At 41.6% G+C, this 136,015-nt stretch overlaps 9 protein-coding genes and 12 non-coding genes across 25 annotated transcripts in view; 16 read left to right on the top strand and 5 right to left on the bottom strand.

The window, feature by feature from the left end:
- Positions 1–12,752, bottom strand: part of znf423 (zinc finger protein 423) — a 155,223-nt gene extending 142,471 nt beyond the window's left edge. Inside the window, 1 exon segment of the mRNA XM_061077371.1 lies at positions 12,661–12,752. Within this exon segment, the coding sequence (XP_060933354.1) occupies positions 12,661–12,700 (40 nt within the window). The 5' untranslated portion in view covers positions 12,701–12,752.
- Positions 12,753–29,905: 17,153 nt separating this feature from the next.
- Positions 29,906–39,150, bottom strand: si:ch211-216l23.2 (uncharacterized protein LOC565061 homolog). Its single transcript, XM_061076348.1, has 9 exons — positions 38,999–39,150; positions 38,732–38,821; positions 36,614–36,687; positions 36,269–36,392; positions 34,032–34,231; positions 32,626–32,904; positions 32,340–32,501; positions 31,807–32,052; positions 29,906–30,864 (listed from the first exon to the last, which is right to left on the bottom strand). Exons 1-9 carry the CDS (start codon positions 39,058–39,060, stop codon positions 30,827–30,829), a joined length of 1,275 nt encoding a protein of 424 aa, XP_060932331.1. The 5' UTR covers positions 39,061–39,150; the 3' UTR covers positions 29,906–30,826.
- Positions 39,151–42,269: 3,119 nt separating this feature from the next.
- cnot1 (CCR4-NOT transcription complex, subunit 1) lies at positions 42,270–64,450 on the top strand. Of its 4 annotated transcripts, none has more exons than XM_061077193.1 (49): positions 42,270–42,377; positions 44,851–45,148; positions 45,262–45,369; positions 46,737–46,835; positions 47,102–47,170; positions 48,110–48,164; positions 49,039–49,242; positions 49,326–49,494; positions 49,662–49,788; positions 50,090–50,200; positions 50,452–50,622; positions 50,820–50,947; positions 51,059–51,299; positions 51,456–51,575; positions 51,866–51,988; positions 52,113–52,264; positions 52,424–52,586; positions 52,826–53,039; positions 53,154–53,279; positions 53,700–53,824; positions 53,978–54,264; positions 54,344–54,421; positions 54,548–54,797; positions 54,914–55,054; positions 55,154–55,333; positions 55,477–55,593; positions 55,685–55,795; positions 55,939–56,016; positions 56,288–56,465; positions 56,734–56,903; positions 57,027–57,323; positions 57,478–57,618; positions 57,868–57,972; positions 58,131–58,250; positions 58,485–58,679; positions 59,132–59,274; positions 59,378–59,486; positions 59,609–59,778; positions 60,173–60,404; positions 60,492–60,740; positions 60,932–61,095; positions 61,212–61,329; positions 61,421–61,522; positions 61,636–61,809; positions 61,950–62,099; positions 62,199–62,379; positions 62,670–62,802; positions 62,887–63,021; positions 63,491–64,450. In XM_061077193.1, the coding sequence occupies exons 2-49, from the start codon at positions 45,047–45,049 to the stop codon at positions 63,567–63,569; spliced, it is 7,194 nt and encodes a 2,397-aa protein (XP_060933176.1). In that variant the 5' UTR covers positions 42,270–42,377; positions 44,851–45,046; the 3' UTR covers positions 63,570–64,450. The 4 variants fall into 4 exon arrangements, with proteins under 4 accessions (XP_060933176.1, XP_060933179.1, XP_060933177.1 ...); XM_061077196.1 differs by having other exon boundaries at positions 52,424–52,574; positions 54,344–54,422; positions 54,558–54,797; XM_061077194.1 differs by having other exon boundaries at positions 52,424–52,574.
- A 1,104-nt stretch (positions 64,451–65,554) lies between these two features.
- Positions 65,555–68,578, bottom strand: setd6 (SET domain containing 6, protein lysine methyltransferase). The gene is made up of 9 exons (XM_061076325.1): positions 68,396–68,578; positions 67,539–67,619; positions 67,305–67,449; positions 67,073–67,214; positions 66,791–66,985; positions 66,540–66,690; positions 66,259–66,439; positions 66,040–66,176; positions 65,555–65,961 (listed from the first exon to the last, which is right to left on the bottom strand). Exons 1-9 carry the CDS (start codon positions 68,420–68,422, stop codon positions 65,641–65,643), a joined length of 1,380 nt encoding a protein of 459 aa, XP_060932308.1. The 5' UTR covers positions 68,423–68,578; the 3' UTR covers positions 65,555–65,640.
- A 61-nt stretch (positions 68,579–68,639) lies between these two features.
- trnap-ugg (transfer RNA proline (anticodon UGG)) lies at positions 68,640–68,711 on the top strand. Its single transcript has one exon. It is a non-coding gene; the product is annotated as a tRNA-Pro (tRNA).
- A 1,412-nt stretch (positions 68,712–70,123) lies between these two features.
- trnap-agg (transfer RNA proline (anticodon AGG)) lies at positions 70,124–70,195 on the top strand. The gene has a single exon. It is a non-coding gene; the product is annotated as a tRNA-Pro (tRNA).
- A 1,721-nt stretch (positions 70,196–71,916) lies between these two features.
- On the top strand, positions 71,917–71,990 carry trnan-guu (transfer RNA asparagine (anticodon GUU)). The gene has a single exon. It is a non-coding gene; the product is annotated as a tRNA-Asn (tRNA).
- Positions 71,991–74,954: 2,964 nt separating this feature from the next.
- On the top strand, positions 74,955–75,026 carry trnap-agg (transfer RNA proline (anticodon AGG)). The gene has a single exon. It is a non-coding gene; the product is annotated as a tRNA-Pro (tRNA).
- A 1,458-nt stretch (positions 75,027–76,484) lies between these two features.
- On the top strand, positions 76,485–76,558 carry trnan-guu (transfer RNA asparagine (anticodon GUU)). The gene has a single exon. It is a non-coding gene; the product is annotated as a tRNA-Asn (tRNA).
- A 2,008-nt stretch (positions 76,559–78,566) lies between these two features.
- On the top strand, positions 78,567–78,640 carry trnan-guu (transfer RNA asparagine (anticodon GUU)). The gene has a single exon. It is a non-coding gene; the product is annotated as a tRNA-Asn (tRNA).
- Positions 78,641–80,912: 2,272 nt separating this feature from the next.
- trnan-guu (transfer RNA asparagine (anticodon GUU)) lies at positions 80,913–80,986 on the top strand. The gene has a single exon. It is a non-coding gene; the product is annotated as a tRNA-Asn (tRNA).
- A 1,673-nt stretch (positions 80,987–82,659) lies between these two features.
- trnap-agg (transfer RNA proline (anticodon AGG)) lies at positions 82,660–82,731 on the top strand. Its single transcript has one exon. It is a non-coding gene; the product is annotated as a tRNA-Pro (tRNA).
- Positions 82,732–83,586: 855 nt separating this feature from the next.
- Positions 83,587–83,658, top strand: trnap-ugg (transfer RNA proline (anticodon UGG)). The gene has a single exon. It is a non-coding gene; the product is annotated as a tRNA-Pro (tRNA).
- A 1,073-nt stretch (positions 83,659–84,731) lies between these two features.
- Positions 84,732–86,003, top strand: LOC133009063 (piggyBac transposable element-derived protein 4-like). Its single transcript, XM_061076466.1, has one exon. The coding sequence runs from the start codon at positions 84,732–84,734 to the stop codon at positions 86,001–86,003; it is 1,272 nt and encodes a 423-aa protein (XP_060932449.1).
- Positions 86,004–86,590: 587 nt separating this feature from the next.
- On the top strand, positions 86,591–86,662 carry trnap-ugg (transfer RNA proline (anticodon UGG)). Its single transcript has one exon. It is a non-coding gene; the product is annotated as a tRNA-Pro (tRNA).
- Positions 86,663–87,643: 981 nt separating this feature from the next.
- On the top strand, positions 87,644–87,715 carry trnap-agg (transfer RNA proline (anticodon AGG)). Its single transcript has one exon. It is a non-coding gene; the product is annotated as a tRNA-Pro (tRNA).
- An 860-nt stretch (positions 87,716–88,575) lies between these two features.
- trnap-agg (transfer RNA proline (anticodon AGG)) lies at positions 88,576–88,647 on the top strand. Its single transcript has one exon. It is a non-coding gene; the product is annotated as a tRNA-Pro (tRNA).
- A 2,336-nt stretch (positions 88,648–90,983) lies between these two features.
- On the top strand, positions 90,984–98,681 carry bbs2 (Bardet-Biedl syndrome 2). The gene is made up of 18 exons (XM_061076858.1): positions 90,984–91,049; positions 91,965–92,099; positions 92,376–92,603; positions 92,732–92,857; positions 93,011–93,073; positions 93,211–93,288; positions 93,478–93,582; positions 93,742–93,828; positions 93,956–94,091; positions 94,376–94,515; positions 94,677–94,806; positions 94,893–95,064; positions 95,500–95,629; positions 95,725–95,844; positions 96,239–96,376; positions 96,734–96,846; positions 97,311–97,459; positions 98,111–98,681. The coding sequence occupies exons 2-18, from the start codon at positions 91,983–91,985 to the stop codon at positions 98,215–98,217; spliced, it is 2,139 nt and encodes a 712-aa protein (XP_060932841.1). The 5' UTR covers positions 90,984–91,049; positions 91,965–91,982; the 3' UTR covers positions 98,218–98,681.
- A 3,831-nt stretch (positions 98,682–102,512) lies between these two features.
- b3gnt9 (UDP-GlcNAc:betaGal beta-1,3-N-acetylglucosaminyltransferase 9) lies at positions 102,513–105,039 on the top strand. The gene is made up of 6 exons (XM_061076468.1): positions 102,513–102,620; positions 102,698–102,817; positions 103,140–103,502; positions 103,994–104,235; positions 104,329–104,584; positions 104,671–105,039. The coding sequence occupies exons 1-6, from the start codon at positions 102,513–102,515 to the stop codon at positions 105,037–105,039; spliced, it is 1,458 nt and encodes a 485-aa protein (XP_060932451.1).
- A 5,674-nt stretch (positions 105,040–110,713) lies between these two features.
- On the bottom strand, positions 110,714–120,595 carry phaf1 (phagosome assembly factor 1). Of its 2 annotated transcripts, none has more exons than XM_061075994.1 (16): positions 119,579–120,595; positions 119,138–119,220; positions 118,490–118,573; positions 118,268–118,311; positions 117,807–117,886; positions 117,613–117,707; positions 115,786–115,850; positions 115,456–115,568; positions 115,109–115,242; positions 114,820–114,903; positions 114,011–114,093; positions 113,821–113,864; positions 113,636–113,685; positions 113,200–113,258; positions 112,977–113,049; positions 110,714–112,428 (listed from the first exon to the last, which is right to left on the bottom strand). In XM_061075994.1, exons 1-16 carry the CDS (start codon positions 119,640–119,642, stop codon positions 112,333–112,335), a joined length of 1,251 nt encoding a protein of 416 aa, XP_060931977.1. In that variant the 5' UTR covers positions 119,643–120,595; the 3' UTR covers positions 110,714–112,332. The 2 variants fall into 2 exon arrangements, with proteins under 2 accessions (XP_060931977.1, XP_060931976.1); XM_061075993.1 differs by having other exon boundaries at positions 115,786–115,883.
- A 4,952-nt stretch (positions 120,596–125,547) lies between these two features.
- Positions 125,548–136,015, bottom strand: part of cbfb (core-binding factor subunit beta) — a 26,564-nt gene continuing 16,096 nt past the window's right edge. The window contains exons 4-6 of the mRNA XM_061076687.1: positions 133,945–134,061; positions 133,459–133,554; positions 125,548–126,045 (exon numbers count right to left, since the gene is read on the bottom strand). Coding sequence (XP_060932670.1) covers positions 125,974–126,045; positions 133,459–133,554; positions 133,945–134,061 — 285 coding nt within the window. The 3' untranslated portion in view covers positions 125,548–125,973. The remainder of the gene's footprint in view (positions 126,046–133,458; positions 133,555–133,944; positions 134,062–136,015) is intronic.

The raw sequence follows: 136,015 nt of genomic DNA on the forward strand, positions 1-136,015 counted from the left end.
GGAATAAAAACAAGTAAAAGGAGGGAGGGAGGGGGAGGTTAGAGAAGGAGAGGAAGGTGAGAGAGTGCTGAGGATGAAAGAAGCTGCGAGGAAGGACGAGAGGTGAAGGAGGGCAGAGAGGAGGAGGAGGAGGAGGACGGAGAGAGAGAGGAAGAGGAGGAGAGGGAACGCATTCCTCAGGAGAACCTGGACTCTGGGGAAGGAGACAGAAATAACTGAACTAGAAGTAACCCCCCCCCTCCATCTCACACACACACACACACACACACACACACACTCACTCACTCACACACACACACACACACACACACACACACACACAGACACACACCAGTGACAAGATTGAGCTTCTGTGTGACGACTGACTCAAATGTTGTCAATGACACAAATGATGAAATATAGCAGTTATAGATCATGCATATTCTCTCTTTTACATATACACATATACACATATACACACACACACACGCATTAGCGTACATGAACAACAAAAGCAGTAGAGGCTGGAGGGTGGGGGGGAGGAGGAGGGGAGGAAGAGGGGAGGGGAGGAGGAGGGATGCATAATTGCCTTCTCTTGTTGTACAGGCTCGGGAGTGCTTTTTGACTGAAGACACCAATTTCACGCTAAGGCATTATTTAGCTTGATACAAACTTGATTAGGCTTTACAGGAAGAGAGGGAGGGAGAGAGAGAGACGAAGAAAAGGAGAGAGAGACGGAGAGAGAGACGGAGAGGAAGAGGGAAATAAACAGCTTTGTGTCGCCCCGTATCGCTGGCGGACAGATTAACTCGCTCGTCACTTCGCTTCGGGGAGTAACAAGAAAAATACACACAGAGCGTGTGTGTGCTGGGAGGCTGTGTGTGTGTGTGTGTGTGTGTGTGTGTGTGTGTGTGTGTGTTTGTATGTGTGTGTTTGTGTGTGTGTGTTTGAGGAGATTTATAATCGAGCATCGCAAACGACCGACAAAAGGCACTTTCCGGTTTGTTGTCTTGACACTTTATCAAAATTGTGGTTAAAATCTTGATTAGTTTTTGCTTTTGTACAATTCTGTTTTCGAAACGGCAAAATTCGAACGGTTCCCCGACTGCTTCCTGATGAAATGTTCAATAAGTTAATGTTGCCTGGCAACAGATACAATCCACGCCAGTCAGCAGAGTTTTGGCTAATATTGCTTAGCAACAGATTTTCATCCCAAGGAGGAAAAATCAATGAACTCGTGCTTGAGATGTGGGACTGACTCGGTGATCATATATTAGTTCAGAATTATCAATATCTAGAATCTCTACTGACAACAGGAGAGTCTATATCATCTTTACTGGTACTCATTCAAAGTGTCGTTAAAGATTAAAGCAGGTAATGTGTATTTTAAAAGACACAGACAGTGTCACGTGATTTAGAGTCAAACTGCTGCATCAGAATAATGTCAATTAATAAGGAACTTATTTGAGGAGAGGGGAGGAGGAAGAGGAGGATAGAAGAGGAGAGGAGAAAACTGGTTGTGCAACTCCCCAGACTTCTTATCAACTCTAAAGCAGACAGTACTTCTGCATTTTTAAAATTGGCTCACACTGACCAACACTCTCTCTCTCACACACACCTTCTCACCAATCCGTGCAATCTCTTATTCTCTTTCCGCTCGTCTATACTTCCCCTCCAACACCGTCTCCCTTCTTCACTCCGTCTTCATACGGACATAAAGCTTTTATTAGGGACGAGACATTCCAGAGGAGACAGCGGCTCGTCCTCGGTTCAGCTCAGTTCAATTAGAGGCTTTTCTGAAATGTGTTCTTCCAACCAAACAGCAGGTTTGTCCTAAACTCACTCATCCTGGGAAGGACGGCACCACGTGAATATATTTAACTCATAAAATAAAGCAAAACACTTTGCCTCAACAACATCCACCAGGAAACACTGTGGATGGCTCAATTTATTCCCGTTTATTTTTTATTTTTCCTTCTGAATCACCTGGTGAACATCGTGACACGCTGAGCAGAGAGACAGAAACACTCTAATTATATTTTTAAGTAACAAAAAAACAGATTCAAATTCAATTTTCTTTCTCGTTTCCTTTCTTCCCTCTTCGGTATGCAGTCCCTCGATCGCCCGCCTGCTCCCTCACTCGCTTTCCCCCTGCCTGCTCTTGCTCCATTGTGTGTCTCACAGCGGGTCGGCCTTGCCTTTTGACTGGGAGGTGAATGGAAAGGAGTTGGAAAAACCAACTGAAGACTCCAGCGATAAAAAGAACCATTGGTAAGACTGTGGTGGGGGTGCACTACAAAGACCCGGCAGAGTGTCCAATATAAAGAGGAACAGAACACAAGCAGCTTGTTCTGTTGAAGACTCCACGCTCGCAGGACAATGCACATTAGTCTGGGTCCGTGGTGTGTGTGCATGTGTGTGTCTCTGTGTGTGTGTGTGTGTGTGCAAATCAGAACGTGTGCATGCAAGCACAACAGGCAAAAGGCAAGCTGGAAAAAGAAATGAATGAATGAATAAATGAATAAATCAACACAAAAGTGAGAAACTGTTCTGGGACCTGGACGGTTTGTGAAACACAACGTTTACGAGAAACAACACAACCGATGAGCAACATTTGTATAATGACAAGATGAAGAAGGAGCGCTCCTTTCAAAACTAAGATATATTCATGCGTTTAATCCTAATTAAGCAAATTAAATAGAGCCACTATCTGACAAGTATATAGAACTATATATAGAGAACATGAATAGAGGCATGACCTTTGACCTGGTTGAACTTTCAGGTCGTGCGAGGTCAGAATCAGTCGGAATAAACCTCGTTCATTTCTTCATGCAGAGATTTTCAATTTCCTAAAGTCAACAGCCGTGTGTGCGAGTGTGTGTGTGTGTGTGCGTGCGAGTGTGTGTGTGCGTCAGAGTGGGAAGGGAGGGAAGGCGGCCCGATAAATATATTATGCATCAGCCAGGTGTGCAGAGGGGCACAGCTAATTGCCCCCACCACTAATGTTTAATGTACAGAATAGGACGGAGCAGGGAGGAGGGGTTGGGGGGGTTATTAGAGGGAGGGGGTAGGGAGCACAAGTAGAGGGAGAGGAAGGTGAGAAAGGAGAGAAAAAGCAGGATGCTGCAGGAGAGGAAGAGGAGGAAGGAGGAAGACGCAAAGTGCAATTATGACCTAAACAGTGAGGTTGTATAGTTCCCCTCTAATAATTCTACATAATTTATCATAACTGTGAATATCTACGGGCGATGTGAACGTGTCAGGGTCACGTCAGTGGAATCCAGCCTCAACACCCGGTGTGGTGCGAAGCAAAATGGCTTTTTAAAACATATAAATATTTAAATAATAATAAATTAAACCATAATCACTTCATAATAATAATAACAAATAAATTATGCAACTAATTTATTCCACGTCTTGTTGTTTTGAATTCCACTGCTCATCACACAATATGAGGTTTTGCGGCAGTATCATTCATTCAAAGACGTCTTTGTGCAGTTTTAGCAACTTGTGATGATACATTTGGACCATAAAAAAAAATTAGTGATCTTCATTATTAAATTAGTTGGATATTCAATAAGCTCGAAGAGACGCCACAGGACAGAGAGGAGGACTTAATGAAACGCTCTGATCGAGACAGACACACACACACACACAGCGGGACAATAATCCATGTTGACCGAAGGAACACGTGTAATCTCTATAAGGGTACGGGAGTGTGTGTGTGTGTGTGTGTGTGTGTGTGTGTGTGTGTGTGTGTGTGTGTGTGTGTGTGTGTGTGTGTGTGTGTGTGTGTGTGTGTGTGTGTGTGTGTGTGTGTGTGTGTGTGTGTGTGTGTGTGTGTGTGTGTGTGTGTGTGTGTGTGTGTGTGTGTAGTCATACCAGCATCATCTTCCTCTTCTTAAATGCAGAGGTTATGTCCATGCACAGAGCTCAACTACACCAGACGCCTGTGTGTGTGTGTGTGTGTGTGTGTGTGTGTGTGTGTGTGTGTGTGTGTGTGTGTGTGTGTGTGTGTGTGTCTCCAGAGGGGCCGGGTGTGTGTTAAGGTCCAGTGAGTTCGCAGCTGATAAACAAGGCGAGCTAAGCCGCTACAATGGCAGAGTCCTGGCCCATGATGCCCCTGTTCTCACACACACTCTCACACACATGCACAAGCAGGACAGGCTGATAAGGAGTTGTCGCTGGCACACACACACCTCACTGAGGGACTTCACCCTTTCTGGGCACCCACACACACACACACAAACACACACTCACACGACAATAAAACCCACAACCAAGCCGACCAGACGATTTGACCTTTTCCTGTTATTTCAGACCAAAACCAGTTTCCTCACCGCTGAAGGACGGCGTCTCAATCTGGATTCATCAAGTCAACACCACGAGCTGCAGCTTGTTGTCGTCCCACAGTGTTTCATTAACTTCACAGAGGCTGTCGGGGATCAAAAAGATTTCTGCTGGCTGCCAGGTGCCCGAGTGACGGAGTGCGCTGAAGAACCAGAGTTTCACTGGGATGCAAACGGTGCAGCTGTCGGCTCGATGGGCGAGTTCACAGCTGTAGGCGCTGGTGGCGTTTCACGGGACGACATCATTCATTCTTACACCTGATACGCATCCTACTCCGAGTAAACAACATTACTACAACAACCCGGATATCTAATAAGCCCGAAACAACAAGTAAAACACAACTCAGCAGATATAGATTGAATCCACATCTCTCTGACGCAGTGGGAACGTTAATCCATTTTTCAACAGGATTACACAGAACAAGTTTCCACCAATCTTATGCAGTAATATATATTGTTTTTTGATATTTTTTGGGCCGTGGCAGAGGCCGTCGCTTCTACATTTCTGGTCAAATCGTGAACATGAGAATGTTTTTCTCGTGAAAGACCTGAAATACATTTCCAGGAACTCTCCTCCTGTCAATGGGCCCTTTGCTCACACAGCAGACATGTGACCTGCCAGAGCTGGAGAAGCCCAGGTGCTACTAATACTAATACTGTCTGACTTTGTGTCCCAGAATAAACCGGCACATAACACAGACGTTTTCACACCTGAGAGTCTGGACCACGCTCCAAACCCAGAGGCCTGTGTTTTTATCACATTCTTTATTAACTTCATCTGGTTTCACATTCTGAGGACTCCAGACTTTTCTATGACATAAATACGTCCTGTCAACATCATGGGCCGTATATGGGACATTGAAGAATGGAGAAACTTAATAAACTTGTTCCTAAGCACCTTTCACACCAGCTATTTCAGTTTGACTAAACTAGAAAAAGTACAGTCCAGTATGTGCAGGTGTAAAAACGCCCTAAAAGGAATCCAGTGGTAATTAATCACGTTATTTTAACCAGTGCATTTCTTCAGGTCTTCAGTGGCAGAGGCCTGGTTCCACTCGCCTCTGTAAAGCTTCAATTGTGCAGTAATTTGCTTCTAATTGAGAGCAGATCAACATGACTCCAGTTAAACTCGATGCATGGTACTGCCGGGCTCCACCAATCACCAATTACATTAGCTTGTTTTGTCCTGTTTAGAAGAAGAAAGAAGAAATAAAAACAAACACACACACAACCACCAAAAACTCAAATCCACCCCCTGCTGTGAAGTCAATGGAATTTCTAACAAAGCTTTTAGAAAGCCATTTACTGGTTCAGCAAGCCTTAATGCAAAGCCGATACCAGCTTTTATGAAGGAGTCACTCAATGCAGCTGTGCGGAGGCTGATTGTGTCGTTGCTCACGCGAGTTGTAGCGGAGCGGAGGAAACAAGGTAAGCCGTCACCTTTTGGTTATTTAACGGAAAAGCCGAGGAGCCGTTGGCCTGAAAGCGCCCGAGCACCGGGATGTACCTGAGAGAGAGAGAGAGAGCACATGATGTCGTCCTTCGAGTAATCCAAGCCACATGTGCAGTGTCTCAGAGTTTTATAGGAGCCAGTCGCCCCATGAAAGTCTCTGTGCTCTGCCAAAGGGCGACATTAAAACTGATCTAATTGTAAAGCCAGATGGTGAGAGAGAGAGAGAGAGAGAAGGAGAGAGAGAGTGAGATGGAGGCTGAGAGAGAAAGAAAAACAGACGGAAGAGTGAGACCGGAGGAAGAGAAACGGGAGATTAACTGTCCTGTACTATGCACACACCAAACTAAATTCTCATTCTGCTGCTGTCAGGTATTAGGATTCCACGGCTCTAATATAAACAACAGTGACAGGTGCACACAGGACCAGCGATTGGTGGATTCTTTCTCTGCCTTTCCAGGAAAAGCATAAATAGATTCAGGAAACCATAAAAACCAGCTTGTAACCTGACGGCATTTCCCAGCACAATTAATTTTTACCCACATTCGGGCGGGTTGGCAGTTGTTAATTTCAAGTCTTGAGCAGTTAATTGACAATAACTTTAACTCCAGGCGATGAATAATTACTATCCCAGAGTCTCTTATTAGATTTAAATCACATACTTACATGAAATATCGTGTCGACCGATTCAATGTCAGAAAGGAAGATGGCGCGGCTGAGATGAATCCGCAGCTAGTTGGATAAATCAAGTTCATTTGTTTTTTCCTCCATAAAAGTAAATTGAATATTTCTGGGTTTTAAAACTGTTTGTCAAACAAACATAAGATGGAAAACTGAGCTTTGATTTTCCAGACTCCGGATGTTTTATAGATCAAACGATGAATCAATAGGAAGATTAACTGGTAATGAAAATAGTCTCGTTGTAGCTCGTGTGGAAAATATACAAATTTCTGTCCCAAAGGGTTTTCAACAAAAACAAACTTAATAAAAACTAAAAGTAAAATTGAGACAGTAACGCTAAGTTTTTATAGTTTATATGGGAACATTGTTTTTCTTAAATAATGCAAATTGTTCTTTTTGTTCTTCGTCATTTACGATGTTCTTTGAGAAAAGATGAGTCTCATAAATCTTCAACTTCTACAAAACTAACAATACAATTATTATATTATCCAAAAACAAATAAAATACAGTGTAAAAATGAACTAAATACTTGTTTCACTCACAAAATATATCATCATATGGATACGAGCCTTACACAGACCTATCAGTTTATATTTGCTGATATGAAATCATTATTATTTTACAGAAAAAACTATGCAAAAAAAAATATTCACATAGAAAAACATGTTTATTCCCTCAAAGGCTGTTTTATTTATATCACTTATAATAATGATTTATGGTTAAACTGTAAAATATCAAGCCTCAATTACAACTCTTAGTCATAAAGGATGGATTATGGCATTTTAAGAATCACTGATAAAGTTTCTATATCAACAGTATCTCTATTGGACATATTGTAATCCTTAATATCAACACATGAGCCTTTCTCTGCACCTGTGATTGTTACTGGTTTGTCTACGACTGTAAAATCAAATAAACCAGTTGCTATAAGCTGGAGGTCACTGGTGGAGCTGGTGGAGGCGAGAGACAAACGTGAAGGGAGAGAGAGACCCGGACAGGGCGAGCGAGCGAGGCAGAAAGGAGGAGATTGAGTGGAAGTGATGTCATTAGCCCAGAAGAGCCGGACTCAACACAGGGCGACAGTAAACTCTCCCCCCTTTTCTTCGGTCAAAGGACTCACTTGGCTCCACTAACCATAAACAACGCTCTAAACAAACCAAATAAAATGCTAAAAACTAAGTGCTCCCTCTCTTCCCCCCCCCCCCAGCTCCAGTCTCACCCTCTCTCCCCTCCTCTCCCCTCCCCTCCCGTCTTCTTGTCATATGTGCTCAACTCCCGTTTAATGTCCTGCAAATGAAGCGGATTTATTAATGTGTAATTAAGTAATAATCATCGCTACATAATGCATGAAAGACTCGAGGGGCTGAGAGCTGAGAGGGAGAGAGAGAGAGGGAGAGGGAGAGAGAGAGGGAGAGAGAGAGAGAGAGATAGGCAGGCGCAGGGTTCTGCTGCCTCGCTAAAGACACACATTAAAAACGGATTAATCCACTGAAATAATAGTTTGATAAGAGAGGAGCCGCTCTCGCTCGGCTCTTCCTCCTGCTCACCACCTCCCCCCTCCTCCCCCCCACCAGCTCGTTCCACGGCCCATCCTCGTGTTCAATTAGCAAACCGCAATTAGTTAAGTCCCTCCACTGTTAACGAGGCCTGATCACTGCAGAGGCTCGACTGGTTAAGTAATTCCATCAAAAGGAACTTGGAGGATCAGTTAAATGAATCAAAACGCGTCTGTTTGTTTTAGTTTTTGAGTTCCTGAGGCTGAACCGTTTCATTACGTGATGGGTATATTTGATTACGGATAATTACGCCAAGAAGGTTTCTGCTGGTGTCCCTTTTAGGACAGATTACACAAAAACTACTGAAGCGATTTTCCACAAAACCAGAAAGGATGACACAAGGGACCAGAGAGAATCCATTCAATGTTGGGTTGGATCCTCACAGATTGGTGGATCCAGGAATTTCCACAGAACTTGTTGGCGGATCCGGACAAACAGGAAAGATCCTCAATTTATTTTTTCACTTTCTTTAACACTGCCAGATGCAACCCATTGAGTGTATTCTACTCATTTTAATAAATAATTTCTCTTCCGAATCTTCACCACAATCATAAAAGGTACAGAACGAAACCTGCGTCTTTCATAGAACGTACAGTAAAAGTTGGAAGATTTTTACTTCTTATAATATATATAGGTCCACAAAACCTGAAAGGACAAGACAAGAGCCCAGAAAGAATGTTGGGTTGGATCCTGAAGAATTGGTGGATCCAGGAATTCCCACAGAACTTGTTGGCGGATCCGGACAAACAGGAGAGATACTCAATTTCTTTTGTCACTTTCTTTAACACTGGGAGATGCAACCCACTGAGTGTATACTACTCATTTTAATAAATCATTTCTCTTCCAAATCTTAACCACAATCATAAAGGTACAGAACGAAACCTGCGTCTTTCATAGAACGTACAGTAAAAGTTCGAAGATTTTTACTTCTTAGAATATATAGGTTCACAAAACCTGAAAGGACAAGAGCCCAGAAAGAATGTTGGGTTGGATCCTGACAGATCGGTGGATCCAGGAATTTCCACAAAACTTGTTGGCGGATCCGGACAAACAGGAGAGATACTTTCTTTTGTCACTTTCTTTAACACTGTAAGATGCAACCTACTGAATGTATTCTACTCATTTTAATAAATCATTTCTCTTCCAAATCTTAACCACAATCATAAAGGTACAGAACGAAACCTGCGTCTTTCATAGAACGTACAGTAAAAGTTAGAAGATTTTTACTTCTTATAATATATATAGGTCCACAAAACCTGAAAGGATGAGACAAGAGCCCAGAAAGAATGTTGGGTTGGATCCTCACAAATTGGTGGATCCAGGAATTTCCACAGAACTTGTTGGCTGATCCGAACAAACAGGAGATAAACTCAATTTCTTTTGTCACTTTCCTTAACACTGCAAGATGCAAACTATTGAGTGTATTCTACTCATTTTAATAAATCATTTCTCTTCCGAATCTTATCCACAATCATAAAGGTACAGAACGAAACCTGTGTCTTTTATAGAACGTACAGTAAAAGGAAGAAGATTTTTACTTCTTATAAATAATAAAACACCCTTCTGTCAATAAACGTGATGCTTAGCAAATAAAAGAAAGTCCGACAACACAACTTTTCCACTTAAATCCATATTGTCTGTACCCATCACTGGTAGTTTAACAGTTTCCTGGTTCGAACCTGTGCAGTGATTCTGTCGAGCACATCTAACAGTGAGTAATCTCCTGTTCAGATTCAGGAATAACAGCCGGTTCTTTTCAGGCCCGGCCAGAGTGTGAGTCAGAGTGGATCTATAGAGGAAGAAGATGGATGAGCTGGGACTTTGTGCGTGTTTGTTTTTGTTTTGGCTCCGCCTGGCTGGCCGACGAGTCCGAGCGCCGAGCCAGCGCCGTCAGAGCTGGGTGAGCAGGTGAGAGACGGAAGAACATGAAAACACAGATGATCCCCCGGCGATGCTCACCTCCTCCTGCCCCCCTCCCCCACCACCTCTGCCCACTCACCTGCTATGTGCCCCTGCTCCACCCACCCACCCACCCACCCCCACTCTCTGTCTCCTCCATCTCTTCTACAAACCTCTCTCATCTTCCCCCCAATGCCGTGTCTTGCCAAGCTGTCAAAGGGGGCAAGGTGTGGAGGGCAGATAGCAACACGCGTGTACACACACAGACGCATGAGTACACATACACAAAACACAGGGTGCTTATGCAAGCTGGACCACAAGGGCCGTGTTACCTTTGCTGCACACACACACACACTCACACACAGACACACACTCACACACACACAGAGAAGTGGACGTCTGCCTCAGCTTTGCTCCGCTCGGCTTCGCTCGGCTGCCTGACTGAAGCTAAGCTCTCGTTATCCAGGAGGCTGAGGTCTCGCACACAAAGACACACACATGCGTGTCCATGATGAATGCAAACACAAATTCGGAGGATGCAGATCTTGCGAGTGTGAGCACGTACGCACACAGACAGACACACACTGACAGAGCAGCTGATGTGTTCACTGACAAACTGCAGCGAGCAGCAGCATCACTACAGCAGGAGGCAACAACATCCAACATTCAGACTCATCATTCAAATCAAATTTTCATTTCCAACAAATAGACTCATATTCAATCAGGTGATTTGCAAAAAATACACAATCTACCGAGGCTGCTTCAGTAATTTATCGATCATTTGCAGGTTACAGGTTTTAAAGTATGACGATTATCTTGCTTTTCTCCATTTCAGGAAATTATAATTCTATTGTCCTGTATTTTATACTGCTGGTCAAATCATTTTAAGACAATACTTAAGACTCTGATATCATTTGATAACCAACAAGGCCTTTTCTAGAGAGGTGATTTATATTATTTATATTATTTGTCATTATTTAATATATTAACATGACCTCCAAACATTCTGGCCACAGAATTTAACTCACATTCTTATGAGAGAAGGTGAGAAATGAAAATGTCTGGAAAAAAGTTCAGATATACTAAGAAAACTGTCTCAGACAATAAAATATATTTACAGATATTTTTTTTTACAGATTAGCAATTTTCCAGTGTTGTATTAAATCTATAATATCTAAAAATAAAACACATGTGTGCAACTTTTAATCACTACTTTAATGCCACTTCTTTAAATCTAGAAAAATATGAGAAACCGTGGTGGTGACAGACTGTGACCGCAAGTAAAACTTACATTCTCGTCTTTAACACTTAATGAATTCAGATTTATTAAACTTCCCCTACAATTCAAACCTTACAAGATTAATTTCCTTCAAATATGTCTCTGTTGGCAACAGTGGAGGAATGTATTCACTTCAAATGTTATTGTGGATTTAAAGACAGGCTGCATCCACTCCAAAACTGAGAGCAGCTTTACAGCAGATTCCTGAGGAGGCTGTGGAATCTGTTGGCTCCCGGATCCCATCGGTATCAATATCACTCAGCTCCTCTACTGTACATGCAGTCATACATCAGTCTGTGTGGACTGCGATGGAAAACAACTGGGTTCTCTGCACATACACCAACAGTAAGTGCAATAATACACATGGTCAATGCTTCGTGTGTGTGTGTGGCGTGTGAGCAGCCGCCTCCTATTGATTTATGAAATGAAATCCCACCTGCGACGAAACAGGCTTAACTTCCTATAACCTGTAGGAGAAGCTTAAGTCCTGCAATCAAGGTCACGCTGCTAATTAAACTAACCCACCCGGCCTGAGTCCTCTCACTTCTCCTCCAGATACACTCACAGAACAGGGGAAAAGCCTATATGATGGAAGGGGGGGGTGGAGGAGGAGGAGGAGGAGGGGGGTGCATGGCAACCACATGGTCAGCTCGTCCCGTTGCCCATCTGGGTCCCATAAAGGAAACATGGAGGCCAAGGCCACCGCATGCACCCTCATGCATGATGCCCACTCACCCATGCACAGCAATGAATACCATCTTTTTTTACTCAAATGTGGAAAAAAACAGAAATCCCATAAACAATTTGCACTTTCATGCATTTTTAAGCAAAAGGTGGAATCTGTCCGTTCCAGCTCCTGCATGTGAACACAATCTGATTTAGTTATTTTTAAATTGAGGAAGGTCAATTTGTTTTTTCATATGAAACCTGGAATAATAAGTATTGAGATATTCAATCAGGTGTGTTTGCATGAGTGAAAAACCTTCTCTCTCATCTGATTCATGCTCTGGCTCCACAGATTAAAGTAGATCTCAGATATTGGGGCTTTTTTTTAAGTTATATTCATGTATAAAAATGTTTTTGGACTGAGAGGACATGAGGCTGGATGAGGTCAAACAGTCACATTAACCAAGCAGCTGAGTGCAGGTTAGGACATGGAGACACAAAAAGGGAAATAATCCAGATTAAACAAGTGAATTACAAGTTTCTCCAGAAGAAGAAAACAAATCACAACTGCAGAAACAATCACAATCCAACACAACAATCCAGCTTCACTTCAACTGGGACCAACTCCAAACAACCAGTGGAGGAACCAAACTAAAGCCTGACAGGGATTCACCTTGATAGTAAAACAACTACACACACACACACAAGGGAATGAAATGAGTGAATCCTGGTTGTGTGTTTGTGTTTGTGTGTTTGTGTGTAATTCGGAGTCACACGCGGTGCAGAGGAACCGGTTCTTACCTTTGACGGATCTCGGCTTGGCCTGTTTCCGTCTCGACATCTCGGATCCTGGTCTTCGTGCTTCTGGGTTTGATTCGCTCGGTGTTCTCAGGGAAGCATGCAGGCGGACACAGCCGGGTTGTCTTCTTCTTCACCTCCTTCTACTCCTCCTCCTCCTCCTCCTCTTCCTCCTCTTCCACCACTTCTCTGCTGCTGCTGCTCCGTCGCCTGTTGCAATGCGGCAGCTCCGGTGCGGTCGGTCCGGCGTCCTCCTCCCGCAGAGCCCGTTGGACAACCGGGGGGACACTTCCCGTTCACGTCCCCTTCTTCTTCTCCTCCTTCTTCTCCTCCTTTCTCTTCTCCCTCGCTTCTCTCACACCTGAGCAGCGACCCCGGTGCTAGAAGTGGCCGACCCGCGGTGCCACCGGTGCCACGGCCGCGCGTAACGGTGCCGGGGACGCGCGTAACGGTGCCGGGGACGCGGATCTGGAGGATGTGAGTTTTCTGGAGGATTTTTGCTTTTAAAAACGTCCCACCACCCCCCCACTGTCACGCTCCTCTTCTCCTCCTTCTTCTCCTCCTTCTTCTTCTTCTTCTTCTCCTTTTTGAGTTGTGTGTGGTGGTTGTTGGTTCGCTTCCCTCCCCGGAGAAGCGGCACCGACCCGGGGCTTCCTGCGCTCCGGTCCCGCGGATCTACACTGGCTGGTGGATGTGGTCTGGTGGCATGGACATTCCGCTCTTCCCCTTGCTCTCCAAACCCCCTCCGAGACGAACCCCAGCTCCCAACCCACGCCTTCTGGCTTTTTTTTTAATCTTTGTGAGTTTTGTGGTTTAATATTTCTCCCAACACGCGTCACCACCAGCAGCAGCCTGATGGATCCTCTCGTCTCACCCTGCGCTCGCCTCCTCTGTCTCCCTGCTTTTTCTTTGTCCTGACTCTGGCTCCCAGTCTCCCTCCTCTCCCTCCTCCTCCTCCTCCTCCTCTGCCTGCCTCTGCTGGCGGGGCTGCGGCGCAGACACACATAATAAAGCCCAGGCAGGCGAGGCAAGGCAGTGCTTGGCTGGAAGTGTAGCCGCGTCCCAGCAGGGGGATGTGAGAGAAGGGTCCCGGCGGGGGAGCAGCTCTGATCCCGCAGGGAGCAGCTCGGCACGGCCCGGGTTGGCTGAGGCAGGAGGAGAGAGAGAGCGAGAGAGAGAGAGAGGGAGAGAGAGAGAGGCAGGCACTAGCGCTGATGGAGAGAGAGAGAGGAGGGAGGGGGTGGAGAGGGAGAGAGAGAGAGAGAAGGCAGGGGGAGACTCTTAGGCAACAGCGCCCAGACGTGGCCGAGTGGCGTCACTACAGCAGGGGAGAGGTGGAGGGAAGATGATAGATAGATAGATAGATAGATAGATGGATGGATAGATAGATAGATGGATAGATGGATGGATGGATAGATAGATGGATGGATAGATAGATAGATAGATGGATGGATGGATAGATGGATAAACAGACAGATAGATTGACGGATAGATAGATAGATAGATAGATAGATAGATAGATAGATAGATAGATAGATAGATAGATAGATAGATAGATAGATAGATAGATAGATAGATAGATAGATAGATAGACAGATAGATGGATGGGTGGATAGATGGATGGATAGATAGGTAGATAGATAGATAGATAGATAGATAGATAGATGGATAGATAGACAGACAGACGGATAGATGGATAGATGGATAGATGGATAGATGGATAGATGGATAGATGGATAGATGGATAGATGGATAGATGGATAGATGGATAGATAGACAGACAGACAGACAGATAGATAGATGGAAAAATGGATAGATAGATAGATAGATAGATAGATAGATAGATAGATAGATGGATAGATAGACGGACAGACGGACGGACGGACAGACAGACAGACAGACAGACAGACAGACAGACAGACAGACAGACAGACAGACAGACAGACAGACAGACAGACAGACAGACAGACAGACAGACAGACAGACAGACAGACAGACAGACAGACAGACAGACAGACAGACAGACAGACAGACAGACAGACAGACAGACAGACAGACAGACAGACAGACAGACAGACAGACAGACAGACAGACAGACAGACAGACAGACAGACAGACAGACAGACAGACAGACAGACAGACAGATAGATAGATAGATAGATAGATGGATACTTTAGAACGGAAATTCAGATCATCCAGTAGCTTAAACACTTAAACACTTACACACGTCACTGACATAAATCACATACGGAGAATATATCTACAGATACAGGAATGGAATGCAATGATGTGATTGTGTCAGTGTCCAGTAGGGAAGTGTTCTTGTGCTGCTGGAGTGGATAGTGCAATAATATATATATATATATAAAACAACAAAAATATATACATATATAAATATATAAGAATATGTAGTGGTAAAGTCCGTGCATGGGGCTAGTAGAGCCAGTAAAGGGATGGACAGTTGATGAGAGGAGAAGGGGAGGGCAGACTGAGGTAGACATGTGGGTCGGATTGAAGGAGGGATGAGGAGGAAGGTGAGCAGTTAAAGGGAGAGTTCAGCCCTCCATTTAAAGTTCACTCATCATCTAGACACCACTATGCAGAAGGGGGGGTGTATTGTATTGTTTTGTGTTGTGATTGTGTTGTGATTGTCACTGAGAGCCACTTTACCAAGTCAAATTCCTTGTTTGTGCAAACTTACCTGATAAAACCTGATTCTGATTCTGAGTCCACAAAGCACTTCTGGAGTTTCAGGGGTGAACAGAGCTGAAGCCAAATCCAACACAACTGAAGTTAGTTGGGGACCGACTTCTTCAAATGTAGAACTCAAGAACTGGAGAGTATCACGATAATGCAGTTATTTCAGCAGTAAATCGGAGTTTATCAGGACATTTAGGCTAAAAACTTGGTGTAAATTGTGTTTTGGCTGCAGCACTTTTTACCCCTGGTACTCCAAACGTGTTTTGTGGACTAAAACATTTCACCCACCTGTCCATCAACATAGTGATGAGTAGATAAAGAGTGAACTTATACTTATACTCTCCCTTTAACATGTGTGATGAGTAACGGTGATTCTGTCATTAGGTGTTGAGGTCATTAGTTTAGAGATGATGCTGTCAGCTATCAAATCACACTACAGTCATTTATATACATGTATATATATAATTTAACACAACTTGCCTTTGTGTGGTTTTACTTTGGACAATCATACTCTACACAGAGCGGTGAACATGACCTTCCATTAATGTGTATCATCTTCAATTTAGTATGTACTTATAGAAGATATAAGATAATCCATTCTACATCAGCAAAGGGATCATACATGTTGTATATATAAATATATAGAGATTTTAAACAGAATATATATAAATATGTCCAATGTGACATAAATATACAATGTAAACAGAATATATACAGTGTAACAGAGATCAAACTCAGATCAATGCAGCAGCTGTGAATGAAAACACTGTAGCATAGTAAAGAGGAAAAGCCAAATATGGTGTTAACAGAGAGGAAACACCTCCATGTGCTACAGTCGAGCTGAATGAGTTATTTTCATCTTTCTGATTTCACGCCGGGAGCAAATGGAAACGTTGAAATGTGAAGAATGTGAAACAGACGCTTGGATTCAATCTGTCACAGTTCTGCCATTCCTCAACATTTCTTCACAGTAATTTGTAGAATGTCAGATATTATTTCCTCTCGTTGAAATTATCCCGTTTTCTAGAGAATTCATCTTTTTTTTTTCTACTCGTCCGCGTAGGATTAATTTCTCTGTGACAGTTTCCTGCAGGATTAGTCTAAGCCCATTCGTTGAGGGTGAGCAGAACCTATCGGTGTGTAATGAACATTCTCCACACTTCAGACGGAGACCACACGAAAAGGTGTGTGTGTGTGTGTCCATCCAGTGTCGTGCACCAAGGAGTGTGTAGACCTTTTGTGTTACAGTCGTGTCGAGGTTTGTGTTAAAGAAAAACCTCCGTGTCCTGCTTGGCCTTTGTGTGTGGAGAGACTTTCTTTCACCGTGAACACAAATGTTTGACTTACTGTACAAACATAATTCAATTAGCCATGCAAGCAAGTGTGTGTGTCCGTGCTTGTGTGTGTGTGTGTGTGTGTGTGTGTGTGTGTGTTTGTGAGCATTCTTCAGTTCTTTGTACAATATGAATCACACAAAGAGAGAAAAAATGAAAATCACTGGGAGCTTTGTTCTTCACTCTCTGCTCCGACTGAGCGCTCTCTGACCGCAGCTGAGCTTTTCCATAGGCCCCCCCCCCCCTATCCATCTCTCACTCCCTCTGTTTCCCTGTGTCTCTCTGACTCTCCCCCCCTCTCTCTCCCTCTCTCTCTCTCTCTGGTTGTCATGGATAACTGGGTAACGTGGAGCTCCCTGTGCTGACCAGCAGGACCACTGCCCTGGAGAGACGGAGAAGCCTTTAAGAATGACCCCCTGCTGGGGAGGGGGGGGGGCTCTTGTCTTTATGCCCTCCCCTCCTAACCCACCCCCCCTTACACCCACCCCTGCCTCACCCTCCAACCTTCACCTCTCCCTCCCAAAGAAATGAGAGCACGCCAGGAAACCAGTGTGTGCAGTTCTGGGTTTGTGTGTGTGTGTGTGAGTGCACAATCCACGGCCCAGGGCCCCCCCCCCCCCCCAGTGTGCCTGCCACTGGCATGGAGGGGCAGAACCCCCCCGCTCGGTGGTTGGTCCCCCCATCCAGGCCCGCCCCCCCCTCCTTGCTTCTGCCGGTGGATACAAAGAGTGGGAGAACAGCCCACATTACAAGCTCCTTAAGGGTCAAGGACAGGCCCCAGTCTGAATAGCTTCTAAGAGTCGTATTGTTGAATCACACAGCTCCCGATTACACCCCCTGTCATCTTTGTGCGGATTTGGCTTTTTTTTTATACACACAAGGAGAGAACATCAAGTAGCAGCCAGTGAATAAGTCGGCCAACAGACATGCAGTGGGAGCCGATACAGACAGGACTTCAATGGAATGAGCCGGGGACAGATGTAGAATTACAGCCCCAGAAGAAGAGGATTTGGCTTAAAGATTTCATACCTGAACAGCAGCTGGGTTTTACAGTGGTGTGGAATGTGAAAGCAACCAGATTATGACACAGAGAATGAGGTGTCAGAAGTGTGTGTGTGTGTGTGTGTGTGTCTGTGTGTGTGTGCATGAATTCATTCTACAAACGCTGCTGTGCTGAGACTGTCTCACAGAAAACACTACACCTCTGATCCCACCGTGAATACAGCATATGTCAACCACTCGTGAATTTAACAAGCTTTAAATAAACTCTACTACTACACGCTCAGGGAAACTGTTCCTAGTGCTACCGGCTATTCTCTCTTTTCTTTTGATATACTTCAGATCAGGTACATAAATAAACAGAGTCACATGTTTCTCTAAACACTAAAAATAGTTGCTATGTGTTTTTTCACATGAATAAGATATTTCCAAGTTGTCTCTTTAGTGTAAACATCCTTGTTACCTCCATGAAGATATATGTTCACATTCATCTGTTGGTTGGTTGGTTGGTTGGTCAATTGGTTGATTAATTGGTTGGTTGGTTGGTTGGTTGGTTGGTTGGTTGGTTGATTCAATTGTTGGTTGGTTGGTTGGTTGGTTGGTTGGTTGGTTGGTTGGTTGGTTGATTCAGTTGTTGGTTGATTAATTTGTTGGTTGGTTGGTTGATTCAGTTGTTGGTTGATTCAATTGTTGGTAGGTTGGTTGGTTGATTCAATTGTTGGTTGGTTAGTTGGTTGGTTGGTTGGTTGGTTGGTTGGTTGGTTGGTTGGTTGGTTAGTTGGTTGGTTGGTTGGTTGGTTGATTCAGTTGTTGGTTGATTAATTTGTTGGTTGGTTGGTTGATTCAGTTGTTGGTGGGTTGGTTGGTTGATTCAGTTGTTGGTTGATTCAGTTGTTGGTTGGTTGGTTGGTTGATTAGTTGGTTGGTTGGTTGGTTGGTTGATTCAGTTGTTGGTTGATTCATTTGTTGGTTGGTTGGTTGATTCAGTTGTTGGTTGGTTGGTTGGTTGATTCAGTTGTTGGTTGATTCAGTTGTTGGTTGGTTGGTTGGGTGGGTGGTTGGTTGTTTGGTTGGTTGGTTGATTCAGTTGTTGGTTGATACATTTTTATGTTGGTTCATTTCTTGGTTGGTTGGTTGGTTTATCAACAGGATTACGCATAAACCACAGAATTTGTTTCCACAAAACTTAGTGAAAGGGGTGGACATGAGTCAAGAAAAAAAACATTACATTTTGATTGATTCAGACTTTTATTCATAGAGGGGGCATCATCATCATCATCATCATCATCATCATCATCATCATCATCATCATCATCATCATCATCATCATCATCATCACCATCATCATCATCAATTAGCAGCAGCAGTGGTATTTCTCCTGATTGGGACTGCAATATTAAGTGACTAATTCTAATTGTTTACCATTAAAGCTATGAACTCTCATGACAGATACTATGGTTAAATGTTGTACAGTAACATTTAAGTTAATTTGTTTTTAGCATTTTTGCCTTCACTGCATTTCTTAGTCTCCTTTCCAAGTCAGGAAGCCATGAAGATGAAGTCCCTCCAATGTGAGTATATATACAAAATCAAATTCTAATGCATTTACCTCTGTAGTAGCAGAGAGCAGTCAAAATGTTTTTTGGGATGTTCGCCCTGAGACAAGTGGTGAATATGTGTAAAACTTGGGTTTGATGGAGACATTCAAACATTACAATCTTATCCCCACTGTGAAATGATCTTCATCAAACAGAACCTTTACAGTAAAGAAAATCTGAGACATTTTAAAATCAGTGAACAGAATCAGAATGAGACGGACACAAAAGACAACAGCCTCACTGCCTTTGACTTCCAGTCCACTCACATTATTAAAAAAATATATCTATTGTACGTACAAAATAATGGAGGCCTTATTGTGAGTGTGTTGTGTTGTGAGTGCTCCGTGCAGATATCCAGGGTTACAGAGCCAGGGCGCACTGAGAGTTTGACTCTGTTGACCTTTGACCCCAGCTGCTCTGACCTCTGTGGGTGGAGTCTCTGATGGCCGCTGCTCAAACTGGAAAATGGAAAAACTAATTACGTGTGCGTTCGGATTTCGACAACTCCTCAAGAGCAAATTGGCCCGATCAGCATTCAGGGTTTGTTCCAGAAACACCTGAGAACATACTGATATCAGCACTGTGGTTCAGGTAGAGCTGATTCACAGGAGGATCAACATACAGTTCTCTCTCTGAATCGTGAATATGCAGTTTACATTTATTTATATGTCTAGTGCAACTCATACTAAAACATGAAAATAATGTGATCAATCTAAACTGGCCACTGCTAAAAAAAAATTGAATATGATGCATGGATTAAGATGATGGAGAACACAGGCTGAAAAGGAAGTTGGGTCAGAAACCTCGACTAACTTTTCTAGAAACTGACGCTTGATTTTGTTACCTCTGCTACGGAGGTTTGTTTTTATCTGCATTTGTTCGTTAGTTCGCAGGATAATGCAAACACTACTTGATGGATTAACACTAAACCTGGTGGAGGGGTCGGTTATGGGTCAAGGAAGAACTGAATTACCAGGAAACTTTTTTTTCACCTCCTTTAAAATTGCGACATCTGTCTTTTTTCAAAATGTCCTTGATTTCTCTGAGAATAATTAAGGGATCTCAATTAGAACCAGTTAAAAGTCCCGATCCAGTCAATTTAAATGTGGTTTCATAAGGGGATTGTTGGGCCGATTCTGGCATGTTATGGATTTGCATGTTGATACCAGTTATTAAACATTGGCATTCACTATGAAATCCACCGTGAGGATTTTACTTTCTTACTTTGGCACCACACAGTGGTAGAGTTAAGAATAACACTGTAACTCTGAGCTAACCCGCTGGTTGAACGTTTCTTGTTCTTGTCATTATCTTTCATAATAACTCATGAGGATCATTGGAGCGTTTTGTGTCAGATTGTCAAGTTTGGTAGAGAAGTTGGTGGAGGAAGGAGCAGTTAAATGATAAGTCTGCTTTTCTCTATACTTTTCTTTGGGAAGCTAATGTCTGAGTCAGCATATTCGTCTGAGCCATAGGTTTTCAGAGTGGGAGGCGAGCATCCTCAGGGGGCGCTCAATGAATGGCAAAAATATTACATTCGTTTTAACATGAGCCGAGATGAGTGTGATCTTTTCGAAGAAGCTCAGAGAGAGAGAAGTTTGAGGGAATTTTCCTGCCGGAGACATAAACCAATAAATGCCTGAGGACAGAGTTCTCTGTAAGTATTTAGTGTCGTCTTAAGTTATGTCAAAAAGCAATATCAGGCTCTCTTTGCTCGATAGTTGTGTGTCTCTGAAATGAAATAACATAAAAATGATCAAATAGACATCCAGAGATTGAGTGAAAATAAGCACAGGCACGGAGTCAGACTGTGAAAACTTCAGGTCTGGGCCAGAGAGAAACATTGCTGTTCAGAAACTATTGAAAAGTATCAATGAGCCAATAACAGGGATCTGAGTCTCTGAACACTGCACAGAATCTATGTGCAGATCCGTTCCATGTTTAATCGTCTATTTGACTCTAAATAGGACCATTTACTAAATGAACATGATGCTGAATGGAAGGAAACTTTAAACTAATAATTGAGACCATTAACTCCTTGCTTACATTATAAATCAAGTGAGAAGTAGAGACATTTCCTCACAGACGTCAATTGAAACTGACTTCTTTTGTGACCAGTGAAGTCGCCCCCTGCTGGCCATTTGAGAGAATACAGGTTTCCGGCCCTTCCCCAGTCGCTTCACTTTACGAACCCAGAGTCGACGTCTGTATTCACTCACAGTCTGTGGGCCAATCACAAGCAGATCCGTTTTAATGACAGTGGACAGTGAAATGTGGACCGGTGGCAACACAGCGTCATGGCCGTCGGTCACATGACACTGAGAGTGTGTGTGCGTGTGTGTGTGTGTGTGTGTGTGTGTGTGTGTGTGTGTGTGTGTGTGTGTGTGTGTGTGTGTGTGTGTGTGTGTGTGTGTGGAAGTAATCCTCAGCAAACATGGGACCCCCTGGAAGCCGAGTGCGGAGTCAGGGTCTCACGCAGCAGAGAGCTGACTGCAGGGTCTCCACATCAGAGGGAACCTGCAGAATAACTGCATGTGTTTAGTGGATTCGCTCTGCTCAGGTCTTTCGTTCTGCACACACACACACACACACATTCAAACACACACACACACACACACACACACACACACACACACACACACACACATGTTCCCTCCATCTCCCTGGTATCAGAGCCTGATGTTCCTAAGGTGAGGAGGTAGATCTATTCTCCACGCCCTCACAAAGCTCTTCTAAACATTGGTCCATTGTGCTGCCACTGGTGGACAGAGTTATTATTATTATTATATTATATTATATTTATGTAGCCCAAAGCACACTCTCTCTCTCTCTCTCTCTCCCTCCCTATCTCTCTTTCTCTCTCTCCCTGTGTCCTGGGCTGTGTTGAACTCTCACCAGCTCCACCAGGTCTTCTCCCTCTGCAGACAACACTGTTCCATCTCGTTGCTTTTGCCCTAGATATCAGCTATTTTTACATGGAATAATTAGACATAACTGATTTAAATACTGCAAAGCCACATTCTTTTGTCTCCACTTAATGTGGTTGTGCGTGCCCGGGGATGCGCACGTGTGTGTGTACATGTGTTGTGGACACAAGGTATTTGGATCCTCAGTGCTGCTTATCTACAAACCTGTAAATTTAAATTCTGAGGATTTGCGGATGCATACGGTGGACCCACAAAACCACTGTGCGTTATGTATGCATGAGCGACTGTGTGCGCTCGCAGGGGGCAGCAGCAATTGGTGCAAGTGTGTGTGTGTGTGTGTGTGTGTGTGTGTGTGTGTGTAGGCTGCATATGAAAGTGAGAACAAGCAAGAACATTTAGCCTGCAGTTAGTTTTTAATAAATATTCACAACAGAGATGCAGATCAACATTATAATTAATATTTGTTTTGAGCATTTGTTTAGGCTGCTATTCTGCACCCAGTGTCAACTGTGTGTGTGTGTGTGTGTGTGTGTGTGTGTGTGTGTGTGTGTGTGTGTGTGTGTGTGTGTGTGTGTGTGTGTGTGTGTGTGTGTGTGTGTGTGTGTGTGTGTGTGTGTGTGTGTGTGTGTGTGTGCGTGTGTGTGTGTGTGTGTGTGCGCGTGTGTGCGCGTGTGTGTGTGTGTGTGTGTGTGTGTGTGTGTGTGTGTGTGTGCAGGACTCCAGCTGTCTGAAGTCTCCACAGACACAGAATATGTCCGTAATGATGATGACGCTTGTGGTGATTAGGATCCTTCTGATGAAGACACTGGTTTGACTTTGAGCTTCGTCTTTGTGGTTATTGTTGACAATCGCTATGATGATGATGACACTGCTCGTGATGATGAGTGCGATGATGATGATGTCGATGATGATGAATGTGATATGGATGAAGGATGTTGGTAATAAGAAACAGTTGAGATTCAGTGTTTGTGCTGATGTTGGAGACTGGGGGGGAAAAAAGGCTCAAATGAACGATGGTGATATTAATAAAAAAATGTGTTCACACGTTTTACTTCTTGGTCTTAATACGTCTCTTTAAAACCCACAAACCACTTCTCAGCTTCTGGAGTTTAGAAATTGAAAACCTGAAAAGATTTTCAAGAAATGTATTTATTCACTTTTTTCTTCAGCAGTTGATTAGCTTAGCTTCTCTTAGCATAAAGACTGAAGCAGAGGGAACTGACCTGGTTCTGTCCACATGTAGAAAGTCTCTCAGGTTGCGATAACTCAGTTTGTTGGCTATTTTAAATAAATAAAACTAAATCAAAATGATCTATTGTTAAGGCATCACTATACACCTTGTTTTTTACCTGGTCCAGGGACTGTGAATATGGAGAATATTTATACGGATAAACAGCAATTAAGTACACAAGTCAACACAATATGTAACACAGATCTTGATTTTATGACATTTTAATAAACGCTGTTAAATATGGCATCTTTAAAGTGTAGTTGGCTCTCTAATTATGCAGCAATTTTAGAAAAATGTCTAATTCTCTGTAAAACCACAATATGGAAAACATGATACACAAGTGCTTCTTCCCCTTTAAGAAAACTGTGTCTGAAAAAAAAGCGCAATTATTGTTCTGCTGGATTTCTAAGGAAGAACAGAGCAATTTCTTTACATTTCTTTTGAATAAAAAAGGGGGAAATGTGTGTGTGTGTGTGTGTGTGTGTGTGTGTGTGTGTGTGTGTGTGTGTGTGTGTGTGTGTGTGTGTGTGTGTGTGTGTGTGTGTGTGTGTGTGTGTGTGTGTGTGTGTGTGTGTGTGTGTGAATGCACGTACATGCATACAATGACACGTCTGTATTCCTGTGTGTGTGCGTCTCTCCGGGTTCCGTCTACCTCAGTCACGAGGGGACGTTGAAAAGGAAACAGTGGCAGTGTGACAGGACCAGAGCGAAACCAAATCCACTTTCCTTCCTTCTCCTTCTTCTTTGTACTCTGGTTTCTCATTGAGCGCTCGGCTCGGTACAATGCTGCATCTCCCCCAACAGTCTCCTCTGTGGGGAACTCGCCCCCTTCTTCCTAATTTCCCTCTACCTCCACAGAAAGGAGTTCCGTTTAAAGAGCATCATTAGTGCCAGGCCGTTTTCTTGTTTTCCTACTCTCAGAAGAAAGAGGAAGTGTTATCTGTGGCGGACAAACTTAACCCAATTAAGATCTGGTGGGGCGTAGGGGCCCGGCTCGGGACGCAGCTGGGGCCGCCAGCTTGCCAAGCAGGCACGCAGCCAGCCAGGCAGTCAGGCAAGAGGCCAGCTCCCTCACTCAGTCCGCCAGTCAAACAGCCGAGCAGCCGGGAAGCCAACCAGCTGCAGTGCACCCAGAACACCCAGTACACCCAGTACACCCAGTACACCCAGCAGCAGCAGCAGCAGCCAGGCAGGCAGGCGGCTAAACCAGCAAACCAAGCAGCCAAACAGTTAGCCAGGCAGGAAGCCAGCCCAGACAGCCAGCCTCTTCAGACTGAGACGTTTACACTGAGCTCGGCTATTTCAGTATTTGTACAATACATGTGTGTGTGTCTCCGTGCAGAAACCAGAAGGTGAATAAAGACGAATGAGAGGCTGAAGCATTACACGAGTGGACATTGTCAAAATAATCATAAAATGTTTCTCTTCAATATGGTTTGTGCATAAAGCATTCATTGATTGGGAAAGAGTTTAATCCTCAACTTACGTCATCTTTTCTTGTCAATATATGTTTATCTATAGAGGTTAGTTTCTATCCATCGACCTCTGGACTGTGGGCCAGAACTGAACTGTTCTCCTTCCCCTTCACAGAGCCACAGGGCACCCGATAGAAGACCTGAGTCTTATTTGATTCTATGTACATCTCAGATTTTAATATTAGATCTTTAATAGTTTGTTTGGTTATTTCCCTTGTGACTTGTTATATTGTAAGAATTGAAATAAATAAAATAAAGTAATAAAGTAAACCAAAGTCATTAGTTCAGTTCAAACATTGTTCCTAGATATTGGATGCTTCAAACCGAACAAGGTGTGACATCCTCTGTACTCAACCCCCCACTACAGTAAGGAAAACTACAAAATAAAAAGGTTTACCCAGGAGAAGATAAACACAGAAACCTCAGAGAGCCGCATGTGAAGGAACCTTAACCCAGGACGGACAGAAGCAATAGATGCCAAGAGCAGGAGAGCAATAAAATAACAACACTGATGAGAAAAAACCTACATAGACAAAGAGGTGTGTCATTGTTTAAAGTACATAAGAGAATCTAGTCGTATTCATAATCTACGATCAACTGCAAACAGTCCTTTTCATTCTTGATTTTTTTCATTAAGATCCATTGGTTTTGGGATATTCAGGCCACATTTGCTATTGGTTCACATCCAATCATTTCTAGCCACAAAACGACCAGAGGAGACACATCAGGGCCAGAAGTGTCCCACATCTGTATTCTGTCTGGGATCAGTAGAAACAAAGACATCTTACACAATGTTGAGCTCACACATGACGGATAAAACAGAAACCTGCATCTCTTTGACTGTGTTTTAGTAGAAGATGCTCCGGTTGTTCAGGCTGCACTGAGTGGGAGTGTGCTGATGCAGGTGCAGGTCAAAGGTCAGACATGAAAACACAGCAAAGAGGTATTAAAATATCACAGGAGAGAGTTTACAACAAGTTATCATCATAATAATCGATATATCTTTTCTTTTAAGACAATCACCAAAACATTTGTGTTTTAAAATAATCCACTAGAATCCAGTAAAAAGTTGCTCTGTTGTATTAAGTCAGCCTTAAGAAATATGAACCCATCCTTTAACCGACAGTGGATTAAATATTTACTCCCCATGTCAAATATTCCTGCTTTAATAAAGAATAATTCATAAAGGTCTCAGATAGGAGCTCTTTGGAGTGATCTTCATTCATCTTCCAGGACCTCTGGTAGCTGTAAGTGTGAACACATTTCTCTATTTGCAGCTTTCCAGGGAAGAGCAGAGGCTCCGCGGGTTCAGATGAATTTTGTTAATTTTGAATTTGCTAAACACGTGAACATGAGAGATGATGTGTGATAGTTGTGTGTCTGCGTGGAAACCAAGAGATGCAGAGGACAAAAGATCCCCTGTCATATGCAAATGTGGATTGAAACTGAGACATCATTGCCGCTAACATGAGAGTACACACACACACACACACACACACACACACACACACACGTACACACACACACACACACACACACACACATACAGCACATTTCTAAATCATCAAACCTTCTTCCCCTGGTGCCACACCTCATACTGGCACACACTCAAGCACGCTCACCCCATGATCCATAGACAAGTGCCAGATACACACTCCAACAGCCAAACATGTTGATAATTAGAGCCTTGTTATTGGAAGGTGTTATCACAACAATTAACACCCTAATGTGTGTGTGCATATGTGTGTGTGTGTGTGTGTGTGAGTGTGTGTGTGTGATGGCAGTGATGGGAGGGAAGGTGCCGGTCGTGTGTGCACGCCTTCACGTGACGCTGGGTGGCGAGGAGGTGTGTGTGCATTCCATTAATTCTACCACACAGGCCTGGCATGCTGACACACACACACACACACACACACACACACACACACACACACACAGTCAGGGTTCGATGTAACAATGAAACAGTTTCCCATCTGATGAAGTTCCTGTGAATTCTGACACAACAGCAGCAGGAATAGGTGGAGTGATAGATTCTGATTGATATCCAGGGGAGAAAGGAGGAGGAGGAGGAGCAGGAGGAGGAGGAGGAGGAGGAGGAAGAGGAGGGTACAGAGAAAAGGAGATGGGGGGGAGCAACAAGGGACTGGGAGACGAGTCAGGGCGGTTTATTAAACTCTCTATTTTTAATCACATGGTAAATGGTCTGTATTTATACAAAAAGTTAAAAAAAGTTAAAATCCTTTCTCTCTGATCCCTGGTGTTAACATATAAGTACTCAGAACATATAAGTACACAACATATTAAGTACTCAAAACCTAGGACACAGTACAACATAGTACGCAGTCACAGGGGATCTGGATGGATGATGATGATGGAGGTTTTGAAACATCTGGGGAGGGATGGAGTTCAGTATCTTGCCCAGGGGAACTTCAGCACACAGATGGGAGAGGCCGGGATCGAACCCCCGACCTTCTGGTTAGAGGACGACCGCTCTGCTGGAATGACAGAGGGATGATTTCGGTCAGAGGAGGGAGAACAGGAGGAAACGTTGCTAAAAGGTCGAGGAGAGGATGGAGGAGGAAAACAAAATGTACATGTGGAGGAGTCAGGATTTAAAATGTGTCCATTTCTATCAGGAAGTTTTTAAGAAAATAAGGGGGGGGGGGTAAACAAAGGTGGTGAGAATAGATGTCAAAACAATGTGAAGCAAATTTAATGTCCACACCAGTTATTTTTAATATATTTTAATGACCACTCTCACACACACATGTCCTGTGTTTAAACATTATATTCACATTTACCTGAAGAAGTTTTAACTGCATACAAAGAAGAAAGAAACGAGGGAAAGTGTTTTAATAACCTATATAATCTGTACATTTAACTGCTTTATTGTTCTATTTCAATAATAATAATCTTTTTGTCACCAAGGGTCATGGAAAGTACCTTAAAATTTTACTAAATTTTAAGGTACTTTTACTTTCCTTCAGTACTTTCATTCTCTATCTTATGTTTCTGCTCCATAACAACACTCCTCTATGCTGATTCACCACCTGCTACACTGAGGTGATATAAACATAAATGCATCAACAATCAAAAACAATAATCCAGTGACACATTCTGATAAATGCATTATTATTTGTATTTATTTTCTAAATAAGAAACGAGCAAAAACATCTTGTGCTTATAGCTTTTTGTAATTTAACAGACTCACTCAATGTAATTTGAGAAATCCTGATCTGTTCCAGACGAAGACGCTTTAAATATAAATTTAAGATACTCGCTGTTTTTCTGCACACAAACAACTTTTACCCGCGTCACACAGTGTCCAGTGTGTGTCTGTCTGTGTGTGTGTGTGTGTGTAGGCTGGAGTAATGAGGTGGAGACAGTTGTCCATTACTTCCTGAGCTGATGGCTCCTCGCAGCAGTGCACCCACAGCTGGAGGAGAAGAGGAGGAGGAAGAGGAAGAAGAGGAAGAGACACACTCAGATGAACCCTCTGTGTATTTGTGTGTGTTTGTCTCAAATTATTACAGAAAACCCCAGGGAATTAAAATCTATGACACAAATAAAAACCTTACATGGATGGAAATAAGCAAAAATACTGATTGTAATAGATAGAAAGATTTGAAATTGGGACCTCTCATTTAAAAACCTTGTCCTGCCAGTAAAATTTAAAAATTCAAAACACTACACATTTGTGTTAAACGTAGTGTAGCAGTGTGTGTCTGTGTGTGATTCAGTTTACAGGCTGAGGACTTGGCTCATGAAACTCTCTCCTCGTGTTGTATGGACAGAAGAGCAGGAGTGTGGCGCCATCTAGAGTTTAAAAGCTGCAGTGTCATCCTTTCTCCTCCGGCCAATGGGCCATTCCTGCACTAAAACCTGCAAACTAACTGGTTTGTCAAGGTCACAATCAACCTGAAGGAAACTGTTTAGATTCCAGTGGGACAGTGTGGGGGTGCACAGACGAGACTCGGTCACCATGACTCCTGAAGTCTCTACCTGTCCTGATTGATCTGGAAACACCTTGTGAATTATAATATATAAACAGGCATCAGATATTTTACAATCCTTAAAAATCGGCCCCCAACAATCTACATTGGTTGGGCTCTAATAATAACTATCCAGTGATTCAGCCCTGATATAACAGTCTGTATTAATAATTGGTCAGAATACAATTATCTTGATGTTAAGTCTAATGGTCAATTCTCTTATGAATAAACGAAAAACCACACAATTATTCAAACGTGTTTCTCTTCCTCCTGAAAACCTGTTAAACCTTGAAACTGACACACAAAGAAAACATCACAAATAGTCCAGAGCAAACAGTTGTTGAACATTTACACTTTATATCGTTTTTATAAAAAAAAAAAAAAAATAAGAAAGAAAGAGAATACAGGATTTGAAAATTATCTACAAAACTGGACAAAATGTTGAGCAGTTTAAAAGAAAAGTTGTTTTCTCCCCCCCCTCACAGATCTCTCTGTTGTGTAAGAAATGATCTTTCACCCTCTGATGGTTCAAACTAAACGTGGGCGGGTTCACGGCACTGGAGAGAAATGTTCCACACGTACAGAGGACGTGTCACAAACAGACGTGTGTTCAGGACGAGCTGGGATTCAGTTCACTAGCGCCTCACAATGATTATTCACAACCAAAAAATCTGAAAAATGCTACACACTCGAGCAATGAGACAAAAATAAATAGAACTAATCAACAGCACAGAGACAGAAATAAAGTGTTAAATTGATGTTAAAGGAGTTAATTTAAAACAATTAGTTTTTCCCATTTGTTAGAACAAGCAAAGATCAATGATAGTTTAAACTAATTTAAACAGAAATATTTAACTGAAGAGCTGATAAACAATGAATTAAAAACGCTTTTTAATCCTTTTACTGACAAATCAACAGAATTCGGGTCCTACTGCAAAGTAAGGATATTTGTTCAGTCGGTTTTTGCATAAATTAATGACAGAGAAAATACACAAAGTTCATCTTCCTTTATTTTATCCTGGGAAACACGTCCAGCTGCCTCTTTGCTTCCATGTAACAAAAACATCTGAGTTTTTTAAGCCTGGTGACAAAGCAAAGATTCTAAAAAACTCCAGATTTCAGAGTGAGCCTCTGTCCTCAGCTCCGTGTTCTTTCTGCCACTTGAACAAAGTGAAGTATAGAAAGTACAACCGGAGGCAATAAATTAAAATACATGTTGATTTGTCGTGAAAGGTGCCATAAGAAGTATATGCAAGTGTAGACTGGGAGCCATTCAACTTTTTTCTATCTTAAAAATAAAGTTTGACAAAAATCCGAGGCAAGAACACAGTTTACAAACAAACTCATTGTTGGATTTCTCTCATCGGGAGAATCCTTGAAATTTCAAGCACCATCTTGAATTACTGTTTACAACAGTGATCAACATATTTATATTCATAATTTACAGAACAAGTCAATGTCCTACTGCCATCATGTGACCACCAACAGCTTTAGCCTGTGTGTTTTTATAAATATGAACCAGTTTTCCAGGATTCTTTGTGGATTTGACAGTAAACATTTCCCCTGCGCAGGTCGTGACTGAGACCGACACCACAAAGGATTAGATTACCAACTGGAACATGGTTATTTCAAGGTGGATTTAGGAGTTTGGGTTAGAGAAAAACAAGAATGACAGTGACATCAAAACATTTTCATCATGATCATCATCTTCAGAATACTCCCTGGTGTCCGCTGTCAATCCGTCCACAGTAACAAGACGATAAAGTCAGACATTAAACACCTGCTTTTCTACTTTTGCTCAAGGTCACAAGAGGAATCCTACGCAGAGGCCAGGAGGGTTCTGTTCTAGAGTTAGGTCAAATGAAGGACTGCTGGTAGTCTGCATGTGTAACACTGCATGTGTGTCTCTGTCCTTAGTGTCGGGGGCCACTCAGCCGTGGGAGAGGGGGACCTGATCAGAGAGAGGAGCGGAAAAGAGAAAAGATATACAATAAATTAAAACTTGATTTCTTTATATCCAGTTTCCTGTTTCACGTCATCGTACCTACTGTAAACAAGAATGCATAAAAACAAGGCTAAAGACTAGGGTTGCAAAGGGGTGGAAAGTTTCCGGTAAATTTCCGGAAAAACTTTCCGGAAACTTTCCATGGGAAGTTAAGCTCGGGCATTTTGGGAATTTTCAAAAAAAAAAATACGCAAGTTAAACGCTGAGCAATAAAAACATCATTCAAAACTCTATTTTAAAGATGTATGGAATGCAGCACACACTGCATGTTGAGTTTCAACCCTCCACTGTGCATTCTTCCATCACATGCACAGATAACTCCCAGCATGCTTCACTCTACAGCAGGGCTATTGAGGCCTGCTGTAGAGTGAAGGACTAGTCAGGTAAGTTTCCATGATATTACTGGGGAAAATATATTAGCATGCTGATTGAGGATTGTTCATCTGTTCATCTAGCCTATTTCCATTCATTTATCCATCAATTGTAAAATGTGGTTACAGATGATTACAATTGTTTGACTAACTATTTATATCTCTGGCATTGCATTAGTGTTTTTTCTCATCTTATTCTACAGAACAATGCCACGTGCACTATCTCATGTGTGGAGACATTTCACCCCATCCAATGTAGAAGGAAAGGCTGTGTACATTTGCAAATACTGTGCAAAGACCTATGTTAAGAATGACACAACGATGCAGAAGCATATAGTCAAGTGCCCAAAGTTTTCTAAGTATATGACAAGGTAAATACAGTTAGTATAAATTACCCACAACATTTCCAGTTTATTCCCGTATATTCCCATGGAAAGTTTCCAACTTTGAATATTCCCGGAATTTTGCAACCCTACTAAAGACAAAAGGTGGAGGAAGAAGTCCCTATGTGACCTACCTGGAGAAGAGAGAAGTGGAGGACGGGAACTCTTTAGGGTGGGAGGGGGGCCTCGAGTGTTGTGAGGGCCCCTGGGACCTTGGTGGAATAGAGGAGGATGGTGCAATAGGGGCCCTCGATTCCCGCCGGGGCCGTTGAAGAGGTTGTGCTGGAGCTGAGGGCCTCGTAGAGACTGGCCCCCGAGTGACGGACCAGGAAGCCCGTGCAAGGACAGAAGAGGTGGAGGTTTGGTTTTGGGATATGAACCTTAAGAAAAAGAGAGAGAAAGAAGTACGTTATTGTACATGATGCATAATAAATAATAAGAGCTTTTTCGATTTAAGATTGTGGGCTTTTAAATTCCAGTTTCAGAATTGATACACCTCTAACCCTTTGCACATGAAAGAAAATGCATTAAAACCCAGGTAGATCAGGTGCTTTCCAAAAGAGCAAGGCCTAAAAATGGCTTCTATATCTACAAGAGGCCTGCACATGACTGATATTTATTGCTATTATGGAAATGAATTATGAATGTTCCGGTCGGCTGGTCTGACCTGGTGAAGGCAGGAGAGGTGGGCGGGGGGGTGGGGAGTGGTCCATCATGGGCCCGTCTCCAGGCTGAGGCTGAGGGGGTCCGGGTGGCGTGGGGAGCAGAGGAGGAGGTTTCCCCAGTCCTGGAGGTAACATGCTCCCTTTCTCCCCCTCGTTGTTGGAGGCTGGAAAGAAAAGAGGAGATATAAATGGAAAACTCACAACAGGCAGACAGGATGTGACCCAACAGAGTAGAACAGGAAAAGAGAAAGAGTTTAAAGGTGCCATCAGAGACTTGGCTGTACTCACCTTGGATGTGCTCCTGTCGGGCCCGGACGTACTCGGAGATGGTTTCCAGCTCCTCGGGGTAGAGGTGCACCCCCTCAGCTAACAGCGTGAGGAGCGTGCGTGTGTCGGCGGGAACGCTGTGGCGCTCCATCTTCTCCCGATCGAGAAAATCATCCAGCAGCTGCGACGCCTGTGCTGCGATGTCGGCAGGGTCCCTCGGGGGGCGCTCTTTGACGAGTCCCCGGCTGTGCTCGGCTGAGACAAACTCCATGGCCTGGTCCTTGGGCATGTTGCGATGGACTGGGGGGGAAATGAGGGGGGTTAGTTGTGAGGTGGCAGTCGACTGAAGGGAGAGAAAGAGTTGAAATAAGACGAATCTAACACCGTGGATGAAGCAGAATAACCAGCGGCGTTCTTACGGGTCACTCAGTTCCACTGAAATGCATTTTGTTTGATGTGATCAAACGAATGGAGCTAATGAATTGATGCTTTGGTGGTGACTTTGAGAAAGGTACTTTTGAATGTGAGTTTTTGATGATTGGAAGGAGAAGGTGAGGGGGGGCATGCAAGTTGTGTTAAGATGAACATTTATCACTGACTTTAATCGTGTTTTTATCAACAATAAATATCCTTATTTTATCTGCTTTAGCTCAAACATTCAGTGATTAGATCTTTGGTTGAGTTAACCCAATGAAAACATATTTAGTTCATGTACTTTGTTTCCATTGTAGCATCTTTATATAGCTTTGATGTTGTTGTTATATATGATGCATATTTTATATTTGTATTATGTTGGTGTGAGTTAAAAATATCAGTTTTTGTGAATTAGACATGGCACTGTATGTTTTAGACTATTCAGTTTTGTTGGTTATGTAATGTTCTCTAATGAACTGATGTAGATTATTGTGTTTACACCATGGACTGTTTAGAAAGATGGTCGACATGGCAGCTCCAACACTTGAAGCCAAATCCTCCTGATTGCCCCCTGGTGGCTGGCTACAGTAAAGGGCCTAAACCTTGCCTCCTCCATGTTAAAAGTTAGGACATGGACCAAATGATGTTCAAGTGATAATTCTTCTAAAATTGGTATTTATTACTTATTTGATTAACAGCTGAAAACTACTCGCAAGTGGTCAAGCGCATGTCTCACCATCTATATTCAACAGTCACTGGTAGAATACTGTGTGATGAAATTTAAATAATGAATTAAAATGTTCTAGTCACAACAATTGAGTGCAGAATTGCAGTTTGTGTGTTTTAATGGTTCCATTTCTTGTTTTTATTTGGGTTGACAAGAAGTCTGTAGAGGATTTAGTGTTCAGAGGATGTAGAATAGACGTGAACCACATTGGAGCGCTGAGGCTGAGAGAGGGATGGAGGGTTGTTACTGAGGTGGACTGGAAGGAGAACCAGGGGTACGGACTTACTTTTGAGGGAGTCTGAGAATATGATAACAGTGCAGGAGGACAGAGCTATGTTTGTCTGCTCCACCAGAATACATAACGGGGAGCCTTCTGCCCGGACGTCCTGCAGGGCCCGGGTCAGGCCCGTCTCCGCCTGAAGGTAGAGCATTTCCACTGACAGGCCACGCTCCTGCAAGCACTGGCTTAGCGATTTGGGGTAATCCCTTTGAGAGGAAGAGAAACACTTTGTTAACTTGACATTTCTATATTGACTGAACTGAAAGGTAGAGAAACCTAAATTATATCAGTGAGGGAGCTTAGGGTGGAACTTATAAACATGTTTGTATCTCTTATGTCTTGAGTTAAGTGTTAAAGTGTGCGTTAGGTTAAATATAAGTTAAAAGATCAATTATAATTCACTGGAAGCCAAAATCATCTTAGCAGGCTACAACTGCCATGGCCAACTTTAAACTTAAAGACAGCTTGTGTGTGTTTCTGCTATCATAAGCAGGTTTCAAAAGTCTTTTGGGTTTATATTGTGTGAAATTAGCTTAAAACAACCCTAACAACGGCAGGTCCAAGCATAATAAGCCTTTAGAAAATAAAACCGCATGCACAGAAGTGTCATCTCCTTGCTGGAGGGGTTGATTCATTTATAAGTGTTTGAATATGAGATGTGTGCAGCGTCCAGTGATGAACCTTAAAAAAAACAGTGTTTTAAATACAGAAAGAACATTTGACTTTTGTATGTAAAAAGCATGTATTTGAGAAAGTGTGATTCAAGTTTAATATGTAAAGTGAATAAGGACATTTCAATGAGAGACTTCAGTGGACATGTGTGGGTGTTTGACAATGTGAGACAATATCATTTGTAGTTTTAAAGGTGCATTACAATGTTAGCATTGATTACTTGTTTTTAATATGCAGAGCTAAATAGAACCTTGGTTATGATGTCCATTTATTTGTGGAAAGTGATTTGACTCATTACTGTTATACCATAGAGGTTATAGAAAATCCTGAAAACACACTAGAAGAAAGTCCAGTTTTCATAGAGTTTACATTTGTTATGTTTTTTTGTTTTCATTACACTTTTGGTTTTGATGTGTGTGTAAATATATATTTTGCGTGAAGGGCATATAGAGATGTGTCTTTTCAAACCTGGACCAGAAATAACAATGTGTATTAAAGGAAGTTGGTGAAATTCGGATTTTGTGGAACTTCTATTTATCTGTCTTTTTGTTGCAACATGTTCTCCTGAGGATACCAGGCACATACAAGTAGGTAGAATCACAAACTAACTTGAGTATCATTCATTTTGTTATATTGTTGTTCTAAGGGACCTTGATAAATATAATGTAACACAACATAGAAAGCAAACTGGGCTTGTCAACACTTTAAAAAGGGGCTTTTCTCTTCATGATTGATGGGTGAAGAGCTTGCGTTCCAGAGAATAACTGGCAGTGCTGCTGTCAAGTGCACATACTACACACATGATCAACTGGTTATGTTCAACAGTTTTATGACTTTTTAGGATTTGTGGAAGCATCACAGGGTCTTAAAATGAAATACCAAGAATATTCTATATTTTTACCATTGAGAACAAGACCAGACAAACTTTATCTTAGTAGATTGGACCATGAACCAAACTAATACAATCAGCAGCAGAAGACATTTAAAGATTCAGACGTGGGTTTTTTATACATAAACTGCATTCATAAAACGTTCAGACTACTTTTTCAAATAGTCTTGAGCTCCAGTAAACTCATCAATCTACACTCAATACGCTATAACCATGACAACGATCTAAATGAGATTAAGCTCAGGAGAAGGACAATCATCCAATCATCCCTGCGACGCCCACTGATCTGCAGCTTCATGGTAGAGTGACTACAATAACACAGGAAAGCACCTGAAAGAACTGTGTGAAACCAGATCCTCTTGTCTGAATAATACAAGACTAAACTGTTTGCTCTCAGTTATGAGCAGCATGTCTGATTCTTTATTACCAAGGACATTCTCCTCAAATTTCATACAGGTGGAAAAAAGCCTTACCGGGAGGGAGGGGGGGTCAGTCTGAACAACAGAATCTGTTTGTGTTTCTTCTACACAAATGTTTGACCCTTTCAAAACAGTCAGTTAAATGACATCCATCACTTTTGTCTAGCTGACTGGAAACAGGGTACAAACTCTCAAACCCAACAGGGAAAAGCTGCCAGACCTTCCACTGCTTATAGTTTTAAATGTTTTGTCCAGGTACTCACAGGCACTGGTTGGTGACGGACATGACCACACAGTCCGGCGGCTTCCTCTCCTCCTGCACTTGTCTGTAGAACTTCTGGTACAGGGTTTTACGTCGGTCTGCTGGAGTGGAGTTCTCTGCTTTGACTGAGGGTGTGAGAGCGGTGATAGAGTTGGGAAACAATAAAGGAGAGATTTAAAAAGAGAGACAGGGTGTTATGCAGGAAGAAAATTACGTTTTTGATTAATTTGCAACCAACAGTGCACCTATCTATGCAGTTTGATGCATTTTCATTAGGATACATTTTGCAGGATTTTAAATTGTCCTTTTTTTTCCATTGAGAACAATATAAAAGAAAACATCTCACCATTGGACTGATGCTTGAATCCCTCAAACTTTACACTTCCAGTGAAGTTTTGAATTTGCTCTCTTTCTTCATAGCTGAAAGAAAGTGGTAATTACTTAAACGTGGTATTACTAAATACGGATTTATTAGTTTTCATAACTGCTGCACATCCCACAATTACTGTTTGAAGTTTGTATAATGACGCACACTGACATTTGAACAAAGGCTCATCTTTGCTGAAAGAGTTGTGTGTACTTGCTCCGCACTTCACAAAAATAACAAAATAAGTTATTTGCCTTGGGCTGGCCACACTACACTTACGATGTCACACATCCTGATGAAGTATCAGAGATATTTTTTTATCCTACAGCCAAAAAGAGCCGGAGAAAGGGAGAGAAACAGGAGTGAGACAGAGAAAGTGGGGAAACAGGAGTGAGACAGAGAAAGTGGAGAAACAGGAGTGAGAGGGAGAAAGTGGAGAAACAGGAGTGAGGAAAAAGGGCGAGAAACAAAGGAGTGACACAGAGAAAGTGGAGAAACAGGAGGGAGCCGGAGGAAGGGAGAGAAACAGACGAAACAATTGGGGGAGTGGGATATAAGGGGAAGAAAGTGATTCTAAAACTGTTCAATTGTTAAGATGTGTTGAGATTTAATATCTGTAAAATTGGTTGAGACTTTTGAGTCTAGATGTGAAACAGAAAAATTCAAATTATAGCTTTTGCTTCCCTCTTTATTATTTTTCTGAAGTTAAGCCCTTTATGTGATCATGCACAATTCAAATTTGATTTATTTTCTCTCATTTTGAAATGCCGCCCTACTTTTATCTAGTTAATGAGAGAACATTACACATATCTGCAATCATACATATATGTTCAGTTCTACGTTACGTGACAATACATATTGTAAAAAAGTTTTTGAATCGGACTGAATAAATTTAATAGGTAGTGAGTTCATGCAGATGTTGATACAACTACTAGGCTACTTAAATATATATATAACACTAGAGTGTTAGACATTATGATCTTCAGGACCTTTGCTTTAACTAACTTTACATTTTTGTTGAATAGCCCTGTTCTATAGTGTCAGAGATCATCATTACTTATTATTAGGGCTGGGCAAGTTAACTCGTTTTAATCGAGTTAACTCAAGTGATGAGTTAACTCGATAGGGTTGAAAATTAACCGCTGAGCAATAAAAACATCATTCAAAACTCTATTTTAAAGATGTATGGAATGCAGCACATTCTGCACGTTGAGTTTCAACCCTCCACTGTGCATTCTTCCATCACATGCACAGATAACTCCCAGCATCCTTCACTCTACAGCAGGGCTATTGAGGCCTGCTGTAGTGTGCAGGACTAGTCAGGTAAGTTTCCATGATATTACTGGGGAAAATATATTAGCATGCTGATTGAGGATTGTTCATCTGTTCATCTAGCCTATTTCCATTCATTTATCCATCAATTGTAAAATATGTTTACAGACGATTCCAATTGTTTGGCTCACTATTTATATCTCTGGCATTGCATTAGTGTTTTTTTACAAACTTTTTTCTCATCTTATTCTACAGAACAATGCCACGTGCACTCTCTCATGTGTGGAGACATTTCACCCCATCCAATGTAGAAGGAAAGGCTGTGAACATTTGCAAATACTGTGCAAAGACCTATGTTAAGAATGACACAACGATGCAGAAGCATATAGTCAAGTGCCCAAAGTTTCCTCAGGGCTCAAATCAGCCTATGACAACACAAAATGTTTATATTTATGTCTGTATATGACAAGGTAAATACAGGTAGTATAAATTACCCACAACATTTCCAGTTTATTCCTGTTAATTCCCGTATATTCCCGTTAATTCCCGTTAATTCCCATGGAAAGTTTCCAGTTTTGAATATTCCCGGAATTTTGCAACCCTATGTGAAACCAAAGTTATGTGAAACCTTCTCATCCTTCTATCTGATTGTAGAAGTCAGCTTTAGGAATCAGAATCTCCTCTACAGTACATCTGTCCTGTCAGCCCCTGTCACCCTGTGGGCATGTTGATGCTTCCCAGCGGGGGGTCGCAGTGACTGGGTGCTGGATCCTGTCTGAACCTTTATATATACAGTCTATTGTCTGAACCCTCCTGAGCTCGTACCTGTCCAGAACATCCTTCAGCTCGTCGCCCCTCTCGTCCCCTCTGCCCCCCGGGTAAGGGGCTCCTCTCCGGAACCGACGCTTCTGGGCACTGCATCACAAAATAAAAGCATTTCAACGACGGCTTCAAACAACAACACCACGTCTTCTCCCCTTTGCAGCAGAGGAAAGGAGAATTATAAATCGTTTAGTAAGAACAACAACTGTCTTGTGTTGTGGCTGCTAGCAACCATGCTAGCTGCTAATGCTACATCGCAACACGGCTTACCTCCCGTTCGGGTTGGACGGAGGCCGCCGGGAACCTGCGGCTGATTTCGGCCAGGACGACATTTTAAATGAACTGTATCTTCACCCAAAAACCAGCTTTATACAGTGAGAGAGAAGGCGTGAGGTTTTCTCCAGGCGTTATTCCACCATTGCCTCCACTAGGAGGAGGAGAAGAATGAGGAGGAGGAGGAAGAGGAGGAGTTCTTCTTCTGGCGGTCTCACACGTGTAATACCGCCACCTGTCGGCCAGGGATGTCAAGGGTGGAATTCAATTTGAGCAAATATGAACTTTTTACAACTTTTACATCATTTAATTGATTTGAACTAATTTCCTTTTATCCACATTATATATATTATATATGAAATATACCCGTATTATATATATTATACATCAAATATACCTACATTATATATGAGACATCACATTTACCCAAATTATATGTATTATATATAAAATATACCCACATTATATATATCATATATAAAATATACCCGCATTATATATATATATATTATACATCAAATATACCTTAATTATATATAAGACATCACATATATCCATATTATATGTATTATAGATCAAATATATCCGCATTATATCATACATCACATGCACCTACATTATATTTAATATACATTGCATATGCCAACACCATATGTATTATTCATCACATATCTGTATTTAAAAGGCTGAAACACCTGATGACGCTGAGGTACTCAACTGAAGATATGTCCTGAACATCCACTGACATCAACTGGTTGTAGGCATTAATTAGTGCAGTAGAACATACAAAGGATATTCTCCATCTTGTCCTATGATCTAAAATTGTACAGCGTTTAGTTTAAAAAGGCAAAGAGGTAATGATGTCTGATCTACTGAGTGGGACACAAGGCTTCATAGTGCTGCCATACAAGCCAGTAGCCTGTCAGATTTACCTTTAGCCTCAGCGTACCCTAAAGTTCCACCTGTATTGTTGATTACAAGGCCAAAACACTTGGTGACGCTAAGGTGCACAACGGAAGTTATATCCCCAACATCTGCTGGTGGCCGCTAACACCTGTTAGCGTCTACTGGTAGTTGATAACTTAGATTGTACAGAAGACCTTTAAAAGTACAAGGGATATAGAACACCTGTATAAAGAGTCAGGCCATCAGAATAGAATACCATTTTTTTCACGTCTGGACAGGTCAGTGTGAAGGATGATTTTAAATTTGTTTATACAATATATCCACTCACATACTCAACCATTACTGACAGTTACTCCTCAATTCATTAGTCAGTGCTTGTTTTGGTAGTTTTTCCTGACTCTTGTTGATGGTCAAGGATGTCACACCTCGTTGAGCCCTTTCACAAAAATTATGATTTGTAATTACGGGCTTTACAAATAAGTTTTGCTTTGATTGACAAGAGTGCCATGAAACTTTATTTTATTATTTTTATTATTTTATTAAATAGGGACAATGCACAAAAACAATTATCTCTGAATGAGAAGAGGTGATTTATGCCAGATTTAGCTATCAGCTCATTTCTGTCTGTGGATCTTGGGCAGCTATCCAACACATCAAATACAAAAACATGAATTTACTATACAACACCATCAAAGACAATACAACACCATCACAGGCAACACAACACCATCAAAGACAATACAGACAAATCTATGACTACACATCAACATACTTCAGCACATCCATTCAATATATCAGGAAAAAAAACTGCAATTCAACCCAACTACAGATCAGAATCCCCGTCAGATTAACGCTGAATCATCCATGTTTCCATCATAATTAACGTGTTGACTGTGGTGATGAGCAAGAGGCGGCAATGCTAAGCACCAACACACCTCCAATAAGAAGAAGAAGAGCAGGTAACCATATTTTATTATTTGTATTATTTTATTAAACAGGGACAATGCACAAAACAATTGTCTCCGAATGAGAAGAGGTGATTTATGCCAGATTTAGCTATCAGCTAATTTCTGTCTGTGGATCTTGGGCAGCTATCCAGAAAACACATCAAATACAAAAACATGAATTTACACAACATCAAAAACAATACAAAACCATCAAAGAAAATACAGACAAATCTGACTACACATCAACATACTTCAGCACATCCATTCAATATATCAGGGAAAAAACTGCAATTCAACCCAATTAAAGATCAGAATTAACGCTGAATCTCCATGTTTCCATCAAACTTAACGTGTTGACTGTGGTGATGAACAAGAGGCGGCGTTGCTAAGCACCAACACACCTCCGAAAAGAAGAAGAAGAGCAGGTTACCATGGTGACGCGCTGCTCGGACCTTTACAAATAAGTTTTGATTTGATCGACAAGAGTGCCATGAAACTTTATTTTATTATTTTTATTATTTTTCATTAAACAGGGACAATGCACAAAAACAATTATCTACAAATGAGAACAGGTGATTTATGCCAGATTTAGCTAACAAGCTCATTTCGGTCTGCGGAGCTTATACAAAAACATGAATTTACTATACAACATAATCAAAGACAATACAGACAAATCTATGACTACACATCAACATACATCAATGCACTTCCATTCAATTTATTAGGAAAAAAACTGCAATTCAACCCAATTCCTCCATGTTTCCATCATAATTAACGTGTTGACTGTGGTGATGAACAAGAGGCGGCGTTGCTAAGCACCAACACACCTCCTAAAAAAGAAGAAGAAGAGCAGGTAACCATGGTGACGCGCTGCTCGGACCTTTACAAATAAGTTTTGATTTGATCGACAAGAGTGCCATGACACTTTATTTTATTATTTGTATTATTTATTAAACAGGGACCATGCACAAAAACAATTATCTCCCCGAATGAGAAGAGGTGATTTATGACAGATTTAGCTATCAGCTCATTTTTGTCTGTGGATCTTATACAAAAACATGAATTACCATGAAAGACAACACAACACCATCAAAGACAATAGAGACAAATCAAAGACTACACATCAACATACATCAATGCAAATCCATTCAATATATCAGGAAAAAAACTGCAATTCAACCTAATTCCTCCATGTTTCCATCATAATTAACGTGTTGACTGTGGTGATGAACAAGAGGCGGCGTTGCTAGGCACCAACACACCTCCGAAAAGAAGAAGAAGAGCAGGTAACCATGGTGACGCGCTGCTCGGACCAGGTGTCGAACCCCGGCGTGCACCTTCCGTCCGGGTCGCGCGGATAAGCTCACGCACTCGAACCGTGAGCGCGCCGCGGCGGTGACAGTCGCCATTTTATTTTGAAAATCAATCAGAAGTGGAAGAGGCACAGCGACTCTAGTGTTTCGACCGGTTCGTTGCGAGCTCCGCGGCGGGATGAACATCTGATCCACTCCCTGGGAAGCACGGTGAGACCCGCGGCTCGTCCCGGTGAACCTCCGGCCGAACACCGTAGCGTAGCGAGCAGGCGAGGCGGTGCTAGCACGGAGGAATGCCCGCTAGCCACCACCGCGGGGTACGGGGTATTTGCTGGAGAGCTGCTGTCATATTGGTTCCGTTGAGAAAGTAATAACCACTGAATTTGGTTGATTTTCCCGCTGGGTGGTCGCGGGTTTGTTCCCCCGGTGGTGGCGAGACTCGGGTCGACCCCCACGGCGGTTCGGTGTAACAGCTGCGGCGTCGCTAAACGCTAACATTTGCTGTTATCGTGCTAGCGAAGCCCAGCGATTAGACGGAGCCCGTCCGGAGGAAGCTAACCTTAACAAGGCTGATGCTAACGCTAGCTGGCTAACCCCACCATCCGCAGCACTCGCGGCCTTCGCGTCGTGTTTTCAACGGACCCGAGGTTTCGTTATTTAGTTCAGGAATTCAAAACGACAATTTTAACAAAAATTGCACACACGACCACAGCGGTGAGCGTTTTTGCTAATTCACACACACACACCAGCTCGCTCATGTTGCTAATGCTAACTTCTCGTATATATTCTTGATTTGTTAGCATTAGCTTGCAGGCGACGGGGAGCTGGGGAGATTTTTAAGGAGACAATGTAAAAAGATATCGACCTCGGCGGAAGTAGTCCCTGGACAAAACCAAGGTCTTTACAATGAAATGTTTTGTGTAAACGTAATTATGTGTAAATGTTGCCGCTAGCTAACGGTACTCGTGGATATGTTGGCTAATGTTAAACTCAAACTTCTCTCCAGCGAGTGTTTACCAGCGTCATGGTGATGTTAGCTCCGCTTGTTAGCTAGCTGGCCCCGCTCCCCACAATAGACTATCCCACAATACGAATCGATAGTTTATTTGATTTATTCCCCAAATTCACTTAGAATTCTGGCAAAAATCACGGTTTTTAAACTCTAAAATTAACGCAAGGTTTCCTCTCCCGTCAACAGCAGCTAGCTAGCTGGAACTAGCTCGCTCTTTGTCCGAGTGGCGGAGATTCTGCCCTTTATTCGGCAGGAAATCCCGGTGCTAGCTGCTCGTAAGGCTAGCCTGGTTCATCATACTTCCATCCGGACGTGCTATTAAAAGCAGAGAAGTTAGTTTGCAACGTAACGAGCTTTGAATCGGTGTGCCAAGTATTGGTGGAGGTGGTGGTGGTGGAGGGGGGGAGGTGGTGTACAATCGAGGCCTAGCACAGGATACTGGCACGTTATGGGTTTTATGTAACTCTGCTCTGTCGTCGTGAAGATAGCACACAAGACTCAAACTTTAATGTGTGCTCACTGTATTTGCAGATGAATTAAAAGCAGGAGAAGTAAAAACATCTGTTTCCGTGCAGCTGCAGGTCTGCCACGCTCATAGGCCTCAAAGCCTGTCACAGTACTGTGTGTTGTGAATGGATGGTAAATACTGACCAGTCTGCCACTCGGACCACAGCGTGTAGTTTTGGGTTGTTTAACAACGGAATCAAACTAACTTGGTCTCTGCAGGGTTCGTACGGTCATGGAAAACCTGGAAAAGTCATGCAACAGGGTTCCCGCAGGGTCTTAAAAAGTCTTAAAAGGTCTTACATTTAATAATTGAAATTTTAGGCCTTAAAAAGTCTTAAAAAGGTCTTAAATTTGATTCGTCCAGAGCTGAGAAGTTAGAGGTTTTGTAGTGTAAGATGGGATGTTTAATTTCCTTCTCTGGACATGTTTTATGGAACATCCTTTTATTTCAATTTATTTCAGCATGCATTCATCATGTTTAATGCATGTATAAAGCATGTTTAATGCATGTATAAAGTTTGTGTATTGTTATTGTTATGTTGAGTGGGTATAAATTTACTTTGTAAGTAATTCTGTGACTTATTTCTTCTTTCATTGTAATTTTCCTTCATACTTTTTGCCAGTATAGTCGTGAAATAGGTCTTAAATTCTATTCAAAGTGGTCTTAAAAAGTCTTAAATTTATCTTGTTAAAACCTGTAGGAACCCTGTGCAAGTTTAAAATGTGTTTTTCCAGGCCCTGGAAAAGTCATGGAAAAAAAGATTCTCCCAAAAGTTTTGGAAAAGTCATGGAAATTTGTTATATTCATATTTTCATGTCGTCCATTTACGCTGAGTTTTAAATAATTCATATGCTTTTAAAGAAATACTCTCAAAATATAAGCAGGCATACTTGGGTTTGTGTCATTTAAGGTATACTGTATGCCTTGGAATTCTCATTGTTAGTCTGAATACTACATTTTGTCACTTTTTTGCGTATACACCGAGACTTCACAAAATGTTTGGTCATGGAAATTTGGTTTAAAGTCATGATAAAGTCATGGAAATCCATTGGTCAAAATGTGTATGAACCCTGTCTCTGGTGTCTTTGTTAGTTCCTGTTGCATAGGCTTTTATTTGTTTTTTTTTTTAAATGTTATTCTAATAAACGTCTCTTTCATTCCAGATGCTGAACTCGTTTTTAAACTGAAGGACTTTATCTACCAGCGGGACCCACTCATCGGAACTCCCAGTTGGAAGTCGACTTTTTTTTCACAGTTTTTGGGGGGGGGGAGCAGAAGTAACCTATCACTGAAGTGACAAAAGGGGAATAATGGTGATTTTGCGCCGTGCTCGGCCGCCTGCTTCCGCCCCAACCAGCAATGAATCTTGATTCGCTCTCGCTGGCACTGTCTCAGATCAGCTATCTGGTGGACAATTTGATAAAGAAAAACTACCGAGCCAGCCAGCAGGAAATACAACATGTAAGTGCTATCGAGAACATGTTGTGTCAACAGAGATGTTGTAGTTCATCGGCATCGAGTGCCTAGATATCTGGTTGTGTCCTTGTATTGATGTGTTCCCTGTGTCCTCCCAGATTGTGAATCGTCACGGTCCAGAGGCAGACAGGCATCTACTACGCTGCCTCTTCTCTCATGTGGATTTCAGTGGCGATGGTAAAAGCAGTGGCAAGGACTTTCACCAGGTAATTTATTATCAGAAACATATTGCTAGTTTGTATTTGATCATTAATTAGTGCTAATAGTCGCTGTTAAAAGTTGTTTTCATTTAGCAAGGAAAGGGGCGTTTAAGGGGCAGCATTTCATGTTTCTTAAATTCTGAAATTCAGATTGACGAAAGTTCACCTGCTCTGCTTGGAAGTTAAAAACTTTTTCACATGTTTCTTATTAAAATTAAGATTGTGCACACAGTCAGGGAACTGAAAGCAGGATAATAAATGCAAGCATTTAGATATAAGAACAGTTTAAACTTCTTTTTAGAATTTAAATTTATAAGACACTCATTCCAATATTCTCTCCCTACATGCTAAGTGTTGATGGACATAAAATTCCAGCCATATATAAAACATCAGCAGCTTTCAGAAATGCACTGAAGTCCGAATATTTGAGTGTCTCCACAGCGAGAAAGCTAACTTATGAGGAAGAGCCTCTGGAGTTCTGTGGACCTTCTCCGCCTGTCCCCTTAGTATAACGGCCACAGAGATACCACAGGAGCCATGTCTGAAAACGGCTTTATAATGCCAGGGAGAGAACTTGTATCAGGGACCCAGGATGCACCATGAAATTAAGTCTAGAATGAATTGCTGGCTAAATATGTTGGAAACTATTACTGTGAGTGACTCATTCTCATTTTTGATGGTCAGATAGCATCAGAAACCTTTTTTTCTTTCTAATTGTCAAAAACCAGTGATCCAAAATTCACACCCACCATGATTGGTCCTCAGTGCTGAGTGTGCACGTCTTTAGGTCTTTTTTTTTCATGTTACACAACTAGTAGTGCTAAGAACTGTTTTCCATGAGAGACTGCATCATTATCCCATTTTTTAAATGGTATCACATTACACTCCGATGTGACAGCTGGCTTTTCACTGGGCCCAGTGTGTCCAACAACTTGAAACGCCTTGGATTTCTGACATGGTTGGGGCAGCATGTCTAAAGAGCTTGATCATAAACAGGCCCTTGTTCTTCTAACTTGACTAAGTAGTGCTCAGTTGGTAGTAGTCACCTTTTTTAATTTGGCAGTTTTCCTCGCAAACTCCTAATGTCCTCTCATTATTGCTCATTTGTGTGTTTTCTGTCTAAGTCAATGCAAACATCTCGAAATATTGTCCATTGAGAATACGTATTTCATAATTGATTCCTCCTTGTATATATGTATATTGGCAGATTTTTGAAAGTGCAGTCTTGGTAGTTTTAACTTGATTATGTTCATGCAGGAGTTGCTTTGACTTGGCAGACACGTGACTTGATACTTGTTAGATTTATCTTGTTCTTCACCTGCCTCTCTTTATTCTCTTCTCCTCGGTATGTTCTGCTTTTCAACTTGCCCAAGACACAGTTTCTGATCCAGGAGTGTGTGTCGCTGATTTCGAAGCCAAACTTTATCTCAACTTTGTGTTACGCCATTGACAATCCCCTACACTACCAGAAGGTAAGGAGCAAATGATGGAATCTCACAAATATCAATATGGTTGTTTGGCTGTATGTCACTGACAATAATTGTTTTTAGCTTAGTGCAGACAAACTACCTGAAGGAATATATGCAGCTGTTTAAAACGCGTTCATAAATTACTGTCTTTGCTCATTTCTAAATCTCTTAAATATATTTGCACTGGCTTTCGGTTTCAGTATCAGGCTGAAACTACCTCAGAATTGAAAATGAAATTTAAAGTCAACGTTTGTTTAATTTTCTTCCAGAGTTTGAAGCCATCGGCCCATTTATTCACTCAACTGAGTAAAGTTCTTAAGCTCAGCAAGGTCCAAGAGGTAAGAGATGACTCTGCAATCCGCTCTATTAATCACTTAACTGAAAGGGACAATGGTCATACAGGGTTTTTCCTGGCTGCAAATTAAGCGGGGGTGGTACAGAGCCGGGGAATGGACCCAGGGACCCCAGACAGCTCCACTGTGCAGAGTGTTCACGGCCACAGCCCCACCAAGCCCAAAACATACCCCCAGGAAGTCGGCTGACAGTGATAATTTACATACACGTTTGGTCTGTAAACAAGTTTTACAGTTTTTCCCGACTGTCAGTAATTTACTGCTCTCTCTTTCATTTGTGCTGTGCACTGCGAACAGAATTAAGCCAAATTGAGCACAGGCCATCTTCTCTGGCTTCCCATACATTGTCTACGTTTACAAATTCTGTTTTTACCCAGTCTAAGTTTACTCATGTGTCCGATGACAATGTTTGTCTGCGTGTCAGCGAGAGTGAGAAAAGTGGAGTCTGCGTGTGTTCGTACACCGTTACCTTTCACTCAAGTTCCAGCACTTTCATACAGAAGCTACACAATTCTTTTGTAGCAATCAACCGTGAACCGAATTGATCACTTTAAGTGGTTTCCATTGTACCAGAATTGTTTTGAAATGTGGCTCCATATGCGTCTAACGATCCGATCTCGCCTCCCCGCCCTATACAAACAACACTTACAGCATTTCTTTTCACAAAGACCAAGCTATGTTGTTTTTACCCAGTCTGAGTGCGCAAGTGTGTTATATATTTGTGTGTGTGTTGGCATGAGCAAGCGAAAGAGATGAGTCAGGAGAGTGAATGAATTTCATGCAGCTGTGCTGTGAAAAAAGAGGAAGAAGAGATCTGATTCATAGTGAAACTGCAGGATCACAAAAAACGCATGTTAATACCAGGTGTGTCCGGGGCCTAAGAGACTATCTGAAATATTAACTGGATTTTTTTTATCTTCCCAGGTTATATTTGGACTTGCTTTGCTCAATTCCAGCAACACAGACCTTCGTGGCTTTGGTAAGTAACTCTGGTAGAACCCAATAAATGTAAACCTGTAGGGAACATGATCTGAACTCTCAACGTGGTCCATCTATTGTTACGGCAAAACACTAAGTTGGTTCAAACTGGTATGAAGCAGCGTAACATAATCGACCAGAAATACAAGGCATCTTTTTATCAATTACCAGAAGCATCATGAACTAAAGAGAAACTGAATGAACAATGTTTCATTAAATCATGATTTAATAAATCAAACATTTGAACATCAGGAAAGGAGTTTAATTAAAATATAGGTTTGCAAAATTCCGGGAATATTCAAAGTTTGAAACTTTCCATGGGAATTAACGGGAATAAACTGGAATTTGTGGATAATTTATACTAACTGTATTTACCTTGTCATATACAGACATAAATATAAACATTTTGTTTTGTCATAGGCTGATTTGAGCCCTGAGGAAACTTTGGGGACTTGACTATATGCTTCTGCATCGTTGTGTCATTCTTAACATAGGTCTTTGCACAGTATTTGCAAATGTACACAATCTTTCCTTCTACATTGGTTGGGGTGAAATGCCTCCACACATGAGATGGGTTGAAATTCAACATGCAGCGTGTGTTGCATTCCATACATCTTTAAAATAGAGTTTTGAATGATGTTTTTATTGCTCAGTGTTTAATTTGCATTTTTTTTTTTTTTCAAAATTCCCGAGCTTAACTTCCAATGGAAACTTTCCGCCCCTTTGCAACCCTATTTTAAATATCTGAAGTTGTTTTATATTGACAACATCACTGTATCAACCACAGTGCAGGGAACAACACACTTTGTGTTTTTGACATAAGATCTTCAATACGAACCTTTTTAGTCTAAACTAGTTGTTTTTCACTTTCTTAGCTGCACTGTTCGTCAAGCAGAAACTTCCAGATCTCCTGCGGTCATACGTGGACGCTGATCTCGGAGGAAACCAGGAAGGTGGCTTTCAAGACATTGCCATAGAGGTCTTGCACCTACTGCTCTCCCATCTTCTGTTTGGCCAGAAGGGAGCCAGTGGGGTAGGGCAAGAGCAGATTGACGCCTTCCTGAAGACACTTTGCCGAGGTATGGAAGAACAATGCACTCAGCACTTAAGTTCTGTTATTCATTGTCCCAGTGCCACATTTGTTTATTTTACGGTGTTTCAGATTTTCCCCAGGAGCGCTGCCCTGTGGTGCTCGCACCACTGCTGTACCCTGAAAAACGGGACATTCTCATGGACAGGATCCTACCAGACTCGGGGGAGTTGGCTAAGACCATGATGGAGAGTTCTCTCTCAGAGTTCATGCAAGAAGTTGGCTATGGCTTCTGTGCAAGGTGAATTCATTACAAACATCTTTTAAGCTGCACTCACAGTCAAATTATATACTTTAAATACCCTGGACTTTACACATCCTTCAATGGTTTCTGAGTTATTTGAATGATATGTAAATGCTGCAGTATATGGCTCATAATCAACATGCATTTGTTTCATTTGTCTCCAGTGTGGATGAGTGCAGAAATATAATCCTCCAATATGGGGTGAGAGAGGTGACGGCCAGCCAGGTAGCCAGGGTCCTAGGCATGATGGCACGCACCCACTCTGGTCTAACTGATGGTATCCCCCTACAGGTGAGATGCTTCTTTGTTTGAAGGGCTATGGGCTGCTAGAATTTTGGTTATGTTTAGTTTGGGTGACTTTATGTGGGAACTCTGCTGCATGTATTTTCTTTCTGCTACATGAATGGGTTCAGCTCTTTGCTTGAAGAAGCTGTCAAAGTTGACAAGAGAAGCTCAGACTGGAAATGTTACTTGATTCAATACTTTTTACATCTAAACAGATTCCTGCTGGTATGGGAGAAGTGGGTTATTGGATCTTAACATTTTAGTATAACAAAGCTTAACATTTCCCCTCTTGTGTTTCCCCTCACAGTCCATCTCTGCTCCAGGTAGTGGTATCTGGAGTGATGGTAAGGATAAGAACGACGGCTCGCAGGCCCACACATGGAATGTCGAGGTTCTCATCGACGTTGTCAAAGAAGTTGTAAGTGAACTATCCATTTATTTTTCAAGAGATTTGTATATTCTTTACTGAGGAATAATTCTGTATTTCTGATGCCACAAACAACACTGGCAATTTGTACTATTGCTGTAAGATTATTTTCTCAAAGTCGGTAAAGAAGTTAATACATAAAATACTCTTTCATCTACCTGCTTCCGAATGTTGTAGAAATCAGTTTTTGTACCAGATTATTGTTAATGGTTGTTCACTTATGACTTTCATCTTTCTCTTAGAATCCCAGCCTTAACTTCAAAGAGGTGACGTACGAACTGGACCACGCAGGTTTTTCCATCCGTGACAGTAAAGGCCTGCAGATTGTGGTGTACGGCATTCAGAGGGGATTGGGCATTGAGGTGTTCCCTGTCGATCTCATCTATCGGCCATGGAAACACGCAGAGGGACAGGTAACTGACCAAAATCTGCTTCAGCGGAATGTGTTGTCAAATTTAAAAGGGACTATTTGCTGTCATTAATAACAGTAAAGATAAATGAATTCCAATGCTTATCGTGGAATTGATTTGTGTGTAAACATGGTGCTGTTTCATTGTTTACAGTGAAGCTCTCTTCAAATGTCTAACTGCTCTTTCTTGTTTTTATTCAGCTGTCGTTCATTCAACACTCCCTGATGAGTCCAGAAGTGTTTTGCTTTGCTGACTACCCCTGTCACAATGTGGCCACTGACATCCTGAAGGCACCACCAGAGGATGACAACCGGGAGATTGCCACATGGTACGTTGCTTTAGGCTTGACCGCTGTGCAGAAGGGTGTAGACCACACATCTGTTTTTCAGGTTCAGTGGCTTCGTGTTGTGTTTGACTGAGTGTCACAATCTGTTCACAGGAAAAGTCTGGACCTGGTTGAGAGCCTGCTCAGGCTGTCGGAGGTGGGCCAGTACGAGCAGGTGAAGCAGTTGTTCAGCTTCCCAATCAAACTCTGCCCAGACATGTTGGTGTTGGCATTACTGCAGATCTCCACCTCCTGGCACACACTGCGCCATGAGCTCATCTCGACCCTAATGCCCATCTTTCTGGGCAACCACCCAAACTCTGCCATTATCCTGCACTACGCCTGGCATGGACAGGTTGGTGTTTAAATCTTTCTGTTGATACGAGTTGATTTCAACTCAAAAGGTCATGTTCTACTTTTTCCTTTGGTACTTAGGATATTAGCTGATTTAGGTTTGATGTTTTTTTCCTTTGCTTGTGTACTTATTAAAACCTGATGCTTCTTTTTCTAGGGACAGTCTCCATCCATCCGTCAGTTAATAATGCATTCGATGGCCGAGTGGTACATGAGAGGGGAGCAGTACGACCAAGCCAAGCTGTCTCGCATCCTGGACGTGGCCCAGGACTTGAAGGTTTGTTTGAATTGACAAAATAATCATTGATATGAAGATAATGCAACAAAGCAGAATCATTTGGTAATGACATCAAAGCACATGGAACTTTTGCATATTAGGTTCTCTGTTTTTTTATAATTATAAAAGTTTAAAGAGCCTTCCACATGCTGTAAATCCTCTGTAGACAGAATTAATAAAATGACAAATGTGAGATTTGGAGATGGTTAGATTTAGTAATAAAGTTTGTATAATGATCTTTACATGTGTTTTATATGTCCAAGATGCTGATTGTGTTTTCTTTTCTCCAGTCTCTATCGATGCTGCTGAATGGTACTCCATTTGCCTTTGTTATTGACCTCGCTGCACTTGCCTCGCGCCGTGAATACCTCAAACTTGATAAATGGCTGACTGACAAAATCAGAGAGCATGGGGTATGTCTTTTTAATTGATTTAAGTGTAGTTTTTCTCTAGCGTCAATGCAGATTGTTTAGTTTTATCATATTACCCTGAGAACTTTGTATTTTACTATAATTTTGTGTTGTTTCTGTGTCTCAGGAACCGTTTATCCAGGCGTGTGTGACATTCCTAAAGAGGCGCTGCCCATCCATTATGGGGGGTCTGGCCCCTGATAAGGACCAGCCCAAAAGTGCCCAGCTTCCGCCTGAGACCTTACAAACAATGCTGGCCTGCCTGCAGTCCTGTGCTGGGTGAGTGGCCATCATACTTATTTAACATTTTCAGACTATGTGTTTGTCTGATTCGTTTAAATAACCAACTATGCCAGCCCTGATCAATTCAGCATTGGTTGTAATGACCGTAAGATGAGATCATATTGAGACCTAAATATGTTTTCATTCCTTCCTCAGGAGTGTGTCCCAGGAGTTGTCGGAGACTATCCTCACGATGTTCGCCAACTGCAGCAATGTGATGACTAAAGCTCGGCAGCCACCACCAGGGGTGATGCCCAAGGGACGTGCTCCCAGCACCAGCAGCCTGGATGCCATCTCACCTGTGCAGGTATCTTTAAGTGTAAGCCACATCATGCCTTTCCATGTAAACTTTGAATTTCTGAAATTGATGTAAACAAAACTGATCTGTAGTACGCACTTAATTAATAAATCCAAAATATAACTGGGTCATTGACACAGTTTTGCCACATTTATATTGTTTGCTTTTTTATATATGAATAAACATCATAAATATGTTCCTGAAACATCGTCAGGTTTGTACCAGTGTATAATCCTAATTCTTTTTTTGCTCTTCTGTAGATGGACCCTCTGTCTGGCATGGGTTCCTTGAACATAGGGAGCACAGCCACCTCACACACTCAGAGCATGCAAGGTTTCCCCACCTCACTGAGTTCAGCTTTTAGTAATCCCCAGTCCCCAGCTAAGGCCTTCCCCCCACTGCCCAACCCCAACCCCAGCACACCATTTGGGGGAATTGGCAGTCTGTCCTCACAGCTCCCTGGTATGGACTCTGGTACGATGCTTATTTTATTACCTTCTTTCCACACAAACATATTTAGTAGTAGTAAATTAAGCAAACTATTGCATAGATTGGGTTAGATCTGTAATTTTGTCTCGTTTGTTCCAGGTCCCTTGAGCACAGGCATCAGCTCTAGCATTAGCGCCAGCCTGGGGATGCCAACTGTAAGCACTGACCCGTTTGGCACCAGGAAGATGAGCACACCAGGCCTGAATCCACCTACCTTTCAGCAGAGTAAGATGAAGGCCTGTCAGTGGTGGTAGAAGTGTGACTGAGCCCCGCCCTGCTCGGCACTGTATTTCCTCTGCAGTTATTATGATTATTGTCTTGGATTTCCAAATTAAGTTTTGATGCATATTTGTGTCAAGAAATGTTTTAAGACTCAATTTTCCACAATAAGGTGACTTCAATTTCTTCCTAAAATAATGTCATACAGCTTTAAAAACAGTTACTTGTGGAGGAAATACAGATCAGTCTTACATTCCTTGTCTGCTTATGCTGACAGCCCCACCTTAGTGTAATCTGTCTTTTGGGTGTCTGATGTATAACTTGATTGTTCATTTAATTTCACCAATGACTTTGCTCATGCTGCCCTTGTGCTAGATTGCAACATTCAACAAAATGGATGATTAAATGTCGTTTGTCTTCTTCCAGCTGACCTTTCTCAGGTGTGGCCCGAGGCAAACCAGCACTTTAGCAAAGAGATAGACGATGAGGCAAACAGTTACTTCCAGCGCATCTACAACCACCCACCTCACCCGACCATGTCCGTGGATGAAGTATGTGCACATATTGTTATTTTTCTTGCATATATACAAACTGTCACAAATGTGTTCATGAAAAGTTGGCCACTGTTTACTAGCTCTACTCATCAATATTCCAAATGTCACTGTGCTTCAAACTCACTCATCTCCTACTGTGTTATTGTGCAGGTACTCGAGATGCTGCAGAGGTTCAAGGATTCAAACATCAAGCGGGAGCGAGAGGTCTTCAACTGCATGCTTCGGAACTTGTTTGAGGAATACCGGTTCTTCCCCCAGTACCCAGACAAGGAGCTGCACATCACTGCCTGCCTTTTTGGTGGAATTATCGAGAAGGGTCTTGTCACCTACATGGCCCTTGGCCTAGCCCTCCGATATGTCCTTGAAGCCTTAAGAAAGCCCTATGGATCCAAAATGTATTACTTTGGAATAGCTGCCCTAGATAGGTTCAAAAACAGGTATTAATTTGCTTTAAAAGTAAAGGTTTAACATAGCACCTGCCGTTTTATGTCATGCTAATGTATCTTATATTTTTAGACTAAAGGACTATCCTCAGTATTGTCAACACTTGGCTTCAATTGCCCACTTCTTGCAGTTTCCCCACCATTTACAAGAGGTAATCAGGTTTCCTTAATTTATGTTGTAACCATTTTAAAGCTTTAGTTTCTCCTCTCTGAAGACAGAAGGGGTATTCAACGTACTGATAGATTAAATCTCCCGCTCTGTATCTTTCAAACTCCTGTGTGTGCAGTATATCGAGTATGGCCAACAGTCACGGGACCCTCCGGTGAAGATGCAAGGCTCCATCACCACACCTGGCAGTCTGGCCCTGGCACAAGTTCAATCCCAATCGCAGCAACCTGGCGGCCCTAAAGCCCCACCACCAGGTCCGCCCAGCACCCTCGTCACCCCCACCACGACTACAGCCACAGCAGCAAAGACCACCACAATAACAAGACCAACGCCCGGCACCTTCAAGAAGGATGTGCCGGTGAGTTGATTGTCCACTCTTAGCAATTGGTTTACGTTTTTACGCATGAAACAAATGCATGTACAAAGTCCTTACTACTGTTTCAAATGCTGAATTGTTCTTGCTCCAACTTGCAGCCCTCCATAAACACCACCAACATTGACACACTGTTGGTGGCCACTGACCAAAATGAAAGGATTGTAGAGCCTCCAGAGAATGTCCAGGAGAAGATCGCTTTTATCTTCAACAACCTGTCCCAGTCCAACATGACACAGAAGGTAAAGGGGACACTACCAAAATATTCACTGAAGTCCAAAGAAAACATGAATGTTTAATTACCTTTTTTATTAATATTAACCATATGTTCTCTTTCTCAGGTGGAGGAGTTGAAAGAGACCGTGAAGGATGAGTTTATGCCCTGGGTGTCTCAGTACCTCGTGATGAAGCGTGTCAGCATTGAGCCCAACTTCCACAGTCTGTACTCCAACTTTCTGGACACTCTCAAGAACCCAGAGTTTGTCAAGATGGTCCTCAATGAGACTTACAGGAACATCAAGGTAAAAGATTGGAAGAGGGTGGCTTCAAAATCACATTTTCTCTTACTTATTTGCTGCCTTTCTTCTTAGTGTAAAACATTTTTTAACCCATTAAGGGTCATCATTTCTGAAACACTTACATTTCCCTGTAATCCGTTTTTCAGGTGCTCTTGACCTCGGACAAGGCTGCTGCCAATTTCTCTGATCGCTCCCTGCTGAAGAATCTGGGCCACTGGTTGGGGATGATAACACTGGCTAAGAACAAGCCCATCCTCTACACAGTAAGAATTTGTAACACCATCACTGGCTCTGTTGTGTCATTATGGGATGGCTCTCCTGTCAGTTTTTTAAATGTATTTTTCCTTTTCCCAGGATCTGGAAGTCAAGTCTCTGCTGCTAGAAGCCTACTTGAAAGGCCAGCAGGAATTACTCTATGTGGTTCCCTTTGTGGCCAAGGTTTTGGAATCTAGTCTGCGGAGCATGGTGAGCAACACACAAAGCATCTGAAAGACATTTTCATTCAAATGGCATTTCTTTATACCACTTATCAAACTACTGCTATTGACAACAGGTTGAATTTGTTCCCCTCAATGAAGTAACAAATATGTTGTTTTTTAATGATTTAGGTTTTCAGGCCCCAGAATCCCTGGACTATGGCCATCATGAATGTCCTTGCTGAGCTTCATCAGGAACATGACCTCAAGGTAAAACACATACTCCTCCCCTTAACCATAGTAGCAATATAAACCTAAGCACTAATATCATTGAAGTCATAGTGAGAAGATCACTGCTTTTCCTTTTTAATTAACAATTTTTTGTTTGGTTATTTAAACTCTAAGCCAAAATAGGCCTAAACCCTCATGTTGTCAGTTGGCTATTCTGCATTTACAGATAAACTCAGGTTGAACTTAATTCAAACCTGTCATTGACAATTGTAATCTTATTGCTCACATTGATCTCTTGTTTTTTTTGCAGCTTAACTTAAAGTTTGAAATTGAAGTTCTTTGTAAGAACTTGTCTCTGGACATAAACGACCTGAAGCCTGGAACCCTCCTGAAGGACAAGGACACGCTGAAGTGTCTGGAGGAGCAACTTTCTGCACCAAAGAAGGAGGCAAAACCCCCAGAGGAGTTGCTACCAGTCTCTACCACAGGTGGATACTTATTACTTTTTGGTTCTCAACCTGCTCCTACATCTGGAATAGGTGGTCAGCCAGAGATAATCAGTTAAATGCAACAACCAACATGTCAACATCTAAAATTATAGGCTAACTTGTCTGTGTTAGGATTCACCTGTCTTATTGTTTAATGTTTTGGTCCTTGGGTCTACAAGAACTTGCTTTAATGCATTTTAATTATTGTTGTAATTAATTTGCTTACTTTTTGTTATGTTTTTGGACAATGATTCTAATCCTATTATAGTCTTTATGCCAACAGGGGACTTTGTCCCATTCGCAGCTCCTCCCTCAACCCCAGCGGCCACCACCCCCGCCTGCACAACCACTGGGCCCCCAACCCCACAGTTCAGTTACCATGACATCAATGTGTACGCCTTGGCTGGCCTGGCTCCACACATCAATATAAATGTCAATGTAAGTGTTAAAACCCCTGAAAACAAACGCACCTTGTCTCTTATCTTTTCTTTCTCCTGGTGAAAAGTATTTTCTTCTCCTTTCTTGACTTTTCTCTCACGTTTCTCCATCTTTTCTCTTCAGATCCCGCTGCTACAGGCCCATCCTCAGTTGAAGCAGTGTGTACGGCAATCAGTAGAGCGAGCCGTCCAGGAGCTAGTGCATCCTGTGGTTGATCGCTCTATTAAAATTGCTATGACAACCTGTGAGCAGATCATCAGGAAGGACTTTGCCCTGGATTCAGAGGAGTCCCGCATGCGCGTCGCTGCCCATCATATGATGAGAAACCTGACCGCGGGCATGGCCATGATCACCTGCCGCGAGCCGCTGCTCATGAGCATCGCCACCAACCTGAAGAACAGTTTTGCTGCTGCTCTCAGGGTAAGATGAAGAACATGAAGACAAACATCAATTATTATTGAACCATACGAAATGGAGAAAGCTTAACTTTCCCACACACACACACCTCTCCTTTCTTTCGTCTAAAACCTTTCAACATTCCCACTTCTTTAACTTAAACTGTTCATTCTCTCAGGCACCAACCCCACAACAAAGGGAAATGATGGAAGAGGCTGCTGCTCGGATCGCTCAAGACAACTGTGAATTAGCTTGTTGTTTCATCCAGAAAACGGCTGTGGAGAAGGCTGGTCCTGAAATGGACAAGAGACTGGCCACGGTGAGACTTGCAAAAGAAAAACCTATCGGCTGAAAATACGACTGCATTTTTTATCCATCAACTGTGGACAATGTCACAGCAGCTCGAAATTATTAAGCCATTAATTAGCATTGTAGATAATAATAATGAAAATCTATAATTAGTGTCAGTCCAAGTCTTTTGTGTTTTTCAGTTTACATCAATATATTAAACGATAGTAAACTGTACTTAAACTTGTCTGGTTTCTTAATCTGTTTTTTCATATTCTAGGAGTTTGAGCTGAGGAAGCACGCACGCCAGGAGGGACGGCGTTATTGTGATCCTGTTGTCTTGACTTACCAAGCTGAACGAATGCCCGAGCAGATCAGACTTAAGGTAAGTTCACTGATGTGAACTACAGCTTTGAACAAGTCTTATTCTCTTGGTAGCTCACTTACAGGATCCCTCCAGTATGTCCAGTAGGATTATGATGATTCAGCCATTTGCCATCAGTCCCTGGAAACATTTTAACAGAAATCATGTCCATCTTTTAGGTCGGAGGAGTGGACCCGAAGCAACTGGCTGTGTATGAGGAGTTTGCCAGAAATGTTCCCGGTTTCCTCCCCAGTAATGATCTCTCACAACCCACTGGCTTCCTGGCTCAGCCCATGAAGGTGAGGCCCTGGTGACGATTAACACAATACTTCAGTGCTCATCAAAACTATTTTGAATCTGATTTATGCCAATTGTATTCCTTAAAAAATACAATACAGTTTATAAGAAAATGAAATCGCTAACACCTGACTAAGTGCTCCGTGTGTCATGTCAGGTAAAGTAGCATCACAGGTGAATATTGCCATTTTAAGCCCTCAGAACTAAATCCCATTTCCCTCTATGTTTATTTACAGCAACAGGCATGGGCCACAGACGATGTGGCTCAGATCTACGATAAGTGCATGGCAGACTTAGAGCAACATCTTCATGCTATCCCCCCCGCCCTCGCCATGAACCCCTTGACCCAGTCCCTGCGCAGCCTGCTGGAGGCAGTGGCTCTGGCACGGAACTCCAGGGACGGCATCGCCGCACTTGGCCTCCTGCAGAAGGTAGAGTGGTTACTTCTTAAGCTCCAGTTAAGATTAGATTTGATTAGATTCAACTTTATTGTCATTGCACAGAGTACAAGTACTTAGACAACGTAATGCAGTTTAGCATTTAACCAGAAGTGCAAAAAAAGCAGTATAAGGGCAGAGTATGTGCATATGTAAAATGGAATATGTAAATAAATAAGATATGTACAGTAAGAAATAGATATGGAGTATGAACAGTATTGATACCAGACTAGCAGTAATAGAAGTACGATGAATACACTATGAGCAAGATAAATATACATGAATACACTATAGGTGAGATAATACAGTAGTAAAAAATAACAGTCTAGTGCAAATGTTCAGTGGCTGGAGGAGGGTATGTGGCAGTCAAGCCATGGTCCTGGTATTCATTTGTATTGGGGTGGTTAAGTTGAGATGAGTGCTAAGTTGGTTTCTCCATTTCCCAGGCTGTTGAAGGTCTTCTTGATGCCACTAGTGGGGCTGATGCCGACTTGCTGCTCCGCTACAGAGAGTGCCACCTGCTGGTGCTCAAAGCCCTGCAGGACGGACGTGCCTATGGACCACAGTGGTGCAATAAGCAGATCACCAGGTGAGTTATCATATTCCCCGTGGGGCAACGACACAACGTGACTCCAAAGAAGGGATGTTTTGTAAAGATTAATGTCTGATTTACCTGGTGTTTGTGGTTACAGGTGTCTGATAGAATGCCGTGATGAGTACAAATACAACGTAGAAGCTGTTGAGCTTCTGATCAGGAACCATCTTGTGAATATGCAGCAGTATGATTTACACCTGGCACAGGTACACAATACACACTTAAACAGTCTAATTAACATCAGTTGATATTTTATTTTCTAGTGTAGAAAGTGTAGTAATACGATTAATTCCTTTACTTTAATTTGTCAATTTCTTTTTTCTTCCAGTCAATGGAAAATGGATTGCACTATATGGCAGTTGCGTTCGCCATGCAGCTAGTGAAGCTGCTGCTGGTGGATGAACGCAGCGTCAGCCATGTCACAGAGGCCGACCTCTTCCACACCATTGAGACGCTGATGAGGACTTGTGCACACTCCAGGGCCAACGCACCTGAGGGGTAAAGAACTGCTGCACTGCTAAAACTTTGTTTATAATCTGTTGTGGTACGTTAGCTGTAGGTTTCAAGTTTCATTTTGCTACACTGATGGCAGGAGTAATGTGGGCCCCAGTGTAAAGTACTAAGACTCTGTTGTGATTATCTGAAACACTGAATTTGACGCATTGCTAAGTCCACATAGTAAACAAATAAATAAATACTTGTTTGCCAGTTGTAGCACTGTAACACTTGACAACCCACTACACCATGTATCCGGGTCACACTGGATCTAATCCACATAGTATTTACCAGGTTGTTGATTTTCTGCCATTTGAAGCTTTTTCAGTAAATGCACACAGAGTGGCTGTATTCACTGAAGCTTTAACACCGACTGTTGTTTTGTCCTCGTCCTCAGTCTTCCCCAGCTCATGGATGTTGTTCGCTCCAACTACGAAGCCATGATTGACCGGGCCCACGGTGGACCCAACTTTATGATGCACTCTGGGATTTCACAGGCTTCAGAGTACGACGATCCCCCAGGCCTGAGGGAGAAGGCGGAGTACCTGTTGAGGGAATGGGTGAACCTGTATCACTCAGCTGCTGCTGGCAGGGACAGTACCAAAGCATTCTCTGCCTTTGTTGGCCAGGTAAACGCGTATTTATCAATTCTGTAAAAATGCCCTGAAATCCGTTGCTCCTCGTGTTAACCTCACGTCTCCCGCTTTTGCCTCCAGATGCACGGACAGGGAATCTTAAAGACCGATGACCTGATCACAAGGTTCTTCCGGCTGTGCACAGAAATGTGTGTGGAGATCAGCTATCGGGCCCAAGCTGAGCAGCAACACAACCCAGCAGCCAGCGCAGCCATCATCCGAGCCAAGTGTTACCACAACCTGGATGCATTCGTTAGGCTGATAGCGCTGCTGGTCAAACACTCTGGAGAGGCCACCAACACAGTGACAAAGATCAACCTACTCAACAAGGTACAGAAGGTTATAATACACATAATTACTAAATATATCTAAGTAGAGGGATATTCTTCTCAAACTGTGATGTAGATTTCCCCCAATTTGACATTCATTGAAACAGGCAGCTGATAAAAGCTTTGCTTGATTCTGTCCCACTTTAACGGCCCAAGTTTGAATCTGATCACGTTCTCCTGTCTTCTCTCTAGGTGCTGGGTATCGTTGTCGGGGTGTTGATCCAGGACCATGATGTCCGTCAGACAGAATTCCAGCAGCTGCCATACCACCGCATTTTCATCATGCTGCTGTTGGAGCTCAATGCTCCTGAACACGTCCTTGAGACCATCAACTTCCAGACACTCACTGCCTTCTGGTAAGACCTTCATGTGCATCAACCGTGACTCAGTTACTGTATTTAAATGCATAGTTGGTGTTTTCTTTGCTTTTGTCTACATATTTTTTGGATTAACTTGTTTCTTCCATCTGCAGCAATACCTTCCACATCTTGAGACCCACCAAGGCACCTGGCTTCGTGTACGCCTGGCTGGAACTCATCTCCCATCGCATCTTCATCGCCAGAATGCTCGCACACACACCACAGCAGAAGGTACTTGACAACAAGAAATTTCTACGTTAAGTTTTGTTTTCCACAAATTTGTAGTTTTTGAATTTTGGCCTAATTGCCTGTTGTCTTCCAGGGTTGGCCCATGTACGCACAGCTGCTGATTGATCTCTTCAAGTACCTGGCACCTTTCCTGAGGAATGTAGAACTCAACAAACCTATGCAAATCCTCTACAAGGTGATTTCTCCTGTTTGCTTAGCAACAGCTGCCTCAGACAAGTTCAGCAAAAGCATTTCTGTCCATTTGGTTGCATGAAAATGTTCTCATCTTTTTTTAATGTGCTGTTTCAGGGTACACTGCGAGTGCTCCTGGTCCTGCTGCACGACTTCCCAGAGTTCCTGTGTGACTATCACTACGGCTTCTGTGACGTTATTCCACCAAACTGCATCCAGCTCCGCAACCTCATCCTCAGTGCCTTCCCACGCAACATGAGGCTCCCGGACCCGTTCACACCCAATCTCAAGGTACAGGCTCCCTTTCTCTTAAAGCAGCAGTTTGAGTTTGTAATAATAGCGGCCCCCACATATTGGTCAGGCTCTAGTTTGGATTATTAATTAAAAGACTTAACACACGATGTAATAACTAAACCCCCCTCTGTCTGCAGGTGGACATGCTGAGTGAGATCAACATCGCTCCCCGTATCCTCACCAACTTCACGGGCGTCATGCCCTCCCAGTTCAAGAAGGACCTGGACTCGTATCTGAAGACCCGATCACCAGTCACTTTCCTCTCAGAGCTGCGCAGCAACCTGCAGGTAAGACCAGTGTCCATCTGTTCAACCTTATTATTGTTAATCTGAGGATTAATATGCTCTAATTAATATTAATGCTTTAATGATTCTCTCTGTCTCCAGGTGTCCAATGAGCCAGGAAATCGCTACAACATCCAGCTGATCAACGCCCTGGTGCTGTACGTCGGCACACAGGCCATCGCTCACATCCACAACAAGGGCAGCACGCCCTCCATGAGCACCATCACCCACTCTGCACACATGGACATCTTCCAGAACCTGGCTGTGGACCTGGACACTGAGGGTAAGGAAGCACAAACAACACACCTATTTTCTATCCAATGGTAGATGAGTCCTGGGAGGTTTACAACTTTTTGTTATAGATTTGAAATTAGTCGGCACTAAAACTTTTGGATGGTTTAAAATAACATGGAATGTGTCTGGCTTCTGTGTAGTTTTTAGGTATATTAACATTTGGTGATAAGTTTTACCAGTGTTACTTGGTTGTGCTTTTTGTATTTGTTTTGACTTGAAATATGTTTCGCATTAAAAACCAGAATCACTCTGATCATATTTCTGCTCATGTCTCCTCAGGGCGTTACCTGTTCCTGAACGCGATCGCAAATCAGCTGCGTTACCCCAACAGTCACACCCACTACTTCAGCTGCACCATGCTCTACCTGTTCGCTGAAGCCAACACAGAGGCCATCCAGGAGCAGATCACCAGGTGAGTTCAGAGTGACAAAGGAAAAGTCAACCATCAGTAAGTTACGTGTTGTTTCTTTGTATTAAAGCTTTGTGTCTCCCTCAGGGTTCTGCTGGAGAGGCTGATTGTGAACAGGCCACACCCCTGGGGTCTCCTCATCACCTTCATCGAGCTGATCAAGAATCCTGCCTTCAAGTTCTGGAGCCACGACTTTGTGCACTGTGCCCCTGAGATTGAAAAGTAGGTTCCCTTGACTTGTGCTGAACTGATGTTTTAAGAACTGTGTTGATGATTTTTTATTAATTTAACTAGATGACATTCAGTTGACAGTCCACTTAACAAACTGCATTTAAAGCACTAGATCAGGACTTTTATTTGGATCCTCTCTGCAAATGTTCGTACATATCAGTCCTCTTCCAATTCATATTTCTTTCATCAAGAATATATGAAGGATTCCCTGGGAAGTTATTGACATTTTCAATCAACGGCCTATCTCGTCCTATCTAATGTTAAAGAGAAGAATCCCTGGATCAGCCCCTTTTTTACATTCTTTCTCGGCCGATGTCTCGTTCTTCCATGAAGTTTCGTGTAAATGTCTGTTCTGTAGTTTCTCTCTAATCCACGAGGGTGAAAACGACCTCCTGCTAGAGGTGATGAACTTTTCTGCTGCTTCCTGACGCTCATCTCTAATGTCTCCTCTCGTCCTCAGGCTGTTCCAGTCCGTGGCCCAGTGCTGCATGGGACAGAAGCAGGCCCAGCAGGTGATGGAAGGTACCGGAGCCAGCTAGCATGTGAACCAGCCAGCTCATCGCCCTCGGGAAAGATGCCGTGGCCTTGACCCACTCCCCCACCACACGCACACACCTCCCTCTTTACTGTTGGCACTGGATAAACTGGCAACCGCAGTCACTTGAGATGTGGACGAAAAGGACTACTGCTCATGGATCTGGAGATATAGATTTTTGTTGATCCCTTTGGGGCTGAATTGCGACGGCGAGAATGGGTTGGGACATGCTGTTTAATATACTTTTTTGATGCTTTGATGTAAATATTGAAAAAAGGAAAATGGGAGAGTAAATAAGTGGAGAACAATTGACATGTCAAATAAAATGTATCCTGACATGTTAAGACATGTAAACATATTTTCACTCACTACCAAAGTTCTTGGTTTGCTTTCCTCCCACACGAATCCTTTTTTTCTGACGTTTTTTTTGTTGCTTTCAGAGGCTGAAAGGTAGATGATTGAAGAGAAAAAAGCTGCCTGCTACTTTGATTTGGTTCATTTTGATCCCGGAGCGGGACAGGAAGCTGTAGTTTAGTCTGCCAGGTGCGGGGGGGGGGGGGGGGGTCTACTCCTGGTGTGTCGGTGTGTTGGTGGAGACGGTTGCTGATGGGTTGTCCATTTGAAGCTGGCTCCGGAAGTCTCTCCCTGGCACTTGTAAAATTGTGCAAAGTGACGGTGACATCGTATCTTGACAATTTGTACAAAGTTCCAAATTGAAGAACAACAATAGAAGGACCAATACAGCCCATTTTGTAACATTTTGAATGTTTTGTAAATGTATTGGTCCGTGTGTTGTATTTTGTAGTCCTTTCTAGTTTGCCTTTAGTTCTTGCTACTTAACTGCAGTATGCATACATACAGGAAATAAAGCATTCAAACTGCAAAGCATCTGTGTTCTTTGAGGACAAGAGGACGCTGTTAATGTACCAGCTGTTTCCATAGTAACACGCAGTCTCTTTTTCATTTTGTTCTGCTTTATGGTTTAAAATGTGTAATTTGTTTTTAATACAAAATGTGAAATGGTCTGATGTCATTGAGTAAAGTGTCAGCATCTCAAATACTAGAACATGTGTCAAACCTAGACTGTAAATATGGATAACATGATTGACAGCTTACCAAAAAGTAAAATGATCCTGGAGGGCTGCAGAACAAACTCCACCTCCTCCATGTTAGTGGTCGGGACATGGACCAAACTAAAAGCTGTAATGTAGACATCATTTTTCAGAGTACATTTCTGTGACTAGATGTTTATCATACTGTTTAAATGTTCAGATTTACTTGATTTTATTTGATTGACAGCCGACACTGACTCGTGATTGGTCGAGCTCATGTATTGGTTCAACCTTATTACTGCAGCTCCGCTCAATCACCACTGCACAGACTTTGGCTCCACATGATGTAAAGAGTGCAAGATGATGGAATCAGTCTCCAGGATGTTGGCTTTCTTTTTGTACAGTGGTAGGAAGTGGAGTCATGTTGTCCATCTTTATTTACCGACTATGGTTAGACCAAACATCTGAAGCTGAAGGTTTTCCACTGTTACTGTATATATCTGCATCGGTTAACTTTCACTTAGGGAAACAGTTTATATTAATGTGCAAAAGTATTTTTTATAATTGTTGAGACCAAATTTGTCAGATCTTTGAGTTCCAGGTGAAAACAGGCTGGTCTGTGTCAGTGGATTTTAAAGGGGTTTAAGTTTTGTAGCTCGTCATGTCCACGTCTGAAGACTCAACTCAAATGTTGAGCCAGAAAACTGAATGTTTATTTCCTATGTTTATTTTGAAGGAATAGAGGAAATTTTATTAGAAACCTGAAAACCAAAGGGACCATGTCTGTGGTGTGATCTTTACAAATGAACCATTTTCTTATTAAGTGCAAAGGTGACTGCAAACTATTGCAAATTAGACATCTTACCAAATTACACCAGTTTGTGTGAAATCAAAAGATAAACACTGTAAATGTGTCGTAAGAAGAACAAAACAAACCTTTTCATGAAAAAGAGAATTTATTGACATGTTTTCACAGGTACTTGTAGTTTGCGTTGAGATAAAAAACAAAGCTTGAGTGTGACCTCATGACTGGGTGAGCTCCATCACTTTGCTCAGGATGCTCTTCTGTCCGTATCGTACCTGCAGTGCGTTCTGCTGCCGGCTGTTCAGTCCTCCGAGCGCCGCCTTGTCCTCGATCAGCGTCCGCTCGCTGACCGCGGCGTCTCCGTACGAGCCCAGCGTGAGACGAGCGGCTTCGTGGATCAGCCACTTCCACGAGGACTTCAACTCGGGGAGACCCTCGTTGGAGAAAGCCAGGGTGATCTTCTCCTCTTCCTCGTCGTCTTCCTCCCAGCCTTCGTTTTCTTTGAAATCGGAGAACTCTTCCCTCGACATGCCCAGCACCTGAAGACGACAACAGCCATCAATAAGAGTTCCTCAAGGTTTTCAGTTTATAATCAAAGCCCTGCTGTGGTTTCTCACCCTGAGTGCCGTGTGCAGCTCTGTGTCCGTGAGGCAGCCGTCTCTGCCGAAGACAAACGCTGCCTTCTCCTGCATCATCTGACTCAGCAGGTCCCACATCTCCTCCATCAGCTGCAGGTCGGGATCAGACTGAAGACCTGCGAGGAGAAAGAACATGAGATCACTGAGGTTTCTACACTTCCTGATCTCTCTAGTGGACTCTGTGGTCACTTCCATCACCTCGTGTGGCCGCTTTGTAGAGGTTGTTGAAGGGGATGTCTGCTGTGTCGTTGTCGTTGCTTGGATACGGTTCTGTGAAGCCGTACATGTGCAGCAGCTGCCAGTTTGCCATCTGTCCGTAGGTGTTGAACACCTCCTGTCCTTTGTGAATGGGGCGAACGCAAACCATTTTCAGTGTGTCCTGAGAAAATGAAATGAAAGGTTGTTGGTTTTCAGAAAATGAGAAACTGACTAATCTATCAAATCAAGACTAGTCCCTCGGTATTAAACTGGGAGCTCACCGGTGTGAACTCCAGATTGGCGTTGTGATTCGACACATGGTTCAACATGTCCGCCATGGGAACCATCATCGGTGGGTTGGGGGCCTTCTCCTCTTCTTCATCCTCCTCTTCATCACTCACCTCCTCATCGTCTTCCTGAGGCTCTTGGAAACTACAGAGAGAAACAGGAAGAACTTAAACACACACAGCAGATAGGATTTTCACATGAGTGTGTGTGTGTGTGTGTGTGTGTGCTTCTCATGCTCACTGACCTGTAGGCCATGACAAAGGCCACCAGCTGTGTGTACAGCTCCAGTGTGTGTGTGCTGGGGTTCCAGAGGTCAGGGTGCTTGGCGATGAAGGGCAGGACCACGTCTGTGTATTCGCTGCAGATGTTCGTCAGGTCTGTGTCCACGGCCTCTGGGATTCCTGTTCCCTTCAGGATCCGGGCTCGCTCCACTTTAGACCTGAACAGGTGAAAGCTGCGTGTCACACCTCATCAACAGAAACAAGAAACGCTGTGACAGAAGCAACTCAGGGAAACGGTTTCCTACCAGAACATGGGGTGGTCCAGTGCCTTGAAGTCCGTCCACAGAGACAGGTAGGGTCTCCAGTGGGACCGGGAGGACGTGTACTCGTACAGCAGAGACAGCAGCAGGGGAACCCAGCCGGAGGAGCTCTCCAGAGACGCCTTCTCTGGAAAGGAGAGGAGACGCAGATGTTACAGACAGAGGGGAACATCAGTCAATAACTTTTATTTATTTATTATTTATTTGTAACAGTTACCTTTCTCCAGCAGAGCAGAGACCTTGGTGGTTCCCTGGTGGAGAAGAGCCGATCTGGGGATGGTGAATAAAAGTTCCCCCTCTTCTATGTCTTCCTTAGCCAGCATCCCATACTCTGCAACTGTCCCCTCTTTACTCAGGTACACCTGCAGAGAGAGGGGGGGGGGGAGGACATCCATCTTCAAGTTCTGGACCAATCAATCTACAGATAATGAACCATCTGACAGGCACATACCTTCTCACTGAGCACCAGGTTGACCGTGTTGCACCACTGGAGGAAGCTCTGCAGGGGGCCGAGCTCCGAGGCTTCATCCACCTGTCAACAACACACACAGGGTTACACACACTTGTGCTTTTACAATTATATTAAGTTTATATTACGTTTAATTAAATGATAAACCACTTAAGGTCAATCTCATCTCGTTTATAACACAAACAGAAGCTCTAACACAATCAGTCACAACCAAGGATAGTCTTACACACGTGCTTTAACACAAAAGATGCAAGGCACAGAATAGAAGTAATATTTTGTGTTATTAGTAAGAAGCAGGATGTTGTAAGATTAATACAAGATGGTATATTGCATTGAGATGAAGCTTTGAATGACAATATGAGAAGGTGAATTCAAAATATGATTAATGTGATTCAGTTTTCACAGCTGATGAACAATCACACTGCTGCACTGATGATAAGTTTGCTAGCCCATGTGGTAATTACAGCACAATAAGCTAGTAACACACTGTTGATAGCATGCACAGCTAACACAAAGCTCAACGTGTGTGTAAGTAGCTGTTAGCATGCACAGCTAATAACGAACAGCTGAGTTTGTGCAAGAAGCTGTTAGCATGCACAGCTAATAACACACACCTGAGCCTGTGTGTAGCTGTTAGCATGCACGGCTAATTACACACAACTGAGGCTGTGTGTAGCTGTGTGGGTGTGTGTGTAGCCGTTAGCATTCGCCGCTAATAACACACAGCAGAGCGTGTGTAAGTAGCTGTTAGCATGAGCAGCTAACACACCGCTGCGTGTGTGCGTGTGTGTGTTGCGTCGCTAGCTTGTTCTTATTTTCAAAGTAATGGAAGTTTTCACCTTGAATCGTTTCGCTTCTGTTGCCATTTTGAAAATGAAACGTCAACACGTGGACGGTTCGAGTTCTGCTGCAGGTTGAGCTAGCTCGATGCTAACAACAGCTAACTACGGCGAGCGGGCAGGGACAAACGCGTTCTGCGGCCGTGTGACGCGCTTCCCTCTGATCAGTCACTGTTTCTGCAGCTCACCTGTCTGACAGGTTGTTGTTTGTTCTAATTCACTGACAAATAGCGACAGGCATCGCGGCTCGTTGGTCTAGGGGTATGATTCTCGCTTTGGGTGCGAGAGGTCCCGGGTTCAAATCCCGGACGAGCCCTCGTTTTGCCGCTAGGGTTTAAAGGTCACGGGGTTTCGAACATATGACCTTTCAGTTCTCATCTCCGAATCTACGCCGGAAGCTCTACGAATGATGTGAAGGAGGAGCTGTAAAACCACGTTGTTCTCAACTACACTTGTACTTAATGTTTCATTTTTAAACCAACTTTATTCATAATAGAAGCGTTTTAATAATTCTGTATGAAACCTGGAGTGTTTGTGATGTGTACTAGACACTATTGACAGTTCTTATTGTTGTATGAGTTGTGTTGTCGTCACAATTGTAACACAAATTGAAAACAAGGCAGCAGATCTTAAAAGAAAACCACAAGTTTACTGGTCACATAAATCTAAAAGAAAAATGTCTGTGGAAAACATTATTGAACTGAATGAACAGGTTCACTTGTGCTCAATGTTTCCTTTTTAAACTAACTTTATTTATAATATAATAATAATAATGCATTTTATTTATGCAGCAACATGAGTATGTGAAATTCAGCTAAAAGTCATTTACAATCAAATCAAAGACATGAAATAAGATTAATCAGTAAGAACAATGAAGCAATAAAACAACACCTTAGGATAAAAGCATAAAACTAGTAAAAGGTATAAAAATAAGTAATTAAATAAAGACAATGGTGTTTAAAAAAGTTATAAAAGATTTAAAGCAAGATCATAGGATTAGGTTATGACCAGTGTCTTAAAACTATCAACAGATGCTTGTCTCCTATGTGGTCAAAGTTTGTTCCAACCCCAAAAAGTTTTCAGAGGTGAAATCAAAGCTTTTTCATATCTCAACAATAGTTTTTCTTGAAACATAAGTGGATTCAAACCAAAAAAAAGTGCTTTGCCCCAAAGCTGTTTCACACATTTAGATGTAAACATTAAGGAATAAGAAGCTGAGTTTCTGAACCCAGACGTCTTCAGTGAACAACAAACAACTCAGGAATCTACCTTTCTGTTCTATTGATTTTTGAGGGGACTTTATTTTCACAATTATATTAATAGATAAATCAGCTCATGCTTCATAAAATAAAATGCTGTCAGAAGATCCTATACTACAGATAAAGAATAATATGACAGACCAACACCATCAAATACGAGTTACAATCATCTGATCAGTTTGTTTAACATGTGAAAATAAACAAAAGCTGAACACAAGCAGTTTATTTTATTCAATGTTTATTATTGTTGAAGTGTTAATTCATCCACGACTATTGTAATTAGTAAAAAACTGGGTATTAAAGATGTTTACAGGTCTGTGTCATGGCTGTCATGCAGAGTGAACAAAATAAAGAGACCACTAGAGGGTGCTGTTGGAAGAGATAAAATGTGCAGACTGCCACATCTTCACTGAAAGAGTTCAATTACAGGTCTGGAAACAAAAATACATAGATGTGAGAAGCTGTGCATGGCTCGTTGGTCTAGGGGTATGATTCTCGCTTAGGGTGCGAGAGGTCCCGGGTTCAAATCCCGGACGAGCCCTTCTTTTGACCTCTAAGGGTCTCACACAACTAATAAACGTAATATTAAAGACATGAGGAGAAACTCAAGGCTTCAGCTGATGTTTGTGAAGTTGAAAAAGCTGCACATCACTGAGTTAACCATCTTGGACTGTGATCACAACATCACTGCTCGATATACAATGTGTCTACTCACAGATTCTACCATTACCGTCAATAATCTTCTCTATCAGACATTTTCTGAAGTATAAACACTTTTTGGATCTTTGGATTACTAGGTCAAACTCAAACAACTAAAGTTAAAGTCTAAAGTGATTATATATGTTCACACTGATACAATAAATGAACTCCAAGAGGATGGTGATTGAAACATAATATCATCAGATCTTACTTTGATGATGTTGCCTATAACTAAATAAAAGTTTTATTGTCGTCACCTTTTATTCACAGCTGGGAATTCCCCTCTCAATTATCAAATAACTTTTGTTTACATGTTACTCGCTGGTTAAAGCCATTTTGTCACTTTAGAGGTGGTCAGGTTATTGAGTCAGGGGGAGGTTAACTGTAATTGAGAATTTGAAAACTGAAATGATCAATCTGTCAGTTCAGTGAATGTATGTATTGTTGATCGATAACTGCTGAATAGTAAATACTGATATGTGAAGCTGTTGTGTGTGTAAAATGTTTAATAATTCTGTATGAAACCTGGAGTGTTTGTGATGTGTACTAAACATTATTGACAGTTCTTATTGTTGTATGAGTTGTGTTGTTGTCACAATCGTAACACAAATTGGAAACAAGGCAGCAGATCAGAAAAGAAAACCACAAGTTACTGGTCACATAAATCTAAAAGAAAAATGTCTGTGGAAAACATTATTGAACTTAGTTTTAAGGATGAACAGGTCTGGGTCTATGGAGGACCATACATGACTTACATTTAAATAAATAAATAAATAAATGTAGAAATATATACATAAATAAACAAATAAATAAAAAAGGAAATAAATAAATTAATACAGAAATACGTTAATAAACACAGAAGTGTCTAAATAAATGTCTTCCACATTTCATTATTTATTTATTTAATTCCCTCATTTCAGTCTGGTATGCTAATGAGAAAGGCGGGCCTAGCCGCAGTCTCATGCAGGATTAGTCACAGTAGTGTAATGATCCAGCACATCTACTTCTGCCTTTCAATGCTGACTGGTGTCCAGTAGCTGTTTGCAGTGTTGAGCCAGTTCACCCAATCCTGCATGAGACTGCGGCTAGGCCCGCCTTTCTCATTAGCATACCAGGCTGAAATGAGGGAATGAAATAAATAAATAAATGTGGAAGACATTTATTTAGACATTTCTCTTGTTATTAACGTATTTAGTAATTTATTTCTGTATTAATTAATTAATTAATTTCCTCTTTCATTTATCTATCTATTTCTGTATTTATTTCTACATTTATTTATTTATACTTAAGTCATGTATGGTCCTCCATAAATCACGTCCATTCTTTCCAGCATGTTATTCGATGACATACAGTACAGCTACTGGAGAAGAGTGCATACACTTTTCAAAAGCTACATCTATCAAATCAATGATCAATTTCACACGGTGGCTGTGAGAGTTTAACGCACTTCTAGTTAAACACGTACAAATGAAGAGGTGAAGTACAAGTAACTCAAAGTTGTTTTGCAGTCGATATAAGATTTATTATTCGCTCACGTCATGTTGTGTTTGGCAGCAAGAACAAGTCTCTGTGGCGCAATTGGTTAGCGCGTTCGGCTGTTAACCGAAAGGTTGTTGGTTCAAGTCCAACCAGGGACGGCATTCCTATTGAAGCTGGAAACAGTGAGAATATCATGTGACGTCAACCTGACCGAACTCTAATCTCATCAGCAAATCGTGGGCTGTCAGACTGGATTTAAACTCATCTGTCCTTTCCTGTGTGTGATTGAATGATGCACAGCTACTGTAGAAGAGAACAAAAAATATGAAAATGCTGCAAATAGCTCAAACAAAATTGCAAATTGTGTGAAATGTTTTGAAACCGGAAAGGAGTCACATGATTGGCCTAAATCAGATCTGACACTGGACAACGAAACCCATGATTGGCTGATGAGATTAGAGTTCAGAAAGGTTGGTGGTAGAAGTCCACAGGTTTGTTACCAGTGAGTCCAGCTACAATAGAAATACCGTCCCTGGGTGGGCTTGAACCACGCGCTTACCAATTGCCATACAGAGACTTGTTATGTGCAATCAATCCACTATTTTTTTTAAATAATAGATCACATTTCTGCTAGAAAACAACTTTGTGTTTCTTGAGTTCTTCAGTTTCAGCGGCAGAGACAGAAGCTTCTTACAGTTTCATCCCAATGGATCGATCAGGATGATCAAGTCTTATTTTCATCCTGTTTTATTTTTATTTTAAGTTTCATGTTTAACAATCACCGGGGAAAAAAGAGTAACTTTAAGATTCAAAGATCTTTATTGTCATTAGGGTTGCAAAATTCCGGTAATTTTCCAAGTTGGAAACTTTCCATGGGAATAAACGGGAATATACGGGAATTAACGGGAATAAACTGGAAATGTTGTGGGTAATTTATACTAACTGTATTTACCTTGTCATATAGAGACATAAATATAAACATTTTGTTGTGTCATAGGCTGATTTGAGCCCTGAGGAAACTTTGGGCACTTGACTATATGCTTCTGCATCTTTGTGTCATTCTTAACATAGGTCTTTGCACAGTATTTGCAAATAAACACAGCCTTTCCTTCTACATTGGATGGGGTGAAATGTCTCCACACATGAGATAGTGCACGTGGCAATGTTCTGTAGAAAAAGATGAGAAAAAAGTTTGTAAAAAAACACTAATGCAATGCCAGAGACATAAATAGTTAGCCAAACAATTTGAATAGTCTGTAAAAATATGTTACAATTGATGGATAAATTAATGGAAATAGGCTGGATGAACAGATGAACAATCCTCAATCAGCATGCTAATATATTTTCCCGAGTAATATCATGGAAACTTACCTGACTAGTCCTGCACTCTACAGCAGGCCTCAGTAGCCCTGCTGTAGAGTGAAGCATGCTGGGAGTTATCTGTGCATGTGATGGAGGAATGCACAGTGGAGGGTTGAAACTCAACGTGCAGTGTGTGCTGCATTCCATACATCTTTAAAATAGAGTTTTGAATGATGTTTTTATTGCTCAGCCTTTAATTTGCATAGTTGTTTTTTTTTTCAAAATTCCCAAAATTCCCGAGCTTAATATTCCCGTGGAAAGTTTCCGGAAAGTTTCCGGAAATTTACCGGAAACTTTCCGCCCCTTTGCAACCCTAATTGTCATCACACTCAGGTGCAGTGAAACTATAAGAAGGTTTTATCTGAAACTGAAGAACTCAGGTGAAGTACAAGTAACACAAGTATGGAGGACCATACATGACATAAGTATAAATAAATAAATACATAAATAAATAAATAAATAAAAAAGGAAATAAATAACTTAATACAGAAATAAATAAATAAATATGTTAATAACAACAGAAATGTCTAAACAAATGTCTTAAATATATTTCCAACTGAGCAGATGTGACCAGAGAAACTCTGTGTTTTCACTGTTTCCACTGTTCTACAAAGTCACTCAGCAGCTGCTTCGCGGTGACAAGCTCAACTCTCAGTCACTGCTTCTGTCTCTCAGCGAGTGTGCTGTGAGGGGCAGAGCCCCGGGGCCTGTGTGTGTGTGTGTGTGTATAGCTCAGTGAGTTCGAGACTGAGTTTGGGACCGCCTACCTCATTTACATATGGACAATTAAAGGTCACAGGGATTCGAACATATGACCTTTCAGTTCTCATCTCCGGATCTACACCACAAGCTCGACGAATGATGTGAAGGAGGAGCTGTAAAAACCACGTTGTTCTCAACTACACTTGTGCTTAATGTTTCATTTTTTAACTAACTTTATTTATAATAGAATAATAATACATTTTATTAAGTGAAATGCAGCTCAAAGTGATTTACAATCAAATCAAAGACATGAAATAAGATTAATTAGTAAGAACACATTAGCAATGACACAACGACTAAGGATAAATGCATAAAGCAAGTAGGAGGTGTAAAAAAAAAGTAAAAAAATAAAGACAATGGTCATAGATAAAATGAAAACCAAGATCATAGGAATAGGTATTGACTAGTGTCTTAAAACTATCAACAGATGCTTGTCTGATATGTGGTCGAAGTTTGTTCCAACCCCAAAAAGTTTTCAGAGGTGAAATCAAAGCTTTTTCATATCTCAACAATAGTTTTGCTTGAAACATAAGTGGATTCAGACCGAAAAAAAGTGCTTTGCCCCAAAGCTGTTTCACACATGTAGATGTAAACCTTAAGGAATAAGAAGCTGAGTTTCTGATCTCCGACGTCTTCAGTGCAGAATAAACAACTGAGGGATCTACCTTCCTGTTCTGTTGGGTTTTGAGGGGACTTTATTTTCACACTTATATAAATATATAAATCAGCTCATGCTTCATGAAATAAAATACCATCAGAAGATCCTATACTACAGATAAAGAATAATATGACAGACTGACACCATCAAATACGTTGTTTACAAGATGTTTACAGGTCTGGGTCCTCTCTGTCATGCAGAGTGAACAAAATAAAGAGACCACTAGAGGGTACTGTTGGACCGGATGAAATGTGGAAACCAAGACTGCCACATCTTCACTGAAAGAGTTCAATTACAGGTCTGCGAGACCGAAAATACACAGTTCTGTACAGCTGTGCATGGCTCGTTGGTCTAGGGGTATGATTCTCGCTTAGGGTGCGAGAGGTCCCAGGTTCAAATCCCGGACGAGCCCTTCTTTTGACCTCTAAGGGTCTCACACAACTAATAAACTTAATATTAAAGACATGAGGAGAAACTCAAGGCTTCAGATGATGTTTGTGAAGTTGTGAAAAAGCTGCACATCACTGAGTGAACCACCGTGGACTGTGATCACAACAAGACTGCTCGATATACAATGTGTCTACTCACAGATTTTACCATTACCGACAATAACCTTGTCTATCAGACATTTTCTGAAGTATAAACACTTTTTGGATCTTCGGATTACTAGGTCAAAGTCAAACAACTAAAGTTAAAGTCTAAAGTGATTATATCTGTTCACACTGATACAATAAATGAACTCCAAGATGATGGTGATTGAAACCTAATATCATCAGATCTTGCTTTGCAGATGTTGCCTATAACTAAATAAAAGTTTTATTGTCGTCACCTTTTATTCACAGCTGGGAATTCCCCTCTCTATTCTCAAATAACTTTTGTTTACATGTTACTCGCTGGTTAAAGCCATTTTGTCACTTTAGAGGTGGTCAGGTTATTGAGTCAGGGGGAGGTTAACTGTATTTGAGAATTTGAAAACTAGAATGATAAATCTGTCAGTTCAGTGAATGTATGTGTTGCTGATCGATAACTGATGAATAGTAAATACTGATATGTGAAGCTGTTGTGTTTGTAAAAGTTTAATAATTCTGTATGAAACCTGGAGTGTTTGTGATGTGTACTAAACATTGTTGACAGTTCTTATTGTTGTATGAGTTGTGTTGTTGTCACAATCGTAACACAAATTGGAAACAAGGCCCCAGATTGGAAAAGAAAACCACAAGTTTACTGGTCACATAAATCTAAAAGAAAAATGTCTGTGGAAAACATTATTGAACTGAGTTTTAAGGATGAACAGATGTGGACAATTAAATGTTGAAATATATAAATGTGGGAATAAGTTTAACACATTGATTAATTTACTTCTGTTTTTATGTCCACATTTATTCATTTATTTCTTTATCTATTTCCACATTTATTTATTTCAACATTTATATATATATCAGCTGCTTCATGCGCAGCGCAGAGGAAGCATGTGGAAGACATTTATTTAGACATTTCTGTTGTTATTAACGTATTTAGTTATTTATATCTGTATTAATTAATTAATTTCCTTTTTTATTTATTTATTTATTTCTGTATTTATTTATTTATACTTAAGTCATGTATGGTCCTCCATAAATCACGTCCATTCTTTCCAGCATGTTATTCGATGACATACAGTACAGCTACTGGAGAAGAGTGCATACACTTTTCAAAAGCTACATCTGTCAAATCAATGATCAATTTTACATGGTGGCCGTGAGAGTTTAACGCACTGCTAGTTAAACACGTACAAATGAAGAGGTGAAGTACAAGTAACTCAAAGTTGTTTTGCAGTTGATATATGATTTATTATTCGCTCGCCTCATGTTGTGTTTGGCAGCAAGAACAAGTCTCTGTGGCGCAATTGGTTAGCGCGTTCGGCTGTTAACCGAAAGGTTGTTGGTTCAAGTCCAACCAGGGACGGCATTCCTATTGAAGCTGGAAACAGTGAGAATATCATGTGACGTCAACCTGACCGAACTCTAATCTCATCAGCAAATCGTGGGCTGTCAGACTGGATTTAAACTCATCTGTCCTTTCCTGTGTGTGATTGGATGATGCACAGCTACTGTAGAAGAGAACAAAAAATATGAAAATGCTGCAAATAGCTCAAACAAAATTGCAAATGATTATACATTTGTAAATTGTGTGAAAGGTTTTGAAACCGGAAAGGAGTCACATGATTGGCCTAAATCAGATCTGACACTGGACAGCGAAACCCATGATTGGCTGATGAGATTAGAGTTCAGAAAGGTTGGTGGTAGAAGTCCACAGGTTTGTTACCAGTGAGTCCAGCTACAATAGAAATACCGTCCCTGGGTGGGCTTGAACCACGCGCTTACCAATTGCCATACAGAGACTTGTTATGTGCAATCAATCCACTATTTTTTTTAAATAATAGATCACATTTCTGCTAGAAAACAACTTTGTGTTTCTTGAGTTCTTCAGTTTCAGCGGCAGAGACAGAAGCTTCTTACTGTTTCATCCCAATGGATCGATCAGGATGATCAAGTCTTATTTTCATTCTGTTTTCACCACATTGTGTTTTATTTTTATTTTAAGTTTCATGTTTAACAATCACCGGGAAAAAAAGAGTAACTTTAAGATTCAAAGATCTTCATTGTCATCACACTCAGGTGCAGTGAAACTATAAGAAGGTTTTATCTGAAACTGAAGAACTCAGGTGAAGTACAAGTAAAAGTGATTGAATAAAACAAAAAACATAATATCATCAGATCTTACTTTACAGATGTTGCCTATAACTAAATAAAAGTTTTATTGTCATCACCTTTTAGTCACAGCTGGGAATTCCTCTCTCTATTCTCAATTACTTTAATTTACCTGTTACTCGCTGGTTAAAGCCATTTGACCACTTATCACTTTAGAGGTGGTCGGGTTATTGAGTCAGGGGGAGGGTAACTATATTTGAGAATTCAAGAACTGAAATGATCAATCTGTCAGTTCAGTGACTCTATGTGTTGTTGATCGATAACTGATAAATAGTAAATACTGATATGTGAAGCTGTTGTGTGTGTAAAAGTTTAATAATTCTGTATGAAACCTGGAGTGTTTGTGATGTGTACTAAACATTATTGACAGTTCTTATTGTTGTATGAGTTGTGTTGTTGTCACAAACGTAACACAAATTGGAAACAAGGCAGCAGATCGGAAAAGAAAACCACAAGTTTACTGGTCACATAAATCTAAAAGAAAAATGTCTGTGGAAAACATTATTGAACTTAGTTTTAAGGATGAACAGGTCTGGGTCTATGGAGGACCATACATGACTTAAATTTAAATAAATAAATAACCCTCTGAACTTGAACTAGTTCATTTTAAGTGTGAACTGGCTCAACACTGCAAACAGCTACTGGACACCAGTCATCATTGAAAGGCAGAAGTAGATGTGCTGGATCATTACACTCCTGTGACCAATCCTGCAAGAGACTGCGGCTAGGCCCGCCTTTCTCATTAGCATACCAGGCTGAAATGAGGGAATGAAATAAATAAATAAATAAATGTGGAAGACATTTATTTAGACATTTCTGTTGTTATTAACGTATTTATTTATTTATGTATTAATTAATTAATTAATTTCCTTTTTTATTTATTTATTTATTAACGTATTTATTTCTAGATTTATTTATTTATACTTAAGTCATGTATGTTCCTCCATAAATCACGTCCATTCTTTCCAGCATGTTATTCGATGACATACAGTACAGCTACTGGAGAAGAGTGCATACACTTTTCAAAAGCTACATCTATCAAATCAATAATCAATTTTACATGGTGGCCGTGAGAGTTTAACGCACTGCTAGTTAAACACGTACAAATGAAGAGGTGAAGTACAAGTAACTCAAAGTTGTTTTGCAGTCGATATATGATTTATTATTCGGTCACCTCATGTTGTGTTTGGCAGCAAGAACAAGTCTCTGTGGCGCAATTGGTTAGCGCGTTCGGCTGTTAACCGAAAGGTTGTTGGTTCAAGTCCAACCAGGGACGACATTCCTATTGATGCTGGAAACAGTGAGAATATCATGTGACGTCAACCTGACCGAACTCTAATCTCATCAGCAAATCGTGGGCTGTCAGACTGGATTTAAACTCATCTGTCCTTTTCTGTGTGTGATTGGATGATGCACAGCTACTGTAGAAGAGAACAAAAAATATGAAAATGCTGCAAATTGCTAAAACAAAATTGCAAATGTTTATACATTTGCAAATTTTACATTACATTACATTACATTTCATTTAGCTGACGCTTTTATCCAAAGCGACTTACAATAAGTGCATTCAACCCTGAGGGTACAAACCAAGAACAACAAGAATCAAGACAGTAAAATTTCTTCGAAATAAAGCAAAACTACAAAGTGCTATAAGTAAGTGCCATTTTAGTGCTACCAAAGTGTTAGTTTTCAAAAGTGTCGTTTAGCTGAAGCAGAGCGGAGTGAACGTGCTGGTGTGTAGTGTTTGACCATGTCCTGGATGTAATTGTGTGAAAGGTTTTGAAACCGGAAAGGGGTCACATGATTGGCCTAAATCAGATCTGACACTGGACAGCGAAACCCATGATTGGCTGATGAGATTAGAGTTCAGAAAGGTTGGTGGTAGAAGTCCACAGGTTTGTTACCAGTGAGTCCAGCTACAATAGAAATACCGTCCCTGGGTGGGCTTGAACCACGCGCTAACCAATTGCCATACAGAGACTTGTTATGTGCAATCAATCCACTATTTTTTTTAAATAATAGATCACATTTCTGCTAGAAAACAACTTTGTGTTTCTTGAGTTCTTCAGTTTCAGCGGCAGAGACAGAAGCTTCTTACAGTTTCATCCCAATGGATCGATCAGGATGATCAAGTCTTATTTTCATTCTGTTTTCACCACATTGTGTTTTGTTTTTATTTTAAGTTTCATGTTTAACAATCACCGGGAAAAAAAGAGTAACTTTAAGATTCAAAGATCTTCATTGTCATCACACTCAGGTGCAGTGAAACTATAAGAAGGTTTTATCTGAAACTGAAGAACTCAGGTGAAGTACAATTAAAAGTGATTGAATAAAACAAAAAACATAATATCATCAGATCTTACTTTACAGATGTTGCCTATAACTAAATAATAGTTTTATTGTCGTCACCTTTTAGTCACAGCTGGGAATTCCTCTCTCTATTCTCAATTACTTTAATTTACCTGTTACTCGCTGGTTAAAGCCATTTGACCACTTATCACTTTAGAGGTGGTCAGGTTATTGAGTCAGGGGGAGGTTAACTGTATTTGAGAATTCAAGAACTGAAATGATCAATCTGTCAGTTCGGTGACTCTATGTGTTGTTGATCGATAACTGATAAATAGTAAATACTGATATGTGAAGCTGTTGTGTGTGTAAAAGTTTAATAATTCTGTATGAAACCTGGAGTGTTTGTGATGTGTACTAAACATTATTGACAGTTCTTATTGTTGTATTAGTTGTGTTGTTGTCACAATCGTAACACAAATTGGAAACAAGGCAGCAGATCGGAAAAGAAAACCACAAGTTTACTGGTCACATAAATCTAAAAGAAAAATGTCTGTGGAAAACATTATTGAACTTAGTTTTAAGGATGAACAGGTCTGGGTCTATGGAGGACCATACATGACTTAAATTTAAATAAATAAATAACCCTCTGAACTTGAACTAGTTCATTTTAAGTGTGAACTGGCTCAACACTGCAAACAGCTACTGGACACCAGTCATCATTGAAAGGCAGAAGTAGATGTGCTGGATCATTACACTCCTGTGACCAATCCTGCAAGAGACTGCGGCTAGGCCCGCCTTTCTCATTAGCATACCAGGCTGAAATGAGGGAATGAAATAAATAAATAAATGTGGAAGACATTTATTTAGACATTTCTGTTGTTATTAACGTATTTATTTATTTATGTATTAATTAATTAATTAATTTCCTTTTTTATTTATGTATTTATTTCTGTATTTATTTCTACATTTATTTATTTATACTTAAGTCATGTATGGTCCTCCATAAATCACATCCATTCTTTCCAGCATGTTATACGATGACATACAGTACAGCTACTGGAGAAGAGTGCATACACTTTTCAAAAGCTACATCTATCAAATCAATAATCAATTTTACATGGTGGCCGTGAGAGTTTAACGCACTGCTAGTTAAACACGTACAAATGAAGAGGTGAAGTACAAGTAACTCATAGTTGTTTTGCAGTCGATATATGATTTATTATTCGCTCACGTCATGTTGTGTTTGGCAGCAAGAACAAGTCTCTGTGGCGCAATTGGTTAGCGCGTTCGGCTGTTAACCGAAAGGTTGTTGGTTCAAGTCCAACCAGGGACGATGTTCCTATTGATGCTGGAAACAGTGAGAATATCATGTGACGTCAACCTGACTGAACTCTAATCTCATCAGCAAATCGTGGGCTGTCCAGTGTCAGATTGGATTTAAACTCATCTGTCCTTTCCTGTGTGTGATTGGATGACGAACAGCTACTGTAGAAGAGAATCAAAAAATATGAAAATGCTGCAAATAGCTAAAACAAAATTGCAAATGTTTATACATTTGCAAATTGTGTGAAAGGTTTTGAAACCGGAAAGGAGTCACATGATTGGCCTAAATCAGATCTGACACTGGACAGCGAAACCCATGATTGGCTGATGAGATTAGAGTTCAGAAAGGTTGGTGGTAGAAGTCCACAGGTTTGTTACCAGTGAGTCCAGCTACAATAGAAATACCGTCCCTGGGTGGGCTTGAACCACGCGCTTACCAATTGCCATACAGAGACTTGTTATGTGCAATCAATCCACTATTTTTTTTAAATAATAGATCACATTTCTGCTAGAATACAACTTTGTGTTTCTTGAGTTCTTCAGTTTCAGCGGCAGAGACAGAAGCTTCTTACAGTTTCATCCCAATGGATCGATCAGGATGATCAAGTCTTATTTTCATTCTGTTTTCACCACATTGTGTTTTATTTTTATTTTAAGTTTCATGTTTAACAATCACCGGGAAAAAAAGAGTAACTTTAAGATTCAAAGATCTTTATTGTCATCACACTCAGGTGCAGTGAAACTATAAGAAGGTTTAATCTGAAACTGAAGAACTCAGGTGAAGTACAACTAACACAAGTATGGAGGACCATACATGACATAAGTATAAATAAATAAATATAGAAATAAATTCATAAATAAATACATAAATAAATAAATAAAAAAGGAAATAAATAACTTAATACAGAAATAAATAAATATGTAAATAACAACAGAAATGTCTAAACAAATGTCTTAAATATATTTCCAACTGAGCAGATGTGACCAGAGAAACTCTGTGTTTTCACTGTTTCCACTGTTCTACAAAGTCACTCAGCAGCTGCTTCGCGGTGACAAGCTCAATTCTCAGTCACTGCTTCTGTCTCTCAGCGAGTGTGTTGCGCTGTGAGGGGCGGAGCCCCGGGGGGCCTGTGTGTGTGTGTGTGTGTATAGCTCAGTGAGTTCGAGACTGAGTTTGGGACCGCCTACCTCATTTACATATGGACAATTAAATGTTGAAATATATAAATGTTGAAATAAAATAAAAGTTGGAATAAATGTGGGATCATTACACTCCTGTGACCAATCCTGCATGAGACTTCGGCTAGGCCCGCCTTTCTCATTAGCATACCAGACTGAAATGAGGGAATGAAATAAATAAATAAACAAATGTGGAAGACATTTATTTAGACATTTCTGTTGTTATTAACGTATTTATTTCTGTATTAATTAATTTATTTCCTTTTTTATTTATTTATTTATGTATTTATTTCTACATTTATTTATTTTTTTATTTATACTTATGTCATGTATGGTCCTCCATATAGGTCATGTCTGTCATGCACAGAGAACAAAACGATGTGACCACTAGAGGGTGCTGTTGGACCAGATGAAATGTGGAAACCCAAGCTGCCACATCACCAGTTTGAAGAGCTCAGTTACAAGTCTGGCGCCGAATAACGACAGATGTGTACAGCTGTGCATGGCTCGTTGGTCTAGGGGTATGATTCTCGCTTAGGGTGCGAGAGGTCCCGGGTTCAAATCCCGGACGAGCCCTCCTTTTGACCTCTGAGGGTCTCACACAAATAATAAACTTAATAATAAAGACATGAGGAGAAACAAGAGGCTTCAGCTGATGTTTGTCAAGTTGTGAAAAAGCTGCACATAACTGAGTTAAACAGTTCTGATCCATGCAAACAGGAAAAGACTGGTCACACCTGAGAAGTTCAGACACTAAGATAAATCCAGATTCTTACATTGAATCAAGTGATCTTTATCTTATCCTGCCAGGTCAGAAGAAAACAAGTTGGCAACTACATCACAGCCAATGTGACAACACTCATACTGATGGTTTTGTTCAAATAGACGAGAGGCTGAAGTTTAAGATATATGTTGACTGAGATTATATATGTTGACTGAGATTATAAAAGAATATTCCAAGAAAACAGCAGATGCGTGAGAGTTATTCTCTGGTGTGTACGTAGCTTCAAATAAATGTTCAGGCCTCATTTGTACTGAAGCTTCCTCAGACGTCCCATTCACTCGGCTACAACAAGAAAGATAAGAAAGAAAACAAAACAAGAAAACAATAATTTTTACATTAATTTGAAAAAACGCACAAGAACATTTTCTGAACAGCAAACTAAAGTCAGTGACTCCTTCTCAAATGTAACGAGGTTTCAATTTATCTATGTATCTATAATCTATGAATCTATTATTATTAAACTTCATTTTAAGCATGAACAGGTCTGGGTCATGTCTGTCAGGCACAATGTTATACATAAAGAGACCACTAGAGGGTGCTGCTGGACCAGATGAAATTTTGAAACCTAGACTGCCACATCGTCACTGAAAGACTTCAATTACAGGTTTTGGAACTAGATAAACCACATAAGTGAACAGCAGGACATCGGCTCGTTGGTCTAGGGGTATGATTCTCGCTTTGGGTGCGAGAGGTCCCGGGTTCAAATCCCGGATGAGCCCTTCTTTTGCCGCCAGGGTTTAAAGGTCACAGGGGATTCGAACATATGACCTTTCAGTCTTCAATTCTAATCTCGTGATCTACACACAAACTCCAAGGATAATGTGAAGGAGCAGCTGTAAAAGAAAATCATGTTGTGTCCAACTAAGCTTATTAACCTTTAAACTAACTTGATTTATAATAGAATAACAATAATACATTTGTCAAGTTTGATTGGCATGTTAACACAACAAAATGAAATGATTAATTAATCCGGTGAGTGACTTCATGTGTTGATCAATAATTGATCTTTTAAAGACGTACAGATACAACCGTCTATGTTCAGTACGCACAGTAAGAATGATGCAACAGACCGATGTGTGTGTGGCGTCGTCTCATCAAAAGGTTTAATGAACCTGAATGAAAGAGTTGAACCACGTGTTTTCAATGTGATGCCAACAGCCTTGTAGAGTGAAAGTCTCAACAGCAGCCTGGTGAACCTTGAACTTTCTTATCAGCTCTAATTGCTGTTTTAAAATTTCCTGCTGTCACAATCATAACAACATCAGGAAACAAGGTCTGAACAGACAACTACAGTGACTCGTTCTCAAATGTAACGATGTATTTATTAATCTGTGTCTATGGATAACATTGTCAAACGTAGTTTTAATCCTTAGATGCATAAGTGGGTCAAAAATGACCCGGTGAGGTTGTTTTCTTGAAATATCTTCGTAATGAAATTTTTTTATCATTTAATATTCCAGGTATTCCTCAAAAAACATGTTTTTGATATAATGCCATTTACATTTTTAACTTACTTTTTATACATTTTAAGAAATTGTAGTTTTTGTATTACTAACCCAAGCTTCCATAAGTGGGTCAAAAATTACCTTTGATTCTTATCAACTGTGGCTGTCAGGAATAAATTAACTGTGGATCACACAGACTATATCAGAAGTTTCACCCCTCAAGAAGATTATTTTACACAGCAAGAGCTGATACGTGTAAGTATTATCTTCATATGGACAGAGAGTAGCAACGGAGAGTAGCAACAGCTAGAGGAAAAGAATGGAAAAATGTCACCAAAGATGAATTCATGGCCTTCATTGGATTGACCCTGCTTGCAGGAAGTGAGAAGAACTGGGATGTATCAGTGCGTGAGCTGTTTGGGAGTCCTCTACCTAATCCCATGTACAAGGCCACTATGGCTGTTGGAAGATTTGAAGACATTCGCCGTACCTTGCACTTTGATGATAAGAGGACCAGAGCCTTCCGACTGGAAACAGACCATATGGCAGCCTTCCGCTATGTATGGGACCTGTTCCTTGTCAACTGCACACAGCGATTCATCCCCAGTGATTGTGTCACTGTGAACGAGCAGCTTGTGCCATTCAGGGGTGGGTGCAAGTTTCTACAGTACATGCCAAGCAAGCCCGCCAAGTACGGCCTAAAGATCTTCTGGGTTTGTGATGCACGCATCCCCTATGCAATAGATGGTATAGTTTACACGGGGGGAAAACCAGGGGAAGAAGTTCAGAAGAATCTGGGGGAAAACATTGTCCAGCAGTTGTGTAGTAGATTTAGAAACACAGGTCGCAACATCACCATGGATAACTTTTTCACCAGTGTGCCTCTTGCGCAGCATCTCCTGGAGAAGGATCTCACTATTGTGGGGACCCTACGTCAGAACAAGCCAGACATCCCTCCTCTGATGAAGCCTTCCAAGTCCAGGGAGGTTCACAGCACAGAGTTTGGATTTAATGACAGCCTTACCATGGTCAGCTATGTCAGAAAGAAAGGAAAAGCTGTTGTGCTGCTGAGCACGATGCACCACGACAAAGTAGTGGATGAAAATTGCAGAAAGAAAAAAACAGAAGTGATCACATTTTACAACAAGACAAAAGGAGGTGTAGACACCACTGACCAGATGGTTGGCACCTACACCTGCAAGCGCCAAACACAGAGGTGGCCCATGGTGCTGTGGTACAACATAATTGACATCCCCACCCTGAATGCCTACACCTTTTTCACAGCTCAGCACCCAGAATTCAAGAGCGGCATCACCAATGCACGACGGCTCTTCCTCAAAGAGCTGTCAAAGGAGCTTGTCACACCACACATGAGGAGTCGACTGGAAGGATGCCCCCAACTGCAAACCCCGATTATTGAAGCAATGGAAAGGTTTGGGGTGACAAAAGCCACAACCCAGCCACAGGAAAGAAGCAGACAGGGCCAACCAAAGAGAAAGAGGTGTCAGATCTGCAGTAACAAAGATCGCAAAGTCAACAATAGGTGTGGGAAATGCAATGTACCTGTGTGCAATGATCACAGCCAGAAACAGGTAGTTTGTCTGAACTGCATACAGTGATGAGACAAGAAGGCAAAACAGGGAAAAGAGAGAGGAACTGTCAATGACTGGACAGCTACACACACACACACACACACACACACACACACACACACACACACACACACACACACACACACACACACACACACACACACACACACACACACACACACACAATGGATGTTCACATTTTTCTATTACTGTTCTGGGTAATTTTCTTTTTCAAAAATGTTAAAAAGTGAAAAATAAAGATATTATAAACATGAAATCATTATTGTGTGGTCCTAAATATAATACTAAATACTATACAAGTGATTATTCTTACTCAAAATGACGAAAATGGCATAAAAACCCATTGATTCGAATATGGGTCATTTTTGACCCCCTTATAGAAGAGTGTAGGGTCCAGTCACTCGTGCAGCTAAGGGTAAAACATGAACAGGTCTGGATCCTGTCTGTCATGCACAAGGTGAAACATAATGTGACCACTAGAGGGTGCTGTTGGACAAGATGAAATGTGGAAACCCAGACTGCCACATCTTCACTGAAAGACTTCAATTACAGGTCTGGGACGAGAAAAAGCACAGATGTGTACAGCTGTGCATGGCTCGTTGGTCTAGGGGTATGATTCTCGCTTTGGGTGCGAGAGGTCCCGGGTTCAAATCCCGGACGAGTCCTCCTTTTGACCTCTGAGGGTCTCACACAACTAATAAACTTAATATCAAAGACATGAGGAGAAACACAAGGCTTCAGCTGATGTTTGTCAAGTTGTGAGGAAGCTGCACATCACTGAGTTAAACAGTTCTGATCGATCCATGCAAACAGGAAAACACTGATCACACCTGAGAAGTTCAGACACTCAGATAAATGCAGATCTTTACATTCAATCAGGCATCAAATCAGTTAACTAGTCCTGCCAGAACAGAAGAAAACATCTAGTCACTTTAACAACATCACAGTCAATGTGACAACAATCACACTGACGGTTTTGTTCAAAAAGACGAGTGGCTGAAGACTGAACCATATATTCACATAGAGATTATAAAAGAACACAGGCAGGAAAGAAAGAGGATGAACATAAAATTATAAAAAACAGGGAGTTGACAAACAAATGTGACTTTTCTAAGAACCCAGCAGATGCATGTGAGTTATTCTCCTGTGTGAACAAACCTTTATTCAAATACATGTTCAGGCCACGATTGAACTGGACCTTCCTGACACGTCCCATTCGCTCGCCTACAACAAAAAGGATTGAAAACAGAATTATAATTTGTATATACATTTTAAAAACGCACATTTACAAATGATCGGCATGTCAACTTAATGTTGTTTTGAAATGTCTTGCTGTCAGAATCATAACAACATCAGGAAAGAAGGTCTGAACAGAAAACTACAGTCTGGACAACAGTGACTTCTTCTCAAATGATACTATGTTTTAATTAATCTGTGTATCTATCATCTATAATCTATTATTATTAAACTTCATTTTAAGCATGAACAGGTCTAGACTTTCATGCACCAGGTGAAACATAAAGACACCACCAGAGGATGCTGTTGGACAAGATAAAATGTGGAAACCCAGACTGCCACATCTTCACTGAAAGAGTTCAATTACAGGTCTGCGAGCAGAATATGCACATAAGTGTACAGCTGAGCATGGCTCGTTGGTCTAGGGGTATGATTCTCGCTTAGGGTGCGAGAGGTCCCGGGTTCAAATCCCGGACGAGCCCTCCTTTTGACCTCTAAGGGTCTAACACATATAATGAACTTAATATCAAAGACATGAGGTGAATCACGAGGCTTCAGCTGATGATTGCAGGTTGTGAAGAAGCTGCACATCACTGAGTTAAGCAGTTCTGATCCATGCAAACAGGAAAAGACTGATCACACCTGAGAAGTTCAGACACTCAGATTAATCAAGGTCTTTACATTCAATTAAGTGTTAAACCAGTTAAGATCTTTATCTCGTCCTGCCTGGACAGAAGAAAACATCTTGCCACTATAGATCTAGACATACATTTAAAAAACGCACATGTAAAAATATTGACATGATCACATTGATGGTGTTTAAATAGATGAGATGAGGGAACCTAAGATACCACATCACCTGTTTGTAAAATATTAATACAGATGTTAGTAAAGTTAAGATTAAGTTGAAGTCTAAGGTAAATTAAAATTGCCAAGAATGTTATGTGAAGCCGTTTTGAAACGGTTTGATTATTGTGAATGTTTCTGATGTTTCTCAACATTATTGTCACTTCTTATTGTTGTATGAGTTGTATGCTTGTATGCTGTGTTGTCGTCACAATCGTAACACAAATTGGAAACAAGGCAGCAGATCTGAAGAGAAAAGTTTACTGGTCACAGAAATCTAAAAGAAATATGTCTGTGGAAAACAATATTGAACTTAGTTTTAAACATGAGCAGGTCTGGGTCATGTCTGTCATGCACAAAGAACAAAATAAAACGACCACTAGAGGGTGCTATTGGACCAGATGAAATGTGGAACCCCAAGCTGCCACATCACCAGTTTGAAGAGCTCAGTTGCAAGCCTTGGTGGGAATAAGGACAGATGTGTGCAGCTGTGCATGGCTCGTTGGTCTAGGGGTATGATTCTCGCTTAGGGTGCGAGAGGTCCCGGGTTCAAATCCCGGACGAGCCCTTCTTTTGACCTCTGAGGGTCTCACACAACTAATAAACTTAATATTAAAGACATGAAGAGAAACACAAGGCTTAAGTTAATGTTGGTCAAGTTGTGAAGAAGCTGCACATCACTGAGTTAAACAGTTCTGATCCATGCAAACAGGAAAAGACCGGTCACACCTGAGAAGTTCAGACACTCAGATAAATCCAGGTCTTTACATTAAATTAAGTGTTGAATCAGTTATTAAGATTTGTATCTAGTTCTGCCAGGACAGAAGAAAACATCTTGTCACTTTAACTACATCACAGCGAATGTGACAACACTCACACTGATGGTTTTGTTCAAATAGTTGAGACGAGGGACCTGAAGACGCCACATCACCAGTTTAAAGCAATTTATTACTGATTACTTTATTCTTAAAGTTAAGATTAAGTTCATGTCTAAGGTAAATGAATAATGCAAGGCTGAAATCTCAAAACAAATGTTTACACTGATAGAATAAGTGAACACCAAGAGGATTGCGAATCAAACTAAAGGACCCAGAGACTTGGGAAACAAATATGACGTATGGATACAAAGGATGTAAACGAGATGAGGGTTATTTTCCTTTACCTCTATTCAGGCTGCTTCAAATGGATCATACACATGTTCAGGGCTCGGTTGTACTGAATCTTCGTGAGACGCCCAATCTGTGACAAACAAGAAAAAATCATCGACATACATTTCAAAAACACACATAAAAGTAAAAAAAAGTAATGTAAAGAGACACCGATTATTTGTTCGTCCATAGAAGTCATTCTCACTTGTGGTGTAAACTAGTTACACAAATGTATACAACTACGTAGAGCTTATTTCTAAGGTAAATAAAAAATGCAGGAATGCAGTGTAAGTTTAAAACACATGTTCACAGTGATTTTATAAATGAATACGAAGATGAGGATAAATACAATTTGGAAACCCAGGAGGTTTGAACCATATATGACTGGGGAAAAAATCTCTGACTTAATTGTTTAACTGTTTTTTATTCATGTGGTAGCCTTTTATTCCTTTTCATTTTATTCTACTTGTGTACATATCTCACTCTGTTTCAACTTGACTTGAGTTAACTTTATTATCTGGCCTACGTGTAATTTAAGAGAAAGGTAGAAATCTCAGGTTAAACACAACCTAACACCTGTAATCCAATACATGTATAAATACTTCAATATGCTAAAGAAAAGAGCGTGTAGTTTATATGTAAACTAATTGTGTGTTGTATCTTATTTTGCAACATAGTTTTACACAAACTCTGGACTGTGGGACTGGTCTGTCAATGAAACATAGTGTTAACACTTAATTATAAAATATTAAACCCTTGTCCAAGGGCTGAAAAGTAATCAAATATAATTATAAATTATGTGTGTTGGCAGTGATTAGTTCCCTTTTCAATGAGCTTTGCTTTGATTCTGAAAACCTTGATATTGAGATCAACTGGTGCAATAGTTTTACATATTTAGCCAAAAATATAATCTACATGAGCTTCTTGGTTTCACCTGTATTCAATGTTGGCTAGCATTAGCTACCATCAAACTTCAAGCTACTTAAACTTCTATACAACTTAGTTTGACATATTTTACTGAATATAAAAATCTACATGAGCTTCTTGGCTGTTGCTGTAACTAAAGTGTTGACACGCGTAATAACTATAAAGACACAAAGCATACAAACACACGTTACTCACCTGTATTCAATGTAGGCTAGCATTAGCATTAGCTACCATGAAGCATCAGCTACTTCAACTTCTGCACAACTTGCACCAAAACTCCGGTAGTTTCCCTGCGTCCGTTATTATTTCATTATTAGCAGAGATACCACGTGAAAATAAGCAAATATCTGAATGAAACCAACAAGCTAACATCACAGACTAGGTGAGAAAGGAAGTGCAGAACTAAACTTTTACAGTTAAAATCCAAATCAGAATCAGAATGTATTTATTGCCAAGTAGGTTTACACCTACCTGGAATTTGCTCTGGTTGTAGGTGCATAAAATGAACATATAGACATAAAAACACAATAAATACTACACACATAAGAAAAAAACAATATATAAAATAAAAAGATATAAAATATAAAAGATATATAAAAAAAAGTAAAGAAAAAAGTAAAATGCTATTTGGATAAAAAGAGAGGAATCTAAATCTCAATATTTCTCCCTAAATGTGCTTTATACTATTTCTTAAACCAGTTTAATCTCCTCTCAGAAATCAGTGTGAAGTTCAGCAGCTTTTATTCTGAAACCAGCGGACAGGAACCGGAAGCGGTGGCTGTTGTGGGATTCCACTGTGATCTCTTGCAGCTTGTTGCGCTACGTAGCTAGCTCGTTAGCTTGCTACTTTATTAGTGAACGGGAAACACACGTTCGCAGCCAAGGAGCGGAACAGGTGAGACTGTTTGTTTGTGTTTATGTTCCTTAAAGAGCTAAAGTTACTTTACTGTCCCGCCAGCTAGTTGGAGTTAAGTCTGGCGACACGTAAGCTAGCGATGCTAATGTCATCTAGTTCAGCTAGGCTTCCTATGACATCAACAAACTGGCATTTTATTTGCTACGTATGATTAATATCGTACGTGTCGGTGCTTCGATGCTGTGTTATTGTGTATTTGTTGTATAATGTATAGACTTGTTCCGGAAGCGACAGGCAGAGATTAGCTAGATGAAGGAGCTTTAGCTTGCTACCCTTGTTGCTAGGCAACGGGACCCACCACTGGATGTGTGCGGTAAAGCCTGTAATGACCGTAATGACATTAGTGGAGCAAAATCACGCACATGAACGTGAAGACCTCCTATTCCCTGAGCATCTGATTCTGAGTTTATCTTTATTTGTCTTCACATTAAATTACAATTTCATTGGAACATTTTGGGAACTGAAACGATTTATTGATCAGTTGTGTGTGTTGATCAATAACTAATGTATTTGTCATATTTGTGAAGACACACATGTGAAGTAGTGAACATGTGTTTTAAATGAAATCAGTCTGGTTCATCTTAAACTTTATTATTATCACTTCTAAATGTTGTGTTGAAATGTTTTGATGTCACAATCACAACACAATCTGGAAATAAAAGCTTAAAGGGACAATTCACCCAATAATGAAAGTTCACTCATTATATAAGTGTCCACAAAACACTTTTGGAGTTTCAGGGCTAAACAGCATTGCAGCCATATCCAATATAATTAAAGAGAATTGGGTGAACAATCCCTTTAAATCTGACCTATTTGATATCTGAGATGATCTGGATTAACACTCATATCCCACTGTTTTTCTGCTGGTTTCTTCTTTTGCTCTGGTCTGATTAGAGCTACCCAGCAGGCACCATGTTGGTCCCCATATTTACCCTGAAGCTGAACCACAAGATCAACCCTCGTATGGTGACTATTGGGAAGTTTGATGGAGTCCACCCGTGTCTAACTGCTGCCACACAGGCCGGAAAGGTGAGGAAAATAGATTTATGTGACTTCATTCTATTCATTATGATCGATAAAGTAGATTAAACACCATAGTTGCTGTGTGAGTACAACATAATTCTACTCAGGTGTTGAATTACAAATCCCTTGCTTGTTTTGGGGCCTTGTCATAACATCACAGAAAGGGAGGGACCCACTCTGTACTCATCACAACCTTTGTTAATTCTACAAAAACATTCTTAATGTAATACTACACATAATAGTTAACAGATTTCATCCTCATATTCTCTTTCCCTGTCAAAGGTTTTCATCCACAACCCTCATGCTCGAGGTCAGAGACCCGTGGCCCATCGCCTGAGCCAGAGCACCCAGGACTCTGACATCTCGCTGCTCAACATCAACCAGGCCGTCACGTGTCTCACAGCAGGACAGATGGGACCGAACACCACTGGGGACACGTTGTTAGTGGGATCGCAAACCAACCTGCTGGCCTACGATGTCCACGACAACACTGATGTATTTTACAGAGAGGTGAGCGGAGATGAGAGGAGGAAAAATACTTTTTGAAATAAAACTATAAATCAATTCTTTACATATAGTGTCTAAGCCTTGGTTGGTTTTCAACAACTTGTTTCTGTCTCTGCTCTGTGTGGTTTTAGGTTTCCGATGGAGCTAACACCATCGTGTTGGGGAAACTCGGGGACATCGCGTCTCCTCTTGCCATCATTGGAGGGAATTGTGCCTTGCAAGGCTTTGACTATGAGGGCAATGACCACTTCTGGACGGTAAGAACTCGCACTCTAGTTTGAAGTCGGACTACACTTAAAATTCTTACATACAAGTTTCATCTAGAAGCTCGAGAACTAACCCAACAATGTTTAATTCACCTGGAAGACAGGTTTAGCTTCTGTGAGGTATAATCATGACGCTGTTCTCAGGTAACTGGAGATAACGTCAGATCTCTGGTGCTCTGTGACTTCACTGGTGATGGGAAAAATGAGGTGAGTCCCTCAGTTTGAGACACACGCTTTGATTGTTGCTTTCTTCCCTTCCTGTCTCCTGTTTTCTACAGCTCACTGTACACTGCCCTGTTAAAAATTCAGAATTTGTTTGTTCACATTGTGCGTTGTGTTTGTAGCTCCTGGTTGGATCGGAGGACTTTGATATCCGAGTGTTCAAAGAGGACGAGCTTGTGGCTGAGATGACTGAGAATGAGGTAAATATTTCACTCAATCCACCTTTATGACTTGGAAAAAAAGCTAATTTGCTCCGACTTTGTTGTGGTTTCAAGCCTTTTACATTGTGTTTTGTATCGTTGTTAGTTTTCTCATCTGTTTTGAGCTGCATTGGTGCAGAGCAACACCTTTTTAAATGACAAGTATTCTCTCTGCTCCTCTTCCCACAGACTGTAACTTCATTGTGCCACATGCACGGTAGCAGGTTCGGCTATGCCCTCGCTAATGGTACTGTCGGAGTCTATGACCGCACTGCCCGCTACTGGAGGATCAAGGTACTGACATTTGTCATTTAGTGGGTTACAGATGCCAACATTTTATATTTTTTACCATTTTAGTCCTCATGATTATGGTCATAACTGATTAACTCCCCACTTTAACCTGAACTAGAATGTAAATAATGTCTCCAATGTTTTATTTCTATCCCCACTCAGTCTAAGAATCATGCAATGAGCATCCATGCCTTCGACCTGAATGCTGATGGGGTCGTGGAGCTTATCACTGGATGGTCAAATGGAAAGGTCAGATTATTAGGCCTTGTATCAAGAATCAGCAATGAGATTTTTCTCATATTTTCTCAGCTTATTCCATATTTCTCGTTTTTCTAGCTATAGTTAAATTTTGTCTTTTCGTCCCTGTACGTTGCAGATCGATGCTCGTAGCGACCGCACCGGAGAAGTAATTTTCAAAGACAACCTCTCCTCCTCGGTGGCAGGAGTGGTGGAGGGCGACTACAGGTTGGATGGACAGCAACAACTCATCTGCACATCCATAGAAGGAGAGGGTGAGTCATGTGTCATGTTGGTTGAATATGAACCTTTACACACATTCATGGACAAATGCATTTATATGTTTCTGTGATTATAATATATTCACATTGTGTATAAACTGTTCGTTCATGTCGTCACAAATGTAAACTAACTCTTTACTAGTTTAGTAATTTCTTCAATAAGTGCCATAAAGATGAAAGTGTGTACGTTGTGCATGTTCACAAACATTTCAAGTTCCCAGTTCCTAAATACTTTATACTACTTCCACTAGTTTTATATCAATGTGTGTCTCCTGTAGTTCGAGGTTACCTGCCGGCCGGTAAGGACCTGAAAGGGAATCTCATGGACTCCAGTGCTGAGCAGGACCTCATCAGAGACCTCAGCCACCGCAGACAGAATCTGCTGCTCGAGCTGCGGAACTATGACGAGAACGCTAAGGTGCACATGTTTATGTTTATTCAAAGGTCATGCTCTATCCAGACCTTATTTTTGTAAAATCTTGTCCCTGCTGATGTTATTTATCTGTTTGTTTCAAAGTCAGACACTTGGCTGTGTGTTATTGTTTCTGCTAACCTCCACACAAACTCTCATTGTTTCAGGGTGTGTCAGAAACAAACAGTGGGATTGGTGTGATTCCAGCCAACACTCAGCTCCAGACAGCGCTGTCCGTGAGACCTGCCACAGAGGCCCAGAAGGCTCATGTTGAGCTCAGCATTTCAACACCAAACGGTAAAGATCTCCAATACCTCACAATGAATTTTATAAGACTGAGTAAATACTAATAATCCCTGAATCCCCCTCTTATCCTTTTACAGAAACAATTATCCGGGCAGTGCTGATCTTTGCAGAGGGGATCTTTGAGGGTGAGAGTCACGTGGTTCACCCCAGTGTCCAGAACCTGTCGGGCTCGGTCAGAGTCCCCATCGTCCCACCTAAAGACATCCCAGTGGATCTGCACATTAAGGCCTTCGTGGGAGGGAAGACCAGGTAAGATGTGTGTGAGTGATTCGGTGATTTCACGATTTCATGATGTACAGATTCAAAAAGCTGTTATTGGATGTGAATGACACTTGACTTTGCAGCCTCCTTTCCCCAATTGAGCTCAACAGACTCAAAAAGTACATATAATACATAAAATCACCATATTGCATATACTATAGAACAGATACATATTGCATGCAAACAGAGATTATCTTCAAACTGCTTTAATTAAACGCAGACAAAATATGCATTCTCTGCAGACTAACAAACAAACTCATTAAAAACTAGGGGTAATAACACACCCCAGACCTGCAAATTCATGAGAGACCTGGTAATAACACAACTTTGTGTCCATATCTGTGAATGCTCCATGATACCGACAATAACTGTATTTTTTGTATTAACAACACTGTTTTGTCGTTATCTTGTTGTCCTCTCCAGCACTCAGTTCCACGTGTTTGAAATCACTCGTCAGCTGCCTCGTTTCTCGATGTACGACATCAACTTTGACTCGTCGGCCGCCCCCCCAACAGGAAGTGTCACCTTCAGCATCAACGAGCGACCACAGAGGGTGAGCTGTCCCAGTGACTCTCTTTGAGACAAAGAATAATAGAAGGAGTGATTCTGATCAGTGTTATAAACATGTTTCCGTGTGTGTGAATGTAGGTGGTGATGTGGCTGAATCAGAACTTCCTGCTTCCAGAGGGAGTAGAAAATCCTGATGTCACCTTTAATTCACTGAGAGGAGGAGGACTGTTGTCTATCAGCATGGCCTCCAATGGACAGGTACACAAACACACAGCAACAATGAGCTTTATGTTAAGAGAATCAAAGAGATTTATAGTTCAACATAAACTTTTATACACAAAATCATAGTGTTTTACAGTATTTAGAAATATCTGTGAACTAAATAGAACCTGTGGTTTGTTTGGAAATAAAATAAGCAACAATCTACATTATAAACTGATGTTAACAGTTATTTTAATTGATCAGAACTGAGGTCAATTGAAAGTAATGATTTCTGTTGTGCATGCTATGGAGCAAAGGATCAAATAACTCCATGTACAGCTCTAAACTTATCCATTCTTGTACTTTCTTGATTCGTTTATTTACAGCTTACAGGTGCAAAATGAACAGAAATTACTCTGTTACATAATGAATTGATTGTCTGACCAATCAGATCACCCTGATGACTGATGACATCGACCTGGCGGGAGATCTGGTCCAATCACTGGCCTCCTTCCTGGCAATAGAGGACCTGTCAGCAGAGGCAGACTTCCCTGAATACTTTGAAGAGCTGAGAACTACACTCACTGAGGTTTGGTGATATTTTTTGGATTCTGTCCAACATGTTTGCTGCTTATTCTTCTAAAGCTTCTTAACACTTCTCATCATATTAACTGTTATGACTGTTATCCTGTGTAAGAAGCTTTTTACAAGGCTGTGAAGTCTAGTTTGTCAGTTTGCTTCTTTGCTGCTCAACTGATTAAAAGAGTTTATTAAATGCTTTTGTAGCATCAGCTCCTGTGAAAGCAGAGGTGTCTTTACTTCTTACATGAGCTGCTTTTCTTTATTGTGATTGCACCGTAGCCTCGACCTGTTAATATATTAAACCAGAAACATAGGTTTTCCTCTGTGGTGCATTAATAGTGGGTCTTTAATATCTTCATGCCAGGTGGATGAGTTCCACTCCGTCCACCAGAAGTTAACTGCAGAGATGGCCGACCACTCCAACTACATCAGGAACATGCTGGTGCAAGCGGAGGATGCTCGTCTAATGGGGGACTTGTGAGTTACTGCACCGATCATACTCTAATTAATTCAGTGACAGTACGTTAAGGGGATCCTATGGAAAGTACACCATTAGAAATGTGCCTCTCCTCCTCAGCTCAAGAAGAGAAAAAGGTATTTTCTGATTGTTTCACAGCTGTTTACGTTCCAAAGCACAAATAAACAGGAACAAACCTCAGAATAAACCTGTGAGAAGGTACCATATTATTATGTATTTATAGGAAAAGCACACGTGTAGTTGGGAACGTTTAGTTCTGACGGCAGCTTTCTGTGTCCGTCAGCATCTTCCAGACCCAGGGTGTCATTCACAGCCTCCTGGGACAGTCTATATCAAAGATTCCTTATAAATGCTCTGTATTAATTGTGCCTTTGATACAATGACAATTCAAAATGTCTACCGTGAAAAATATCTGCTCTGTTGCAATTGATTTTATTTTCTTTCCCACATCTGCCTCCTGCAGGATCGTGATGAAGAAGCGCTACAGGGAGCTCTATGATCTGAACAGAGATCTCGTCAACGAGTATAAGATTCGCTCCAACAACCACAACGCTCTACTGGCCTGTCTCAAGTCGGTCAACCTCGCCATACAGCGGGCAGGTAGACTCCGAGGTAGGCCACTGTGTGTGTGTGTGTGACACTGTGTTACTTTGGTTTATGTCCACTCACATTTCATAAAGTTCTCTGATTAGTGATGTTGGTTTATATCATCTAATTAACCACTGGATAAACTTTTTACTGTCGTCTGCTGGTTTTATTTGGTAGCATAATGAAAATAGCCCATAATTTAAGATCGCATTTTACACGTCATCTTCTCCAGCCCTGGCTCTGAGGTGTATTTATTTTGTCCATGGCAGTGACGTTAGAAACAGGAGACCCACAATAATGTGTTGTGATCGATAGTGTTGAGAGGAACCTCAAGATGAAGAAAAGAAACAGGCATTAAAACTGATTTCAGCCACAACTGACAATGAGCAGAACGTTAAACTTAAAATCATCTGTCTCCTGTTCATCCTCCTCTGTTCATCCTCCTCTGTTCATCCTCCTCTGTTCATCCCCCTCTGTTCATCCTCCTCTGTTCATCCTCCTCTGTTCATCCTCCTCTGTTCATCCTCCTCTGTTCATCCTCCTCTGTTCATCCTCATCTGTTCATCCTCCTCTGTTCATCCTCCTCTGTTCATCCTCATCTGTTCATCCTTTTCTGTTCATCCTCCTCTGTCCATCCTCCTCTGTTCATCCTCCTCTGCTCATCTTCCTCTCCAGTTGGTAAACCCAAGAACCAAGTGATCTCCGCCTGCCGAGACGCCATCAAAAGCAATAACGTCAACTCGCTGTTCAGGATCATGAGAGCTGGCACGGCCTCCTCCTGAGGGCGGCATGCAGATGGAGAGGGACACGCTCATGAGCACAGCTGATGAGGAATGTGACGCTGAACTGTTTCCTGTATCACACCAGGAAGGACGAGCCTGAGACGAGAAATATCTGTGGACGTGAAAGCACTGGGAAACACTGTTTTAGCCTTAATCCATCTTTTTCCATGACTTAGTTATAATAAGAATCTGGCAGCAGCATTGGAACCAGCTCCTCCAAACTTAAAAATCTGCCGGATCAGGAATCAAAACGCTGACCACAGACTGGTACTGGTAAAAATGTCCATCCCAGTCTGTGGCTGTTTGGAGGAGAAGATTATGTTGAGTCTGACTCAGCTGGAGAAGAGTCAACAATAACGTGGGAGTGACACAGAATAGAGAGTTCAGCTGGAACCAGAACAGGGAGCGGAGACTTCGACCAAACCGCTTGTCAATTAAAGGAACCGATCTGATCAGTGTGAGTGCAGCTGTGCTTTAGAATAATATATTATAATTCATTTATCCAAAGGTTTCAGCACGTTGAAGCTGTTCCAAAACAAAAAAGTGTCTGACAGCATCTGCTGATAAGAATAAGGAACTTTACATCGATGTTTCACAATCTTTGATCTAAAGTTAATCAAAGTGTTTAAACCAGAGACTGTAAATAAAGATGGACGACGCGTCTCAGCTTCCCCCGCCATCCAGAGATTAATACCAAAAACAATCTTTGAGAAACATTTATTTGACTTTTATCTTGGTCCATGTCCCTTCCACTAACATGGAAGAGACACGGGCTCATGACTCACCCTGCAGACGGGAGAGCTGTCCTGTCGTCCATCTTTACTCACGGTCGATGACTCCCGCAGGGGAAGTGAGCGCGTGCTGACTCAGCACTTAGACCGTTTCATCCAGCTGACTGATGTTTAGAGAGAGCACAGCTGGAGCGAGACAGAGCAGCTTCCTGTCGGACACGGCGACCTCAGAGACGACTCGCTGGCTCAGATCTCCGCTCCCAGCTGCTGCTGCTGCTGTGTGTTGGTGTTTGTAGCCAAAGAAAACCTCTATTTTGAATTAATGAATGTGACCGAGGACCGGCGCTGTGTGTTTGTTGACCTTTTATAGTCCCTGCCCACAGATTGTAAATGTAATGGTGTGTTTGTTCTAGAGGAAACTGTTATTAAATGAACTTGTGTTTTAAAAAGTTGGTCTGGCCGTTGACTCATTAGGCGATGTTTTCTTCTTTCTTGGACATTTTGATATGACCAGCCCAGCACTTTTGTCTTCAGTCAAATGTTGTAATGGTTTCTCTGTCTTCAAACTGCAGAACAGATGAACCTAAGTAACTTATTCAAATTGTGTCGGCATGTTTTTCATTTTTTTTTTCTTATTGTGTAATTATCAGAGTGATGTCACTGCTCTGAGCAGCTCTGCTGGAGCCGATGAGGGTTTTGTGTTTTGCTCAAGGACACTTCAGTTGTTATTTTGCCACCCACGTTTATTTTTATCAGGGACTTGCAAAAACAATGAAACTTATTTGTACCAGTCTTTCTGGAGGGGTTGGGCCTGAGAGAAAGCTAAATTAAATTCTGGTGCGTTGGCAGCTTAGGAGTAAATAATAAGATATTTACTGCATTCAAATATATTATTGATACATTTTACAGGTCAATATGTTGAAGCTATGCTTGAAGCTCGTTAAAACCAGGAGAAAGTGCCTTGAAAACAAATCACGCACTTTCTTTATCTCTTCATCTCTTCTGTCCTTCTGCTCTCCATCGTCTCTCGTCTCTTCTCCTCTTTCTCCTCTTTTCTTTCCTTTGTGTTTCAGCACTTCTCTTTCTTTTTTACTTCCCAACGTCATTGAGCAACACTTTCTGTATTTGGATTCTGTAGCTGGACCTGGTCTCTGAATTCCACGAAGAAGTAAACTCATGACTCATTATTTTATGTTTCTCTCTCTCTCCCCCTTCTATTCATCCCTCTCTCTTCTTCTCTTCTTTTCCATCCTCCCTGGTTGCTGTGTTGGCATCTGGTTTGTTCAGCTCCAGTTTAAACCACGTGGTCAGCATCTTTTTTTTTTTTTTTTAAGAAGGGCGATGCTGCATTCAAGTGCTTCTACTCGGCTCCGTCATTTGGCTACTTTTGTTAGTTGTCAGCCTTGGTGCGGTTAAGCCAAATGCGGGTCAATCTTGATTTTTAAATAACTAATTAAAACTTACCTGAAACAAACTTGAACAAACATTAGAGTGATGAGAACCACCCAAAATGACAGAAGCCCTGCTTGACGTGTACAACATCCTCTGGTGGTCGCTGAAATCTGCGACCACCATAAGACCCATAAAACACAAAACTAATATTAACCATCTTGTTCTTTAATTTGGTCCATGTCCCATCTGTAAACAAGGAGGTTTATAACCTATGCTGCAGCCAGCCACCAGGGAGCGATCAAGACATTTTTGGCTTCACTTTTGGAAGCTGTCACGTTGTCCATCTTTTTGTACAGTAAATTTGAACGTTCACATACAAGACATAAAATCATCATGTTTGCTGTCAGTGGAGAAAGGATCTGTGCTGGTTTGCTGATGCTGCAGTTATCATTCATTTCATCCAGAAAACACTGGACTCCAAACCCGCTCGCAACTTTTTCCAACAGACAACTTGAGATGTCTGTATTTCCCACAGCACTTGAATGCATCATGATTGCAGCAGCTCTACTCAGAAACGTCACATCTGCTGTCTCATCTTCTGTCTCCTCTTCACACACACACACACACCCTCTTCACACACACACTCACACAAACACACACTCTGCAGCTCCTCTTTTCCTCACTGGAACTTTTTCTTCTGAAAACTTTCTCCGGAACTTTTCTCTTGCTCCGGTGCATTGAGCAGAGAGGAGCCTCAGCAGGAGCAGCAGCAGGACAGATGTTTTCACTTTGACCTCCTCCTTCTCCTCCTCCTCTGCCTCGTCTGGTAAGTTTGAATGAATAGTATTATAAAAGAAACATTTCCTGCACTTTAACATAATGAAACTCTGCAGATTCATTGTGGATAAGATACAAACGTGCAGCATTCAGAATCTCTGTCCTGCCTGAGGTTGCAGGACAGATGTTCAGGATCAGTTCCACTCACACAACATATTTGGACAAATGCTGGTCAGGAACATTATCTGTGACCAGCTCCTCACAGTTCTACACGCACAGAGTCACTTAGTGAGACTTGCTCATCATGACATGGATGTTGGGACACAGTGTTCTCTGAAATAGTTGGTACCCTCATGTTCACTTACATAAGACACAGACACTCCCCCCTCCTCCTGAGCGCAGCAGCGGGTCCATGGAAAACTCTGAATCCAGAACTAATACTTTAATTATACGTGTTGTAATCTCTGATCTGTTAAAACCATGTTAGTGGGACGTGAATAATCAAAGTGATCACATGAAACTAACTTAACTAATTGTGCAATAGTCATTTTCAATGCTGTGACAAATATTAGGCAACTTTTCCCCATGATGGGACTAGTGATACTTATTCTTATCTTATCTTATCTTACACTGAAAAAAGCTAATTGTTTACTGACTAAAAACTTATATTTATAATTTAATGTATCAGTTTTGTTAATATTGTTGTGTTGTGTATGTTGTGTTAACATTACTAGTATTCCTAAGGAATTAAGGTTTAAAGTCAACTTTGACTTTAAACCTTAATTCAATTAATATAACTGTATATTAAATTTCTTTCTGTGCAATTTCAATATCATATATATTCAATACTGCTATACTGTTTGTGTATTTGTACAATGAACATATTTCTATATTTTGAGGTTCCTTGTATTTTTTACTTATTGATAAACTTTACAGTTATTTGTCACTATTTCCTATTTGCTGCGTTAACAGAGTAAATTTCCCCATAGTCGGACTAATAAAGGATTATCTCATCTCATCTCATCTCATCATCTCATATTATCTTATCAAAATAAGATTTTACTGCATTAGACATCCTGAGCAAAACTTTTAAAACCAGAGCTTCCACATCCAGGACCGTTTATCTTCTCCTTGTGGGTTTGTCCTGGTTTATGTTGTTCTTGTTGTTGTCCTGCAGGCGTCTGAGCAGCAGTGGAGGACGGAGACAGAGACGATGGACACACATCCAGTCATGTGAGTGATCTGCATCAAGGACCAAATCAATCTGAGCTGCTTCCATCTCAGAGCGACTTCTAACCCCCGTAGCAAACAGGTGAGGATTCGACAGCACACGTCTGACAACTGCACAACAACAGTTGAATGGATTGTTACTGTAAAGTGTGTCTTCAACAGGTGATGATGAGGAGGATGGTGGCGATGAGGAGGATCCTCCACGTGAAGGGAGATGTGATCTGCACGATGATGCTGCTGGTTCTGTTCTGTCTGCTGCTCTACGCTCGACAGGTGAGGACGGAAACAGTCCGAGCACAGAACTCATCCCACATTTCAAACGCTCCCTCTAACACCAGCCTTGTTTGCAGGTGGCCGTCTCCTCCGGGTGGGACAGACCCCAGTGGAAGCTGGAGATCCACGGCTCCACCAGCCCCAGTCGGACACTGCTGGGGGCCAGGGGGGCCAAAGGGGGCCAGGAGTCTCAAGAGGTGGGACCCCATCATTTGTTTGCATGATTCTATCACAACCAAATAGTTTTATGTCACCAAATTGCAGGTTTTGTTGCACTAAAAACCTTTTAGCCGGATACTTGAACATAACCTGCTCAGAAAACACATCACTTTACCGTCCAATGCTGCAGCTCCTCTTTTCAGCCTCTGTCAGAAACACTTTTAGCTCCGTTTACCAGGGGCTTAGGGATTTTTGATTTTGCAGACCTTTCAAATACTCAAAAAACGTATACAACACACTTAAGGAAAGACAAATATAAGGTCTCCTTTAATGTCCTTTGTCTTTTCTCTCATATCCAAGTCCCCCTCCAGCCCGTCGGAGCCACAGCTGCCGGCCTGTAAAACCCAGTCCAAGTCCAAAGCTCCTCAGGCCAAGTCCAAAGCTCCTCAGGCCAAGTCCAAAGCTCCGCTCAAATCGAAGGGGAAATCGAAGTCGCGACGGAAGAATGCCGCGCCGACCAAACCTGCTGCCAAGCCCCTGCCCACGATGCCACCGTTTGACTTTGAAGGCTACTTGAGAGAGAAGGACAACAGGGACTTCAATCTGCTCATCGACCAGCCAGAGAAATGTCACATCCGAGGAGCAGAGGAGGAAGAAGGAGGCGGAGCTCCCTACATGCTCATCGCGGTCAAATCTGTTGCGGCGGATTTTGACAAGCGTCAGGTAAATGATGACGTGTCGTTGTTGTTGTTGAATTTAGGCTTCGTATTGGAGCGTTGGCGGAATGTAGAACATGATACCTTCTGAAAAGTGAAGCCAAAACATCTCTATTGCCCCCTGGTGGCTGGCTGCAGCATAGGTCATAAACCCTGCCTCCTCCATGTTAGCAGATGGGACATGGACCAAACTACAAGTCAAAGTACACATTAAATAAAGTTTTCTCAAAGATGGATTCTGTCATTTTACGTAGTTCTTATTGCACTGAGGTTTGTTCACGTGTTCATGATTCCGATAACTTCTTATTAGTAATTTGATGATACAAAGACAAAAGGGTGAAAGTCATGATTGACAGATAAAACTGACTCGCGATTGGTCGGGCACATGTATCGGTGGTAGTTTGACACCATTGCCCCATCGGTGCAAGATTCTGTTCATCACAAACCAAGCTGACATGAACACCCTGACCTTGGTTTCTCCTGCCTCGATTCCTTTAGGTGGTCCGTCGGACATGGGGGAAGGAGGGGCTGTTCCCGAACGCTGTTACCATTCGTACGGTTTTCCTGCTCGGGGTTCCCAGGAACCGAACCGCTCTGCCTCTGTGGGATCGCCTCCTCACCTACGAGAGTCAAACGTTCCGGGACATCCTGCTCTGGGACTTCGATGACACCTTCTTCAACCTGACGCTGAAGGAAACACATTTTCTGAATTGGGTGAACAGCAGCTGTCCTCAAGTCAAGTCAGTGTTTAAACAAAAAAGAGTTGAGAGTTTTTCACATTCTCAGCCTGCGACTCGTACATTACCCGTTTTCTGTTTTCCTTTGTCGCACAGGTTCATTTTCAAAGGTGACGCTGACGTGTATGTGAATGTGGAGAACATATTGGAGATGCTCCAAGGTCAAAAGCCAGAGGAGGATCTGTTTGTCGGGGATATTATCATTCATGCCAAACCCATTCGCCGACGTAGCTCCAAGTATTACGTGCCGGAGTTCATGTATGGGGGGGGTCTGTACCCAAACTACGCTGGAGGAGGAGGGTTCGTGATGTCGGGTCATACGGCTCGGAGACTGAGCTCTGCGTGTCAACAGGTGCTTCAAAACTAGAAAAAGAAGTTGAAGCATTTTAATAAGTTTCAGAATTCTTTGATCGACAATCGTCTCTTTGCGTCCTCTAGGTGGAGCTGTTCCCCATTGATGACGTCTTTCTGGGAATGTGCCTCCAGCTGATCGGCGTCAAACCCTCACGTCACCAGGGCTTCCGGACCTTTGGGATTCCCCGGCCGTCGGCGGCGCCCCACCTTCAGACCTTCAACCCCTGTTTCTACAGAGAACTCATGGTGGTCCACAGCCTCAGCGTCCCGCAGATCTGGCTCATGTGGAACCTCCTGCACGACCCCGACCTGAGCTGCCACAACCGGAGCAGCCTGATGTCCTCGGCCTTCAAGTGGAGGGAGAGGACGGGGGAGGAGACGGGGGAGGAGACGGGGGAGGAGACGAGGGAGGAGACGGACTACGGCGAGAAGCGGGTGTTTGTCATGCATTAAGGGCTGAGTGGGATCTGCAAGAGCTCCAGCGAATACAAAATGGTGGTGATCTGTGGCCAACTGGAAAACAGGATGACGTGTTCACAGCTGAGTCCTGTGAGATCTTATCCAGATCCTGGCAGATCAACTCGGGGGAAATTAATCGGCAAATGTCCTTCAAACTTGAATCCAAAAGAGAATTTAGGGTTTTGCCACGTGAATCCCGTCTGTCTGTTGAATCTCTGGACTTTTGAATGTATTATCTAATCAGAATGTGTTGTGTTACTACAGAGTGACCTTCAAGGTTCACCATACTTCCCACTGTGGGTCTGTACATGCTCACGGTCCCATCCAAACTTGAATGAGGGTCTGAATTGGTCCCACTAACCATTCCGTTCCAACAAGTGGATATTTGTACCTGGAGCATGTGCAGGAAACAAATTTCCGGCTGCCCACGGACGGATGACATTAACGCCATGAGGACCATAGTGGATCCCAGTGGACCCCAGTGGAGCCCAGTGTACCCCAGTGTACCCCGGTGTACCCCAGTTTACCCCAGTGGAGCCCAGTGTACCCCAGTGGAGCCCAGTGTACCCCAGTGTACCCCGGTGTACCCCAGTTTACCCCAGTTTACCCCAGAGGAGCCCAGTGTACCCCAGTGGAGCCCTGTGGAAACCAGTGGAGCCTGGTGGACTGGCAGATGCTCAAATTAGGAATTCACCTCATGATTGAGTGGTTAGCCGGTTTAACCTCATCCAAGTGTGAATGTGTGTGTGACTTTGAGGACGCGGCTGTAAACACAGTTAAGCAGCGGAGACTTTTTTAGTTTCCTGATGTGAATCATTTGCAGAGATGTTCCTCTTGTCTTTGTTTTGCTTGATAGAAACGGACAAATAGACGGTGACTTATCTGTTTCCCTGGAGGAACAACAAATGCCTAAATGGAAACCAGCTGCCCAGCAGGACCCAGCTGGGAGCAACACACACACACACACACACACAAACACACACACACACACACAACCTCTGCTGAATGACTCTGAAGACTGTGGACTTCCAGTTTTTTCTTTATAATTCTAATTTAGTTTAATTTTATTTTTTCTTTATCACTCTTTACATATCTACACTCCTCTGCTGTCAAAATGTTCCGTGTTAAAAATGCTGAAAGAGAAAAGTTATCATCAATCATGTGTTTTATCTAATTTTTTAAAAGGTAAAATCAACTCGTTAATAATGAAATCAGCGGTGTCTCCAGTGGTAGAGGACGACGTTTCCCTTCCTCACCTTGATGCTTTGTCTGTATGTTGATGATAAACATGTTGTCTAATAAGTGTTGAAGACTGAATAGGAAACTTCACGTGCTCCTAACCAGCACCATGTTCGAGAGCTGAGCCGGTGTCTCCGGTTCATGAGCTGTTTCCTCCCGCTTCACGTTGTCTCTTGATCGTTGGCCAGGAAACACGTTCGTCTAATAAACAGGTTCTTCTTCACCATCTGCTCATCCACACGACCTGGTCCTGACAGATTCTGGTGCAGATCTGGATCGGGGGGGAAGATCCAGGTGGTTTTTGTTAAGTTTCATTGACTTCTTAAGAGAATAATTCATAGATCTTATTGAAAGATCTCAGTTTAGGGGACTAATATTTATGAGTGTGTGCAAATTGTTGTAGATCAAGTTAATATTAGTTTGGCCTTGGTGGAGGTTTGCACTTAACTACTTTTTATCTTAGTGTTGCCAAACCAACTAACATTTGACCATTTTAGTCTCATTGTTATCTTATCAACTTGCCTAAGAGCTGCTGTGGCTGAGGGGGAGAGTGGTCTTCTTCCAACCAGAAAGACGGTGGTTTGAATCCCAGCCCATATAGATATGTCCCTGGTCAAGATGCTGTTCCCTAATTGTCCCTCATAGATTGATAGATTGAATGCACTACTTGAAAGTTGTTTTGAATAAAAGCATCAGCTAAATGACATGTAAACACAAACGGAAACAACACCTTCCGTGGACTCAGCGTCACATCAGCTCGTTTCATGCATGAACCAACATTTTAACGACAAACAGCTGCTCGAGAGACATTAACAAGACAAGTGTCCAATTACGTCTCCACCTCTGGACTTTGGGTCACTTCAAGTTAAAAGGTTCTTTCTGGATTACTGTAAATCTACTTGAAAACAGATCAGTTTACAGATGATGTTAAAGATCAGAGTGGGAAGAACAAAATATTTGTAACTTTCCAAACACTTAAGAGAGTAGATTCAAATTTAAGTTTACAGCTAATGTCAAAATGAACACGTGCAATAGAAGTTTGAGTTTCAACGTTGTGTAAACTAAGAAATAAAACATTCCCCATTCTCATTGACATCCACATTTTTTATTTGATTTTTTCATATCCTGGTTGCACACACATAAAATTAACTTTAACGTCAATGAACAGTGAACATTTGATTTCATTTGATCTCAACGAACATCATCAGGCGCAGTCAAAGAAAACAACATTCTGCTCCAGCAAAGCTTTCAGTCGACCGTCTCCTCGCATTACATCCAAAGGTTATTGCCGTTTTGTCAGTGGACATGCTGAATGAATCCATGTACTTTTAACACACAAAGTTAACGTATTCAAAATATAAAAATGCCACATTCCAATGAACTTTACAGGATTTAATTAAGCATAACTGCCCCATTTCCAGAAACGGGTTCAAAGTCCAGGGAATAAGGGACATGACAGAACATGTGATACCAAGAACAGACAATACCAAGCATTAGCGGGAGATCAACACGGAAATCTATGATAAATTATTACAATCAGCCATCCGTCCACTCAGCGACATATAAAAAGAAAAACAATTGAAATTGAAAACCACACAGAAGTCCCGGATTGACGTTTTCTGATTTAAAACCAGGATGTGATGTTTCCACCTGAGTTTGGGTGAGATTGACTTCCCATCATGCAACAGACCATCTCCTACACATGAATCAGCCGTCTGGGTTTAAGAAAACCTGGTCTGTCCCTCAAATCCACTAATAACTAGTCATTTGATTTACAACACTCACAGTCTGCCTCCAACTTTCAGTTTTTTTGGGTCTCTTTTGTCTTATTGTCTGTGACACATCTGCTTCCAATGAGCTCGAGCTCTTTTGGGAAATTACCAATTTATTCAAATTCTGTGAAGGGCGGAGGGAGAGAAGGAACCGTTTCCCCCTCAGGTTTTAATTAAATTTCCCGACACACAATATCCTTTTTTCTGAGAAAATCTTCTGCACAACTACATTTTGGTTTTGGCAGAGTAGCGTTTCTAAAATCAAGTTTTTCGAGTAAACTATCAAGAGCTTTAAAAGGCCTGTGAGGATTTGCACTGTTCTGGGTATTTAATGTCGATACAAACACACAAAAGAACAGAAACAGATAAAATAATATAAACACTGACATGGTGAAGAAAACCTGAAAAATCCTCATCTTAGAAAACCCAACCTGTCATTCTCTACAGGACAACTAGAAACATTTGAGACGGCCATGACACCTTGTTAGCTTATTGATATTCTCTGTAACACACACACACACACATACTGTACAATGATGCAATTCATATGCATTCTCAAATCGTATGTACAAGAAGTTTTTTCCTTTTAACAGAGGAGAGAGAGACAAAAGTCAAAGACAGGCTCGGTGGGAGATGAGGCACAATGTTCAACAGTTTTGTGTTTGTTTGTTTTTTCTTGTTGATTTTGATTTGATTTGCACAAAAGCAAGTGGTAGCAAAAATGTAAGAATATAACTGTAGCTGTATTTCACATCAGCTCCAGAGTTACCCGCTCTCAGAGAATCATCGCTCCCGGCTCCAGAAACCACATCACCTCGCTGAGGGAGGCAGGTTGGCAACAAGAGAAGCTGAAGCCAGAGGATTTTGTTTTTTGTTTTTTTACTGGTGTAAACACGTAAAATCAAGCGACAAAATGAAGCTCGACCCCAAAATCTGACCGTTCCAGTGATCGTTAATGAGCAGATCCCTCCTCCTGAGATTTCAATGGAATTAGCATCAAGGAAATAAACTTGAAACCACCCGGCCGGAGCCTGAGTCAGTCGTGTCTGTACCGAGCCGTCAGATGTACGTAAATTAGAAGACACCAGAATAAGAGCACAACTATTTACAGCATCTGTACATCAACGTCAACTCCAGAAGCCAAATACATTAGAAGAAATTCAAAAATGAAGAGATAGACTGAGAAAACAACTGGAATCACATGTTGACAGAAATCAAACTGCTCTTATTTAACTAAAACGTAGGAATTCTGGATTAAATTCAAAGCCGAAAAAGAAAGGTATTGTAAATTAAGACTAGTAGTGATTCTAAAAAGAGGTCTACTGGTGATTAGCAGTTATAATTACGCAATCATTTGTTGTCTTGTCTTCTTCGGGGGTCATACTCTTCTTTTTTGTTTATTGAAAATCAGCAGATGAAAAATAACACTGTGAAGGAAGTTTTTTAAATCTCTTCTACATGAAACTACCTCAAAACAATAAATCTCACCCGTTTTAGTTTATTTTAAAGTCCCATTTATGCATTTAATTCTCAACAAAATAAAATGTTCACGTACACAAGCTCAATCACAAATCAAGCAACTGTGACTAGATTAAAAGCAAATGGGATTTTAAGAAGGGACAATAACAGATAATATGTGTATTGACATTAATACACACTTTATTTAGTCGCTTATAATCAGAAGGAACTAAAACGTTTACATTAGAGGAGGGAGGTGCAACCTGCACTCGAGCATCATGAAGGAGCGACTGGGGTCAAATGTCCCGAACGCACAGGGAAACAATGGTAAATATTTCAATGACGGCTCTGTGACAACAACAACCACCGCACAAGAGACACGCACAACAGGGACGACACCGGTTCTTACTACTGTTGATGTGTCTCCAGCTGTAAACATCCCTGTGATGACCGGACCGACACATGAGTCACGGGTTCTTGTTTTGTGTGATTACTGTCGGCAGGTCGAGAACCCAGGAGCTGGATTTAGAGGAGTTACTACGGCGATGACAGGATCAACACACAACTCGCTCCTCGGGACACGTTCACACAGACACACACACACTTTACAGTGATGTCTGCGGATCAAATTAAAATCCTCCTGGAACATCTTTGGCTATAAGCATTTGGCAACAGAGAAATAAATGCAGACATCGTGGAGGGAGGAAGATGAAGAGAGTGCAGAGAAAGAAACAAGAGAGAGATGGGTGTGATGCAGAGGACATGACGGCAAACATGGACGCCTCTGTTCAAATGGACACGCCACAGGTCACAGGTCACGTTCGGGGACATTACAAAGACTTGTGTTCATTTCCTGCAGATTTAACTCAAACCTAAAGTTAACCACTGACAACAATAAGATGGCTTGGGCGGCATGGTGGTGCAGCGGTACGCACGATCAGCTCATAGCAAGGGGGTTCCAGGTTTGAATCCTGGTGTTACTCTGCTCAAGGTGAAGACGGGGGGGACGGGGGGGTGTCAGCTTCATTTTATCAAAGTGTATCCTGCTCTGGCTGAATTTCCCAGGATCACCAACCCCAGCTTTAAGGGATAAATTGTATAGACAGTGTCTGGATGGAAGGAACATGGCGTCAGTACCGAGACTTTCCCCAAATATGGCCTGTGACTGACTGACACACACACGCACGCACACACACGCACACGCACAAACACGCACACACACACACGACTCCACCTCTGAGTATCGGGCACAACCGACCGGTCAAGTACGAACTTGTGTATTAGTGCAAATGTACAAAATGGATTTGACTCAATCAACACTGATCATCATGGAAATGGTCACAAATGGGAAAGAGGGAAAAGAGGGAAATAACAAAACAAACAACGTGCCAAAACTCCGCCTCTTCACAACATGCAGGATCAAACCAGCACAGCCGGCTGCCGGTTTGATCTCGTTACGAGTCTCTTCCCATTCCGAAGCGTCGGCCAGGTTCATGCAAACCTCGTGTCATGCCTGCGTGTTCCCGTGTTTTGTGTTAGCTCTGCTGAGGCTCCACAAGAGGAGCCAGGTTTGAAATATGAGAAAGGACACAGCAGTGAGCAGATTGCTGCTGCTGTTGTGTAACTGTGCTTTAGAATTGATGTCCTGAAATGTCGATCGGCGGCCGAGCACATGCAAATATTCACTTGTGAGGGTGAGGAGCTAATGTCCAGAGCTGAATGCAACAGCTTGGGATTAACAGTGTTCGCTGATGTTTGTGTGTTGTGTGTCTTTGAGGGCACCACTGAACAAGGGTGAAGGACGGGTTCGAAGATGAGGAGGGAGACAATAATCAGGAGGTGACGTTTGGATCGTCTGGTTTGATTGGCTCGTCCATCGGGAGGGGGGGTTACGTCCTGGGCCACGTCTCTGTCCACACCCTGAGTGTGTTTCAACAGATTCCTGTGTGTGCTTCTGTGTGTTGGTTTCAGTCCTCTGCAGTGTGTGTGTGTGTTTGGCTCTGATGGTCTCTTGGTCGGGTTGGGCTGGTTTGGTTCTCGTGGTTCGCACGTGTCCGGGGGTTTCGACCGATCCAGTCAGGTCTGATTATGCAGTTGAGGCAGGAAGACAGGCGGTACGGCTCGGGCTGGCAGTGTGGTCGGATGAGGTGGCGTCAGTGGGTCGAGCCAAAGTTCGCTTCAAGACTTTGGCCACAGCAGTTTCCAGTGGCGGCCGTGCTGACCTCACAGCTGTTGTCCTTAAAATGTGCAGCAGATGAATTCAAACGCTCGCAGTCTCACCACCACACCGGCGTGGAGGTTTTTACAGTCGTGGTTCTTCTCACTGGTGGAACCGTGCCGTTCCAAACTACAGTCTGTGGTCGTCGGTGCTCCTGGGCGGATGCAGTCACAGGATGGAGACAGGAAACAGCTGAGCTCTACCACAACGCAGATTTCTTCACTTCGTCAGTTTGCAGCACCACAGTGATATTTCCACACAACCAGGGAATTATTTCACTGGTTATATTTCAAAGCATGAATGCTCCAGCACTGGGATAATGTACGTAGATCCTGGATGTCATGGGATGTGCTGGATGTGTCTGATTGGAAGAATAAATCTTAGTACCCACTCTTGAGGAGCTGATTAACGTCAGGTCGGATTGGGTTGTTCCTTGGGTTCTTGTTGTGTTTCCACTCATCGTCTGAGCGGAGCAAGAATAGCTTTGTTGTCCCGGGTCAGGTCTGCTTGGTTAAGAATCTGGCTCCGTGTTAGAGGTTCAGTCAGTAGAGGTACTAGATTCAGGACAGGCCAGAATGGGATGTGGTTCTGGTTGCTTGTTCAGTGGGAACTACTGCTGGACTCGGGTCGGGCCTGACCGGTGGTCCGCGGAGCACCGTACAGGGTCACTGATGCTATGTGGTTATTCTGCATCACCTGGGAGAGGAGAGCAGACAGAGGGTTTGGAGCTGAAATACTTAGAAATCTGTAAAAACAAAACATCTATTCTCAAGGTTTTCAGTTTAAAAATAATGTTTCTATAAAACTGAGTGGGAGAAACAAAAACCTTTGTTCAGACACAGTCATATTTAGTCATTTTAGCAGCTGTAATTATCGAAGAAAAACATCAGTTTCCTTTGCCTTCTGCAAAATGGCCGAATGAAACTGATAATACAGCAGCAGTATCAATATCACTATTAAATCCATTTAATAAATGGTACATTTAATAAAAAAATTGAAATAGCAACAGCTGATAAAAAAGTAAAGTAAAATAACATTTTAAAAATTGAGCATCCAACGTTTCCTCTCGACTGGAAAGTGAACAGCTGTCAATGCTAATGTGACCAATGAATTACCAGGATAAACCTTCTAATAGTTCACCCAAGGCTGAGCACACACAGACACACACACAGACACACACAGACACACACACACACACACACACACAGACTCAGCGACATCTACAGAGAGCAAAGTGTTCTGACCTCAAAGATCATCCTCTGCAGTCCAAAGCAGAACGTGGAGCCAAAGGGGTTGGTGTTATTGGCTGAGGAGGACCTGTCCAACACAAACATATAATGAGGATACTCATCTGGGTAGTTTAACAGATCCAGTTTAATCTGCACGATGTATATTTGTAAATCGACATATTAAATATGCTCACGGCCGATTTGAGCATTAAAACGATCTATTATCTCTGCACTTTACCTGTGGAGCACGACAGGTTTCTCCATCGGGTGACCCAGCAGCTCCTGAATCTGATCCCACTGAGAGACAGAGACACACAAGGTTTAAAAGACAAACAGAGAGAAAGCTATTCATACTCTGTCAATGCTGGTTTGTAGCACAGGGGGATACTAGATGTGTATAATAAGGGAGACTTGGGGAATAACAAGAGGGCTGCCGCTGTTTCAGCTTCAAAAGGCTCCAGTTATCTCAAGTGTATTCGCTATAGTTGCAGCTGAAAAACAATCCCAACAATTACAGACTGAAATGTAATACAACTTTAATCAAGTTTGAAGAAATGGTTAATTTATAAAAAAAAAATGGTGAAATCTGTCAGATCACTACAGCCCAGCCACAGCGCCACCATGTGAAATCACATCAAACCCATCGACCTCTGACAGAGTGTGATATAACTGACCTTGTTGTAGGTGGTTAAGATGCAGTCCTCTGTCTGGGAATCAGTTCCTTCTGAAGAACGTGGAGAGAAAACAGAGAAATTAGATTTAAATTAAAGATGCAGCATTTGCCTTGGTGGAGGTCGACACTGTCCGAGCACATTTCTAAATCTTTAAGACGTCGATTATCGGGTGAAAAGGGTCTCACCTTTTTTGATGGCTAGTGGAATCTTAAAGTCACATCGATGATATCTGTAATGAAGAAGAACACAATGAAAAGGGTTTAAAACAGGGACAGAAAGGACTCGATTGCTGACGTGAAATCAGAGAAATAATGTGTAAAGTGTTGGGAAGTAAACCTGGGTAAAGGAACGTTTCTTAAACAACAAGATATTTACATGTTGAAGTTGTAATGTCCTGGAAAGTTGGTGTGCAGGACAAACTTCTTCACCAGGTGAGTTGTTGAATCAAACAGGATATCCTGAGAAAATAAGAAAAACACTATTTTGGGCTTTGTTCTTGTTTGTTTGAGCCGATCAGCTCAGCGCAGTCTTATCTACTGTAAACAGAGGGCGAATAAATGCAGATAGAAGCAGGACTACACTCCCACACCCATTCATGTGAGGGGAACTGTGCACTGGAGCTCAAGCTTCTCATTCAGAGGATATGAACAGTGGCTGCAGACGAGTTCATCTGGTTTAGATTCTCAAAACAGGTCTGAAGAATGAAGATAGAGACCATAAATGTCACAGGCTTTTAAATCTATAAGACGTAATTCAGTTAATGATTTGACAAAGATTTAGTTCAAGGATCCAAATGAAGACATTTCTGCAGGATGAGAGGAAACAGATGGTTTTCAGTGAAACAGAAAACCTGAGTAAACTTCACCAGATCCGCACGTTCATGTGCTACAGGGACTAACAGGTTTTCTTTGACGTTTGGATTTTTACCAACTACTGCACGTGTAAGTTGTAACTACCAGCCAGGTCACATTTCTTTGCATCGACATTACCTTTGTTCTACCACCAAAACTTCCATTAGCAAGAACAAGCCTGGTGTTTATGAATCAATCTTTAAATTACATCTACAAACATCTCTCAAGAGAGAACATATATCACACAGATTCTTCAAGTTGGTCTGTGGCGTTAAAACTGTGACAAATACACAAGTACAAAAACACTGAAGACAAACAGGCCAAGCTACTTACCACTCCAAGGGTGAAGTAGTTGAAGAAGTAGTCGTTACATTTAGAAGGAACCTGCTTGTGAGGCGATGGAGAGTGAATCTTCATCTAAAACAAACAAGGAAGGCAAGGAAGTCAGAATAAGTATCAGACAACGCATCATATGGAAGAGGGGGAAACACTGACATCTGGAACAAGTGAACAAAAGCACAGAAAACACCTCGGATGGTTAACGCAGCACGTCGGTAACGAACTGATGCAACTTCCTCTGCGGTGAAAACAAGCTAATAACATGTAATTAAAATGTTCCTACCTTGTCCTCGGACTTGTAAAAAACTTTATGTGGTGAGCCCAGAGCACCGAGCACATCCTGACAGGAATCTCCAAAGTAGATGCTCCTCTCTAGAGACCTCACTTTAGAATCCGCCATCACACTTGGACCACAACCTACACGCACACATCACAACACAACATTAGATCAAGGACAAGGTAACACAAACAGCACGTAAAAGCGAAAATGTAGACAATTTGAAAATCACTTTACTGTCAAAACAGCCTAAATTATTCACGGGATGGATTCGACAAGATGTTGGACACTTTTCTTTGAGATTCTGATCCATGTCTACAGCTAAGTCATCGTTTGTCTGAGACGTGTAATACCTGCAGTGAGAAGGTGGAGCTTGAGCCCCAGAGCTCCTGCCCGGTCTCTCAGGACATCCACACACTCTGCGTAGATGTTGCCAAGGAAACAAGCCACCGGCATCGCTGGAGCTCTGAGGAAACAGAGAGCAGAGAGTTTCAGCCCCTTATTACTGACATTGCTTAATCCTGAGGTTTTGTGTTTGAGTCACCTGAAGCTTACAGACCAATATTTACCAAATATACTATAAAACATTTATATAGCTGCAAAAATAACAAACAAGCAAGTAAATCAGACGGCAACAAGGTTACTGTGTGTGTAACTGTGTGTGTGTGTCTGTGTGTGTGTACCTTGTTTCCTGCAGGTTGTTGCCAGTGTAGATGTGCATCCTCTTGACCATGGCCCCGTGTGGAATCTGCAGGGAGGCCAAACCCAGGGCAAAGTTAGGCTGCCAAGGCAAAACAACTGGTAGTAGTAAAGCAACTGCAAAACAGTGTATTCTTTTTGTGTGTCTAGTATACATACATTTAAATACATATATACATATAGTAAATCAAAACAAAGGGGTGATAACAGATGACAAAGCACAGAGGAGTGACTGTAACGTGATTTGTAACGTTACATTTTATTCCGCATTGTGTCTCTATCAGCTCGCAACCTTTAATCCAAAAGGTCCGACATCCAATCAACATTCACTGTGACTCAGCAGTAGTTTCTTAATTTATGTGCATAATTGTACATGTATTTCCAGATTGCATTCATCAGCATAAAGCCACATAGATGAAAGACACCTGCAGAGGATTTATTCTCATATTAAATGAAAGCAAAAGCTGGGAATTTGCAAAATGAATCTGCTTAGCATTATAAGACGTCCACACTGTGACAGTCTGATCATAATATACTCGTCTTACATATAACCTCAGACCTTCATCTGTCATCATACACACAGGAAACAACTACAGCTGAGTGTTGAGAATTAGAAGAGGAAAAGCTCATATTTTATATATCACTAGAAGCTGAATGTATCATGTTTGTGCCTGAACACAACTACAAGAGAGCAGGAATTAAAAGGAACCCAATCGACCAGCTCTTCAACATGGAGCTCAGGATATGTTGTTGGTTTGGTTAATGAAATAATCAATAACATGTGCAGATATGTTGGAGCCAGAGAAAGTCTACGCTTGGAGCAGCAAGTCCAAACCAAAGCCAAACAACTAAACTAAAAGATGTGTTAATCTGCAAAAACCCCGCCTGTGAAGTATAAAGTCGCCTAAGATGAAATAAATATGTGAACAGCAGCAGTGAAAACCTTTCTACATGATTTGTGCTTTCAGAGGAGGGAGCTGCAGACGAAGTTGGCAGACGGCAAAACAGCTGGTTCGTGACATGCATGAACCAAGACTTCCAAAGCTGCACAACACAGAGAGCACGAGAACAAACCTGCATTAGAGTTTTACGATGTAACTGCTGAATATCTGCATTGTGTCAGGGAATTTAATAATGAATTCATGTTGCCTGCACCAGCTCAGGTCCCTGAACTCCCAACTGCAGTGAGGATTTTTTACTGCTTAATTAACACTGCAATGAGTCTTTTCTCTGGTCAAGAAACCCCACTAACATCCGTCTGCAATGCGAAAAGATTTAATCGGCATTCACTCCCAGGTCAAATGACTCAGCAGCAGACACAGGTTTTTTATTGGCTCTAATCGGCCGCGATGGAATCCTCACATCTGGGTGAGAGGGCTAATTTGGCTAGACGGCGAGGTGAGAGAGTCTAAGTCGTTGGTGCGTTCATGATGCCGAACATGACGCACCGGGGAAAAAACAGAACAGTACCACCAGTACTTGGTTTGAGATCTGTCGTACTGTGGTTTGTTTCAATATTTTAGAAAATCGGCCAGGAAACCTTTGCATTGTGGGGTTGGATGAGGATCACAGCTCTCACTGACACCCAATAAAATCCATATGCTTTAGGTGTCTTCAGTCCCACAATATTTATGACGACGAGCTAATAGAGATTCAGAGACGTGCTCAAAGCAAACACAGCACTTGACCTCAGCCTGTCTGCGTGAAGGGTAATCACTTAAATTCACAAGGCCGCCCCCAGTTCCCCTCGGACAAGAAGAAACGTCCACTCAGCTTCTCTCTAACGGGCGAATCAATCACAGCAATCTCACCTCGTATTTCGGGGCTTCATTCCAAGAGTCAAGCTGGAAGGAGAAGGACAGTCCTCGAAAGTTGAGGTGGAACAATTGCTCTGCGGCATTGTAAACTGGAGGGCGAGAGGTGGAGAGGACAGGGTTTCATAAAACAGAAAAGTACGATTTTTAAATTTGGGTTGATTAAAGTGTGTCTTTGCTTTGCAAGGTACCTCCGGGGTGCGTGGCTCCGAACGACTGGTCTATTTGCTCTATTGTCGGGGCGATGGCCTGAGAGTTGAAATGGACTCCACTGAAACACAAGACACACAGAGTCAGCGTAAAATCTATTAAAATTCAAACACACGCCGCGCTGCATTAGCTGAGGAGCAACTGAGAGAAATGTAATCCTACACACATGCACTTCCCCACTGTGGAAGTGGTCTGAGACGTTTAGATCCCACTATACCATACAGGACACATTAAAGCAGGCAGACTCCCATTAGCTGTTGGCTTATCTGACTCGGAACTGGTCTCTATGGCAAAGTGAAACACAATAATATATAGAGAGACGTATAACACTAACAGCTGAGAGTCTAACGTGGTTTTCAGAGTGGTTTAAAACCAATTGTTATTCAACAGGTTTGTTAACGCCTACGACTTCCTTTGACAACACCATTGTGTTTCTACTCACCAGTATTTCAACTTTACTTTGCTCAGGTCATACACTTCGATCACCTGTCACCCAAAAAAAAGATGCATAACATTAGGACACAAAACTAAAATGATAGTTAAATATTAATTAACGAGGCCGGGGGAGTTTTAATATCTTTGCTAATTATCTTGGAAGTTGACATGGGAGAACATGTGATAAGTTTCTTTCACATTTCCCACCAGTTGAATAACAGTTGTTCACCTTGAGTCTCTGGTTTGTGGCATCGAACAGCAGTTTAATCCCGTCCTGAGTCAAGTTCAGTATGAGGTCGTGGCTGAGTGGTGTCTGAAGGGAAAAGATAACAAACAAACCAATTAATTACACAGAGAGGCTGGTTGACAATCACTGTCCGCTGCTCTTGAGGAGGACACACAGATTACATAACTGCAGATATATTTTACATCAGACCAAGAAATGGACGGCAACATTTGTCACATTTTACTGTTTGTTAACATGAAAAACTGCTTAAAATTTCAACTTGTCGCAGTGTTTCAAAAACAATATTTCTTCATTTTAAGATTGTTATTCAAGCTTAGAGAATCAATCTTTCACATCTACTACATTATTAGTTTTTACGAGGTCATATTAACAGCGATGTCACTATATATAACAAGATACAAGCCAATTTAACTTAAAAGATTTGGTATTGCTAAACAGCTGGAAGAATTACTGCAACCAAACAGAAAACCTTACAAATCTTTCACTGTTGCCCAAAATAGGATTCTTGCACAAGCTGATTAACATTTGTGTGTGCAAGTGTGTGTGTGTGATGGAGAGAGAGAGAGAGAGAGAGAGAGAGAGAGAGAGAGAGAGAGAAAGAGAGAGCACACAACAGTTTGTCCATCTTACCTGCTCACTGTATAGCACCTGGACGTTTTTGATGATGCGGCAGTGTTTCTGTAGAATAGAGATGGCCTGGGCCAATGGCATCCCTGAAAACACACACACACACACACACACATGAAGGAAAGCTACATGATTTCCCATTTGGCCTGTTGTAAACATTAAAACAAACACATATAAATAATACTTATAACATACAACATAAAGAATGTAGAAGGTTGTGCATGTATGTTTACATTCTACATAAAAGAGTTTCATATACTTGATTGTAATGAGTGTGTTGATTTATTTGAGATACAGTTTAATGGTTGAACTGTAAAATATCAACTGTAAATTATATTTATTTGTTGTAAGGTTTTAATAGCATCACGTTAAGTTACCAGTTGTTTTTTAATATACACCTTGATCGATTTATCAGTATTAGACAGAATCTGCAGTGGAACTCACCTAAGGCGAATTCCCATTGCTCATTTCCCAGTGATCTCTCAGGCACCACCTCCAGATCCAGCATTGGCAAGTAGTGGGTGGGGGGGCAGCTCGACTCAAGACACAGTGGGACCCTCAGGGACCCTCACTCCCTCCCTCTCCCTCTCTCTCTGGTCACACTACTATCTCACACGTATATCAAGGTAGATTCTTCAATTCATAACTCTTCTCTACTCACTTCTCTAAAGACTCAATGAATGAAAACACTACACAACCTGTAACTAGGGCTGACAGCACAACATCTGATTTCAATAACACAATAAATATAAGGTAACAGGTTACTCAACAGTGACTGACACGTAAACAGGTGACGCAACCATGGGGGGGGGAGCCAGCTGTCACTGAACCGGCAGCTTGTTGTTTACAAACCAGTCACACAAAGGAGTTAAGAACAAACACAATCTGGGTTTCAAAAGTAACAAGTCAACACCAGCTTGTTGATGGACAGTCTTAGGGGTCCTAGGGGTCTCCTCTACCCAGAGACACGGATCTATCCCCCCCCAAGCACCAGCCTGCTCCCCGGGTCCTTATGTCACTGTCACAAGGAAAGCAACACAACACCGCTGTGTGCTAACGTTAGCTCCCGAGCTAGCTGCTAGCCTTCTTTAGCCTGATGCTAACAAAGTGTAAACACAGAGAGAGTCTTTAAGGAGGAGAGTCTTGAAGATAAAATGAGGAGGGAGGATGTATATTGCCCGGCACAGCTCAAACAAAGAGAACCCGTCCAGCCGCTGCTCCGGGGGGCTAGCTGCCTCCTGCCGCTGTTCTCCAGCCGCTGCTCCGGGGGGCTAGCTGCCTCCCGCCGCTGACTCCAGGGTCCTCACGACGGCACCGCCTCCTCCTCCCACGACACTCGTGTCTCCTGGCGGGTGAATGTCCAGCGTGTCCCCCCGTCTCAGTCCTCGATGTCCCGCAGCGGAGACAGAGCGACACAGGGTCCGAGCCGCAGCAACTTCATCAACAACAGCCGAGCGCGGATCAGCTGATAATTCTACTTCCGGTCTCGAAGCGGTGGTGGTGGTGGAGGTGGAGGGCGCGATGACGTCACGGTCAGCTGACACGGCGCACGAAATAAACGGCGGGAAGCAGACACCAACAAATATATGAATATTAATATTTATGGTTGTTACTGACAGATGTGAATCAAGAAAAGTGAAGAGGAAGATTTAAAAATATATTTGTTTGTACACAAGAGCTTTTATTTATTAATTTCCACCAAACAAACCAACCACTCACTCAAAGGATCTATTGGCAGAAATTGAAAATATAAAATAATCCTAGGGATGTTTACACTTGTGTGTTTCATCTAAATTGTACAAATTGTTGTTTTCTTTACCCTTGAATGGAAACGTTAAATTGAAATACTTTATATCTACATCAGGAGCAGGTCCTCTGTACGGAGGCGGCCATGTTTTTTACAGTAGCTCAAATTGGACAAACTAAACACCTTTTGAGTTTTTTAGGACAACTGGAGGCGACCACAGGTTCTCTGTCATGTTAGGAGGGGGAGGTGAAGGGGGATTCAGCTGCAAAATGATACACAAACAGATACAAATACACAAATTCATACAAGTTTATTAAGAAAAACATCTAACATTTCGAATTTCTCATATTTCAAATTCCTCTGAGAGGACAAGCTCAACCCTAAAACAGAGGAGAAGACAGACGGCACACACAGAGAAAAGAGAGAGTTTAGAAGCCATTACAAGTCACAGAGTTCTTCTTTGGATCTCTAAATGAAGCCAAAGTATAAATAACTTACACAAATATGACAATAAACAGTAAATAAAAAAAATAAGAGACGTTATTGTGGTTTATGTTTTATCTTAATGCCTGCATTAAGAAAAATTAAGTATGGAGTATCAACTATGATGGGTAATCATCGAAATAAAGAATATTCATAATAATAATACACTTGGCTGGTGTATTGGGGACATTGGGGACACTGTGGGCACTTCCTAATGACAAACTAGTAATCTAACTTTTGTTTTTAATTTTTTTTTACAATTTTCCATAAAGTTTTCAGGTTGGATCACAATAACCAATTCTGGCAGAGTTTCACCTCCTTCCAAGGTACATGAAGACGAGTAAATGGGGTAAACCCTCCAGCTACATTTGCAAAAACAAATTTATTCTCAGTTGAACATGTTTGGGCTTGTGGTCTTCGTACGGGACCTGGAGACCCACGAGCTGAAACCTGTTGCTCTGAGAACAAAGTTGTTCTTTATGTTGTAAAAGTTTTTTGCCTCCTCAGGTTTCATGGGACCACCGATGGCTGGTGATGTTGTTTCTAGGATTCATCACAGTGTGATGGCTGCTGCAGTAAATTATGTAGCAGGTGAACAGCTGAGCCTGTTGTCTAAGTGAGTCACTTCCAATCTGTACGAAAGAGAAAGTCACAGCGTGGCTTCATGTGCAGCTCAACCTTGGCGAACTTTGACCTTCGGTATTCGCTTCGAATTTGTGTTTCCCTGCCTTCACCCTGAGATAAGAAAATTGTTTACCAAGACACAGATAAATTAGTTTTTTTTTTTAGATATTAAAATGAGTGAACCCTTTGAGTTTTTATGACAACTGAAGGCTGCCACAGGTTCTTTTTCATTTTTGGAAGGTGAGGGGTATTCACCTGCAACATGCAATCTTACCACTAGATGTCACTACATTCTACACACTGAACCTTTAATTAATTTGTGTCTTATAAATTGAAGTGATTTTTCAAGTTGGTAAACAATTCTCTTTTGTCAGTGCACATAAGCAATTAAATCATAACTTATAAAAGCCCTAAACCTTCACCTACAGTACCTCCTACACTATGTGATGCTCTGTCGGTGTCCACTGATGTTAATACTGATGGACCAGTAATATATAAATATGTTGTTTGCACCACTGTCGACACTTGATGGATGTCAGAGCCCCGATATCCTGCACTGCTTGCACACAGGATTCAGTCTTATGGAAACTTAGCATCCACTGGAAATATGACTCTTTCCCCAACGTGACCTGAGACTCATCTCTGACCTCAAAACATATTTCACGCCTCCTTAGAAACTATTCACCTCATTCGCCGTCATTAACGTCACTTCACTTCTCACCTGCTTGACTTTTCTTAACAATCCACCCTCGACCTGACCACAAAAATCCACTTTCACAGCATTGACTTTGCCTCTAGACAGAAAGTATGTTCTCCACGCTCGTCAACTTAATGAGGCAGCAGGTCACAAGGTCAGCTGACTTTATATTAGAAGAGAAATGGGAGCATTACAGTTTTTTCTCTCCTAAATCTCAGTGGGAAAGACATCAACCGAGGAAGCCAATGAGAAACTTAACTTCCTGACCTGAGGTCACCCCAATTATATACTCCTGGAGCATCCGAAAGTGAGGATGACAGCTCTGCATTGTTATTGTTGTATTCTGGGCTCGATGATTTAGCTGCAGATGCAGGGAAACCGGAGGAGACCTTGTTAGTTGATGTTAATGAGGCTGTAAAGAAATCTTAGCTTTGCAATTTTAACAGTTTCCTTTGGTTCTACTTTCTGAGTCTTTTAAAAAATAATAAAACCTCTCTGTAGCCTCTCAGGCTGGCGAGCTATCACCATATCCATCACATTGTTTGAGTTTTCAATACATCTTTCATTTTTTAATTAGAATTCTAATGGTTGTTTCCAGCTAAAACAACATTTTTTGGCTCCAGAACTTAAAGTAAATTGTTACAAACACAATGTACAACAGTTTTTCTTAGTTCATGTAAAGCTTAAACTTCTTTATAAGTCGTACTGACGAGAAAGAAAAGCATGAACAAAAGAGTTTTCTTGGTTATAGTAATTATAATAAAACCGTTGAGTGCTGTAAATGTAAAACACAATGGAAAAATGAAATGAGCTTCTCGTTGCACAATATAAAAAATAAGCCTAATAACAGGGCTCGAGTGAATCCACATTCAATGTATTTCACCCCAGGAAGTGGATTTCCTTGAGAGAAAATCTAAACAAAAAAACAAAAAACATTAAAAAGACAATTAATGAAAAGGAAAACTGAAAACAAACAAGCAACAAAAGTCCTTAAAACTCCCAAACGTCCAGAGACATTTTCTTATCTTCAACTTAACATAAAGCAGCCTATTGCTGATACTAGAGGTTCATAACGAAGCCGAAAGATGGACAAAAAAAACGAGTACATGTACAGAAGGAGAAGTAATATAAAAAGTAAACATCATGACTTTCACACAAACAAAAACAATAAGAGAAGAGAACATAGCATTTCATTACACTAGTGCTGTAACAGGACAGGGAATAGTATTCAGATGCGTTCAGGCTTTTTCCAGTCCTTCAGTGATGAGGAGTCTGTGGGTGATTGACGGATCCATCGATAACTTAGTCAGTCTATAGATGGCTCAGTCTTTATGATCTGAGATGATTAATGCTTATTTATTACGGTGCGTTTTTGAAGAGCTTGTGATTATGTGTTCCTGGCTGATTAATTTAAATGTAACTTTTCACTGCTGTCAGGTAGAAAACCACATCTCATTTTTTTTCTCTCTGTTAAATAGCAGAACACGGCCGCACGGATTTCCATGAAACTTGGTGGAATGAAGAGGTTTGTGTCAAAGGAGATTCAAATTAATTTAGGTGCGGAACTGGATGAGGACTTTTCAATTTCTTTAACATCGCAAGATTAGCTGTTATTTTTAATGTTTTCACCAGTTTTCCAGGGAATAATTCAAGGATCTGGATGAAATGATATTTAAGAGTATGTCCAATTTGGTACAGATGTGAAATGAGTAAGTGAATTTAAACAGTTCAGCCTTTGTGGAGGTCTATGCTCTCAGAGGGCCATTCTAATTATTAAATAAGAAAAATTCATGTTTTCAGCTTTTTCAAAGACGCTAAAGTTATTTGGCTTTTGACATTTTCCCTAGCCTATACAGGAGAAATCATTCCTTCAGCTTTCAAAAAATTCCAATGGTTCCAGAATACAGCAATGTCATGTTATGATGCACCTGAGCGCTAAAAAAGTAAGAAACACATACATCCAGGTATGTGAGCACATGTTAAGGTGAGGCACAATGTGGGAACCAAACGTTTTGAGCTTCTTCTTCTTTGTTTTATATGAGCATAGTATAAAACGAGATGTATCCTTGAATCACCCACTTTTTCCCGACCAAAGCGCTGCACAGAGCGAACTCTGCAGATAAATAAGCTGCATAGGGAACGACAAAGAACACAGGACCAGGCCTGTGTTTGGTTTCATGCATATAAAGAAAAATCCATGTGGAGAACAAGACTGATTGTATCACATAGTGCAAAACCCCTTGGAAGACAAAGGACATTTTGAATTGAGCCCCCCCGACCACCCTCCCTCAACACTATAAACACCTCATCATTTCCACAATTGCTTCCAGAGCTGCAGATATCGGGAGTTTTCTTTGTGAACTCTGCCGCCTTGAGGTCGGAAGCTGCCCTTCTGTTGTATCGGGAGTTTCACCACAGAGACAGCAAGAAGAAATCAATCAAATTATAGTACAGCAAAAACACACATTTCTCTCTGGACGCTCTCCTCCCCTCTATAATCCACTCCCTCCCTCCCTCCTTCCCTCCCCTCTCCAGCAAAGTGAACTTTGGTCTCAGAAAACAGCAGGTTTCAGGAAGTGAGCTGGGTGTAGTTGGGGTGGGGGGGTCGACAAGGGCGCATTCACACAAATGTGAGGTGTTGCACAACGCTGAGTGTTATGTTGCTCAGTCAACACTTCACTTTTGATAAATGCTCGACTCGTAATCCTGATCGTGACCCTGAGCCAAATCAAGCCTTGGTCTCTCCTCCACCTCCTCCTGTTAATGACCCCTTGAAATTCCTCTACCTCTATTCTCAACCTCTCGTATTAATAGAAAATATACCTTTGGTAATCCAAACTACCCCTCGCCCACCCCCCTAAACCTATTAAATATTTTTAGACCTGGACAAAAAACATCTGAACTTTCTTTTCTGAATCTGAAACTCTTGTCTAACTGGAGAAACAACTCCGACTCTGGATGTGTCACATCGACAATAAGCTCATGTTCCTTCCTCTGTATTAAATTATGTTCCAGTACTTTTTGTCCAGGTCTGTCGTGGCCTTTTATTCCATCTTGTCTGTGGCTTTTATTCACTTTCAATTCAAATCAATTCAGGAAGTTTTTTTCCCCTCTACATTCAAATATTCAAAATCATCTTGGCATTGGAAAAAAACTTTTCTAGAATAACGATGAGCAATTGGTCTAAAGCTTTTCTTTTCTATTGATTGTGTTGAAAGTGAACAGATTGCCAGCATCCGGTTTCCTCCTCTTCCTCCTTCCACTCCTTCCTCATCGCCGCCCTCCTCCTCAGCGCATCTTGTGCTCCATGTCAGCGTTGGCCATGTTTGAGCCAGGGCTTGGGTCCTGCTGTCGTCTGGACTGGGGAGAGAGAGAGAGAGATGGAAGTATGGGAGGAGGAGAGAGGAGAGAGGAGAGAGGGGGTGGAAGGTGATATAAGACAGATGAGAGGGAAGGAAGGATGATATAAGAAAGGGAGGAGAGAGAAATACAATAAATTAAGTACAAATTTTTAGTCTTTCAAATATAAAAATATACACATTTACACAGATTCTCCTGACTAGTATGTTCGCAATGATCAATGATATGCAAGTAATTACTATTTCTAATAAAGTAATGTCATTGGAGTTACTGAAATTTAACCAGGCTCACTGAGAAATAGACAAATGATGTTTATATCTGAAAAATGCAGCTTTCGCCCGACTTTACATTAAATAAATGAGTGAATGATATATAAAGCAGAAGATCTGAGTAATTTAAACATTCTTTCCTCCTGGAAATAGGGACATTTATTTTCCCCTGTGCCAGCGTCTACGTGTGAATAGTTTCTCCACATTAAACAACAACACATCTATCATCTTTGGCACCTGCTGAATCTCTGTCACACTTTCAAAACAGTGCCAATGACTTAACGCTTCATTCGACGGCTCAAATAAATAGACATGTCTGTTTTGGGGTTTTATCACCTCCACCAGGGAGGCTCGGTTTTCGACAGCGTTTGCTTGTTTGTCTGTTATTTAGCAGCATTGCCCAAAAACTGCATGAGACACATGGTGGGAGGATGTTGTATGGGTCCGGGAAGAATCTGTTAAATATGGTTATGGGTCTGGATCAGGGGGAAGAACCCTGACTCCCTTTAACGTTGTGAAATTGGATGTTTTTTGAGGTTTTAACTCGTTTCCCAAGGAATTACACATGGATCTTGATCTGACACATTTAGGGAACTGATATCTATGAATGTGTGAAATCTGGTGCAGCCTGATTGAATTGAAGTGGACTGTTGGGCCTTGGTTGAGGTGTGTGCTCTACTAAGTGTTATCCTAGTTGTTCCTATTGTTCATAAATGGGGTGTTGAAGCCAGTTTTACCTCTTAAGAGTTTGGACAGAACACAACTAGAACCCAAAAGTAAGTAAAACACAAATCAGTTTGGTTCCTGGGTTTAAAAAAGCTCAGGCTCGTGTGAGGCTACAAAAACACACAGAGGTTGCGTTTCCTCAAAACTGTCACTAGAGGGAACCAAAGCGCTTTACTGTCGGGACGTGCGACTGTTTACAATCTTTAAATGTTGCTGATATTTTCGTCAAGGTAGCTGGCAGACAGACAGGCAGACATATAAACTGGCAGACATGCAGGCTGTCTGACTTACACACACACACACACACAGACACACACACACATTAGGTCATCATTAGAGGCCATCAGCATGACAGGACTTTAAATATATTTCATGACTGGGTATAGTGTGCGTGTATTTGTGTGAGCTGCTGGCACGACCCGGCTGCTGCTGCTGTAAAAAATACTTGTGGTTATGTGTTTACACTTAAGTGATAGCTGGGAGAATTTCTGCAGATGGGGGGTAAGGGGGTGAGAACGGGGGGGGAGAGAGGTGAGAGAGTGTGGGCAGAGGTGAAGCGGGGAGCAGAGCAGACAGAAATGCAGACAGAGATAGTAAAGGGGTCGCTTAGTTCATCTGGAATGCAGTTTGTGTCATCTCAATGACTCACCGTAATAGCAACGTACACACAGTCACATGCACACAAACAAACACGCACACACACACACACGCACACATACAGTATGTCATGCTACCATTTTGACTCCTCACAGCCAGACTGACTCCAGTTTGTGTCTGTCTCCTCTGGAAAGCTTTCTGTCGCTTCATCAAAACGGCTGCCATCAAATATTCATGTGTGGCTCAATTAGAGCGACTGGGTTCTGGATGAAAGTGGCGTCACAATGAGTTTCCTCAGTAAAGCTCCATCTGTGGTTCTACCTCTGTCCCTGCGCTCATACTGGAGGATTCTCCAGCACATTTCAGAGCTGGTGCAAGAAGAAAGAAACTCCATGCCTGCTTTTGTACCTTAAAATAGCTTCAAGATAAGTTTGAGTGTCTAATGAGTTGGAATATGGAGAATGGTGCCGCTTCCTTCACCATGAACGTCTGTTCTATGTAACTCTAGTTCTAGGGAGGAACTGACTGATAATTGCAGCTTCAGTCATCAGAGTCAGGTCCAGCAAGTTCAAGAGTCGCAGCTGAACCGAGATCAGATAAAAAGTCGTAGAATTCATTAAAAACCTGCATTTCCCCTCAATATTCAGTAGGAAACTTTTAAAATATGAAGAATTCTAAACAGAATTTGTTGGATTCTGAATTCTGGTCCAGGAAGCTGGGGATCATGGGTAATATCGAGTGGTCAGTTGTGTTTCAACTGCAGGGGGCGCTCTCGCTCAGTAAAAGTGACATGGCGTTGGTTTAAAGAGCCACATATTTCCATCAGGGGTGTTGGAGATGAAAAACTAAAAGGAAGTCGACAGAAATCTCCAAATGAATGATAACGCTGGTACGAGCGGGTAAATAGGAAACTGTTTACAAACAAGTTCAACAACACACTGAAGCCAATTTGTTGTGGCAACGTGTGATAATTTCCAAACAAAATAATTCTACTGGTTCTTAATCTTTAAAAATGCAGTTACTGAATATATCGGATATATTAAAGAATTACAAAATAATTCACATCTGGTGTTATTTAGCTGTTTCACTTTGCAGCCATGTCCCAGTTTTGCAATTTGAATATCTTAACAACCTTTTCAGTGTCAGATCTTTTTTTTATCTCCTGTTTGAACTAATAACATTAACATGTGATACTTATGTGATTAGCTACACCCACTTGACAAGTAAAACTGACTGCTGGGAAGAAATTACTCTTTAGTTTCACTTCACGGTTTCCCCTCTGATCTCCTCGCCAGAAGATTCACAACTTCACTCGCTTGTTTTAGCAAACACTCATTTATCAGTTCACATTTAATCGTCTCAACTAAATGCAATTTTGACACGGACGAGACAGAATCCAAGCTGTGCAATAAATTCTGCAGAAATAAAGGGAGTGGTCTTTGCTAATCATAAGGGAAGAGGAGCTTTCTGTATTGATCCACACACAGATGGAAGCTTGCAGGGCCACTATAGGGCTCCTCACCACAACTCAATACTGGAGAAGTGTGTGTGTGTCTGTGTGTGTGTGTCTGTGTGTGTGTAATGGGTGCATGTGTGTGTGTGTGTGTGTGTGTGTGTGTGTCATGTAGACCAGAATTGCTTTATCTGCGATTTTGTGCTCATATGTGCCTGTAGAGTATCTGAATGTGTCTTTGACTGTGTGTGTGTGTGTGTGTGTGTGTGTGTGTGTGTGTGCGTGTGTGAGTGTGTGTGTAAGTCAAAGCAGGGGGTCTGATTGCGATCAATACTAATGATATATTAATGCTTTCAGTGCCAGCTCATCATTCACCACCAAATCTCTTACTGCGGAGCGCTTGGGAGTGTGTGTGTGTTTGTGTGTGTTTGTTTGTGTGTGTTTGTGTGTGTGTGTGTGTGTGTGTAAGAGTTAAAAGCCACATTTCTTCTTGATCTATTGCTTTTCCATCCATCACTCTGACAGGTGCCTTCCGACCTTCAGTGACTGGAATATCTGCTGCTTTTGGATGATTTTTTTTTCATGTGCATCAATGACAAGGCTTCAGGAATCGAGAGGGAAACGTCTTTATATTCATTCAGCAGCCACATGGAAAAAAAGTTTTATTATAAAGAAACCTACACGACCGAAGAGTGACGTAATCTTCCTCTGCAGCATGTTTTGAATGTGATTCCATGTTTGTAGGTAGAGGCATGTCGTCCGTCTTTATATACATAAGAGTAAAAGCTGCCTCCAAACACATCACCAAAAAAACAATCCAGCTACCCACCATGCAAACTGAAAGAAGATCTCCATCAGGTCTCAACTGCAACTTTGAGCTACGTCAGTGTCAGAGTCCACTTCTCTGTCCACCGTCATATTTGTGCAACACCTCACAAAACCAGCATCTCTCGCATACCTCACTTCTCTGGTTCACTTTGCATTCTTGCCCGTTCTTCTCTGATTAAGTCCCTAAAGTGGACTAGTGATCACTTTTGCATGCACTTCCGCCTTTGACACATTTTGAATGCAACCCTCATTATTTCCTAGAAAGCTGACTCAAACCTGCCTGAGTCCCGGGTCAATGAACAGGACGAGTGGGTCGACGTGTGGATCACTACACACAGAGGGTGTGTGGCTTCTGTCACTGCAGGACGCCATTATACAGCCCTATACCTTTATATAGATAACGGTTGTTGGCTGCTATATACGATCAACTTTAGGGGATCGACACAGATGTTTTGTTGGGTAAAGACGTCGGCTTGAAAATGTTAAATTCAAATATGAGACTCCACAAGCCATATATCAGTGTGAGCACCAGTTAAATAAACTATACAAAAATGTTTGTCTCTGCTATTTTCTGTCACATGCGACACATTTAATCTGTCGAGTAGGAGAATAACTGTATATGATGCGACAGAGATGACACAGAGTCGGTTTTGAGCTCTGAACTATGGAGAGATAAATGGATAGATGTAGAGAGTGAGAGAGAAAGAGAGGCAGGGGGAGAGCTGGAGTTCAGACCACAGAAATGCTGAGGCTGAGTCTGAGCAGTAATTTAGTGAAGATCATCAGTTACAGCCAGAGAAGATTCTTCTCATGAGACAAATATCACAATAACACGTCAAACTATCTGCAAGAGAATGTGAATGTTTCCGTTGATTATTTTGTTTTTCAAAAAATACAAACTTCATCTAAATTCCTCCAGACTTAACATTAATCTATTTTTCCACTTCTTTCCATCTGTTGCCTCTATGGAAGTCACTGGGTCACATTGAAGACAACAGAATGAACACGGATAAAAAACAGCTTCTCAAGTCTGAAATACTACGTCACTACATTTATTTCTGTGGTCAAATATACAACAAGTTCATGGTCTCTGTTTTATTAAGGTCAGACTGGAAGGGACAAGATTGAATATGGATTTTAATCAAGAACATCTGGCTCTGATGATGCCAAACAAAACTATTTTCAACTCCTGGGAAGTCATAACCCGGGGATAATTATCATGATTTACGAAGAAAAAGCAAAATAATCTTTTAGACCTTGAATATACATCTGTTCTCCAGATTGTAGCTAAACATACTTTAAAAGCCTTTAAAGTTGGAATTCATTAACAAAACATTTAAGTAACAATCACTAAAACAGTGTTCGTGGATTTAAAAGGTTACATCGCTCAACTTATAGTGCTTTTGTTTCGGTGAGGTCCCAGAGCATCGAGCAGAGACTCTCAGTGCTGCTGAACCTGTTCTGGTCCCTCGACATTCATGTGAACTTAATGACGGCCATTATTCTTTAACTGTACATGCTCACTGCAGCAAACCAATGAAGAAAGTTGAGATACTGTCCAGTGATCACACACACATTCAGAAGAGCTGTAGTTAAGTAGGGAGTAGTGATGTTTTTTTAAGAAGATAGCGCTGGTGGCACTTCTATCGATTCAGAAGCTTTTCTTTCTTTTATCCTTTTTGCCTCCGAGAGCCTCGGGGAGGAAACATGAGATCAGTCAGATGAAAGTCGACCTTCAAAAAAATGCCTCTTTCTTTTTCTTTCCCTTCTTCCTCTCTCCTCTCTTCATGTGCTGCCTTTCTTTCCCTCTCTAATTTCAGCAGGGCCATGTGCTGCAAAGCTGTGGTAGGTCTTGACGTGTGTGCATGCATGAGTGTAATACTGCAAACTGTACGACTGAGCTATGAAATCGTCTCATCTTTTTGATTCTGAGTGGATATTATAGTCATTGAATACATTAGAAAAGCATGCACGTTCACAAACACACACAAACGCATGCACACACACTAACAAAGACGCACACAGGCTCGGTAACAAAGACGCACATCGTATGTTAAAATGCTTGTGGTCACGGGAGAAAATAATAAACACAAGAATACACATATATATATAAATCAAAGAGGTCACACACACTCACAACCCTTGTTCACTCTCTCTCTCTAACACACACACACACACACACACGCACGCACGCACGCACACACACACACACACACACACACACACACACAGGGGGGTTTTAGTGCATGACAGTGTGACAGATGATGAGAAATGAAGGAAACAGACCCTGTTCTTTTCTGCTGGCTGTCTGTCTGTCTGTGTGTCATCAGTCCCAGATTTTAGAAACCACAGGGTCCTAAAAAAATAAACAATTTGGGTTTCATTCGTTGGGCGTCGTCTCGGGAAGGAGACCCCCGAACTCCCAGAAGCCTCGCTGGGAAGGTGGGTTCGTCTCGAGTATTGAAATGCACGTGGGACAGTTATAGATTTCAAACGTTAAGCATGTGAATGACTGAATCTAAAGTATATATAAGACACTGCAAACAGTATCACTATTAAATAATCATTGCAAACATGCAATTTAAAAAGTGAAATTGGAACAAAGTCATTATCTGAACAATCATTATGTTATTTTTCCACCTAAATCTGGTTCAAAGTCAGGAAACTTTTCCCTGGAGGCTTTTGTGGACACCCGACAAAAAACTGAACCAGTCATTCACTAGCTCATTATTATGAAATCAAATCAATTATCAAATTAGATTTATCATCAAACTGATCATGCACTAAACCTACGATTCAAACCGTAGAAAACTGGGTAATTACTGAAGCACACAACCACACATCACACAACCCTAAGGGCTAAGGAAAGAAGATCAAACTGGAAATGTGACTCTGTGGTTTGTATGTTTACCATTATATGAGTTAATACATATTATAAAAAAGTGATCACTATTCAGCGACTAAGAACATCTGCAAAAAATGTCAAGTATCTTAAGGCTACATTTTACTTTTTACTTTCTAAAGAGACAATTTTCTTATTGTCTACAAGTTACAACAGAAATTAATACATTCCCAGTTATGTAAATCAAGTTTTGCAAAGCCAACCTGCAAACCTTAAATTCCCTTTGCTCACTAAGGTCTGTCAAGACTCAGACATAGACATTTGTGACAAGAACCACTTTGCATATGTACATTTAAATGGAAAATGAGTTGAACTGTCATCGGTTCCCATTTTCAAACATAAAAAATGTCCTGGAAATGTGATATAATGCATTAATTATTCATTCATTTCGCAGAATGTGTGTTTAGAGTAAAACCCTGAATCTTCACTGCTGGGTGTGGTCACAGAGTAGAGTACAGATTAATGACAACCTCCATTTGTTCCTATGTATTTTTTGTCCAACTGACTGAAATTCTGCTCGTCAGGTTCACGTTCACTATTTTTTAAATCAAGTTTGAGGTTGGCTTTGCAGGTTCATGATAAGGAGGCAGATCCGTCCAGTTTCAGAAACGCTCCATCAACAGCCCGAGGCCTCTCACCTCCAGATCCTCTCTGTGCGATCGGTCTCTGTCTTCAAAGTCTCTGGTTCTGCGTCGGGTCTCTTCAAAAGCTGCCTGAGCCAAAGCGTCCTCCTGCTGCACGCACACACACACACACACACACACACACACACACACACACACACACACACACACACACACACACACAAACAGAGGCAAAGAGTTTGTTTATCTTTCCATGATGAAGAAAGTCCCAAAGATACGAGCACTGGGGGGAAAAGATGTTCTTTTTATTTCTGTCTTTTTGATTATTAAATTGGTGTTTGTGTTCTTGCTCGATTAGATGTGATACCACAGTGCGACTATTTGTGATATTTAAAACCACAAATGTATTTTCTTTACGCTCGGGAAACCACCGAGATGAAGTAGTAAGAAGTTGAAACCGAGGTGAAAGGATTACGTGGAGTATTTTGTTTGATCTCTGAGCGTATTCATACAAATGTGAGATAAAGTGGGAGGTGTTACCTGTGCCCGCTCATCATCATACTCCAGGTATCCCATCCCATCCAGCCTCTGCAGGTCGATCCAGCCTCTCCACATCACACACACCCCATTCAAGATCATAGGGGCTTTTAAATAAACCTGCAGAGAGAGAGAGAGAGAGAGAGAGAGAGAGAGAAAGAGAGAGAGAGAGAGAGAGAGAGAGAGAGAGATTAATAAATAAAGATAAAAGCCGGCCACAGCTCATTTGTACATCCCTGTAGTGCTGTAACACATTTAAATGTATCCCGTTTTTATGACTTCAAATAACTAATTAAAAAGTTACAGTATAAATGAACACTTGAACAAACATCAGTGCAATAGGAATTATCTAAATTGACAGAGACCGTCTGAGAGAAAAATGTATTTAACATGCACTTTGACTCCACGTTCCATCTACTAACATGGAGGAGGCAGGGATTAATGGCCCATACCGCTGCCAGCCAGTAGGTGGTGCCCAAGACATGTTGGCTTCACTTTTAGAGAACAGTCTATGATCCTGTGTGAGACTCGACATTTGCTCTGTTGAGTTTAAATGAAGTTGCTGTGTTGGTATGTTTGGTATCTTCGTTTTTTTGAGTCATGTTTTAAATAAATCTGATGTTTGACTTGTTTAGAATCACACTTGGACTCGTTCTCTGCTTCTCACGACCCGGGGAAGAAAACACTGGAAGTACATAGATCGTACGTTCGCCTAAAGCAGGAGCAGCAGCTTAAAATGATGAGAGACTCTCGGCTCTTCCTCCAGAATAATACTGAGCTCTGTGTTTCCCTCCTCCCCCCCTTGCTGTGACTGCTCAGAATGAGGAAAACCACCAACTACGTCAGAACCTCGCCCGGCACAATCGATTGCTGGAGTGGAAATGTGAGTGTGTGTGTGTGTGTGTGTGTGTGTGTGTGTTGGACTGAGTGGAGGCAAAGTGATCACAACTAAACATCATGTGCTTCAGACCCATTTACTTCTTGTTTGTGTGCGTTCATTTTTATAGCCATTGCTCAGGGTCTGATCGGTTGTGGAATTGATTATTGGGAATTTGACAAATATCTTCTTATCCTCGGATAAGGATCTCATCATTATCGTTTATCAAAATTAACGTGTTTATAGTTCAGTTCCCGTCTCGCTTCGGTTAAATCTGACAGCAACAACAAAAAGAGAAAGGCATCAATATCGGTCAGAGGCCGTGTTTGTCGTGTTTGACCTTGTGTGTCGTCTGTTTTGTCTTGTGTGTGAGAGACAACAGGGAGAAAAAGGTTCTCACTTCTGTTCTCTGATCAACGTTCTCCTCCTGGAGCACAAAGAGCAGCTCAGACAGACAGAAGGAGGAGGAGAAGGAGGAGGAGGAGGAGGGTCGGGCGCACTTTGTCTCTCTCCTGGTTAGGTTACATGGCTCTGGCTCTTTGCCAGGACGGCTGCAGTGTAACCACCAAGTATGTGAGTGTGTACACGTCTGTGTGTGTTTCCCTGAGCCGAGGGGAATGTGCTCATGTGTAGGATCACAGAACTGTTCCTCTGTTTAGATTTGCCAGAACGTCTGGAGGTTAATCCAGGCTGGTGCAATGTGGATTTAACTTAACTGCCTCTAAAATTGGGACAATAAATTATATTTTTTGAAGGGGAGAACATTTTTTATTTTTTTTTCCACGTCCCACAGAGAGAAGCTGTATTGGAATCCTCTCTGGAGGTAACGGATCCGTCTTAGAACAATTTTAAAATATATAAAATGTCCATAAATCAGCTTCCACACAGCTTGTGGCAGCGTACAGCTCTGTTATATTATTAAATATCTCAATATTGTCCTTGATTTCTTGAAGTCCATGTTTGTGCAATATCCAAATCAAAATGGTTTTATAAGGGGACTGTTGGGCCGAGCTATGTGCTCTACAGTGTGATTTTCTAGTTTTTATTATTATTAAATAACCAGTGTTAATCCAGGGAATTCAAAAAGCACTGTTTTGCATCCAATATTATAAAATTTAATTATTTCATTATCAGTATATGATTCTAAATACACACAGGCGTTGTTCCAGATCTGCCAGATGTTCAAATTAGCAACTA

The sequence above is a fragment of the Limanda limanda genome, chromosome 8 (assembly GCF_963576545.1).
Source record: "Limanda limanda chromosome 8, fLimLim1.1, whole genome shotgun sequence".
In the NCBI taxonomy this organism is placed as follows: Eukaryota; Metazoa; Chordata; class Actinopteri; order Pleuronectiformes; family Pleuronectidae; genus Limanda; species Limanda limanda.

What these genes read in the sequence shown, in the direction of transcription:
- si:ch211-216l23.2 (XM_061076348.1), bottom strand. Translation starts at nt 39,060, where the DNA reads ATGTCGTCCTGGCCGAAATCAGCCGCAGGTTCCCGGCGGCCTCCGTCC. An exon ending in CTGAAGGATGTTCTGGACAG is followed by an intron (nt 36,688 to 38,731) that starts GTACGAGCTCAG and finishes ACTTTCTTTCAG; the next exon opens with CTATGAAGAAAGAGAGCAAA. An exon ending in CCGACAGGAGCACATCCAAG is followed by an intron (nt 32,502 to 32,625) that starts GTGAGTACAGCC and finishes TTTTCTTTCCAG; the next exon opens with CCTCCAACAACGAGGGGGAG.
- cnot1 (XM_061077193.1), top strand. Translation starts at nt 45,047, where the DNA reads ATGAATCTTGATTCGCTCTCGCTGGCACTGTCTCAGATCAGCTATCTG. An exon ending in AGCTCAGCAAGGTCCAAGAG is followed by an intron (nt 47,171 to 48,109) that starts GTAAGAGATGAC and finishes TTATCTTCCCAG; the next exon opens with GTTATATTTGGACTTGCTTT. An exon ending in AGTCCAACATGACACAGAAG is followed by an intron (nt 55,055 to 55,153) that starts GTAAAGGGGACA and finishes TCTCTTTCTCAG; the next exon opens with GTGGAGGAGTTGAAAGAGAC.
- setd6 (XM_061076325.1), bottom strand. Translation starts at nt 68,422, where the DNA reads ATGGCAACAGAAGCGAAACGATTCAAG. An exon ending in GCCTTTGTCATGGCCTACAG is followed by an intron (nt 66,691 to 66,790) that starts GTCAGTGAGCAT and finishes TTCTCTCTGTAG; the next exon opens with TTTCCAAGAGCCTCAGGAAG. An exon ending in AGCTGCACACGGCACTCAGG is followed by an intron (nt 65,962 to 66,039) that starts GTGAGAAACCAC and finishes TGTCGTCTTCAG; the next exon opens with GTGCTGGGCATGTCGAGGGA.
- LOC133009063 (XM_061076466.1), top strand. Translation starts at nt 84,732, where the DNA reads ATGGCCTTCATTGGATTGACCCTGCTTGCAGGAAGTGAGAAGAACTGG.
- bbs2 (XM_061076858.1), top strand. Translation starts at nt 91,983, where the DNA reads ATGTTGGTCCCCATATTTACCCTGAAGCTGAACCACAAGATCAACCCT. An exon ending in GCATGGCCTCCAATGGACAG is followed by an intron (nt 95,845 to 96,238) that starts GTACACAAACAC and finishes CTGACCAATCAG; the next exon opens with ATCACCCTGATGACTGATGA. An exon ending in TGAGAACTACACTCACTGAG is followed by an intron (nt 96,377 to 96,733) that starts GTTTGGTGATAT and finishes TCTTCATGCCAG; the next exon opens with GTGGATGAGTTCCACTCCGT.
- b3gnt9 (XM_061076468.1), top strand. Translation starts at nt 102,513, where the DNA reads ATGATGAGGAGGATGGTGGCGATGAGGAGGATCCTCCACGTGAAGGGA. An exon ending in TGCTGCTCTACGCTCGACAG is followed by an intron (nt 102,621 to 102,697) that starts GTGAGGACGGAA and finishes CCTTGTTTGCAG; the next exon opens with GTGGCCGTCTCCTCCGGGTG. An exon ending in TGAGCTCTGCGTGTCAACAG is followed by an intron (nt 104,585 to 104,670) that starts GTGCTTCAAAAC and finishes TGCGTCCTCTAG; the next exon opens with GTGGAGCTGTTCCCCATTGA.
- phaf1 (XM_061075993.1), bottom strand. Translation starts at nt 119,642, where the DNA reads ATGCTGGATCTGGAGGTGGTGCCTGAGAGATCACTGGGAAATGAGCAA. An exon ending in CCACAAACCAGAGACTCAAG is followed by an intron (nt 118,312 to 118,489) that starts GTGAACAACTGT and finishes TTTGGGTGACAG; the next exon opens with GTGATCGAAGTGTATGACCT. An exon ending in ACTACTTCACCCTTGGAGTG is followed by an intron (nt 114,094 to 114,819) that starts GTAAGTAGCTTG and finishes TTATTTTCTCAG; the next exon opens with GATATCCTGTTTGATTCAAC.